General features: G+C 30.9%; 1 protein-coding gene, 2 long non-coding RNA genes and 1 pseudogene across 7 annotated transcripts; 1 reads left to right on the forward strand and 3 right to left on the reverse strand.

Moving 5' to 3' along the window:
• Positions 1–28,510: 28,510 nt before the first annotated feature.
• Positions 28,511–64,063, reverse strand: LOC129288087 (uncharacterized). Its single transcript, XR_008587922.1, has 3 exons — positions 63,944–64,063; positions 63,694–63,767; positions 28,511–28,779 (listed from the first exon to the last, which is right to left on the reverse strand). It is a non-coding gene; the product is annotated as an uncharacterized LOC129288087 (long non-coding RNA).
• Positions 64,064–76,534: 12,471 nt separating this feature from the next.
• LOC129288699 (uncharacterized) lies at positions 76,535–94,557 on the reverse strand. 5 transcript variants are annotated; one of them, XR_008588056.1, is made up of 5 exons: positions 94,028–94,557; positions 93,098–93,166; positions 90,474–91,677; positions 90,226–90,360; positions 76,535–76,692 (listed from the first exon to the last, which is right to left on the reverse strand). It is a non-coding gene; the product is annotated as an uncharacterized LOC129288699 (long non-coding RNA). The 5 variants fall into 5 exon arrangements; XR_008588055.1 differs by having other exon boundaries at positions 76,535–76,773; XR_008588057.1 differs by lacking the exon at positions 76,535–76,692 and having other exon boundaries at positions 87,618–90,360; positions 90,474–90,611; positions 91,553–91,677.
• A 34,358-nt stretch (positions 94,558–128,915) lies between these two features.
• Positions 128,916–130,101, forward strand: LOC129289082 (uncharacterized). The gene is made up of 2 exons (XM_054925903.1): positions 128,916–129,120; positions 129,701–130,101. The coding sequence occupies exons 1-2, from the start codon at positions 128,916–128,918 to the stop codon at positions 130,099–130,101; spliced, it is 606 nt and encodes a 201-aa protein (XP_054781878.1).
• Positions 130,102–134,225: 4,124 nt separating this feature from the next.
• Positions 134,226–141,918, reverse strand: LOC129289083 (patatin-like protein 4; annotated as a pseudogene).
• Between the last annotated feature and the right edge of the window lie 2,261 nt (positions 141,919–144,179).

Below are 144,179 nucleotides of genomic sequence, written 5' to 3' on the forward strand. Positions count from 1 at the left end.
TTTATTAAATTTTATTTATTAAATATAAAACAAAAAAAATTATTTAAATGAAAGGGGTGGCATTTCCAGGTAAGAAAATGCTACCTCTCTCTCATATACATACATATATATATATATATATATATTAAATTTTCATTAATTAATATTATGTTTTAAATGTATAATTATTAAAATTTATTTATTAAATTTAAAATAATAAAAAATATTTAAATGATAGAGGTCTCTCTTATATATTGAAATATTTTTTAAATAATATTTTTTTAAAATATATAATTATTATATATTATTATTTAATTTTAAATATTAAAAAATTATCTAAATAAGAGAGATGGATGGAAACACCACCTGTCTCTTCAAAATTATTTTTGTTAATTAGTTTAATTTTTTAAAAAATAAAGAGGTGGCATTTTGCCACCGTTGTGAGTTTTAATTATTTTTAAAAGTTGGGGATAGTTTTTAACTCCTGTTGAAATTTTTAAACCCTAATTTTTTTCATCCATGTCATTCTCTTCATCCAACCGCTTAGTCTTCGCTCTTACAATCCTAAGTTATCTATTCTCTAATTGTCGAAGGTGCTCTTGTCGTCTTCTCTAGCTAAGGTTGCCTGTATGAGTATATTAATAACAGGGTCCTTTTTTCATTTTATTACCTTTTATCTACCTCTATATTCACACACACACACACACGCACACACACACACACATGGATCTTACGGTTTTGCTGTTATTTATCTTTAGTTGATAATTTTTCTTTCTATTATTGAAGGGTTTATTCTTTTAATTTGCTACCAAGCATATCTGTTGATGAAATAATTATCTAGATATAAATCTTTATTCAGATTTGGGGAACATATAGTGAAATCTTAATCTTTATACTTTTAATGATAAATGGTTGGTTTTGTCAAGTTTTGAACTTTGAAGAAGGTAATGATGACAATATCTATTAATCATTAAGGAATAAATTATTAAACATTAGTCGTAATTTTTTTTGATTTTATTGTTTATTTATTTTTGTTGTAAGTATTTTTTTAAAAAATTATATTACAAAAAATTACTGATAAACCTTATTATATCTCTAAAGTAATTTTAATTTGGTTTTCTTTATCTTTGATTTTTTATGACCTTGCTAAATTTATCATAGTTTTATATAGTATAAAATTAATTATTTATTTTTGTTAATTAGATGAATAAAGTTTATTATATACATTAACTGTGTATTTACTAAGAAAATTATGTATATGAATTGATAGATATATAAACAATTATATTGATGTGTGTGTTTGTGTGTGTATTAAAAAGTGATACTTTCTATTTTTTTAAAAACAAAAATAAAAGGAGACAGGTGGCATTTCCTATAAGAGATTCCACCTCTCGTCCTTTTTATTTTTTAAAAAGTAAGTAAAGAGGTGGCGTTCCTATAAGAAATGCCACTTTTCTTCCCTTTTATTTTCTAAAAATAAGTAAAAGGTGACGTTTTTCTTTTTGAGAATGCCACCATTGTGGTGTTTCATTAATTAATGAAACGCCACCTAAGATATAAGATAGCATTGAATTTTATAGCATTTTATAAACGTTATAAAATTAAAATTTTAAATGCCACTAATGTCCATTTTTGTAGTAATGTGCCATAATGTATCACAGTTTCAATCATGCACTATAATGCAATTCCATACATCTCAAGAAATCACAATTTCTACTCAACATGCTCAATTTCATTCACATATGGATACTTCAAATTTATATCCAAAGAGTTCTCACCCATTCTCATAATTTACAAGCATGTCTTGTTTCACTCACATTGTTCAACAAATTAACTTATGCCCACTTTATACATTTTCTAAAATCATCAAAATTGCATCTACATATATAACATACATTTCATAAATTTTATAATATAAAAAAAACTTAAAACATGCACATGAGGAAATTTAGGTTCTTGGTTACCTCTACCCCTTCAGTCACTCAAAAGGAAACCTATGGATTCAATTCAATCTAAAGCTCCCAAATGCTTCAAGAGTGCAAAAGAGTTTAGTTTACAATCAGGCAACTCAAAAACATCAAATCATAGCAAAAATCACCATTTTCCTAACTATCAATTTTTACTCAAAAATCCCAAAATTCATATTATTAGATAACCTTAGCTTGTTATCTAATAGTTCTATTGGCTTTATTAAACCCTAATGAGTCTAACTAAACCCATTAATCATTAACACAATCCTCACATTGCCCATTTCCAACCTAGGGTTTGATCAAATAAACAAAAAAATTGGATATAAATACCCAAATCAATCATACCCACTATTCTAACAACAATAAGATACTCCTAACAACTCCATTTCATCTATTTATATCAACCAAGACTTTCCACATAGTCAAAAATACCAGAAATTTAAAATTATAGGAAATTTCAAATTTTCCACTGTCAAAATTTTGAAAATAATGTATAGAAATATACTCAGAAAAATATTTGAGAAATTTATCTAGTCTTAAAAAAATTCAAATGTCACTAAAAGTAGTTTATAATATAATCTAACCTTTGACATTGCCCACACCTCTAGTCGATGCTTCTTGAGCGCTGTTTTTTCCTTCTCTATCCAGGACGCCAAAATGAATGTTTTGGGAGGAGGAGAAGATGGCACCTAATAATATAGTCATGTGACCCCCCTCCTTTAAAAAAATCTGACCCCTCTTTTCTTTTATATATACATATATAATTAAAAACCATTTCTTAATCAAAAAAATAATTAAAATTCATTTGTTATTCTCTTTTTCTTTCTTTTAAATTCTATTCAATATGTGTATATATATACATATTCCTAGACCTTTCAAAAAATTAAAAGAATTGAGCTAATTTATATATTTTGTTCAAATAAAATTTTCAAAACATTAAAATATTTATATTAAGTTCAGTGGGAACAATATCTTAAATAGTTTAATTTAATTGTACTTGACCATAATTATTTTCTTCCTTTCTAAAAAAAAAATATGACTTAGAATAAAGTTATCAAAATTTAATCCCACAATAATCCCAATTAATTCCTCGTTTATTTTAATATCTTAGTTTGAGTTTTTTTTGGGATGTTACACATTGTGGGCTTACTTTGATGCTGATTGGGGTGGTCATCGTGATGATCAAAGGTCTATGACTAGTTTCTATATCTTCCTCAGCCACTCCCATATCTCTTGGAGAAATAAGAAGCAAATGTTAACCTCTCACTCTAGTGCTGAATTAGAATATCATGCACTAGAAGAAACAACAACTAAGGTACTATGGCTCCATTGGTTACTTGATGAGTTAAGATCATCTCAAAGCTCCTCCACAAACATCTTTTGTGATAGTGAAGCTACAATCAAGATTGCTCACAATGATGTGTTTCATGAATGGACCAAATATATTGAGATTAATTGTCATTTACTCAATAGCATGTGCTAGAGTTTTTGTGTTTGTGTGCCAAAAAAAAAATCTTACATTGCTCAAACTTGAGAAAGCCTTAGTATATATACTAAGATGAAAATTTGAGCAAGTAGATGGCAAGAAGAGAAGTGGACTTGTGCATATAATACTAGGCCAATATAGTTGAGATCCAGTTTTTTCTCCTGTGCATGAGTTAGATGCAGTGTCTAGCAATTTATTCGCCATTAATTACCTTTAATATTAAAATTTAGAAATGGTTTCAAAAAATTGTCATTGAGTAGTATTTAATCTTTTAATGGTCATTAAGTTGTCTTTATTTGCCTTTATGCCACCCATGTTTTTAAGCCTATATAAGCATGTGCCCAAGGTTGTATGAATACACATTGCTTAAGAGTCTTTGAGCTCTTCTCTTCTTCATCTTGAGTTCTTCCTATCCTAAATTATTTCTACTATTCTATCACCTTGTTCATTTTATAGAAGGGTTTTGCTCTCCAAAAATCGTGCCGGAATTTCTCTTAAGACAATATTCTTAGGCACAACTTGAAATAGATTTTCTATAGGATATGCCAATAGCATGTTGTTTAGATTCGAACCAAGCATCAATTGGTTGACTTGTTTATGAAGTTCTTTCATTCAGGTCACTTCATTTCTTAGTAAACAAACTCAAGTTGCTCTTGATTAAGCTATCTTAAGTTTGAGGGGGATGTTATCTAGAATATTTTTCAAATATAGTCTATTATTATTGTGTATATACATCAGTCATTAGTAGGAGATATTATTTGATATTCTTAAGAAATTATTAGTCATTTTTGTATTGTCTATTTCTTGGTGTATATAATGTACTATTCATATCAATAATAAACACAATATTTTTCAATCCTTACTTGGTTTATCTCTCTCATCTATGATAGCTTTCAAAAACAAAAGGAATTACTATTAAAATGAGATTATCGATTGAAGAAGAAAGGAAAATAATTAAAAAGGAGAAAGTTTAAATAGAACACTAGAAGTTTTGACGGAAAATATCATAATATATATTACATACCATGTACTATATATGTGATTTATATCATGGCCATAATTCATGATGGATCCTAATTTTGTTGCATCTTATATATATGAAGAATGCAGGTTAAGCCTCTATATGTTAATCGATCAATGTTATTTATCATGCAAAAATGGAAGCAACCTAAATTATACAAGTGGCATCAATATAATAAAACTTTTAATCCTTTAAGTTTGTCTCAGTTATCTATTTGGTATCTCAAGTTTAATTTTTTATTAATTTGGTCCCTCATGCATGCTTTCTTGAATTATGACATGAGTATTTTAAGTTTTAAAACACAAATTGACTTATTAAATAATCTAACATTTAAAATATATTGATGACTTAGCATGTCTATATAGTTAAATGAGAACAAATTAACCCTCAAATCAGTTTAATTTTTGTCAATATAATCTCTTACATTGTGTTTTGTTATCTTCCTTTTTAAAATTTCAGTCTGTTTTTCTTTTCTATCTACATAATTATACTGTTTTTTTTTTTAATCTATAGCTGCCATAAATATCATGTTATCCAAGTTAGAAAATTTCAATGTTATATCATTTTTAAACAATAAAAACCAAATCAACAATTAGAGTAAGGGATTAAATTGATAAAAATTAAATTTGACAGGCCAAATCAATAACTGAGACAAATTTGAGAGAGTAAAAGTTACATGATCCTGAAATACTAACAACTTAAGTTATTATATAGAAAAAAATGAAATTTTAACGTAAATATATATGAAAAAAGAAAGAAATAAACAAAGAGAAAGAATACACTGCATAAATGAATATGAAATATTATATCGTGGGGCGCTAATATGCTGACTACGATTTGAATTTTATTTAGTCATACATTTAGGTTACAACCCAAATGGATGAAGAAGAGTCTCAAGACATGGACTGACACAATACATAAGACACATAAATTAATAGTTTAACACAACATCAAACATACATAGACCCACAGTAACCCACTTGGTTTATTCTCGTTGCCTCGTTAGAACAAAGGCAAACATGGAAGTAATAAGAAAATAGTGCAAATGATATTTGCTTAGACGCTGCCATCTCCTTTCAGACGATGCTGTTTTTTTTTGAGAAGAAACTTTGCCAATCTTCACAGATCAAGAAAATATTAAACACACATAAGCTTTGGTTCATCATGAAAAGTTAAACTATATAGGCTTTGATAGATTTTTGTTATCGAAAGTGGATGCATGTATGTATGAATAACCATCATGGATCGGGCCATATAATTTGATAACAATTTTGCCAAACAGATATTAGTTAGATATTTAAATATAACGCATTACTCGTAAGCATACTTATATATATATATATATATATATATAAAATTTACAGTTTAAGGAGTCATAAGTAATTTTATTTCTCAATCCCTTTAATTATTTGAATCAAGGTTATGATTGATGACAGGTAACTATTGTAAGGTGTACTAACTCATTTTTTTTTAATTTTTCTAAGGAAAGAAAATAGCCATTGAAATAAATTGAACTATCTATATCTATTACAAATAATTATTTATTTTTAATGAAAAAATTTTACAGAGTTGATTTAATGTATATGAAATGAATTATTCCTTTTGAATCACAATATAAGTTATTGTTAACTAATCTATATTTTTAAAAAAATTAGTTAAAATTTTGATTTTTTAAAATTTTTCACATCTATCCAATCTTACCATTGGGTGTAATAAATATAACATTAGACTTATTCAAAAGGCTCACATTAATTACTCAATAAAGTAAGGTGGAATTGAAAAAAAAAATAATATTTACCTAATGCTCTATGTTTTGGACATAATAAAACTTCTAGAAAATACTTATATTGTGATCTGGAAGGAGTATATATTCTCATTTTTTTTAAAAAAAACAGAGAATCGTGGTTTCTTGTACCTTCTTAGAGCATCAGCATTTGTACCCCTTTCGGGAACCTCCTCGAATTCAAAAGTGTTAGTGTTCATCCTTTTAACTGGCTTGTTTAAGAGCTCCTTAGCATAATTTTCAAGATTGTCCAAATTTTCCTCTGACGAGTTATCCATTTTGGCCATGTCCTCTGTTAATCCATCATCCTGCATCATAAAGCAGATTGGCATAAATATTCATTTGCAGACACGAGCTTGTAAAATTAGTAGAGCGAGTGTGACTCAAGAGCTGTCTAGATGAGTTTATTCAACAATTTGTAATTGTCTATTGGCATAAAAATATCATTAAATATAATGAATTTTTTTAATAAACAAAATATAATGAATTCTAACCTAATCTTATTAATCCCCCTCGATTCCTCTCTCCACCATAGTTATTCAACAATATATATTATCCATACCAAAGGCACTATTAAAAAAATCAATTACTTTCATATTCATATATATATATATATATATATTATAAAATAACTTATAAATAGAAATATGGAAAACTTTTAGAGAGCGCGATCCTAGCTATAAATAGAAACGGATGGAGTACTTCAAACTCTAAGTTACTTGTACAAAAAGAAAAAAAAAGTATATGTTTTGGGGGAATTGCAACTGACATACATATTATCTTTATTGTTGATGAAGGATGCATAAGTGTCACACACACATATATATATATATATATATATACTTTTTTAAGTTCTTAATATAATACAATTTTTGATAGTTTTAGTATTCTTAATATAAGGAAATATTAAATAAATTAATTTTCCCTCAATTTGTCCCCCTTCTATATTGTTATTATTTGAATTCTAGACAGCAATTGATTATGGCAATTAATTGTAAAGAAGGGCAAAATTGAAAAGTGACATATTTTTTAAACAATGTGCAAGATATACGTAGCTACTGCTATGCATATATATATTTTTTTTCATAAGCACAAATTTGATTAATTTTGTCTTAATTTTATGATGGTTCCCAATATATAAGTTTTAAAGGAGATCAGTTTCCGTTCTAACATAATTTTACCGAATGAAAGACACACAATTTATTAAGGATAACATAAAATACGAGAATGTAGTTATGTTGGGTAAGTTGTGATATATAAACACGTACCGACGTAACATTCGTACCTGAATTCGAAGGTAATGGTCGTGATCCTGGCCAGCAGCACGAAAGAGAGAAGCAAGGTGATAGTCAGTCATGTCTTCACTTCATCCTGCATAAATTCAATTAGGGCAGGACCAATTATCCAACCTACAATGCCCCGCCAATATGTCTTTCGAGCATCGTATGTTTTTTTCTTTAGTGGAGTTCCACAACCCAATGATATCATCACGAATTTCTTATACTCATTTGGACACTCCATCATCGGCAACATATCACGGTTTTCCTCCTTCTGCAGAGTCACCTCAGTAATGGCTGCCAAACCCTAAAATAGGCACACAAAAAAAAAAAAAAAAAAGAAATCTATAGATAAAGTGGAGGATCATGAAATATATTTCCTCTAGTCCTCCTTATAGGGCACCTTCCAATTTGACGGGGGGTTTTTATTACTATTTTTCAATTTTACTCCTATTGTAAATTTAATTCTATGGCTTATCGTACAATATATATCTCTCTCTTCCTATTTTTAATAGGGGTAGAGTTGGAAAGCTTTTTTGACATGTATAATGAGTTAATTGTCATTTCTTGGTTCCAGTAATGTACACTTGACATGTCCTGACAATCTAGGCTTTTGATTTATACAAAATAAAAAAAGGAATTAAGGAAAACTCAAAGAGTTTATTACCGGATTAAGAGCATTCACACCTCCATCAATCAAATGGAACTCCTTACTTTCATTATCAAAATAATGGGGTGGAAAAAAAGTGGGTGCAGCTGAAGTCCCTAAGCATATGTCTGACAACTTTGCATCCAATTCAGGCACATCTTTTATCTGTATCAAACAAAAGAGAATTGCAATTAGCAAAATGTGAACCCCATTCACAGACATACTCTTGCATATGTTACTCTCTAATTCCAAATGCGTAACTGTATATCGCAAGACTTAAACCTTGAGACTTAAAAATAAGTTGATTTGACTCCTTCCATCAGTTGAACCAAGCATCCCTTGGCTAATAGCTTAATTATTACTAGCCATAGGTGTCCCATTTTTCAGACTTCCTTTTGTTTTTCTATTGAAGTCCACATTTTAAATTTTGACCAAACTACGTACTCCTCGTTCCTATTTAAAGACTTACTAACAATTTTACTTACACGGATTTAGGAATTTAGTTAAATATTTTAAAATTTGAAAATAATCCTCATTGAAGTTCATGAATTAGAGAAGATTGGTTACTTGGTTAAAGAATAAGGAAAATGACAAATAAATCCGCTCAAAATTGGCAAATGATAAAATAGTACCACCAAATGAGGGTAAATTCCTCTAAAGTCCTTCGGAATGTAATTTTGTAAGAAAAAAATGTATGTCAGGTAAGTTCTTAGGACTTCAAAGTAAGTATCGTGTTTTCTGGAACTTATTTGTCATTTACCTATTTTGATGGGATTCATTTGTCATTATCCCACAAAATTAAAGCTTCAGACGAAGTCTTATGCTAACGACATGAAGAAGAGTCTTATAATAAAGACCAGAAAGAGTAAGATCGCAGAACAGACATACCTTATAAGTTGAAAAGATAGTAGGAGCAATTCGTTTCAGGTCATAAGTTGGGATAACAACGTTAGTTAAAGTGTCACGAAGTCGTGTTCCTTCTAATTCTTTTTCCAAAATTTCCCGCAATGAAGTTGCAGTATAACTTGGGAACACAAAATCCTCAAGCCTAATAGATCTTTGAATCTCAGGTTCAGCCGTTAGTTCTGCCGGAGCTTCAGTTTTGGATAGGATTCGAGCTTGACCATTAAATTTTCTTTCAAATCATTCTCTGAAAACCTGAAACTTACTTGCCCTGTAGCAAAAAAAATCTCACTTGTTCTTCATAAATAACAAATTTGAGTCATGAAAAGAATAAAGAAAATCATAAATATTAATTAGAATAATGGTTTGTTGAGTTGAATTCTCTCGGTTTCATTTTTGAAATTCTCCACGTTAACTTTAATTTAGACAGAAATATATACAGAACTATTAGAGATAAAGAAGTAAAAAAAGTCATATATCTAGAAATTATAAGATAGATTTGGAATATACAAATTTAATGAGTTTTGAATAACACAGGGCAACAAAAAAATATAATATTAGATTTTTGGACCCTATAATATTGAAAAAAAGGAAGGAAAAAAGTCTAATAAAAAACATGTTGATTATATACATATTTTAATTATTTAAATCACTTTTTTTCTTTTAGATTATGAGTACAGAGAATCTCTCAAGCAGTAAGCCTGAGAAGTATTCACTCTTTTTGACTTTCTCAGGGTTTTTTATCCTTGAGAAATTTGGTGATAATTTCACGTCAAAATGCGCTAGACTTTTCGCAGAGTTTTTCATTACATTCTTTTGAATTTTTCTTGCAAATTATTTCCATGAGAAAATATACAAAATTTTCTCTTTCGCGAGAAAATATGTGAGAAACTCTCGTATATATTGGTCGTGAGAATTGTCTTGTGAAAAACAATGATTTCTTACGGTGAAAAATGACTAATATTCTAAGGTACTAAAAGCAGGGGATAGATTCTGTCTAACTAGATTGAGTCGTCTAATTCATGGCTTAAAAATTAATTTATCAAAAGTTCATTTCTGAAAATAAAAGTTTACTTTCAGTCAAGTTCTTGCCTTCTTATCCTTAAATTCCAAGAGTTCGAGAGATCGAGCTTCCATTTATTTGTAGGACTTGACCCACATCAAGTCTGAATTAAAGATTAATTGTTATTGAAAAGGAAAGGAAAAAAGGAAAAAAAAAAAAAAAGAAATACCAATGTCCCAATCCTTGGGGAAAAATCTTGGCTGATTTATTTTTGTAAAATGCAACGATGTCAGAAGCAGTGAACTTAGGACGTGATTTGTTGTTTGAGTCTGGAGCTGTTAGCATCGCAGTGATGAGTCCTCCAGCGCTTGTTCCTGCAATCACATCAAAATAGTCTGCGATCCTTGCATTTGGTTCACCTTTCTGAAAATCACCACATTGACTTTGAGGTTAGACATATAGGGGAAAAAAAGATTATTAAAAAAATAAAAAAAATGTAATGGATCTTAGTTAAAAAAAAGCTACAATAACAACTAATTAAGCGAACAATGATGCAAGACACACACTTTAGAGTTGATTCGATTGGCTTCTAGAAACGACGAAACAGGCCATGAAAAAGAAAGCAAAAGAACATACAATATGATGATTCAAATCAGTTTGTACGATAAAATTAACAAATTAAAACCCAAAATGGAACTAGTCCTGAATGTAGCAGGGACTTGCATATATGTGCCACACCATTTGAAGCCCATAAAATAGGGTTGATTATAGGAACAGGGACTTTGGTATTTAGGACATCTTGTATTGATACACCAGTAAAATAATTCAAGTTTGTTTGTTTTTTAATAAAAAGAAAAACCTGAAGTTCGGCCTCTAGAAACTGAAGGAAAACGGCAGGGATGAGGCCCCGAACGCCGCCACTATCAATACTCAGAACAGTCACACAATTTCCAGAGAAGTGGGATGAGGCGTTAAGGGAAACTGAGGCCATTAGAGTGAGGTATCAAAGACAGAGATAAGCTCAGAACAACTGAAGAAGGAAAGAAAGCTTGAGTAACCTCTCAAGGATTTCAAAGCTATTTATAGAATTATAGGGACCCACCATTTGAAAGAAAAGGTAATTATGAGAATATGAGGTGTGTATACAATGTTGCATTTTTGTAAGACAACATGTTTTTGTTATGGGAAAATTACAAATAGGGACCATTCCATTTAATATTCATGGCCGCCGAACATAAATCATGTTCATATTCCATTCGAATTTATTACCATACCAAATACTCTCTCCAGTTTTTAATACAACATAAAGTTTAAATTTTTTCCTTAATATAAAGCAAAGTTAGACTAACTAATTTTATCTTTTAATTTTTCTTTTGTTTATTTATTATGGTTTGAATTATTAGACAAAAATTTATTATTGTTATTAAGTAAAAAATGAAAAAAAATCAGAAAGTTACTTTTTTTTTCAACAATTTTAAGGATATATTAAGGGTCATAATACTTGATACGCAAGGAGTTGGTTAACTTGTCTTGTATTAAAGATGAAAAGAATATATTTTGAAAGCTTCCTTCGTTCCTATTCAATTTCTTGTTCTCATTCTATTAGGTATTAATGTTCATTTTACCCTTCAAATTTTTTTCATGGAGCGCTAATTACCCTGTCTTGATAAGCAAAGCAATTTTTCCTCTAGACCATTTTTTTGAGGAGTTAAAAAACTCCTTTCTTTAATTACCTATTAACTTTGCTATATTTTGCCAATGTGACATGTGTGTGGCCCACACGTAGTGATATATAGGACTCTGATCATGTATATCCTTTGATACTAATTTATTTCTTAGAAAAATGGTTCAAGGACAAAAGTGCCTTATTTATTAGTATAGGTATCCAGTGTTTTCAAAAAAATGTTTAGGAATAAAAAACAAAACATTAATCCTTCTATTAAAATCCTTTCGACAAATCAAATCGCATCATCAATCATCTGAATTTGGCTTATTACATCGATCGATCACCATGACATACTAATTATTGATTCAATTTAAGAATGGGGGGAAGGGGAAGGGAAATGGCTAAATGACCAATGAGTGATAGGCAAAATGGCATCCATCATTAACATCCCATAAGAATTTCACTATCCAACTAGTGCTACAAATTGCTCGTAATAAAAATAAGTCCTCCATTATTCTTTCTTTGTTTTTTTTTTTTTTAAAAAAACACACATTCCTCCTTGTTGATACCCGACCACTTGTGCTAAGTAGGGCTGTGGAAACCATAAGGCAAGTGAGGCAATTGCCTTAGGCCTCAAAAAAAAAAAATTCTTAATACCACTATTATATATATGTGTAATTGATATTTGTATTATTATATATTTAATTTATTGTAGAAGAAAGAGAATAAAAAATATTGATTGTTCTTCATGTTGAAAAGTTTCCAATCATTTCCAGTATAATATTAATTATTGAGTTGAGCTCATTATCTACATAAAAAAGAATAACAAGATTCATAATACACTATTTTTACTACATTAACTTGCTTTAAATCCATCTTATGGTCTCATTTTTTGTTTTCTCATTTTCTTATTCTAAAACATAAAACAGTAACAAATATTAGTAATATAACTTTGTATAGTTTTAGACCATCAACGCGATACCTTTAAGCCTTTTAAAATCTTGTTTATAATTTATATAATTATTATTGATTTTTCACATTAATTATTGATATTAGTAGTCTTAATTATATCTTTTTTTGTTAAACATGTACTACCATCCCATATCAATGTTAATGTTCACATTCCATCCCAATGTATAAAATAGAGTAGGAGTACTTTATCAACACTAATTTTCATCTAACTATTGAGTTAATTTAGTATTTTATTATAATCACTATATTAGAAAATTTTAATATATAATTTTGTAAAAAATGATGAGTGGATTTGTTTTTATGAAAGGGCAATAACACATGTTAGGTTTGACTAATAATTTTACCTTAAGCTTCAAAACTTCTTCAAACGGCTAGCCCTGGCTACACATTGATTGTAAGATAAATAATTTTCTCTGATAATCAACTATTCAAAACTCATACTTCCGTCACTGTCTGTGCACGAAGTAATCATATCCAGAACCAACATTGACTCTTCAATTCGACTCTCTTTTTCTTTATTTTAAATTGTCTCATTAATATCAATACTCACTGACACTTTTTTTTAAATACGTATCTATAAAGTATTAAAATATTAATTTTTAATTTTAAAAAATTTGGTTTTCAATTTGTATTTGGTATTTCTAAATTATGAGTCAAAACATCAAAACAGATACTTCAAGGAAATTTTTGAGAAATTAAATTTTACTAAAGATTGTGATATTAAACTTTTTATTACTAATATCTTTTCTATTTGCTTTTAAAGTCAAATGTTGGATTTTCCTTAGAAATATAAGTTTCAAATGTAATGAAAGGATAAAAATTAGATTTTTCTTAATTAAAAAAATTTGGAAATGTAATCTTATGATATATAAAGTTACAAACTCTAAGCAAGTTGCAATTACAACCAGATATAAAGCTATCCTTTTTTCATATGATTTTTGAGAAGCAGAAGATATTAATACTATACCTATTAGTAAGACTAGGCAATAGGTAATCAGGTATAAATAAAATAAAAGTATAATTAATGATTATATTTTTCTTAGTATTCCTTTGAAGAAATATATACACATGATAGTTTGGATATTTTTTAATTGTAGTTATATTTTTAATGTTTTCTTAGAATATATATATATGTATGTATGTATGTATCAAAAATGCATCATAAAAGTAACAACATATCGTATTCAATACACACACTTGTGCATCATAGCTCTTTTTAAGTTGTATTTTTCTCATGAGGCCAACTATATATATAATACTGGATTTAAATTTATAGTTTAACGTTCATCCAGGTTGGATGTTACATGCTCAATAAAACATTGTAGGACATTGAAATCGTGTTTCTTATCACCATATGTTGGTTATGTTTATAAAATATATTGAGAGATTATTCTTTTAGGTTAAAGTACACATTTAATCATTTAACTTTACATAATGTGTCATTAAGATCCCTTATTTTATAGTGTCTTTTCAATTTGACAAATAATAATTTTATATATTTTTATCCTTTTAGTTTAGACTTTTAAATATTTATTTGAAGCTAATTGAGTTTAATTAATATTATTTAATTTTATTAGCTAATCTTTTACTTTTGAATTTTAACTAACTAAATCTTGAGCTTTAAAGTATAAATGATATATTTAATATTTTGTATAGTTGTTATTTAATTTTATAAATTATAAAATTGTCTCACGTGTCTGTATTGGTATTAATACTCATTGATACTTTATAGTTTTTTACTTTTTTACTTTTTAAAAGTCAGATGTTGTTTAGTTTCCAATCTTTTTTAAAAAGTCCATTTAAAAAGTCCTTTTAGAATGTTGTTGAATGTGCTTTTGGCCAACCTAAAATAATAGAGCTTTTGAAAAGTGAATTTAAAAAGTAAGATATTATTTGACCATACTACTCCAAACTTAATCTCATTCTTTTATTTAAAAATAGTTAATTTATTAAAAATAGAATTATCATTTCAACAATAATAATAATTAGGTATCAATTTTTAACACTATAAATTAAATAATTAATCATGTTAATTTTTAGAATTAATGCATAATACAAATTACAAATCTTTATCATATTTTTTTAAAATTACAAATTTAAAAAGTATAAATGACTAGAGATCAAGTTTTTAGTATTATAGATAAAATATTATGTTATTTAAATCTTTATCATAGTTTTTAAATATTTTAAATATATTACATTTGTATAATAAAAATTACAAATTATCATAAATTAATGTCTTTTTTGATAATTGTACATTCAAAAGTATATTTTATTATCACAATTCAAACAATTTTCAATGTACAAAACTTACTTTTGAAAAAATATATTCAAATATAAATTTCATTATAACAATTAACTTTTATTAAACTAAATGAATTTTTGACAAACTGAAAACCAAATATACACTAAATCAAGAATCAAATTTTAAAAATTTTGTTTATATTTATTTTGAGCTTTTAGTGTAGTTTTCATTTAGGATTATTTAGGATAATTTTGTCTTTTTATTAAATTAGGGTTTTAGTTTAGTGTTGGACGCACATGGCCGCAAAAAGTCACGCTCTGAATTGCATGAAGAGGGATCGCCGCATAAGATAAGGAACACTCTGAATTAAAAGTAAAAAAAGGAACAGAGTGGATGTGTACGGCTCTGATTTTATTTTTAGTAGTTGTGATTTGTGAGTAGAACTAAATTTCTTAGTATCATCAATTATAAATTATAATTTTAAATTTTAATCAGAGTTTTTAATATTTTAAAAAATTTATCTTAATTCTAAGTTGCTCTTCTTCTCTTTACTTTTAAATTTTATGTATTAATTACTATTATTAATTAGAATAGCTTTATTATATGATTTTTGCGTTATAAATTTTTATCTAAGATTTTGCTTAATATAATCAATTGATATAGCATCATAAAAATAATTTGGCTTAGCTTGAGTGATTACTCATGCTTTGTTTTTGGTATGACTAACTTAGAATAATTGTTAGGTTGTGGGTTGAATGAAATTTTAATTAATCTATAATTTAATTTCTTATTTAATTCTCAAATGATAATTTGAGAAATATATAATAAAATGAGAATAATAAAGTTAATTAAAATTAATTTATTTTATGGACGAGGAAGATTAAGTTTAGGTGGTTAGGTTGTGATTGATTGCGTTACTTGTTCTTGAAAATTTTTTAAGTTGAAGTTCTTTTATTTATTTAATTTTAGTTTAGTTTTTTTAAAAATTAATTTTTTCATAAAAATTTCTCCCACTATTTAGCTTTTTATAACTCTGATCCAAGTAGTTAATTCATTGACTCTTAAAGAGACAACCTATATTGTGCTTTACTGCAAAATCTAATTTTTATTAATTTTGATGCTATTCGACTATAGTGTAATAATTCTTTAATCTTAACACCTTTAGTTTCTTCAACAAAATAAATCATACATTAAACTTTAAAATATTGACAAAATATTCTCAAATGTTGACATATTAAATTTAATTTTTTTTAAAAATAATGATTGACACAAATAGTTATTTGAAACTAACATAGTTAGAGTTAAAGAATTAAAAAATATGCTTTATAAAATTAAAGGACCAAAAAATATCATATAAAATTAGAGGACTAAATGTACACTTTAATCATTTTTTTATTAATCTGGTGCATCAATATATAACATAAAATTTTATAAAAGTCACGCACAAATAAACTAGCTGAAACAAGTTTCAAACTATCAATACATGCACAATATAAAATTTATAGCATCGAAATTTTCTATGCTATAAAATTTCACCTTTAATAATCAGAATAGTCACATAATTTTTTTCGGTAATTAAGTACAAGGAATAGGCTCTAGTGATAGCAGAAAATATTTTGGAAAAATAGCAGTCAAGGACTTTTATATAAAATTTATATTAGTCAAGGATAAGTTATTGTCAAAACTAGAATGGAAAACAAGTTCGAATAAACTGCTGTTAATTTAAAATTAGTTGTTGTTAAAACCTGATTGAATATTTGTTAATAAAAAACTAACCTGAATCAACAAATATCTATTTAGATTTTGACAACAACTGATCTTTGACTAATATAAATTTCATACAGAGATTCTTGATTGTTATTTCCCAAATACCTCTTCTAAAGTATTGAGAATAGTGGGTAGATCTCTTTCAACTAAAATGCTACATACATAATGGCTGGAGTTGAAACTCCCAATTGCTTGTTTAAGCAATGAGAACATCTATTACTCATGTGAGCTTTAGTTGGCTATTAGTCAAATAATTTTTAGATGAATGAGATGGGGGCGTCAGCGGAAAATGAGGCCATTAAAGTGAAGCATCAGAGACCACTCAGAACAAATGGGAAAGGGAAGAAAATTTGAGCAACCTGTCAAGGATTTCAAAGCTATTTATAGGGACCATTCTAGTGGAAAGATAATAAAGGGAATCCATGAATATGAGGGGTGTTCACGATGTTGAACTTCTGTTTAACACAGAAGTTTAGGTGCCTGAAGTCTATCAGGGTCAAAGTATGCTTCCAAACTTAAAGAGCGGTTGCAAAAATATTTATAAATTGCCCACCAATAAAATTCTCATATTAATAGTGGGATTTGATTATATAATTTTGTGGGTAATGACCCAAATTCTTACCGCATGGGCTAACCTTTACTGGTCAAAATGTTGAATTTTACGACAGCTGTTTTTCTATTATAGGAAAATTACAAAAAGGGACCATTTTAATATATTCATGCACGCCAAACTTAAATCATATCCGGACTCCATTCAAATTTTCTATATCATACTAGACATACTTTCAAAGCTCCGTTCCCATTTACCTTTTTCGTTATCATTCTATCAAAATCCTTCCTACAAATCAAATGGGGCTTTAAATTAATAATAAAAGACAATATTTTTATATTTATATTATTATTCAATATTTATTTTTTATTTGTTTTTATATAATGACACAAAGAATTCCAATATTTAATTTATAATTTATTTTTTTAAGTGTTAAATACATGATTAATTCCGTTTTTTCTTTTTTTCCTTCTTTTCTCTCTCTTTTTTCCTTTTTTAAGTGACTACAAAAATGGTAAATTAGTGGTTTGATTACATTCTAACTATCCATAAAATGTTGCCATCCGATTATTTTTCTTATTGCGATCTTGTAGAACTAGAAAATGCCACGTACATTTTGATAGGATATGAAGTAACTACCATGCATAAATAAATGGCATGACTTTAGGGTCAAAAATTAAAATACAAAAAACCAAAAAATCAGGTCGGCATTCTAATCTTTTTGGCTTGTTTTAGGTTGGGGTACCCAAAGTAATAAAAGCATTGCTCCCCACTCATGCCATATCTATCGGTCCAGATTAGTTGAAACCAAAACTCGATCAACAATTTTCAGCCTTTTTGAAATACCCCAAAGTCCCATAAATTGAAATGCAATCGAATGCAAGGTACACTCGTTCTAGTTTTTTTTTTTAAATTTTTTTAATTTATATATAAATATTGATAGCAGTTGAAGTATGTTAAGATGTAATTATGAAAATATATATTGAAGGGGATAGTGAAGTTATGTTTATCTCAGGATTTAATATTTTATGAAAATATATATCATTTAGTTGTTGCAATGTAAAAATAAATAAATAAAATCATGGGCTAAGGGTCATTTTTGCCATCAAATTTTTCATGCCTGGGTTTGTGAGTGTCTTGAACTTGATTTTGGATCATTTTTCTCTCTAAATATTTAAAAACCCATTCGTTTATTCCATGCAAGCAGCCATTTATCAATTATTATTTTTAAAACGTACATGAGACACTCCACATGATATCTAAGTGAATACCCAGTCAAAATTTGATAAGGTCACTTTTGCCCTTGAAGTAGAACACTTGGTGTTTTGAACTAGGTCATTTCCCCTTTAAATGTTAAAAAACTTAACCATATGTGTCTTGTCGTTCACACATCATCGATGAGTTTTAATTTAAATTAGTGAGTCCCACATGTGTGTACACATAGCATCTAATAGGATGACTAGTCAGAACCCACTAATATCATAATTAAAATTTAAATTAAAAGTTCCTCAATGGTACACTTAATAGCCATATTAATTTTTTTTAAAAAAGAGAGAGAATCACATCTAGGGATCACCCAAGAAACTTATTTGCAAACAAAGACTAATATGAAATGAATTGTTGTTAATAGGAATATGAACTTATTCTTTTTCTAGAATGGAACTTGTTATTGATCCTTATTTGTGAATAAGTTTCTTTAATCCTTAGATGTGATTCTCTGAGGAAAAAAATACTCTCCCTTTCTCAATCCTGACATCTTGCATGCCTCCTTTGCATTGCATCAATCCCAAAACTTAACTCAAATGTAGACAAGAACTTGCCCTCTCTTGCAACAACTTGTAAGCCTCAATTGTTAGGATTGAGGGCAAGCGCTTATCAAGTGTAGACATCAAAATTTTTCCAAACCAAAAAAAAAAAAAAAAAAAGCTGAGTCAGGTTGCCAAGTATACACATGGAGAAATTTTTTCAAAAAATTTTAGTCTATACGTAGAGAGGAATTTTTATTATTTAATTTTTGATTGTGATATGAGAGAGGAATTATTTTAATTTATGACTAGGCATCTACTTGGATGCCTTGTGTACACATACGTGAGACTTACTGACTTAAATTAACATTCGTTTGTGGTGTGTTAACCACAAGAAATGCATGGTTATGTTTTTTAATGCTTAGGGGAGGAAATGACCTAAAATCAAGTTTAGGACACCTGGTGTCACTAAGCGAATACTTTAAGGGTAAAAGTGTTCTTTAACTAAATAAATTCTTTCTTCTTTTCTTTCCTTTTCTTCCTTCTTATACTCTTTTCTCTTTTTTTCTCGTTTTATTTTTTGAGATTATCTGTCCGTAGGTAACGATTAAAAGGTTTTGATAATTATACGCTTGAGGCAATATTACCGGAAAAAAATTAAAATATAATCTATTGCAAACTAAACAGTGGGCATCTTTAATTTAAAAGTATAAAGAGAGGAAAAAGTTAGAATCGCATATGTGGTTTTGCATGAAGTGATGATGATATAAGCCCGTCTGGTTCATTTCCTTCGATTTTCACTTATGTAGTCTTGATTGCATTCTAACAACCCAAATTTTTTGCTACACTACGATTTTTCTTATTGCAGCCTCATATCATGAAGAAATTGACACGTAGTTTTGAAATGATGTGAAGTAACTGTTGGATATTTTACGTATTTTAATGGTATTCCAAAAGAAATTTTTATTTTGATTAATAATATTAATTATCATTTAAATCTATTTATTTTGTAACTTATAATTTAAGCACCTTTATTCTTTGAAACTATTTTTTTAATTACATTAAGGTGTCATTAATCATTGTTATAATTGCCCCACGTTCACGAGCTTTTGCCAATAAAAGGCAGTGTAGATCACATTGCAAGTGGTTCTCGCCCTGAGCTTACAGCCACTCTCCCGTCCTCATGCTTCTCCTAGGCTATTTCATATTTATTTTGCTCTATCACCCTATTCAATTTATGGGAGAATTTTGCTTAATCTTGAGGAGCTCTAATAATTATGCCAAAATTGCTCTTAAAGATAGTGTTTTTGAGCACGACTCGAAACAAATTTTTTACAGGATTTTCCAACAATCTTAAGAGCAATTACTTGTAGATAAAATTTTATCTTTATACAAGTACTTGAATGGGTTAATCATGGAGTAGTTGAGATAACTTCATATATTTAATCTAGCATTTTTTTTTTTGAGTTTGGTTGATCAGATTATAATAATGTCTGAATAATGAGAAGTTGCAGGGGAATGTTTTGATTTTGATACCTATCGTCCAAGTGTTTCTCTTGAACTGGAAATTAGGTTCTTCATATTTCACAAACTCCACGAGAAGCATACGATCCTGTCTATTTGTTACATTGTACATCATAATTTACGTCACAAGCTCTCATTTGTTTGTAACAGTAAAATGCCATTTGTGGGAAAATTTTGGTGAATGACTTAACGTTGTGAAAAAGAAAATAGACACGATTGACTTACTTTCTACAGCGTAAACATTCGGAGACTTAATTCTGAAAATTCAGGTGCTATATATTTACCAGTAACCCAATTCCAAAAACTAAAAGGCCATCTTGCATTTTTCCTTACAATTTTGAATTTGGACATGGAATTATTGACAATATATGTCCCTGAGTTCTAATGCTCCTTGAAATGAAAGCATGAGTCACAAAAAATGAAAGCAGGAGCATCGTTTTCCATTCATACCTTCATTAAGCCAAAAAAAATCTAGCATTTATGTTTGTAACTTCCTCTTTGCTCGTCCATTTCATTTAAAGTCCTAGCAATATAAATAGAACCATTAGTTGTGTTGTATGATCATTCAATCTTAAAATAAAATCATAATCTCTTTTTGTTTGGTTTTTGTGTCATCTTGGTATCAGAGCTGGTCTAGAGAGCGAGAGACTGAGGTACAGTTGAGGGATTACATTGGAGAAGAGAGAGATTTAGATGAGACCCTAACATCTTTGCGTTTTGCAATCCAGGCATTTTTTCCAGAAACTGACATCCGTGCTCGAAAGGTTTGAAAATGTGGAACAGTAGGTTCCCTATCACCGTACAATGCTACACACCCCCTCACGTACCCTAGCCAAAGACACACTCATTGCATGTGCTTGTTGGAGGTTGAAGATGATGGCGTCATTTGCCACATCACCCTTCTGACCAGTCAATGATAGGTCAATCGAATCAGGATCTGCCACGTGTCACCACAGACAGGTCATCCTCCCCAGTCAATCCTATTTTCCAAAATTGTAATTTGATCCTAAACCTTTCGATATTTGCATTTTGACCCCTAAATTTTTTGAAAGTCCATTTTGACCTTAAATCTTTACAAATGTTACACTTTAACCCCTTAACTTTACATAAATTTCATTTTGACCCCTATGTTTTATGAACTCCCCATTTTGCTCCTAAATTTTCCAAAATTCTCATCCTACCCTTATATCATTTCAAGATTTCCATTTTACTCTTATATCTTTCCAACATTTTCTATTTGCCCTCAAATTCACCAAAATTCCCATTTACCTTGATTTTCCCTAGAAGTTCCTTATCCTAGCCCTAACACCTAGCAAAATGCCTCCAAGACATAAGAATGTGTATGACGTTGAGATGGAAGAAATGAGACATAGGATACAAGAGTTAGAAGCTAATGTAGAAATGGAGCGAACTCTGTTAGACAATAACAAAGAAAATCTAAAAGAAGACTTGGGAAGTAGCAGTTTGTCATCCATTGACAACCGTTGCTATCCACGACAATAATAATTTTGTCCTAATGATATCAAGGTAGACATTCCTGAATTTGAGGGAAGACTCTAGCCAGATGAATTTGTAGACTAGCTTTAAACTGGTGAACATGTATTTGAATATAAGGAGGTTCTAGATGCACAGAAAGTCAAGATTATTGCCCTCAAACTTAAGAAACATTCCTCCATTAGTAGGAAAACCTCAAATTGAAGCGAGAACATAAGGGGAAGCATAAGATAGAGACCTAAGAAAAAATGAGATGCTAGCTTACTAGGAAATTTGTACTAAATCATTACCACCAGGATAACTTTCTCCAGTTGTAAAATCTTTGACAGAGGTCTTTGTTTGTAGAAGAGTATAGTAGAGAATTTAAAAAACTCATGATGAAGTGTGACATTCATTAGAGGGAGGAGTAAACTATAGCCTAATACCTTCCAGGCTTAAACATTGACATCAACAGTCCAGTCCAGTCCAGCTTTAGTAGTATTGAACCTTAGATGATGTAATCTGTCTAGCTATGTGTGTTGAGAAGTAAATGCCTAAGAGATCATCTTTCTAACCCACTTCCTCTAGGGGTTACTCAGATGCCCATAAGGTAAAGATTCAGCAAACTAACCCTTCAAGCAAGCCATAAACTAGCGCTATATGCAAGCCACTAGCAAATGCCGCTAAGGAATCTAGATCTAAAGCAATCAAATGCTTTAAATGCTAAGGATTTAGCCACATTGCTATGAATTGTCCTACCTGGAGGGTTGTCACCATTAGGAAAGGGCACATGCATGAAGCACTTGAAGAATATGAGGAGGAGATTGAGTCTTATGGAACTGATCTAGTATATGATGAGGAGGTCATGCCTACAGATTAGTGTGAAGCATTAGTGTTTAGATAAAGTTTGCATACAACTATAATTAAGGAAGAATCTTGGCTACGATGTAACATTTTTTACACTCTCACTCTCTGGACTAACTTTGATACTAAAATGTTCGGCTAATCTATTGTCATGTGCTTCCTAAATTATGGCCTCTTTCAAGAGATCCTGTGGAATGCATAGGGTTTTGCCTCAAAATAGAAACCCATCATGTCTATAAAACTAGTGGAAAGATTGATTTATAGTTGCTTCCCATACTTCTTATAAATTAAGATCATCCTGCACAGCTCTTTGACAAGTTCAAACCCAACAACTTTGGCCTGCAATGTTGTAAGCAACACATATTAACCATTGAGAGGATTAGTTATGGAGTTCAAAGTTTCAGCCTTATACTAATAAGGAATGGATAAGATTGCAAGATTTTACTCCAACATGCATGCTTGTGGCTGATCTTCTATTGAGAATTTAAATACTTAAGGGCCTCATGATCAGAAAAAAATATGAACTCTTTGTTCAGGTGATAGTAACTCTAATGTTAGAGAGTTTGAATAACGACATAGAATTTTTTATCATAAGTAGAATATCTAAGTTTAGCATCATTGAGCTTCTCACTAAAAAAGGTGATGGGACGGCCCTCTTTGCTTAAGATAGCACCCATGTCGATGTTAAAAGCATCACAACTAACTTCAAACACTTGGTTAAAATTGGGAAGAGCTATGCCTGGAGCTTCAATCAACTTCTTCTTAAGCTCCTCAAAGCTTTTCTAAGCTTACTTTGTTTACTAAAATTTTTCTCCTTTGGTGTAATCTATAAGTGGTGCAATAATAGAGCTAAAATTATGGATGAACCTTCTGTAGAAAGAGGCTAATTTATGGAAGTTTCAAACCTTCTAGATAGATTTTAGAATTGGCCAGCTGTCAATGGCTACAACTTTGCTTGGATCAACTCGAACATCCTCTGCGATAATGATGTAACCCAAGAATACAACTTTATCAGTAAGGAAGGTACATTTCTTAAGGTTGGCATAAAGCTTTTGATCTCACAAGGCTTGCAAAACTTGCTGTAAATGATCTAAGTGTTCTTCTTGACTCTTACTATAAACAAGAATATCGTCGAAATAAATAAAAAAAAATTTTCTAGTGAAAGGTCTCAATACCTAATTCATCAAGCAGCTAAATGTGCTAAGGGTATTTGTCAACCTAAAAGGCATCATATTCCTCTCATACAAGCCATCTCTAGCCCTGAAAGCGGTCTTCTACTCATCTCCTGGTTAAATTTTGATTTCGTGGTATCTATTATGAAGGTTAATTTTGGAAAAGCTAATGGCACCATGCAACTAGTTTAGCATATCATTGAGCCAAGATATCAAAAACTGATACTTAATAGTGATCTTATTGATAGCTCGGTAGTCAATGCATATTCTCTAACTCCCATCCTTCTTAGTTACTAGAAGAACATGTACAGCATAAGGGCTAATACTTTTTTGAACTAACCCTTTTTGCAATAACTCTTCAACTCGCCATTGGACTTTGGCTTGTTCTTAAGGACTCATCTTGTAGGTAGGCTTGTTAGGAATGACTACTCCTGGAATGAAGTTAATGGCATACTGTATGTCTCGCATGGGTGGCAACCCAGGTGGTATCTCATTAGATATTATATCTGAAAATTTAGACAATAAAGGAATGACTCTAGGTGGATTGACATACTCTTTGTTCACCTTAAGCATCAGAATGTAGTTCATCATTTGGGCTTCAAACTTTATCACCTTGAATTCCTCCTTAGTCATCAAAGAAACAAATGGCTTAAATTCCCTTAAAGATTGGCTAATCTCATTGGATGGTAAAGGCACTAATGTGAACTTGACACCATCCTTTATGAAAGAATAGGTGTTTGTATGCGCGTTATGCATAGTATGTTGGTCATATAGCCATGGTCTTCCCAAAAGAAGGTAGCATGCATCCATGGGAATAACATCACATAAAATTTAGTCACAATATTTATTCCCAATAGAAAAGGTCACAAGGCGTTGTTTAGAAACTTTACCTTATTTCCCTTATTGAGTTGGTGAAGCTTGTAAGGATGCAGATGATCTTATGTTGGCAACTTCAATTTCTCCACCATGTAGTTAGACACAACATTTTTATAGCTTCCACTGTCAATAATGACATCACAAACTTTTTCTTAGGTCGTGCAATGAGTTTGAAAAATTAAGGAAGCAAAACCTTATGCATTTCATGAGGTTTCTTGAGATAGGTTATAATTTAGGAAGCATATGACAGTGGGTTAGCTAGACATTTTAGACAAGATAAAATAGTTGACCTAGTGAGGAGAAATTTTACTACCCTCGACTTGAATGAGATGTAAATAGGCATATACAGAGATATAAAATTTTTCACTTGGCCAAGTCCAAGGGGCCGAATATTGGGTTATACATGCCTTTGCTAATTCCGAAAGCACCTTGGGAAGATGTGAGCATGAATTTTGTTCTAAGTTTACTATAGACTCAAAGGCAAAAAGATTCTATCATGGTAGTTGTGGATCATTTCTCAAAAATAGCCCATTTCATTCCATGCCAGAAGACTAATGATATTATTCAAGTAGCAGATTTGTATTTTAAAGAGATTGTTTGTCTTCATGACATTCCTAATAATATTACTTTTGATTGTGATGTGAAGTTTTTTAGCCACTTTTAGCGAACACTATAGAAGAAGATAGGAACTAAGCTCTAATTTAACAGTGCTAGTCATCCCCAGATAGATGTTCAAACTGAAGCTATAAACAGGGTTCTTGGCAACCTTCTTTGCAATTTCTTAGGGAAGAATTTGAAGTAGTGGGACCTTATCTTTACTCAAGTTGAATTTGTCTATAATAACTCTATTAGCCAAGCAACTGGAAAGTTTTCGTTTGAAGTTGTTTATGGCACTTGTCCCCTTAGTCCACTTGACTTGACCCTTCACTTGATAAGCAGCAATATACTTCTGATGCAGACTAAAGGGCAAAGGAAATTAAGAAGCTACATGAACAAGTTTGTGAACGAATACAGAAGTAGAACTTGATATACAAAACTCAATGTGACAAGCATAGAAAATATCAAACTTCTAATATGGGAGACTTGCTTTAGATACATTTGAGAAAGGAACATTTTCCTAAAAAACTACACACTAAGCTGTCCCCATGAGCTAATGGTCCATTCAAAATTGTGCAAAAGATCAACAACAATGCTTATAAGGTGGAATTTCCTAGTTCTTATAGAGTGTCTGCCACCTTTAATGTTGTTGATCTATCTCCTTACATTGATTATGATGTTGAATTTGACTTGAGAACCCAGGGAGAATGAAACGGGAGCATGAGTTACAGAAATGAAAGTAGAAGTGTCATTTTTCGTTCATACCTTCATTAAGCTAAAAAACGTCTAGCATTTACATTTGTAACTTCCTCTTTGCTCATCTATTTTCTTCAAAGTCCTAGCATTATAAATAGGACCATTAGTTTGTTGTATGATCATGTAGTGTTGAAATAAAATTCAAATTTCTCTTTTTGTTTGGTTTCTGTACCACTCCTTCTCTTGATCATAGCTTCTTAGATCATCTTCCTTAGCCATTCTACTTGTAAGCGAGTAATTTGAGCTGAATAAGAAGGCAAGGAGAGAATGATGATGATAATGGTGATGAACCTAAGTATGAAGGGAATATTAGATTTGGCAGTTGCTGTGATTTCCTTTGTTAATTTTTTTTTGGCAATTTTCATTATCATTGTTTCCATTCTATGATAGGACACAAGGTTGAAATAGGATAAGCTTACGATGATAAAATGGCGAAAGTACCCATGAGTTGTGTTCAAATCTGATAGAGTAAATAATATAAAAGAGCCTCATTTGGACATGGTGGGGCATGTGATGAGGTTGTGGGTTTTAGTGATATTTATGAATAAAACTAAGTGTTAGGATGTATATGAGTAAGCATACATTGAGACGGATAATGGTGAATATGAACATTGATAGTGCCAAATTTGCCTTGCAATTTGAACTCATTTGAGACCTTAATAGCGGTCCATTTGATTGGTACACTCAAGCACTAATAGCACGTGCTAATTTGTTAGTTATTTAAGCAAACTGAATTGCTATAGTGCAAAGTGATCGGCATCAGCATTCTATTTATGGACTGTTGAAGTCTTCAAAATCTCTTGGTGATGTGGTAAGCGATCTTCAATTCAAGATTTAGAAACATTATGTTTCATGTTCTTGATTGTGTTTATCTCATTCTTTAAAGTGTCAAGAAGAATATCTTTAGATAGCCGGCCCATCGCATGTTTTCGCTAATTTATTATGGTGCATTTAAAAGAAATATGGCAATGATGCAAGTTTTTTTAGTGGGTTGAATATTGGAGAAAGTATATAAATGTTGGAATATTATTGATTATATTTTCGCAGATGTTAGGTTGTCTAAGTGTAGATTACATAGTAGGTAGTCACTGCCTCGAGCTTTCAGGAGCACTCCTCTCCTTTCTTCCTCATGGTTCTTCTAGGGTATTCTATATTTCTACTATTTTGTCATCCTATTCATTTTATAAGAGGGTTCTGCTTAATCCTAGGGAGCTCTGACAATTGTTTTGCAATTGCTTTTAAGAACAGTTTTCTTGGGGCTCGACTCAAAACAAATTTTCTATAAGATTTTTCAACAGTAACTACCATCTATAATTATATGAAATGAATTCATCATCAAGAATTAAAAAAAAAATCTAAACAATAGGGTTAGAGCCATTCTATTCCTTTTGATTTGTTTTGGGGTGGGAGACCTAAAATAATAAAAGCATCGCTTATATAATTTGATCTAACTATAGGTGAAACCAAAACTAAAACCATTTTATGGTTTTTGGAACATCCCAAAGTCCTAATTCATATGCAATTTACAAGCTAAGGCACACTCATTCTATTATTTTTCTTTCATTTTGGTATCCCAAATGTTTAATTCAGACTAATCCAGTTGGCAACTTTCAGGTACCTTCTTGAGGACATACTTGCTATTGAGAATTTAATCATTGCTACTTTTCCTAGGCTCAAACTTGAGACCTTTGGTTAATTGGATCAACCGCGTAGCAAGTTGACCTAAGACTCGTTCTTTTTTTTCTTTATATAGAATATTAATAAAGAGTAGTTTGTGTATGTCAAGATATAATCTTTCAAATATATTTTGATTCTTTTACAAAATTTGAAGATCTTCTTTTCTATTGACTCAGACCTAAAATGTTATCATTTTATGTAATGTTATCATTTTATATAATTTTTATAATTTTTGTTGATGATAATATATTATTAGTTATATGATTTCACTTTGTATATATTTTAAATTTTTTAAATATTATCTCTATTATCTAATTTTTGTGATCAAAATTATCTAATAAATTTTTTTAAAAAACGCATTCTCAAAGCTTCTCTCTGTTATGGTGGAAATATTACATTCAATTTGATTCACAAAAGCCAAGAGTCTAAGAGTCTAATAAAAAACTCATTCTCATTTCTTTTTTATCTCCATTTTATACCAAACGGAGACTCTAAGAGTACGTCTCACACCTAAAAAAACGCGACATTCAGAGTAGGATATTTTTTGGGAGAAGGAAGGATACAACTTTCTTCGATGAAGGAACGTCTCAAGTTATGTATTGACTCAACATAATCTTAATTTAAAAGAACAAAGAAATACAACTTGAAACATAGAAACTTATTATACGCAACCATATTGAAGTGTATATATAGCATATATGCATATATGTACGTGTGCATATATAGACACACACATATATAAGAAGGTGTGAGTGAAAAGTACTTAGATGCTGTTGTTTCCTTTCAAACGGCCCTGTTTCTCTTCGTACAGAAACTTTGCCATCCTGTACAGAATGAAGCAATAAACATATTTGCTGTAATTGTTTTCCCATGAAAATTAAATTCAAGTGATGAATGTTATATATGATTTGATTTAGGGTATATTTTATAAGATTTGATTTAGGATTTAGGGTTTAATTGATTCCTTTAATTCATTTTTTATATGTTATTTTATATTTAGCATTTTTCACATTCAATGGTAGATTAGGAGCTATGCGCTAAGTTTTTTAATATATATATATATATATATATAAACATTGTTTAATTTTGAAATTATATGGGTCATGATTGTTATACCCAAGTGTCCTTAAAAAATAAGGATAGTTGATGAATCCTGTAGGAATTGATCACTTGCTTATCTATATTAATTATGTTGCTTTTGTGTTCTAATGACCTTAAATCTTAAATTAAATAATTTTTTCTCCTAATGGATAGTTTATTTAAATTAGTTTTACAGCTAATGAAAAGTGATAGTTTATTAGAACTTATGCTAATAAATTTTTTGAAGGTCTATGTTAAAGTAATACTGAAGCCCAAACCAGCAAATTAAAGCCCAAACTAAAGGAAATTAAACAAAGCTGAGCTTATTTACTTTATCTGTACATTTTGTATATTATCATTCTTTATTCTTTATAGCTTGTATACATGGCTTCTGCTAGTGCATTAGGGTTGTATAATTGTTAACCTCTAGAATTTCATGTTATTTCATCACATTTCCCTTAGATTCTAATATATTTTGGTTCAATTGTATATGTTTTTATTGTCCAAATTAAAAAAATGTGCATTTTTATTTTAGGTTTGTATTCTTGGCTTTGATTTGATACTTTTTGACTAATTTCATGTTATTTTGGTTGAAGTTTTGATTAGAAGAATTTCTGGAGCTTTGTGGATGTTTTTGAAAGGCTTTTGGATGAAGAAATCAAGCACAAAATGAATAATTTTTGTTAACTATAAAAATAGTGCAAAACTGCCAAAGTCATCCCAAAGTCATGACTTTTGTTCGTGACTTTTGCCGTTGTCAAAAAAACATTGCGTTTCATTTATCAGAAATTGGTTGGCTAGGATATATATACATATATGCTGAGAGCTTAACTAAAAATGCATTCTTGAGACCTTTAGATACATTTGGAGCTTGGGTATGCTAGGGTTTAGGTATTGGAAGTGCTTAAAGCAAGGAATAGAGTTTTGAAGACATTTAGAGCTCCTTTTCTTTGGTTTTTTATTCCTCTACCCTTTCCTTCTTGTAATCTTGTAATGGCTATGAATATCTTATGTATTTGTAGCTTTTTGATATTTATGAGTAGCTAAACTCTTGCTCTAAGAATATTTTGAACCCTTGTATGGATTAACACTATGTTCCTTCTCTCTTTTTGTAATTAATGATATATATGTGTTTATTTTACTCTTTCCTTAATGCTTCTAAGTGATTGGCCACCATTTAGATGTTGAGTTTACTTAATTGATGCTTGAGAGGGCTAATTTGAGTGTAGAACTTAGGCAAAATTTTGCAAGAACTTGATATTTGCATGTTCAACTGATGGTTTTGCTAGTAAGATAGAGATATACTTGCTAGCCTTGCATAGTCACATTAGGGTTGGTGTTTAAAATTGAGTTTTATTAATTGTAACAAGAGATTGGGCAATTAATTTAACTTAACACTTGTTCATGACTTGAGAGAGAGCTTTTCCAAGTATTTTTAGAATCCTAGATTAACACTTATTTTCATTAAAAGCATTTATGAGAGGAGGTGATTTTGGTGTTATAAAATGTAAGGGAGATAAATAATCTTAAGTCTCAATTTGTATTTAAGGTTTGGGAATCAATTACTTTTCTTTATTTTCTAGTGTTATTTTCATTTGCAAAATCATTTTCACCTAACTATGTGTGGCTTAACTTGATTGAAACTATTTAGTTTTTTATTTGATCATTGTTTTTGAACAAATTCTCGAGGAAACGATACTTTATTTTCATTATATTACTTACTATGACCCGTGCACTTGTAATAAGCAATAATAATTTCTTTATATAAGGAATACAAGACCTAGAACACTGTGCGCCTTTATTCACAATTTCCTTTTTCCATATAAAAGTTTATCTTGGTATCAGAGCTATTAGCTAGCTACAATGGCAAAAGAATCCTCCAAGTCACTATATACCCCACACTCCATTAATCACACTAACAGCTCATTTATTTCTACCTCACTTCTTGCTAAGAATCCTACAGCACCTACCCTTACCCAGAATATTTCTGTCAAGCTAGACAAGAATAATTACCTTTTATGATAGATTCATGTCTTGCCCATTCTTAAAGGTTACAAACTCAAAGGTTTCATTAATGACACTAAGGCTTACCCTTCTCAATTTATTGTTGACAAAAATGAATCCAAAATCAACCTTGAGTTTAAAGACTGGTTCTCAGCAAACTAGTTAGTGTTTGGCTAGTTGCTCAATATGATTTCTCTTGAAGTTTTTGCATAAATGACTCTAGTATCATCTGCTGCCAGTCTCTGAAATGCTACACGAGAGGTAGCAGGAGCTCAAAACAAACTCGTATCCTTATACTGTAAATAGATTTGCAACGTACCAGGAAGGGTACTATACAGATGGATGAATATCTAACTGAGATGAAAAATATCTTTGAAAGTCTTGCATTAACAAGAATTCATATTCCTTAGGCAGATTTCTTTCTTTAAGTGCTTGCGGGACTTGATGGTGAATATAATCCTATAGTGGTTTAGCTATCATGTACTACGAAAGAGATTAGCTAGATTGAATTTCAAACTATTCTGCTCACATTTGAGTCTCATCTAGAATAGCTTAATCAAGTTACTCAACTCAACATCTCTACTCAGTTTGCTCACATTGCTTCTTCTCAACCTTCATGAGGTGGTTGGAGAGGTTTTCGTGGAGTTAGAGGGTCACGTGGTGGCCGAGGTACATTAGGTCATAGTGGTAAACCACCTTGTTAGCTTTATGATAAACTTGGTTACATGGTAAAAGATGGTTTTCATTGCTTTGACAAAAACTTCAACCCACCTAGTGGTTCTTGTCATAATTTTGAGGTTAGTTCTAGCTTATCTAATTTCAATGAGGTTTTCCTTGCTACTCCTGAGATCGTGAATGATGAGTCATGGTACTTGGACAGTGATGCCACTACTCACATTACTAATAATGTTGCTCGGCTTGACCATGCAGTAAACAATGATGGTAAGGTTCACTTATTAGTAGCTAATGGCCAGAGTTTAAATCTTGAACAAATATGTTCATCTACTCAACAAAATATTTCTAACACTTCTGTAAAACTTAACAATATTCTTTATGCTCTTAAGGCAAAGAAGAATTTAATTAGCATTCCTAAATTGTCAGATGATAATGATGCATTAATTCTAATGAACTCATGTGCTACAATTGTTAAGAATCAAGGAACTAGACAAGTGCTACTGTAAGGGGTGAGAAATAATTTAGGTATCTACAAAGTTGATGTAAAGAAGGTGAAGGAAGATGCTGGTTTTTTCCATACTAGTTCTTGTGACAGAGGGCATGCAAAGTCAAAGATGATTTTTTATGCTGAAGGAGAAGAAGTCTTAGTTGACAAAAATAATACTTGTGACTTTAGGAAGCTTTGGCTTTATAGACTAAGGCATCTTAAATGAAAGGTAAATCAAAAATTTGAGAATTAAATATGATAAGAGATGTAATCTATCTAATATGGAGGCCAAAGAGTCATGGAAAATTATAAATAAACCTTCATGAAACCTTTCAAAACATCTGATCATCTATTCTTAGAGAAAAGAGGCATCAAGGAGGTTGGAGAATGTTGCATATGATTTGGGAGTTGAATTTTCTCCTCTGATTCCTTCCATCTGTTCAGTATTTTATGGAATGATGTTTGAACATGTCTATTTCTTTTTAAATCCCTAGTTAGAGTTACACTAGTACAGAATTACGCATATTTGATGCATATATATTTGACGGTTATTGAAAAATCCATTGAATGAGGAAAGGCGGCAACTGGGAAAAATAATATTTGACGGTTTCAACAAAAATCGTCAAATATATGAATCAATATATTTGATGGTTATATATAAAATCGTTAAACTTAAAATATAATATTTAAATTAGGGAATTTTTTGAAATTTTTTATATAAGTTTGACGGTTATATAGTTAACCGTCAAATATAGTGAGACAATATTTAACAGTTAAACCTGATAACCCGTCAAACTTATGCCATTTAAAATTGCGTCCGCCTTCCTCATATCGCGCGTTGCTCTGCAGAGACCAGACATGCCTGGAAATGTTGAATCTCTTTGAAATTTCTGCTTCACCTAAATGTCTTTGCTACTTTGACTCGTCTGGAAGCATTGATTTGTGAAGATCCCATTGTTCATCGTCGTGCCCTAGTTTCTCTGAGCACAGAATCGCATCCATAATTAGAGCTTGGTGAAGAATCAGAGCCTTCACAAGCGATCGGGCTGTTGCTTTGAAGAATCAGAGCATTCTTACGCTCTTGCTCTATCAACTTGGTGGAATCCATTGAAGCTATTTTGTTTTGCAATTTCATTCTGCATTGACTGAAGAAATTCCTAGGTATGTTTAAGCTATTCATTCTCTTTTTTAGTTCAAATGTTGTAGGTTCGAATTGGTGACTGTGATAGCTGTGGTCTATGATTGATACTTGCATTGGATTGCTTGCTTTACATTAATCATTTTCTACTGTTGCTGGGTGCTCAATGAAAGTGCATTGATGTTGTTTGCTTTTCTTTCCATGGATGCATGCAAGGTGCTCAACAGAAATGCCTCTAAGAAATTGAAAATCACCCAAGCACTTTTAGCCAAAAAACTTAGATTGGAATATTAATTATTATACCTAATTAAAGCAACCCTTTTTACAAATTAATAATATAAAAATATGCTGAATGAAGATTTTCAAGTGTTATTGCCTCAATTTCTCAGTCACACGTACATATAACAGACAATTAATCACCAAAAATAGTCAACAAGAAAGAAAAGTGCCTGAACAGCATAGTAAAAAAGAAGAATATTGCTCAGGGAGGACGAAGGAGGAAATACAAGAGGAAAGGGACTATAAAATTCTTCTCTGCCTTCCACCATTGCTTTACTCCTTCATATACCCAATTCCTTTCCATTAAGCCCATTTCTTATGAGCCTAAATGTAGCCATTGGCCCATTAGTTGACAACTCATAATCCAACCCAAGTACTTAGGCTAATCCATTACAATTTATAATTTATAGTTGGCATAAATGAGGAAGAGAGCCGGAAATATATAATATCTAATTATCTATATATATAGTATTAAGAGAAAGGTTTAGAACTTGGGGGACTTCTAAATAATGGTCAATCATAGGCAAAATGATTTATGATTATCTCGGCATCTGAGGGCATAAAGTATATGTAAACAAAATAATTATGTTCAGGAAATTTCACACAAAATATGGCCTATATATCTATGAATCTAGCCTATATATATATATATATATCAAAATTAATGTTTATTTAGAGCATCTCTTTCAAGGCATATCTATGAGTGTAGCTTATATATCTACTATTATTAGAATCTAATGATGAGATATCATTATTTGGTAGTTCTTTGATTCCTATGTCAAGATAAAAATCAAGATTCGTTGAAAAGAAGAAAATAAAATAGAGAGGATACTATTCTTGAAGTATTCTAGTGGGCGTAGATATATTTTGATTTACTGCTATTAGAATCCAAAAATATAGTAGAAAAATACATGCTTGTGCACATGACACTAGCTAGATGTTTGGCATTTTTTTGGCTTAACCATCGACTAAGAGAATAAAAATATTTAACATTTATTTTTTAGTTAACATTACAAAAATTGACTTGTTGCTGTTAAATTAAGTTTGATTAAACTATACAAGGATTGAATTTAATTTGAAGAGAGGGTAAAATGCTTGAGAAACTTCTAATTATAAGTCGTTATGCTGCCAAAATTTTGTTAAATAGAAACAAAATTTGTGGCTTTATTAAGTTTCAAATCTTTGAAATTATGTTTTTGTGAATTTAGTTGTTATCCTAACTAAGTAGGAGTGAATTAGATTATAAGCTATGAAGTTTTATTACTTATTAATAGATAGTGAAATTTTTACTAAAACTAAGTTCTTCAAATTAGTTTTAGTACTTATAGTCAATAAAGTTTATTGAGGAATTATGTGTGAAAGCATATGACTCATGATTCATTATTTGATTGATAAAGACCTAATATCAATGAGTCACTAATCACACTTTTCCTCAAAATGATTCTTTCTAGATCTGGAAGATGGACAAGGAATGGATGTCTTCCAATCAATTAACAAAGGAATACTTGAATGAGGTGAAAGAGTTTATTAAGTTTACACTTGAGCACATAAACGATCATACTAGTATTGTGTGGCCTTGTGTAAAATGTTGTCTAATGAAGCGGGTTTATGCGTCTGAATTAGAAGATCATTTAGTATGTTATGGAATTGATCAGAGTTATAAGTGTTGGCACAAACATGGAGAGACAAGAGATACGAGCCGGGGTTATAGTAAGAGCTACTTGTCACATGATTTTGATACAAGTACATATGAGGTTGATAAGGAAGACCATCTTGAAGAGATGGCCAGGGTAATTGAAGAGGAATTGAAGGATTGTCCTAAAAATCCTTTGTATAGTGGTTGTACTGAGTTCACATTATTGTCAGGGGTGTTAAGTTTGTACAACTTGAAAGCGAATAGTGGTTGGAGTGATAAGAGCTTTAGTGAATTGCTTGCACTTCTTAAAGTGATGCTACCTAAAGTGAACGAGCTTCCTATTAACACGTATCAAGCAAAACAAATGTTACGTGCTATTGGCATGAGCTATGAGAAAATTCATGCTTGCTCAAATGATTGCATATTGTTTAGAAATGAATATGAATCATTAACTAAGTGTTCAAAATGTAAAGCATCACGCTTCAAAGATAATGGGAGAAGTTCAGAGAAGGCATTATGGTATTTTCCTATTGTGCCTAGATTTAGACGATTGTATAGTAGCAAAGAAGATGCAAAAAATTTAATGTGACATGCGGATGAGAGGATTAAAGATGGGAAATTACAGTATCCTGCTGACTCTCCCCAATGGGGAAAGATTGATCATGAGTACCCTGAATTTGGACAAGAATCAAGGAACTTACGCCTTGCATTATGTACAGATGGAATCAATCCGCATGGGCTCCAAAGTAGTACCCATAGCACTTGGCCAGTGATTTTGATAATTTATAATTTGCCTTCATGGTTATGCATGAAATGTAAATACATGATGTTATCCATGCTAATTTCAGGGCCAAAACAACTTGGAAATGACATAGATGTGTATTTAGCTCCTCTAATTGAAGACTTTAAGTTATTGTGGGAGATAGGGGTTGAGGTGTATGATGGGTATAGGGAAGAAAAATTTAATTTGAGAGCCTTGTTATTTGGCACCATAAATGACTTTCCAGCGTACAGTAATTTATCGGGGTACAGTATAAAAGGAAAACTTGGATGCCTTATTTGTGAAGAAAACACAGATTCAATTAGGTTGGAGCATGGTATGAAGAATGCTTATATAGGGTATCGTAGGTGGTTGCATCCAAGTCATAATTATCGAAAATTGAAGAAATGTTTTAATAGGAATTCAGAAGAATGTGGCCTGCCTTTAATGCTGACCGATGACCAATTGTTTGAAAAGGTTAAGGATTTGTATATTGAATTTAGGAAACCTTTTTCAAAGCACCTTAGGACAAGTGGGTGGAAGAAAAAATCTATTTTTCTCAAGTTATCGTATTGGAAAGTCTTATATATTAGGCATTTTCTTGATGTGAAGCACATTGAAAAAAATGTTTGTGATAGTGTTGTTAGTACATTACTCCATATTCCTAGAAAGACCAAAGATAGCATCAATGCAAGGTTAGACATGCTTTCTATGGGAATAAGGGAAGACTTAGCACCAAAGGAGAAGGGGAGTTGCACCTTTCTTCATCTAGCAGCTCACACATTGTCTAGAAAAGAAAAAAATTTCTTTTTGTGACTTGTGTCAATGAAAAACCTAAAGTTTGAGAGGGTTACTTATCAAACATTAAAAACCTTGTATCAATGAAAGACCTAAAGTTGAAGGGTTTAAAATCTCATGACTGTCATGTTTTGATGAAAATTTTATTCGGTGGCAATACGTTCTATTCTACCTAATAAGGTATGAGACACAATCAAAAAATTATGTTTCTTCTTCAAATCCATTTGCAATAAAGTTATTGATCCCAATAAATTGCAGAAGTTAGAAAGCTGAATTGTAAAAGTATTGTGTGAACTGGAGATGTATTTCCCACCTGCTTTCTTTGACATAATGGTTCACTTAACCATTCACTTAGTGAAAGAGGTACAAATGTGTGGCTCATCTTATTTAAGATGGATGTATCCTGTGGAGTGTTATATGAATATATTAAAAGGATATGTCAAAAATCATAGTCGACCTGAAGGTTGCATTGTTGAACGGTATATCAGTGAAGAAGCGGTTGAATTTTGTACTGAGTATTTAAAAAATGTGAATTATGTTCGGCTACCAGTGTCTCAGCATATGGGAAGGGAAGGTGGAGAAGGGATAATAGGAAAGAATATAGTTACTGTCTCAAATTTACAGTGGGATCAAGCACATCTTTATGTGTTGCACAACTCAGAAGAGGTTCAAGAATTTGCAGACAAGCACTTGGCTGAGCTAAAGAAGGATAATCCCAATAGAGGTGAAACTTGGTATGTAAAAGAACATAATAAGCAATTTGCACATTGGCTGAAAGAGTATATTTGTGATATGTTCAACATGAATCCTGATTCTGTTTCTGAAAAAGTGAGATGGTTGGCTAGAGGTTCGAGCATGCGAGTAGCTTCTTATGCTAGCTATGTTATCAATGGATACAACTTCTATATTAAAGAGCAAGATAGTTGAAGCACAATGCAAAATAGTGGTGTCACTCTTATTGCTCATGCGATGCATGTAATTAGCTCTAAAGACAACAACCCAATATATGCAAATATGTCATATTTTAGGATAATTGAGCACATTTGGGAGTTAGATTATGTAAAGTTTCAGATTCTGGTCTTCGGTTGCAAGTGGGTTGACCATAAAAATGGCTTTTTAATTGATGATAACTAAAGGTTGATACAAATGAATCTGAACAAAGAAGGGTATATGAGCCTTTCATTCTTTGCAGGCTCAACAAGTTTTCTATGTTTGTGATCTTGCTAAAACTAATTAGTCCATTATTTTATTGATAAACAAATTCATTGAAGACATGGATGATACTGTTGTTGAGGATGATCCATTTTTAGGAACGTCGCTTGAAAGTAATTTCACTGAAGGTGATGCGTTCTATATGAGAAATGATCATATTGAAGGTATTTAGATATCAAATAGAGGAAAAAGAATTCAAGACCAGAGTAAGCAAGGAAAAGATCAAAAGAAGACAAGAAAAAGGAAAAGACCAACTTAAACATGTGTGTTTTTATTTTACAAATAATTATTACTTGTGTTTATTATCACATATGGTTTTCTATTTTCTAAATAACTGTTACATGTATGTTTGGTTAATTTTGTAAATAATTATTTCATGTGTCCATTAATTTTCTACTTATGTGTGTTCTTGCATTTTATAGGTAAATGGCTGCAAAGGTTGTAATGACCTTGATGTTCTTAGGGGTGGCCCCAGCATTGACCCCAACAGTAGTCCCAGCATTGACCCCAATGGTGGCCCCAGTATCGACCCCAGTAATGGCCCTGATGTTGTAGCTAGTGGTGATGCTCCTAGTGTTGCTCCTAGTCTGACAATGAATGATGATCAGCTTTAGGAGGAGGCAACTGAGATTAGAAAGGGCTTAGTATTGATGACAGAAGTGAATAGACGGAGGATAGCTGGCCAAAAATATCCCTTCCAATGGAATGCTAAAGGGCAACCAATTAAGGACAATAAAGATAAATTCATCAGCTGTATTGGAGCTGTCGCAAGAGCAAATGTGCCTATCACACTCAGAAATTGGAAGAAGGCAGATCAATCTATGAGGCAGTATATTTGGGAAGTAGAGGTATATTAATTTGTTAATTTACCATTATTTGACTGTTGTGCCTATAATAGTTTATCAATTTATTAATAACATGCTAATATTTTGCAATCAGCATTTATAATTGATGCTAGTCGAAGGAAGTATGTCCTCCAAATAGCTGGGAGAGCAATGCTTTTTTTTTAATATTTTGTGGGATCAAAATATATTAAAAGAGCGAGTGGAAACATTAGTTCTGAGGTCCCCGCTTTAATTAGACATTTGGTAACCCAACAACAATGGGATGAATTTGTTGCATCTCATTTTCAAATGAAATTTCAGGTGATTTTAATTTACCAATTGATTTTAATTTTCTAATAATATTATGCTATATTGTAAGTTTAATTGATTTTAATTTTTTTCACAGCAATTGAGCCAACAAAATCAAGAGTTGGTTAAGAAAAATCCTTATCCTTTTAAGGAAGGGCGTGTGGGGTATTTAGGTATAGAGGAAAACATGGTATTTATTAATTACTAATTTACTAATTTTAAAATTACTCCACATTTATTTATTATATTTGCTAATTGCTAATTCTTTTGCTATTGACATGCATAGATTGAGCGAGAAGGCACAGGAGTTAGTAGCATATCCCGCCATGTTCTTTTCATAGAAGGCTAAACCAACAAAGAGGGTAACATTACAGATGAGCATGTTCAGGAGATAGTTAATAAACGTGTAAGTGTCAATATTATTAACTTGACATAGTAAATTCAATTTTTTCATTCAAACAAATAATTTAAGTTTTTCAATTTCTATCACATAGGCTGCTATCTCATATGAAGTCTCAAAGGGTGAGCATCTGGAGGATGAAGATATCTTGGGTTAGGCATTGGGTAATCTTGACCACCCCGGATGCGTTAGGGCTGTTGGTTTTGGCATCACTAAGAAGCAAGTATTTGGGACTATAAAGCTATCAAAAGGTGCAACACCTTCTTTAACTGAGTTTAATGTACTAAAAGATGAGGTTGATAGGCTGCATCGGTTGGTTGATATGTTGCTCACATCCCAAGGAAAGACATCCACTCCTGTGGACATTAGTCCCAATAGTAAGAGAGACAGTTACGCCGTAGCTCAGCCTTCTCATCCGAACCTTCCTGAGGTAATATTAATATTTTTTAGTTATATTCATTTTTGTATTAATAACTTATAAATGTTACCATTGCTTTAATGTGAAGCCGAATGTAAGTTTTTGGCAAACAATCCAAATCGCTGTGTGGTTGCAATTGGTATAATGTATAATGTCCTTGGGGGCACTATACATAATGTGCCAATTCCTTTAGGCCACGTATGAGTTTGCTAAAAGTTTCTTTAAATGACAACTATCAACTACCCATTCTCATGGAGGATGTGATGACTGTAGGAGATGCATTGGACACCTTTATTGCATGGCCCACTGCCCTTATAAGGCCAATATCTAGCAAAGATAAGGTACATATATATATATAATTTATAAAGCTGATCTCAAACAAAGATAAGGTATCTATATAATAACTTTTGATCTCTAACTATCTTTGGTATATAATCCAAGGAAAAAGACTTCCCTAGTAAATAATCAACTGGCCATGAGTCAGATTATTGCACCTCCCCTGCTTCAAAAGATGGAGCCTTAATTGTCACATAAATTCCTAACTTTACTAAGGGCATATGCTGACATGCAAAGTAGTATTCATGATTTTATTACTGTAGACGTCCCATTCGAGCATGGTATGTATGACATAGATCATACCAATCACATAACACTCGAAGTCATAGATGAAGTACTCCACCATGGCATGATTAGCATGACCGTCATGGATTTTTATTTGAGGTACTTCTTTTGCACAAGAGTGGTCATTATTTTTATAAATATATACTAATCTGTTTGATTTATTAATTTTAGGTTTCTTTATCATACACTTGTCGTGCCCCCAACCTTACTAGGATATTTGCCTTCATTTGTCCTTATGACATTGCTACTTTCCGTGACATTTGGGACTCTGATCGTGAAGATCAAGCAAAGCGGCTGTGTAATTCATTTAAAGCTAGGACTACTAAAAAAGGGGGATGTTATTCTTTATACCTTATGTGCAAGGATTAGTTATTTGTTATATTTAATGTGCTTTCTCAATTTTATTAACTATTTCAATTTTTTATATATTCTTTACAATTGTTAATTATTTTAGGGATCATTGGATGCTAATTGCCTTTTATCTGGCTGAAGAAAGATATGAGAAATTGGCCATCTATTACTTGTGTTCTGCTGGCGGACAACCAGATAATCGCAAAGATATGATGGAATTAATCAACAAGTAAGTGCATTAATTAAGTTCATACTTGTGTTTTTTGATATTTCAAACTTACCAACTTTTGTGTTTTTAGGGCTGTGTTTTTATACTGCATGGATGAATCTTTAACTGTCCCTAAGGTCAAACCATTTAACCAATTATTCACATGGACAGTAATAAGGGTACATGTTTAAACATTAATTGTTCAAGTATTTATTAATGATTATTAAATAATTTAATATATTTTGTTTGTTTTGTTTTTAAAGTGCCCACGTCAAAGACCAGATTTAGTGGACTGTGGATATTGCGTGATGAGATTCATTAGGGACATTATCACTCATGCCAATACTTCAATCCCTACCAAGGTTCATATTTAATTTAAATATATATTTTATATATGGCAAAATTTCATTAGTTAGCTAATTAACTTTGATATGGTTATAATTTAAATTGCAGTATTATGATGATGCTTATTGTGAAGAATTTGGGGATGTTCACATTAATGAAGTCATGGAAGAGTGGTGCTAACATATATTTCAACTTTAAATCATGCAAAATTCACACATTTAGCGAGTGCACATTTGGTCTGGCTTGAAGGTAAAAAGAATGTGGCTTAGGATAGAATTATTGTTTCATTTTTTAGGATAGAATTGTGATTTAAGATTAAGATTTGCAACTTTTTTATTTATAATTAATGTGACTGTGTATATATGCGTATATATATGTACATGTTCTTTTAATTCTGAAAGAATGTTGCTGATGATAATATATATTTGCTAGATTATCTAGATTATGAAATAATGTCAATTCTGTTGTAGGGGGCTAATTAAACGCAACTGCCATATAAAAAAAATTCTACAACATATTTGATGGTTATTTTGATAACTGTCAAATATGTTCATATATTTGATGGTTATTTAGTATAACCGTCAAATATATACAATAAATATTTAACGGTTCTCATGTCTAACCATCAAATATGACCTTGTTTTTTTAGTCAAAGCAAGTTCTTGTACCTTATACTTGACAGTTATTTAGAACCGTCAAGTATAATATCAGATATTTGACAGTTAAAATAGCCTTCAAGTATATGGAGCTGCATAAATAACGGTGTCTTATTTGACAATTTTTAACTGTCAAATATAAAGGAAAATAACTGTTAAATATGCATAATTCTATAATAGTATTAGGAGTAGCCTGATTGGGATGGAATTTCATTTATGTTGAATTATATTCCTATTGAACATATGCTTTTATTAATTATCATTCATTTGTTCCTTTTATATCTATCTATTTTGCTTTAATTCTTATCCTATCATTAGCCATTGTAGATTATTTTTGTGGTACTATTTTAAGAATTGAGAAGTGGAGAATTAGTCTAGACCTAGGGAGATAGACTTGAATAATTGAATTAGAGATAATTTAGGAATTCAAGGCATTTATAATCATAGTCTCATGGTATATTTAGGATTTAAATAGGATTAGTGAGAGCTAATTCAACCTTAAATTGATACAACCTAATATATTGAGAGGTAATTAGGGTACCTTTGTAGCAATTGTGCTATAAATGATTATGAATAATTAAATAAATAAGAATGAACATCCAAGTAGGTGAATCTTGACCCCTATATTTGTTGCTTGGATTATTATCTATCATTTCTGTAAGATTTAGAGGAAGAAAACATATTTGTTATGTTGCCAAATGATATACCAAATACAGGAACAAAGTTAGAGGACCAAAATTGATTTTTGATTCATAACAAGTACACAGACGAAAGAGAGAAGCTTTCAAGTGAGAGAGAATATGAGAGAGTATTTCTTCTTTGTATGTGTACTATATAAAAAGCTAAAACCAATACTCTATTGTATCAGCTTCAACTAACCTCCACACTTCTTGTTATGCTTGGACGTGGGAGGTTACAAAAACAAAACCATTCCCTCCAACTAATCAAATTAAATAATAGGGATATTTACGTGTAAAGGCCTGGAGCATATTATACTTAAGGAGCCAGACTCTTTCATATTTGTGGTAAAGCCCCATGGGCTTATATATTGGGCCAATCCACCAAGGGTGGATGACCCAACATCTCCCACTCACACTTGGTAGATAAGGTATCATAGGTCTTTCTCTTTGTTCTTTCATACGAGGTACTTTTTTGTGACCATATAGGCTTGACATCTTCATTTCGGGTGTTCGTACTAGGAATCCTATTAAGGACCAATACAAAGAACCTTATAGTTGAATTTATTCTTTATTGAATTTGTGCCTTAATGTCCTAGAGTTACCAATATAGACTTTTCTCATTATGACTAATCTAATCCCTCTTGAGTCAGTCTAAGACTCAAATAATCTCTCTTATAGGCATAGTATCCACACTTATGAATCAACAAATTGTTTCATAAGAGACATGTCTTAAATACGAGCATAGACATGTATATTTAAGATAATCTTCCATTGACCCATATACCATTTTGATAGGAGACAATTGCTTTCCTAACATGATACCTTTAGATTGCATCAATCATGATCATAGGATGTATTTTAAAGTAGCAGACACTATAATATATCTCCATGATAATGTCAACACTAATATAAAATATATTTTTAGGAGCAGTGCTTCTTTAAAAAGCGCTCTAAAATGTGAAAGGCAAATTTACTAGAGTGTTTTTTAAATAAGCGCTCTTGTATGTTAGACCTTCGAGAGTGCTTAATAAGATAGCGCTAATATTAATAAAAGATTTTAAAAAAATTTAAAAGGCCTTTGGGAGTGCTCATGTAAGAGCACTCTGGAAGACATGCTCTTCAGGAGCACTCATCAATTAAGTGCTTTGAAAGACTCGATCTTTCGGAGTACTTTGGAAGACATGCTCTTCAGGAGTGCTCATCAATTAAGTGCTCTGAAAGACTTGATCTTTCAGAGTACTTTGGAAGACATGCTATTCAAGAGTGCTTATCAATTAAGTGCTCTGAAAGACTCAATCTTTCGGAGCGCTCTAGAAAGAGAAGCTCTTCTGGAACGCTTTACTATGAGTACTACTGAAGAGCGCTATTCACGAGCACTTAAAAATGAGCAATTTGGAAGATCGTGTCTTTTAGAGTGCTCATATTTGAGTGCTTTGAAAGATAGCTCTTCTGGAGCGCTCAAGAGCGCTCCAGAAGATGTTCTTCCTATCAGTTTTCTTTTTCTCTTCATTCATTTTCTTTCATTCCTCTCCCTCATTTTCTACAGTCGTGCATTCCCAATGATTTTTCTACCAAGTTTGTCATCTATAGTAATATGTCTATCACTGTATTGAGTCTATCATCTATCATTTTATTGTCTACCACTGTTCATCTTTCATTTCTGCATCACACTGTCTCTATTTTTGTGTCATGCCATTTGTTTCTACATCACACCTTCTCTATTTTTGCATCGCCGTCACTACCGCCTCTATTTTATCACTGTCTCTGCATTTTGCATCGCATCACAAAGTCTCCTGCGTCGCTATTCCAAATCTGCATCTCTGTTCTAGATCTGCATCATTGCTGTACACAGGAGGAAGCGATGCTATGAAGACCTCTATTACCATCGTGCGTTGCTATTGTACATTAGAGGAAGTGACACCATAAAGACCTCTATTGCTACCACGAAGACCGTCATTTTTCACCTTAAAGACTGCATTGTGAAGGTATTTTTTTAACAATTAATTTATAGTGGAATATATTGATATATTTATATATATATATTTGAGAATAAATTTCAAATATGTTTTTTTAATAATCAATAGTACAGATAATCTATGAATTGAAGTTATTTATATTAGAATTATGAAGTATTTGTAGTTAATAATTCAGATTAAAGTTGAGGAAACTATTTGAAAATTTTTATTTTATTTGTGAAATATTCTTTTAAGGGATATTATTGTTGTTAATTAAATTACAATTGATTGGTAGAATTTAGGTGCATTATGCTGCTAAATTTTTATTTGCATGAATTGATTTTTTTTAGTTTAAATATATTGTGTTGTGAAATTTGATTGTTTGATCATTTAGGAGGCTCTTTTAAGGAAGATTCTTTATCACAATGTTTGATCATTGTGGAATGTTTTTTATAGAAATCTAAGTATTTTGTTTCTTAAACTTTGATAATCATATTAGTGATATAGATCATAAGTGGATGTCAGCTAATCGACTATTTAGAGAATATTAGGATGGTGTGGATGAATTTATTAAATTTGCATTTTGTCGTGATCAAGACCCCCATAGAGTCATATGTCATTATTTGAAATGTTGCTATGGAAAAAGAGTAAGGCTAATAGAATTGAAAGATCATTTAATTTGTAATGGGATTGATCTAACTTATACTTGTTAGACCATATATGGGGAGACAAGGAATAATGCAAATGATTGGAGGGTTAGTGCAAGCTACTCAGCATTTGATCATGATAGTAGGACATATGATGTTGACCATCTTGATGAAATGATTTATATGATTGAAGTGGATCTTAGGGATTGTCCTGAGATATTTGAGAGGTTAAAAAGTGATGCTGATAAGCCATTGTACCTCAATTGTAAAAAAATCACAAAACTATCAGTTATTTTGAAATTATACAACCTAAAAGTAGTGAATGGATGGAGTGATAAGAGTTTCATGGATTTGCTTGAACTCTTATATAAGATATTACTTGAGTACAATGAGCTTCCACCTAATACTTATAAGGCTAAAAAAGTGCTCTATTTTATTAGAATGAGCTATGAGAAGATACATGCATGTCCAAATGATTGTCTCCTCTTTTAGAAAGTGTATTCAACTTAGATAAATGTCTAAAATGTGATGCATCATGGTACAAGAGAAATAGATGTAGCCCGGCGAAGGCACTGTGGTATTTTCTAATCATGCCAAGATTTAGATGCCCATACAGCATTGCAGAAAATGCTAAAAACTTAACATGGCATGTTGATAAGAAAATTAAAGATGGCAAGCTAAGGCATCTTGCAGATTCTCCTCGATGGAAAAAGTTTGATCTTATGTACCCTGAGTTCAGGGTTGAAGATAGAAACCTACGCCTTGTACTAGCCACTGACGGAATGAACTCACATGACATGCAAAGTAGTACTTATAGTACATGGCTAATTATTTTCATGACTTATAACCTCGCTCCAGCATTGTACACGAAGCACAAGTTTATGATGTTGTCATTGTTGATTTTTGGGCTATATAGATGTGTACTTAGCTCCTTTGATTAAAGATCTGAAGATTTTGTGGGAGATAGGAGTGGAAGTTTATGATGGATTAGAGAAGAACATTTCATCTTGTCAGCAATGTTGTTTGGCATCATAAATGACTTTCTTGTCTATGGCAATTTATTAGGATATAGTATTAAAAGATGAGATGCATGTCCAGTTTGTGAGGAGCATATTATTCAGTGTGATTGGAACATTATAGGAAGAATGTCTTCATTAGTTAATAGCAATTTTTGCCACAAACACATCATTACCGATGGTTGAAAAAGGCCTTCAATAGCCGCGTAGAGAAGGTTAAAGTTCCCATGCTATTAACTGGTGAGCAACTCTTTAAAAAGGTCAAAGATTTAAATATTGATTTTAGAAAACCATTTGCAAATAAGATTGTTAAGAATGGTTGGAAAAAGAAGTCCATATTCTTTGAGCTACCATACTGGAAGACCCTAGATATTAGGCATTTCCTGGATACAATGCACATCGAAAAGAATGTTTGCGACAGTCTTATTGGTACGTTACTCCACATTACAGGAAAGAGTAAAGATGTTAATACAAGGATGGATTTGATTAGCATGGGGTTAAGAGAAGACTTGGCACTAGAAAGGAAGGAAAAACACACTTTTTTAACTCCAGCAGCTCACACCTTATCTAGAAAGGAAAAATTAGCTTTCTGTGAATTCTTGAATGTAGTTAAAGTACCAGAAGGATATTCTTCAAATGTAAGTAGCCTTATATCCATGAAAGACCTTAAACAAGTAGGTCTCAAGAATTATGATTGTCATATCATTATGGAAAATTTGTTGCCAGTAGGTATACAATCTATTTTGCTGAAGAAGGTATGACCCATGATTACTAGATTTTGTTTCTTCTTTAAGGAAATTTATAGCAAGGTGATTAACTCGAAGAAATTTCTAGAACATGAAATAGCTAAGATTTTAAGCAAGCTCGGAATGTATTTTCCACATTCGTTCTTTGACATCATGGTTCATTTATCATTTCACTTAGTTAGAGAGATAAAGTTGTATGGCCCTACTTATTTGAGATAGATGTACTCAGTAGAGTGTTACTTGAAAGTATTAAAAGGATATGTAAAAAATCAAAGTTGGCCCAAGTGGTGTATTGTTGAGAGGTACATCGTAGAAGTAGTTAAATTATGCACTGGATGTCTTTCTAATGTGGATGCCATTGGGTTGTCAAAGAACACAAAGGACACCATAGGTGAACGGGGTCGAATCATTGAGAAGAAACTCATTAGCATAGACAAGATACAAAAGGAGCAAGTTCACTTGTATTTTTTACACAACATTGAAGAAGTTCAACTATATGTCAACGAACACAAGGAAATAGTTAAGAGTCATAATAAGGGTAAGAATGAAACTTGACTAGCAATATATCACAACTGGCATTTTATATATTGGTTTAGAGCTCGCATCTTTAAGGAGTCCCACCCATCAAAAAGGTTGAGGTTTTTGGCTAGGGGTCATAAATTTGATGTATTTTCTTATATAGGTTATGTAATTGATGAATTTACATTTTATATGAAAAGCCAAGATGCTTGGAGCACTATACAAAATAGTAGTGTAATGCTTGTAGCTCAATCAATGCTTGTCTCTAGTTTTAATGACAAGAACCCAATCTATGTGATGATGTCATATTTTAGGATTATAGAGCACATTTAGGAATTAGATTATATCAAGTTTTATGAACCTATCTTTTGCTGCACGTGGGTTGACAATAAAAATGGCTTTCGAATTGATAAGTTAGGTTTTATTCAAGTAAGTCTTAATAAGGTGGCTCATAAAGATGAACCATTGATTTTGGCATCACAAGCTCGATAAGTGTTTTATGTGTTAGATCTAGCACATAAAAATTGGTTGATTGTTCTTTTAATAAATAAAATAGTAGGTAATGAAGATGATGAAGATTTCAATGTTGAGAATGACCCTTTCATGAGAACATCATAGACATTTGATATTTCAACTGGGGATAATGCCTTCTATATTAAAGGAGATCATGCAGAAGGAATTTGGATTTATGAAGGATATGTAGAACACATAAAAGAAAAAAACAGAAAAAATAAATCTTAACACTTGTAAGATCTTTATTTAAATTTCCTTTTAGTTGTTGAAAATTTACTTTTAGTTGCTAAAAATTTACTTTTTTTTCTTTTAGGTAAATGACTACCCTATTTGAGAAGAGTGGTGATGCTCCACCCACTGAAAAGAAGCATTCAAGGAGGTTAAGCGGGGTAAAATTGTTATGAAAGCAGTGATACAAGCTCAAGTAGTTGGTTGTAAATTGCTGGTAAATTAGAATGATAGGGGCCAACTAGTTAAGTTTCCTCAGTTGGTTAGTTATACAGGGGTCTTATCTAGTCATTATATGCCCTATTGTATTGCAGACTGGAGAAAGAAAAATGACCTCCAACTTAAAGAAGCAAAAAATAATATATGGGAAGATTTGTGTATATCTTTTGACCAGGATGAGAGTCATAGGAATTACATCATAAGAAAAATAACATATGCTCATAGAAAGTTTTGAGCTACTCTCACAACATATCATCTAAAAGATGAAAATGAAGAATTCAATCCTCATCTTCCTGAAATGTATCTAGAGATTCAGCAAGAGCATTAGGATGAATTTATTAAAATGCACTAGCAGCTTGAATTTTAATAGATTAGCTAGGTGAATTGCTCTAGAGCCACAAGTACTCCTTTTCAATATAGAGCAGGAAGAAAGAGCTATCCAAATATTGAGTATGGTTTGGTAAGTTTCAATTAATATCACCTATTGATATGACTTATATATATATATAAGGAAATATTTTTTAATCATTCTAATATCTTCTTTAAATAGAGGGAAGAGTTTGGACTTAATGCTCTAATTTCTCGAGCTCTTGTTTAAAAGATTGCTTGAGAAGATAAAGAAGAAAAATTACTTGATGAACACACTCGAAAAGTCTGGGAGGATTGTGTGAGTATTGATATTTTGGTATATTACTTTAGTTATATTATTTACTTAATAATCAGTTTACAATTTGTTCAACAAGAAGCATTATCACAATCAATATTACAAGATGATGTGGGTGAACATGTAGATGTCCTTGGTAGGGCATTGAGAGCTCCAAAGGTCTTTGATCATGTTAGAGGAGTTGAATTTAGCATTTCTTAGGGCACCTACTTTGGACATCAGTCTAAAATTTTTACTGAAAATGATTTTAATGCAAGGATGGCAGAAATGGAGGCAAGAATGGAAAAAAATTTTGACCTCAAATGAAAAAGAGATTTGAGCAAATGATTGGAGTCATAAATGTGCCACAAAGTAGCCCCAGTGATAAGACAATAGTGTTACTATACACTTCAGACCACTGCCTGCTAATCACTTAAAGGTGACTATAACTATTTCAATAGAAAATGATACTGATTTGCCAGTGCAAATAGAAGACGAGGATATATTCACAATTTTTGATGCCATTGGAACTTATGTGGCTTGGCCTATAAAGCTCATTATATGATAATTGATGGTTCTTTAAAATCATTCATGTTTTCTTACGGCCTTACCACTCCATTTTACATCTTATAGTCCTTAAAATCTAAAGAAGTTATAAAGAACCCAATCAAAGCAAAGGAAAGTTGTCAAAAGGATCTACCTCTATGACTAAGGCAGGGAAGACTGGCACATAATTTACTTAGTTGAAATATACTCATCAAAACGCACTTGAAGTGATTATGTAGATAACATTTAAAAACAAGATCCATGAAGTAGAAGTTGAAAAGGAGATTTATGGTGAAATGATTAGCGAAAAATTAGTGGTTGAAAATATAAACAAGATTCTGATTAAGGATTGGTTATAAATCACAGAAATTAGTTTATACATCAGGTACTTTTTAAATTTTATTGTTTACTGTGGTATTTATTTAATTTTAGTTGTGAATGATTCTATTTGTTTTCATTTTAGGTATTTATATCCTACTTTTGTGGTGTTGGGCTCATTGATAATAAAATTTTCATTTATTAGCCCTCACCATACTAGTACTTACAGTGTTAGTATCATTTTTAAAAGATTACTAATGCATTCAAAGCCAAAGGAAAAAGAAACATGCTATTTTTAGCTCTTCACAATCTAGGGTAAATTGTTTGTAATAACTGAAAAAAATTAGTGTAAAATAAATTTATATTATTGTGATTGTATTTTATTAATCTTGGTACAAATATCATGAGAAAAAGAGAAAACGATGCTCTAGTGATGTGTGCGGCTACAAGTTACTGTCATATCTTCAGTTTGAATAGTCTTGGTCCAAATAAAGAGATTTTTATTTGGCTTCAGCTTTAGTTAAAATTACTATAATGCCCTTTAAAAAATTTTAATTAATAAATAAATTAATAAATATAACAATAGGATTTTTTGTCTGCTCCTCATCTCCATTTTCTCCACTACTCCAGAATAGGGAAGGAGAGAAATTTTCTCTTTGTTCTTTGTTCATCCTCCACCTTCCTTTCCATTCTATTGCCAGTGACTGTGAGTGTTAAAATCATCCTCTTCAACCTCCTTTGTGACTAATGCTGGCGACCTCCTTCCTTTCTCGAGCTAGCTTATGTCTGAACTGGGGGAGAGTAAGAAAATTTGTCACCCTCTTCCTCCTCTTTGTAGCTCGCCACTACTATAGGCAAATATGGGAGCTCCATCTATCACTCAAATTGTGAGTTCTTCTTGCCTTTATGCTGTTGATTTCCTCTTTTCTTTCCTTAGCTCACTGTTCTTCTTCCTCCTCTGTTTCTAGCATGCTCTGGGTTCTTTAATGTTTTACTATAGAAGTTAGTTCATTATTGTAAGAGATTCAGATTGAGGCTGTCTCTCTTCCTCTACACCACCGCTGTTCTTCTTTTGCCTTTGCCATTGGGTCTCTCATTCCTCATCTTGACTTGCATCAAGTGCATTTGACCCTCTGCCTTTTTCCTTGTATGTTCTGTTTGTGTGTGCATTTAATGTTGGAGATTGTGGTTTTTTTCCTAGCCTTGCTATTCTATATGTTCGAATAGGGAGAGAGAAGTTTAAGTAAGTTGACATATTATTCTTTTGAGTAAGATGAAGAAGCATAGCTTGAATTTTATTTGAGTTTAATTTGAATTTATATATAAATGAAATTGGGGAAAACTAGACTAATTCAAATATGGATATTGGAGAATTTTGAGAACAATTGTTAGGATGAATTGAAGAATTAAAGCTTACTATTAGTTAAGACTGGATGTTTGTGAGATATTCAATGAAATAGCTGTTGGGAGGAGTTGGCCTATGATGATTAAATATGTGTAATAATTAATTGTTGTTGTTTAGAAAATTTTTTGGAAGGAACTTTTCTTCGATAGAAGTTAGAAGCTTGGTCATTTCAAATATTGATTTAGGACAACTTTTAGTAAAGGAATTGAAAAGAAAAAAAATAAACACTTGGTCTTATGGTCTAACTATTGTTTAAAATAAAAGGTATTTGCTAAAATGTTTGAAAAGAGGAATTTTGTATTTAAAGTGGCAAAATATATGTGATAATTATATTATTATTGATTAAATAATCTTGAAATACATTTGTTCTTTGTAATGAAAGTTAAGGTGGAATTTAAAGGTTTTCGAGAGAGATAATTGAATTGATAATTCAAGGACCAAATTTCTATTTGGACATTCATTTGGGATATTTTAGGATGTCTGATGCCATATTAAGAAAGATAAAAGTAAAGGTTTCTTTTCTTTTATTTATATAAGTTGTTTTGGATTAAAGAGTTTGGACAGTAAGGCATGTTTAAGGAAGTGATAATGGCATTACTTGAATAATAGAAATTTAAGGACAAAGCATTGTTCCTAGTAAATTTGTTTGGAAGTAAGTTATACACTTGGGAGCTCTACAAGTAAATGGATAACGTCCCAATTAATTTATATATTTGCAAATTTTCTCTTATTAAATATTATTTTCAACAATTTATAATTATTTATATATTTCTCTAGCACTAATTATTATTGTTAATTAAATTTTTTAGCACTTGAAATTGTCACATATATACTTAAAAGATTGACAAAAATGCTTTTATAAATTTTAGTATTCTTTTATTCAATAAAGACAATCTTGGAAATTGGTGAAAAAGTTTATGAAATATTAGTTGTGAATTTTTATATTTAAAAGAATTGATGTTTTAAACAGTCCATGCGAGTTTGATATTGAGAAGAGAAAATTTTACTTTGAAAGTGATAATTTTCTCGCATATTTGAAAATGAATTTCAAGGAAACTTTATACAGAACACTGGTTGCTAATAGTAGTTTCGTTAGCCCTTGGCGTGCCTTAGTCAATAACTAGCTAGTTTAATGTTTTCGAGCTCTGTTTCACGTTTGTTGTTCGTGGGTCTAATACTCACATTTTATGGCTTCAAGCCACGTTTGGTTACTTACCCTCGTAGACTGTGTGTCCATGCTTGTTTTGTGGCTTCAACTGCATTCCATTGCTTATCCTCATGGACTGTGTGTCTACATTTGTCTTCGTGGCATAAGTCATGTTTAGTTATTTAACCTCATAGACTGTGTGTCCACATTTGTTAACTGTTCTGATAAGTCCCTATAATTATGAATCTGATTATTTAGTGATTTTGTATCCTATTGATTTTTATTTAGTAATTTATTTACAAGTATTTATTTCAATTATGTGATTTCTTGAAATCAAGTGATATTAACATTTGCTATGATAGTTCAATGGTTTAAGATTTTATTTAAAAATTTTATAGTGACATTTTATTTTAAAATTTATTAAATTTTTTATAAAAATTGTTGTCACTTTAACATACATAATTTTTTTAAATTTTCTTATTATTCATGTCCAATTATTTATTGTTGAAACGTTATTTACTGAAAAAATATTTTTGATCTTAGATAATGTGAATTTCTTTAGACTTCCAGTTGATCATTGAGGGCCATCTTTTGACTTCAAGTGAAGAAGTTAATGATCACCCTCCTTTCGGTGTAAAAATTTAAATATGAATTTTTGTTTAGTAAATCTTATTCTAGGAGCTCCACGTAACTATAGTTAAATTCTTTATATGCGTATTATGCTTGATTTGTTTGCTAGAAGGAGCAGAGCTCCTTGTTGAATGCTATTTGTTACTAAAAGAAAATACTGTTGTAGAAATCATGAAATCTTATTTTAAGAAAGGTCATGTTGAAATTTAAAAATAAAATAAAATCTTTTGTTTTTATTATTCATATTGAAAATAGTTCCATTTGTTGTTAGATATATTTATGGTTTAGAACTTAGGATTTTTTAACTTAAGGCTTTTGGAATATGAGTTTTGCTCCCATATTTCGTGGTCATGCCTTATTTTTAGGGTGTGACATTATTATTGTTGTATATTTTTAATTTTAGTTGATATTTCAGTTAATGAAATATTTTTATTTTTTCAGGTAACATTGGGTGCTTGTTTGTATCAATCCATTTGTCCCTGTGATTTATTATATGGACTCATTAAGAGATAGTGACTTTAAAAACTACAAATCTATGAAGATATTATTTAATCAGTAAGTTTTTAGTTCTATATTCTTTATATATGTTTATTATTACAATTAGTTTTTACTTGATATGCTTAATCATTATATAATAGGGCTATAGCACGTTAGCAAGGTGGTGAAGGTCTCCCTCCAAACACTAAAAGACCTGATCCTGTTGAGTTTTATTCATGGAAAAGAATAAAAATTTGTATTATTTTCTTAATAAAACAAGTTGTTATGTATCTAAATGACTGTTTGATTGATATTTTGTGTTTATTATTCTGAATAAGTTATTCTAGATCGATGTAGAATTTTTAAAAAATTTTGGAACTTTCAAGTTATAGGGAAAACTTTGTTAGATTTTCAATAGCAAATACTTATATCATATATATAATTTCATCCCTGAAGTATTTTAAATTAAGTTAAAATTTGTTTCTACCATATTTTGATAATGACATCTTTTATTGTTTTATAGGTACCTATATAATTATAAGGTTGGGAGTATGGATACTATGTTATAAAGTTTATGAGACAAGTAATCACACAACAAGAGTTGATCATTCTTGAAAATGTAAGTTAAAAGCTTTAAAATTAAGTTAATATAATGTTAATTACCTATATATTGCTTTCATATCTTGTGTAGTATTTTATTGGAGCAAGATCTTCGTATTTTACTATGAAGTAAATAAAAGATTTAGTTGAAGAGTGGTCAGAATATATGATTGGCTGTTTGTGATAGAAAGTTAGATTTCAATGTTAGAAAAATAATAATAGTTTCATTTGCTAGGCTTGTTAGAAATTAAACTAGTTAGTTAGGAAATTGAAATTGCTATATCAATTTCAAGTTCTTTCCTTGTACATAAATTTTTATGTTGATATTATTTCTGAATTAGTTTTTGATATTGTGATTAGTCATTGTTAAAGAGACGTAGAAGGAGAAATTTTAAAAAATTTATTTAAAAAAATAAAAGTAATCTACAAGAGAGCTTAACATAGGGGAGCACTCTTAAACTGAGTGCTCCCACATGTCACTCTATAAGAGCACTCTTCAGATGAGCGCTCCTGTATGTCAGCATACAAGAACGCTCTTCTAGCAAGTGCTCTCAGATGTGCCTCTTTTAATCATTTTTGGCCCTTATATATGGGAGCGCTTTTCAAAAAGCACTCTTGTATAGCATACATACAGGAGCACTTTTTTAAGGACTCCTGTACATTCCGAAGCACTTGATATGGGAGCACTTTTGAAGTCCTCCCTAAGGCTAAAAAACACACTCCTATAAGCTTATTTTGTAGTAGTGTAAAGTCAAAGGACATTATTGAAAGGATTTTTTTTCTTTTTAAGACTCACACAACAATGAAGCAGGGATTTGTTCACTTGCTTCCCATTGTGATTTTTAAGCACATGTGGTATGAAACACATGTTATGGTGTTACTCTTGCTTGTAAGAGCATACATCATTTTCATTTATTATTAACACCATACAAACTTAAGTTTAGATACTCACTGTACCTAAATCCAATTTCTTCTTTTCTATTGATCTCACATGATATCAATTTAGAAGAATTTATTGTTTGGCTATAGGTATTATGGATATAGGGATCTATGACTCAATCCAAGTATACTTATGGATCTCATCTTGACTTGCTCTTTGATTAAGGCGATATATGATTTGTGTTTCTTCTTTACCATATCAACATTTTTGTTGTCTTGCTGGTGAACACAAATGTCTCATCTTTGATTTGAATGTCAAATGCTTAAGTGAGAGAGTTAACCTTATCAACCTATACGACATACTAGACATTGTATATTCTCAAGCGTACATATATGGAAGTAATGAAAATTCTCATTATTATAACTAAAATATTACATCAGGTCTATCTTGTCACAATCTAGCCACACCAAGAGCCCTTACATGCTTCTCAAATATCTCCTTGGCTATAGGTTTTGTTAGGGAATCTACTCTCATATGCTTCGTGGAAATGTATGGAATAGTAATAACCTTTTGCACTATATAATCCCTTATAAAATTGTACTTGATACCTATTGTGCTATGTGTTTGGTTTTATTGTGGTACTTAGGATCTTTAAAGTAGGCTATGGCTGTAGTGTTGTTACAATAAATTAACACTGGATTTGTACTTTCACTTCTAAACCTTAGATGTTCTAAAATTCTCTTCAGCCATATAGCCTCTTGCACTATTGCAGTATATGCTACAAACCATCTTCCATAGAGTGTAAGGCAATGCATGTCTGCTTCTTACTGCTCCAATAAATGGCCCTATTGTTTAGCAATAAAGTTTAGCCTAAAGTCAATCTTTGTTCATCTTCATCTCTGCCTAAATCCGTATCAAAATATCCGATCAAGCATAGATCACTCCCTTAGTAACACAGTGCATAGTCAATAATAACCTTTAAGTATTTTAAGATCCTCTTTACAGCCTTCCAATGTCCATCACTGAGGTTAGATTATGGAAGTGACTCATAAGTCTTATGGTATAGCAGCTGTCTAGTCTTGTACACACTATTGCGTATATCAAACTTCTAAATGCACTAGTATATGAAACTCCTTCCATTTTCTTTTTTTGGCTCTCTTAATTTTAAGGCCCATATCAAGACTAAGCTTCACACTAAAGCTACTGGGTATCCATGGGGTTATTGTCATTTATATTAAAGCGCTCAAGAATTTTTCTTATATAATTCTCTTGTGAAAGAGAAAGGAGCTCCTTAGAGCGATTTCTTTAGATTTTAACTCCAAGAATGTATTCTGTTTCACCCATGTCCTTCATTTTGAAATTCAATGAAAGTCATTCTTTAGTAGTGATTATCGAATCCAAATTATTTCTGGCTAGTAGAATATCATCCATATAAAAAGATAATATTATGAGGTTCTTGTTAAACCTCTTGATATAAACACAATGGTCTTCCTTAATCATTTGGAAGTCACATAAGGTTATTGCCTTATGAAATCTCAAATACCATTGTCTGGATGATTGTTTTAGTTCATAAATTGATCTATTTTATTTAATTTATATGCTTTATCTTCTTTTTCTTTTTCAATGAAATCTAATGGTTGTTGCATATAGATTTCTTCATCTAGATCACCATTTAGAAGAGTGATTTTTACATCCATCTGGTGAAACTCTAAGTCCAAACTTTCTATTATTGCCAGAATTAGTCTAATAGAATTGAAGCATACAACATGAGAAAACTTATAATCTATTTCCCCTTGTTATGTATATCCTTTCACTACTAAGTGAGCCTTGTATTTATCAATTGATCCATCTACTTTTCTTTTAATTTTGAGAACCCACTTGTTCCCAATAGCCTTTTGGCCACGTGGTAAATCAAATAATTTCTATACTTGGTTGGTCCTCATGGAATCCATTTCTTCATCCATTTCTTCATTCCATTTATCCTTAGCAAGTCCTTATACAGCTTCATTTATAGAACATGCTCATCATCATCTTAAGAGTTACCATTAATGCTTCACCCTCAAATTGGATGTGTTTTTTTGGAACACTCTCTCTATTACTTTTCTAAAGTGTGATCTCTTGTGAATTTTGATTCTTTTTATGTCTTCTAGCAGACCTTTTAGAGCTCCCAATTAGATCAGTATTTTGTGATGATTTAGGCCTATCTATTTGTTCTATATTATATTGCTCTTGTGTCTCATAAAGAGATACAGTTCGATCAACTCCTCCCCTACTAGAAAACTCATTTTCTAAAAATGTAATATTCCTAGATTCAATTTCAGTAGTTCCATCATCATTTTCATTAATGAAAACATAACCCTTTGATTGCTTAGAATATCTTATAAAGATATATTTCTTCCCTCTCGAACTTAATTTCCCATATTTATAGGAATCATCATGGACATATGCAACTAACCCCCATGGTCTTAGGATATTTAAATCTGGTTTACATTTTGTCCATAACTCATAGGGTATAGAAGTAACTAATTTTGAGGGCACATAATTAAGTATGAATGCTACAGTTAGCAAAGCATCCCCCCAATGTGAGATTAGAAGATTTGCTTGTACCATCATTGACCTAACCATGTCTAGAAGAGTTCTATTTCTTCTTTTAGCAACTCTATTTTGTTGTGGAGTGCTAGGAATAGTTTGTTGTCTAATTATTTCTTTTCCATCATAGAGTTTTTTAAATTGATCAAACAAGTATTCACATCCTCGATCAGTTCATAATGCTTTAATTTTATTGTCCATTTGATTTTCAACCTCATTAATGTATCATCTAAAGCACTCAAGAGCTTCATATTTTTGTGATATCAAATAGATATGACCAAAATGCAAAAAATTATCAATAAAAGTAATAAAATACTATGTTTCATGTTTTGCCCTTATACTCATAGGACCACATATATCAGAATGGATTAATTGCAACAGATTTTTAGCCTTAACACCTTCATCAAAAGGTTTTCTCATTGCTTTACCAGCTAGATAATTTTCACATAAGGATATTTCCATATTTGTAATTGGGCCTAGCATTCCTTCTTTAGCTAGTTTGATCATTCTTTTTTGATTAATATGCCTTAGTCTAGCATGCCAGATATTCATATCAACATTATTGGAAGAAGTGGTAAAGCAATCATGAAAATAAACCTTGTTAACAATATCCATGATAAAGAACCTTTTTCAAAGAAAAGCACAACCATAAAAGGTTGAATTGTAATAACGTCAGCAACCTTGTCATGAAAATTAATTACAAACCTAAATTCTAAAAGGCAAGCAATTGAAATTAAGTTCCATTAGATATTTGAAGTGTGAAACACATCATGGATAATTAAGGTTTTAACATCTCGCAAGATCAACTTGCAAGTTCCTATAGCTTTTACCTTAATCCTCATGTTATTGCCAACATAAAGCCACTTACTATGATTTGGCAATTGATGGTATTCTACAAAAGATCCACAATCATTGCTTTTATGGTCTGTGGAGCCTGAGTCTACAATCCAAGAAGAGGAAATAGTTTCCGCAAGAAAAGTATTATTAGAAACATAAGAAATATGTGAATTCAAATAATCCACAAGTACCTGATCCCGTCCACTTTGCTCAGGACAATCCTTTACAAAATGGCCCATCTTTTTAAGAGGCAAAACATTTAACCTTTTTAAGGTTAATTCTCTTTTTGTTGCTCCTCTTTCCCTTCTTCTTGAAAGGTTGTTTGTCTTTATTTACCTTAAGGCCACTCTTGTTACCCTTTTTTTGTTGCTTCTTGCCCCTCTTGGGCTTAGCATTTGAAGGATAACTTTTCTCAACAAGGTAAGCCTGTCTAGATGACTTGTAAGACTCCAAATGTTTACCCTCTAGCTCAAGGTGCTTAGTCATATCGTTAAAGTTAATGATGTTTTCATTGTGGGTTAAGTTAACCTTTATATTCTCCCAACTGGTTGGGAGTGATCTGATTTTAGCTTGTACTTGCTATTTATCAAACAGATTGTGCCTAGCTTCTTTAAGTCCACAAATCATATTAGCCATCTCCGTTAGGTGCTACTGCATAAGAGTATTTGGCTTTATCTTATAAGTGTCAAATTTAATTGTACGCCTTTTGAGTTTGGTAGTTAAGGTACCACCAAACTTCACTTTTAAGGTAGCCTGCATGGCCTAGGCAGTAGAGTGCTTCTCAAATTTGCATATTAAATCATCTATCATAACACTTAGAAGTGTTATTCGTGCAATGCTATTTTTTTATTTTCATGCCATAAATGCCTCTTGGTCTCTCTTATACTGAGCTAAGTTTTATACCTTAGGCTCAGCCATGACCGAAATCAGTGGCTCGACATCACCTTTTTTTTCAAAATACATGACACCTTATAGTGCCATGTATCCTAGTTATCCCTGTTTAACTTGTCATCCTTATTTAATTTAGCAATAATGTTTTTTTTTTGCAATTATTAATTTTGAGACGAAACTATTCTACATTAATAGTTTTCTATATTAAACCAAGAATAAAATACTTATGAGGCATACAATATCTTATATTTGTATTATTCTTTATTAGAGTGATAACACCATTATTAGGTCAATGATCAGGAGGCTACGTTTGCATCTCCCATCACATTGATTCTAACAAAATCACTATCATCTATAAAGAATTTTACAAATATTTCTATAATCATTATATATATATATATAGCTCTTAAATATCACTTTAGAGCTCCCATTCAAACAAAGTATATATAAAGAAATAAAAAATATCAAAAAATTATAACATACTTCATATATATATATATATATATCATAAACCACGAAGGTCTTGAAACAATACAACATAACTCAACAAAAAACAAATTTTGAAAAATAGAAAAATACTTAAGGTACAGACCTAAAAAGACAACTCTTAATTATGTCTTTATATTTTTCTTGTATTTTCATCCCCTTGATGGCTCTATTTCATAGAGAATTTCTCAGTATGACTTGTTTCACTTGTTATGTTGCACAAGTGTTTTCCTGGATTGTTTGAAAATTTCTCCTGCAACTAGGGCTCGTTCTTCTTTTGTTATGAAGCTTGAATATGCTCTTACTATCGAAGAAATTTGATCTAGCTTTTTAATTCTTTTAGCTTCTCTTTTTGCTATATTTATGATCACTGAGGGTGTGAAAGGTTGTTCTACATCTTCATCTTTATCTTGAAGATTCTCATCACCCTCTGATTCATATTTTGGTCCCAGTAGCATGCGCACCTCTTTAGGTCCTTTTAGTACATCTTTAAGATCAACATTGGGATCCTCTTTAGGATCAAAATCCTCACTTTGAGGTTCATACTTCTCCTCTTCCTCTTTGAAGGGTTTCAGGTCAGAGTCCTCACTAAGAGCCTCATAATCTGGCTCATTCAGATACTCAATGCTAACAAAATAATGTTGTAAGTTATCAGCGCTGTCAAAAGCCTATTGCTTCATATTTTCCTAACAAAATAAAAAAAATATTTTTTAGGAATTTTTTAAATGATTAAACTTCTAAAATGCACTGAATAATTCAAAAATAAATTCCTATTTTGTCTCAAATAGGCAAATAGCATATCTAAATGAAGATCTTAAATTTAAAAATATTTTAAGGCAAACTATGTCCCAATTTGGTCCCACACGTGCCTCGAGAACATTTTTGGATTGAGAAATTCTAAAAAAAATTAAAAAAAATGAATATTTCACTCTCAGGGGAGGTGCATGCACTAGACATGCTGCCTTCTCTTGCTCTTGTAATGACACGTGCTAGTCCATTATACTCCATGCATCGACAGCTTGCAGGTGCAACCAATCACATGCTGATGGAATGTGCCACATGTCAAATATATATATATATATATTTCAAATTTGAATTATATATATATTATTATTTTATTTATTTAAAAAAATTTATTAGATTTGGGTTGGGTTTTCTGTACCTAACCTATGGACCAATAATCAAAAACTAAAATAAATTTTTTAGGTTGGGCTTTTGAGCCTAAATTTATTTTTGTTTTTTTATAGGTCTCAAGGCTTCTGGGCTCGTTAGCCCAGAAGCAATTTTTTTTAACTAAATGATGACAGAAATGATGCATCATTTTTGTCGTTGTCTACCTCCAACTGGGTCAACTTAACCTAGTTCCTTTAGCGCGTCAGGTCTGTCAGACCTAAAACTTCTAGAGGTCATATCTCCAGAAAGAATACCTGTTATGTTGTCAAATGATATGCCAAATGTAGGAATAAGTTACAGTGTCACACCTCAATACTTAAGGGTATGATCGGCATGGAATATGAGGTGAACCCACATTCCATAACCCTTGATTAACAAGGATTTAGCTAAAATTTTAGTATATGTAAGTTATATATGTTAATAATAAAGTTAGCATAGTCTAAATGTTTTGTGAAAATTTTTGCAAAGTCTCCTCTATAATTTGAACCTCCTAAAATTTTCACAACAACAATAAAACCTGTTAGCTTAGCTAGCAAGAAAAGTAGCTCCATTTTAGCAATTTACATAATGACAAAAGAGATTGATGCCAAACCATAGTGTACGTAGAGTACTAACTTATAATTTACAAAATGCAGAATGAAATTTCGGTAAAAAGAATAAACACCATATGCTTCCTTTTTCCCCAAAAAGCAAGAATGAACTTTAATGGTCAGCTAGAGGCACAGTGTTAGCTACACTATCTGAGACCAAAAATTTATCGATGAGTAGCGTTCTGATCAAAATTATAATAAAAAAATATAAGGATCATAAATAATAAATTTAACTTCAAATGATTTAATGAAATAATGAATTATCCTTAACTAGAGATAGATGACAATTTTTTTTTGATAGGATGATTGTGAAATTAGACAATGATGGTGAAGTCATGTATATATGTCTAAAAAAAATTTCCACTACTCATAAAATATAAAAATATTTAATAATAGTGCAATTTGATAAAATGCTTTCAAAAAATAAATAAAAAATGATAAATGTCAACCACAATTTAGGAGAGCTTTATCAGAATAAATAATAACCGTGACATTTAGGCCACAAGGGTAAATAACTAATCAAGCATGGACACACAATCTACAAGGATAAGTAACCAATCAAGCGTAGTTGAAAGCCATGTAACAAGCGTAGTAGGAGCCATGAATCAAGCGCAGTCATAAAGCCCACGAAAACAAGCGTGAGTACAATACTCGGAAATAACCGTCCCTCCGATCTATATGCATTGGCCTTTGCATGGGGCTAACATCTCCTATAGACACCATGCTAGTTAGGTGAATCATGATGCGCTAGTATTTAGCATCTAGCGTTCTAAACTTAATTTCCCTCAGTAAAATTAAGCATGTATGAAGCAAGAGAAAATTTTAAAATTTTCTTTTTCTACTTTCAAATATTGTTCAATTATTACTTTTCATCAATACTTGTCAACTATATAAACTATCAATAAAATCAACACATTCTCATTAATAAAACAATTATTAGGAAAATAGGATAAATGAGAATATTTGTACAATTTATAAAAGATTAATGGTAAAATTCTAAATAGGGAGATTTTATAAACACTTTACTAAAAATTTATTTAGAACGCTACCCACTTACTTAAGAGTTTTTCAAATTTTAAAGCTCGTTCACTTCAACTTCTCACGTTAATTTTAATCATGCCATCAATTTCCTAGCAAGTAAATCAAAAATCCCAAAATCAATTATTTATTATTTCCTTATGAAATTGGTAACTTAACCTTAATCCAACAAAGATAAGAGAAACCTTCCCATTCACTTATGCCTTAGTAAGGTTAATGAAGTACCATAACCTAATATTAAATTTAATATCCACCACTTTATAAATCTACTAGCCAAAATCAAAACATATAAACAATTTTAATATGCTTCCTAAACACATTTCTTCATCAAAATAGATTAGAATTCTTAAAAACAATTCCTAAATCCATATTATTAGTTTGCAGACATTGAATATACTTAATTACTCCACCTGACTCTTTTACTTGTTTTCTCAACACCATATGGCATTAACATTCAAACCACATCATCCATTATTTATATATGACTCAAGAATAACAAAAGAAAACCCAAAAATCCTCGTTTTATTCAATCGTGTAGCAGTAATAGTGTAGAGAAATTCCAATTCACTGCATCCAAGATATAGAAGGTAGAAAAATTTAATCCTAGGGCCAAACTTCCAACCCAAGTGCAACATTTCAGTCCTAACCATAATTAGTATATCAAGAATAAAGAACAGGGACCACGTCAATCAGTTGGAAAAAGAAGGAAATGATTCAGCAATGCAGTATAGCCTAAAGAGGAAGGAAAGAAAACAATATCTCACCTCAACAAAGCTCAATGGCAGCAAGTATAAATCAGCCACTAAACAGCATCAAAGAATAAGATAAGGGTTCAAATCTGTCAACACACAAAAAGGAAGAAACTATGATTTCAGCCAACAATAAAAGAAGGAGCTACCACCTATACACACACTGAACTTTGATGACAGGGAAGGAAAAAAAGAGAAAAAGACTGACCACCTGTACACACAAAAGCTCACCACAAAATAGAGCAAGAAAATGAGGAAGATATACCTCTCCACTCTGACTAATGAACGAAGATCGAGGATAAGAGGAAGGTGGCAGTAAAGATACCAAACTAATGATAGCCTCTCATGGACACATAAAAGCACAATATAATGGGAGAGAATCAGCAACTTGATTGTATAGTGGTTGGCAGATGAGGATGAGAAGATGAGGTGATATGAAGCAACGACAGCCACAAAAATGGTCAGTCAATAGTGAGCTAAATGTGTTGGTAAGGGTTGGAGAAATGGACCGACTTTATGGATTTAGAGAAGTAGAGGAAGGCAGTGAGAAAAATGAATCAAAGATGCTCTATTTTTCTTCACATAAAAGAAACAAAATTAGAACATAAGGAGCATGGGAAAATTACAAAAAAGAGCACGGGACAATTACAATGAAAGGGACAAGAAAATTACAAGAAAGGACATGAAATTTTTTTATAATTTAAAAGCAAGCTTTTACTTATAAAAATTTAGATTTAAATCCTTGCAAAAATTTCAAGCATAATTTCCTATAACTGCCCCCTTTCTAATTTCTATGAAACTGATTTAAATAAAAATATTCATTAGGGAAAATTTTTGTTCAACTTAAAATTTAGGGTCATTACATATAGAATAGAACTCAATTCTTGATTCACTGCAAGTACACAGATGAAACAGCAAAGCTTTCAAGCAAGAGAGAATATGAGAGAGTGTTATATTTGATTGTTTTATCCATCGCTTTGGCTTCCTCGAACCATGCATGCGTCATTCTCACAGTTTCACTTTGATTATTGCTGCAAAAAAAAAATCAAGGTACTGGATTAGGTCCTAGCGCTAAAAAAGCAGGCTTAGCAATAAATGCTTCTCGAAAAATCCCATATTACGTGTTTTTGCTATCCAAAACTTTTTCTTTCTCTAATGCGATCTTGGTCATTTTATCACTCACCCATAAGTTCCCTTTCAAGTTTGAGATCCGTGCTGCTACTCTCTCCATGGCTGTCACTTATGGTTCAGCCATTTTTGCTATGTCTCCAGGTGGAATTGTCAAATTTCGCTTTGTCCTGCTCGCTGTTCTCTTGCCTTTTGCATTTCAATTTCTCATTTCTATTCACTTCTTCTGGTGCAGGAAGTATAATAAATCCGAATCTGATACAGTATCACACATGTCAGATTCTGTTCAAGTCAAGATACCTCCTAGATTAGCATCTATTGCCAGACCATCGCCTACTATCACACCCCAAAATAGAGGTTGACCGGCACAGGTGTGAGCCACTTTCACATTCTCGTACGCCTTCAAGTGAATATTTATTTCATTTTTTAAGAAAGGCAAAATTCAATCAAATCATGTGAGAATTTAAATAACTTCTTTAAATTCATTATCATAAGAAAGTGTTAACGTTTTTGTAGAAATTTCGGCTGAATCTTCCCTGTAACTAGGATCTCCGAAAAATTCTACAACAAAAATTTTTACAAATAACAGTATAATTTAGGAGCATAGCTCCTTCCAACCAGCTATCAATATACAAACCAAAAAATAAAGTTTATCAACAACCTATGTGGAGCATTTACTCTTTCTTTCAAATCAAAAAGACATACATATTATATATTTATATTAAAGCAACAATACCAATCAAAAGGTCCACCTACTATGGCTAGTTGCCCTTTAGAGGTCGATCATAGGATCAACGTCAACTAACAAATCTGAGGTCAAAATTATTTTTCAGTGAATAGCATTCCCAAAATAGAATTTAAAAGAATTCATGTAGTAAACTCAAATAATTATGTAAAATAATTGAAAAGAGGATAATTCAACATAATAACTTTAAAAATCTATAAATCATATTCATACCCATGAAATGAGAGTGGATTTGGAAGCACTTTATTCTATCATACTTAAAGAAATTAAATTACTCACACATAAATCAAACTAGTACACTTGATAATTGAAACCATTGAAATTTCAAATGAATGAATTGATCAAAATTTAAAAATTTTTAAGGACTTAACAGAACAAGTAACAAACGTGGACACTTAGTCCATAAGGGTAAATAACCAAACGCGACTTATGCCACGAAAACAAATGTGGACACACCAGTCCACGAGGGTAAATAACCAAATATAGCCGTAGTTACGAAACAAACATAAATACACAATCCATGAGGGTAAGTAACCAAACACGGCTCAGGCCATGGAACCAAACGTGGGTACAAAACCCACGAATACCAAACGTGAGGATAAAACTCACGAAACAAACTAGCTAGTATTTAACCACAGCGCGCTACAGGCTAACGGAACTGCCGTTGGCAGCAGTGTTCTATTTTGAGTCCTCTTAAAAATCACGTTTCAAACATGCGAGAAGAATAAGTACTGCTGTAATAAAATTACCATTCTCAATACCAAACTCGCATGAAGTGTTTCAATTCTCAAAATTTGCAAAAAATCATATTTTTATGGCTAATATACCAAACTTGCAATAATTAAATAGCCAATACATTTCAAAGCTTAACAACCATACAAAAATACTTTCATCAATCTTGAAAATATAATTTTGAAAATAATAAATGCACGTATCATAACTCGTTTGTCCTTCATTGATGTTTCATAATTTTCAAAGTTAATATAATTCATAAGAATAAAATATTTCAAGAAAAAGACTATTAAAAATAAAAATAAAAATAAAAATAAAATTAAATTAAATGGAATGCTATTCACTTACTCATTAGAACTTCAAATTCTTAAGGATATACTTTCTTTTAATTCTGATCAGGGTCTCGTTCTTCCTCACCCCCTATCAAGATAAAAATTATTTCATAGATTCCCAATCTTTAGAAACAATTCCAAATTAACCATTTTCATCTAAAATTTAAAGCTAAATTTATGATTTGAAATCGATCCAAGTATTATCACTAATTCAATCACTTTCCTTGGATATACAACTACAATATTCTTTCCCTTACAATATTAATAATTCACTTATCTCCAAATAAAACTCTAGGCTATAACATCATCTACTTCCTTCTATACTTGTAATTTCTATTTAAATTAAAATTCTATTTCCTCTTCACGCACGCATAACCACAGTAACAGGGGAGCCAAATTTTTTTTTCCAACTTCAATGATCAAATCATACGTATATTCATCAAGAGAAAGCAAATCCTGAAGCTTCCTTACTTCCAGCAACTAGCAACGTACATATAAGGAAGAGAAAAGTAAAACTTACACTTAATAGGGGAGATACAAACTGATCACTAGCACTACACCACACGATGGAGGAAGTCTGGTTTAGTTGCACCACACAAGCTTATAGTAATAGCCTTCCAGCACTCGACACTTTAAGATCTCTCAGCACAGAACAGCCTGGACAGACAGCAAGCAAAGAGGATGCAGAAACAGGGAGCACAGACCGGTAAAACAGAACAAAACGCTCACGGTTGAGTTGGGAAGGAAAAGATCGTGAGTCCAGCTCCAACGATTTAGTCTTACGCCAGTAGCAAACCAAACAGGTGACAGAAACTAAGCAGCGACCGAATCCAACGAAGACAGCCAGAAACAGGACAGAGAACAATGATGAAAACAGAGAATATAAGGAAAACAAACTAAAAAAACTTATAGCATCAACTGCACCAGCCACCGCCACGAGCAACAAGGGGGATGAGTCGTGATCACTGAAACAAGGAAAGGTTAGAGGTATAGGAAGTCAGTCATATTCTCAAACTCTCGTTCTCTCTCTGTTTTTTGGAATGGCCGAGGAAGAGAAGGAAGCTTTTATCATATTTAGAAAAGGGTAATTTTGTAATTTTGGAGAGGCTGAAAAAAATAAAATTCTCTTTTGTTGCATCAAGGATTCGAACCGAAAACCTTAGGTTGTTTGGCATACATATTTCCATTCTATCAATACTCCTTATTGTTATAATTATCCCAAACATAACTAAAATATATTCATATAGTTAATTCAATAAGTATATATATATATATATATATATTTAAGGCTATTACACCTACCAACTGTCGTTCCCTTAATACTGAAATAGTATAAGATGCTTTACTTCTTTGAGTGTTCATGTACATGCTTTATTTCCTTGTGAACGAATACAGCTTTTGTTATTTGGATTGCAACCTGCGGGTGCACCGATGGTATTGGAAATAAATGAATTTGTATATGGGCAAAAGCACCGCAGCTCGTATCTTCTTAATTTATATAAAGTATCTTCTAATCCTCTTATACTAATACCGTTTTGTCTCAAATGATGATTTTTTGTATCAATTATTATTATTATTTTAAAAAATTAAACCTAATATATTAATATTTGACAATGGTTTGTCGACATCTAGTAAAGTTTAATGTCAGTATTTTTAATTAAGAGTTAAAGTGGCAAAATAGCCTCCAAATTATAAGTTTGAATTTGTTTGTGGTGCAATAATGTTCTCCGACATTTAGAAACGGTACAATATTGCCTTAATTGTTAATAAATGTTAACTTTGACTATTTAGGTAACCATAAATGAATAGCAATATCATAATCGATACAGAACCTCTAATAAATATCAAGGCTAGTCACCTCAGACTGGTAAGAATGGGGTGAGCGTGGATAGAGACTAAGGATTTCTAATCCTTCCAATATATTAAAAAGAAAGAAGTGGAGGGAACAGACTTTCTGTCCCTCTATATACCCTTATATTGAGAGAGAGACTCGATGGTAAAGTAAGTTAATTAATTATGACTTATATGTGAGTTAATTAATTATGACTTGTATTTACTTTTTGTAAATGTCTAGCCACTAAAATAACCTGCCTCAAATAGAATAAGCCCATATTAAGATTCAGGCCATCCATCACACCTTGATTATTGGGCGAGAAGATGAGCCATTGTGGCAACAATGGTGGTTGTAATGGAGTATATAGATGCCAGCAGTCATGCATGTAGTCTCTTTCAATCAATTGCTGAGCTTGCTTATCTAATCAATATGTGATGTCAAGACTATTAAGAAGCACAAGAAGATTGGGCCTAGGGTTGCCAAATGCAGCCCACACTAGTTGGCGAATTATGTCTCTATTCATTCATTATTTCCTCTGTACAGCTGGCTGACTAGGGTTTGTAATTGCTTCCTATAAGGAATGAATAATCCCAGGCTTAGCACGCTTCCTTTCATTTCATCATCTTTCCATTTCCATATAATATTGTCTTGTGACAATATAGACTTAACGCAGCTCAGAATTGATCTAAAATCTGGAGCTTTGATCATAGCATTATGGAAAAGAGGGGCAGTTAAGGTTGGAAAAACAAAGATGGAAGTCCCACTGACCACATCACTTGCGCTAGAGGCACGTCAAAGAAGACTGTATAAAGAGGTGGTTGATTCTTTATTTGATTTAGGGGTTAATAGTCAACCGTGGCCAAATTAAGATCGAACTGTTTATAAGGTTAAGCTAAATTAAAAAGTTGAAACTTTTTTTTTTAAATACAATATATAATATGAAGTACAAAGATAAAAAAATATATGTTTGCATTTAAAATAGCTTTTCTAGACATAAGTTAAAAAGAAAAAATCAACAAACATCATTAAAAAATAGTAAAAATGAGAGGAAGGCAGCTACTAGCTGCAAACTGAATTTCATGCATGGACGATGTTCTCGTTTGGTTCTTTTGTTGAAATGATACCTTTGATTGGATTCAATGGGTGAGATCAGAGATGAATTTAAAAAAAAATCACCAAAAAAAAAAAATTGCCCACAGTGACTGATGATCTTGTTTTAGATAATGATGTTTGCCTCCGATAGCATGAGACCCTCTTGAGATGTTTTGGTCTATTTTAAAAAAATAGATTCGCAAAGACGAAGGTTTGGAAGCAAAAACGAAAATGGCAGATGAAGAATAATTAAAAACCAGGGTTATCAAAACCAAAACGGACCAGCCAATTTGATTGGTCCGATCAAGAACTCACCTACGATGGAGTCCGGTCAACCTTTACAACTTGACTGGTTCCCCCCCCCTTCCTTGTTTGCTTTTGTTTTGTCTTTTTAATACAGAAGCAAGTGTTACGAGTTTGGAGATAAGTGAAATTGGGAATATCCAACTATCACTATCAAAGAAAAGTCTCCTACCTTACCTAAATTAAAAAGAAAAAAAGAAAAGGAAACACCATTTTGCACACAAAGTCTTGTGTTGTGCCTTCACTCTTCACCATACACATGCAATCAATGAAGAGAATTTAAATGTAGAGTCACGTCCGCTCTCTTTCTCTACGATTTGAGTTTTAACCTGCCTCCCCACTAGGTTTTCTAATACGCAAGGAAACGAAGAAATGGAAATAAACCATGTAGACTTGAAGGAGAATTTTAGGGATGGTGGCTTAATTATTAATGAATCTCAAAATTATGAAACTTTAGTTCAATCCAAAAGGATAAAAGTAAAAATAATTTCAATTGTGAAAAATTAAAGTATCCTTTACTTGTTATGCAAGATCACTATTATTAATTTTCTTATTTCATTTGTTAATTTACTAATATGAGTTGTAAATTACATTAATAACATGTCAATAATTATATAGGACTTAACATCAATTATTCAATCATAAGCAGCAACATCAGTTGTTAAATTGCTAACTTTATTTATTAATTTACTAACATTAATATAAATTACTACTGGCAGGTCTTATAATTTATGAATATCAATTGTAAATTACTAATAGGTCTTGTAATTTACAACTAATTTAATAAATTAACAGTTAAAGTTAGCAAACTGACAATTAATGTTACTAATTATCTGACAAATAGATGTTGTTGTGCTTTGCAAGTGCACAAGTTGTGACAGGTAAAATAAAATGAGTAGAGTATCATCCCCATGGAGATTTTATTAAAAATATGGTCAAACAAAATACATTTGGAAATCAATTAGGTTGAGCTAATCCAAAACATGATTGGTGTTTAAAATATAAATTAAATGTGTGAAAAAATATGAAAACATGGAAAAGAAATTGATTCAAGACTTTTGAAAATAACTAGGCCTTGGATTATTATCCATCTTTGTACTTAAAGAATACTCAATCAACCCCCCATATATTTCACTCTTAATAAAGAATTATGCTAGTCAAGGATATTAAATTACTCACAAGTACTCTCATGTTTTCAAGTAGGTGTTTAGTTTAATTAATTCCTAATCTCTTAAATAACTAATTAAACTCCAATTTTTATGTAAATTCTATGTGACTATGTGAGGTTAATGAGTGTATCTCCACCTCATAACAAAACTATCCATTGCAATTTGCAAACTTCAAGTTCTCACAAAATTTAGCTAGCTCAAATTTTACATCAACCTACTTCTTTAAAACATCAATCAAGTGAACCTAACAATCTAATTGATGGCTAATCAACTAGAATCATTAAGTATAGAGTAAAATTAGCACAATCACATCACTAATCACAAATCCATGGGGAAATGAGTATTTAATCCATACAAAAGGTTCAAAATAATCTAAATCAAAGGTTTAGCTACAAATATTCATAAAACCCATGAGAAAAATACAAGTATAGCAGCACAAACAGTAAACAAAGGAAAGAAAGGAGAATGAAAAGAGAACTAAGATATGAAGCTAAAATATCTTTCAATCTTTAAAAAGCTCAATCTCCACTATGAAGCCAAAATATCTTTCAATCTTCAAATTCAAGCTCAATTTCCACTAAAATCCATGTCATAGCACACTCAAAGCTTTCAAATATTCCCAAGAAGTTAGCAATGTTGGCCAAAGTTGAGAATAGGTCAATATACTCCAAAACCCTAACTATATTAGCTAAATAAAATGCTTCATTTTGTAATCATGTAAAAAGTCATGGACAAAGTCGCGACTTAGTTATGACTTTAGCATTTTTGCACTATTATCTCAATTAACAAAATTTATCTTTTTTGCACTTAATTTCTTCCTCCAAAACTATCACCAAGGATCTAGAAATGTTTCCATCTTAACCTTGAACCAAATAACATAAATTAAGCCCAAAAATATCAAATTAAAGCCAAGTGTGTAAACCCAAAGCAAGATGTACATTTTCTTAATTGGGTAATTAAAATGTATACAATTGAGCCAAAAATATTGGAATCCAAGGAAAATGTGTTCAAATGACAAGAAATTTTGGAGCTTAACAGATGTAATTTGCAAATAATATTGGTAAATTAACAAGAGAAGTAAAAAAATTAATAACTGGTAATTCTGTGTAACAAGTGTAGGGTACTTGGTCTTTTTACAATTGAAATTGTTCTCACTTTTATTCTCCTTAACCTGAACTAAAATTTTAAATTTTTTTGGGCACTCACTAGTAATTAAGTCCACATTCTTGATTCTTTTTGTTTGAAATTCTCCCTATAATTTATGTATGAAAGTTGTCTTTTAAATCATCAATAAAAAAAATTAAATAAGAAATGGAAATTATTATCGTTTAATAATGACTAAATCTTCAGAAAAATTGGAGGAAAGGACCTATTAAAGAATAATCCGAGAAGAGCACCTAACTTGCAAATATGGAAGGAAAAGTGAGAATATGCGAGTAAAAAAAAAGAAAAAAGAAAGAAAATGCAGATTTTGAATCTGGAGGACCTATTAAAGAAATAATCCGAGAAGAGCACCTAACTTGCAGAATATGGAAGGAAAAGTGCAGAATAATGCGAGTAAAAAAAAAAAAAAAAAAAGAAAAATGCAGATTTTGAATCTGGCCCTTTGCCCTATTAATTTGCTTTTTCGGTCCCTTTTTACATTTTTCCCAATCTCACTCTTAAGATATCAATTTATTTGTTCCTTCAAACTCCATAATGATCTCACCTTTAGTTTTTTTTTTCTTTTCATTAACAAAATGAATGTAATGATAATTACAATCCTTGAATTTTTGAAACCCCAATAAGAGACCATGTTCTTTACTTACAATAAATTATCTTTTGTTAATTAGCTTGAGATTTATAACGGACTTTTGTAAATTTCCAACTAACACCAACTAACACTGCAAAGATCCCCAATTAACTTTTGCTGATTTTCCAAGTGATAGCAAAAATATGACAAGTGATTAGCTTGTGATTCACAATTAATTTTTGTAGATTCCCAATTGACATTACAAATAATTGCAAGTATATCTTGTAGATTTTTCAAGCAATTTATTTATATATTGATAGCAAAAGAATTACAGTGATTATCTTGCTATTCACAACTAACTCTTGTAAATTTCCACCAACTTTATGAATAATTTCAAGTAGTATATTTTTTTTTATTTTTCAAGTAGTTTATCTATATATTGGCAGCAAGAAAATGAGATTTACAACTAACTCTCATAAATTCCTAGCTGATATTACAAATAATTTCAAGTGTATGTTGTTAATTTTCCAACTAACTAGTCACATTTTTTAATTACAAGCAAAGACCATAGTTTCTTATTGAAATTTAAATAATTTAATATCTATATTAGTATTAATATTCTTAAATAATCGTTGACTTAGCCTCTACCCACACCCCAACCCCTTCCACTTGAGCTAGCCTGAAATAATTATTTAAACTTTAAATAAATTAAAAATACAAAACAAGAGAGGCGGCGTTTCCAATATTTGGAAATGCTACCTCTCTCCATTTATTTATTATTAAATATTATTAAGTATTAATTATAAATTAAATTATAAATTATAATTAAATAAGTAATAAAATAATAATTTAATATGATAAAATAAAATATTAAATTAATAACAAAGTATAAAGATGATGTTTTTAAGCTCAGTAAACACTACTTCCTGGCCTTATTTTTAAAATAATATGATATACTAATTAAAATTATTAATTAAAAAAATTATAGTAAAATAATTATTTAATATGATAAAACAAAATAATAAATCAATAACAGAGTAGAGAGGTGGCATTTTCAAGCTTAAAACACCACCTCTTTGCTTTTTAATTATTAAACAATAATATATGTTTTTAATAAGTACTAATTAAATAAACTACTTATTTTAACTTTAAAAAAATTAAATAACATAAAACAAGAGAGGTGGCATTTCCCAACTTTGGAAACGCCACCTCTCTCTATTTATTAGTTTATTAAATATTAATATATAATAATTATAATTCTAATTAAATGCATAATAATAAAATATTATTTAATTTGATAAAATAAAGTACTAAATTAATAATAGAGTATACAACAACAAGAAGCCTTTGTCCCATTAGGTGGAGTCGGCTACATGAATTACAAGATGCCAATATGCTCTATCATTTATTAAGCTTTTAGAAATATTATTAATTAAGAGATCGTGTTCAACAACTTCTAAGACTGTTCTCTTAGGCCTTCTTCTACCCTTGTTAATAGGGTTCAAAGTTATATGTTTCACTCTTCTCACTAATGCCTCCCACTGTCTTCTTTGTACATGCCCAAATCATTTTTAAATGATTTTCTACTATTTTTTCCTCAATAGGTACTACTCTTACTTTTTCGCGTATGTGCTCATTTCGAATTTTATCTTTACATGTATGTTCGTACATCCATCGTAACATTATCATCTCTACTACTCCAACTTTATGCTTTTGCTATTCTGTTAAAGCCCATCATTCACTAGTATATAACATAGCCAGTCTGATAGCAATACGATAAAAATTTTCCTTTAAGTTTATTAAGCACCTTACAGTCGCAAATAACTCCCTTTAGCTTTTCTCCAATTAAACCACCCAGCTTGATCCTATGTGAAATATCCCCATGGATTGAATCACTCATTTTGAATAATGGCTCCCAAATATCTAAACTTTTTCACTTGAGGTATAATTTGATTTTTCACTTTTGCTTCCAAATTACTGTCGACTAGTCTCTTACCAAATTTACAATATAAATATTTTGTCTTATTCCTACTCAAATAAAAATCTTCCGACTCTAATGTCCTCATCCATAACTTAAGTTTACAATTAACCTCTTCTCTTGTCTTTGCTATAAGAACTATATCATCTACAAAGAGCATACAATTGGGAATTTCCCCTTAAATATGTTCTGTCAAAATATTTAGGATCAAGTTAAATAGATAAGGACTCAAAGATGATCCCTGATGTAATCTAATTTTTATAAGAAAGTTCTTTATTTGACCACTAGACGTTTTTGTACTAGTTTTTACCCCCTCATACATATCTTGTATGACTTTAATATAAGTGATCCGTACTCCCTTCTTTTCTAAGGCTTTTCAAAGCACTTCTCTTGGTATACAGTCATAAGCTTTTTCCAAATTAATAAAAACCATGTGTAAATCTTTATCTTTACGATGATACTTTTTCATTAATCCTCTTAATAGATAAATCACCTCTATAGTCGATCTATTTGGCATAAAACCAAACTGATTCTCAAAAATACTTGTCTCCAACCCCAACTTGTACTCAATTACTTTCTCCCACAATTTCATTGTGCGGCTCATGAATTTAATTCCTCTATAATTAGTATAATTCTGAATATTCTCTTTATTTTTATAAATAGGAATTAATGTACTTCTGCTCCACTCATCAAGCATTTTCTTATACCAGTTAATAAATAGGAATTATTTTTATAAATAGGAATTAATAACAAAGTATAAAGGTAACATTTTTTAAGCTCAGCAAATGCCACTTCTTTGACCTTATTTGTTAAATAATATGATATACTAATTAAAATTATTAATTAAATACATTATAATAAAATAATAATTTAATTTAATAAAATAAAATAATAAATTAATAATAGAGTGGAAAGGTGGAATTTCCATGCTTAGAAAACACGACCTCTTTGCTTTTAATTATTAAATAATAACATATGTTTTTAATAAGTACTGAATAAATAAACTAATTATTTTAACTTCAAAAAAATTAAATAATACAAAATAAGAGAGGTGGTGTTTCTAAGTTTTAGAAACGCCACCTCTCTCTATTTATTAATTTATTAAATATTATTATATAATAATTATAAATTCTAATTAAATACATAATAATAAAATATTATTTAATATGATAAAATAAAAAATTAAATTAATAGCAATGTATAAAGATCACGTTTTTAAACTCAACAAAATGCCACAATTCCCTAGCCTTATTTGTTAAATAATATGATATATTTATTAAAATTATTAATTAAATAAATTATAATAAAATAATTATTTAATTAGATAAAAAAATAATAAATCAATAATAGAATAGAGAGGTGGCATTTCTAAATTTAGAAAACGTCACTTCTTTGTCTTTTAATTATTAAATAATATATATATATTAATAATTTATATCAATTAAATAATCTATAATTAAATAATTATTTAATGGAGTAGAGAGGTTGAAAATGCCACATCTCTACTTTCGGTTATTAACAATATATTTATTTAGTACAAAAGTAGAGAGGTGGCATTTCGCCACACTTGAAACGCCACCTCTTGTTATTTAGTAAAAATGTAAATAAAAAAGTAATTTATGAGCGGTAGCATTTGATATAAGAAATGTCACCTCTTTACTTTACTTTTAATATTAGTTATGTTTCATTTTTTATTGCTACAAAATGCATGTTATTAAATATCATTTTTGTAGTAGTGTCTATGTATTTGGTTTTGCTGTGGTACTTAGGATCTTTAGAGTAAGCTATTGCTATAGTGTTGTCACAATGAATTAATACTGAATTTGTACTTTTATTTCCAAATCCAAGATGTTCTAAAATTTTTTTCAACCATATAGCCTCTTACACTGCTGCAGTACATGCTACAAACTCAGCTTCTATAGAGTGTAAGGCAATGTATGTCTGCTTCTTGCTGCTCCAATAAATGGCCCTATTGTTTAACAAGAAAGTGTAGCCTGAAGTTAATCTTCATTCATCTTCATCTCCGCCTAAATCCACGTCAAAGTATCCACTAGTGCAAAAAGCATTTTTCGCCATAGTTAAAATGAAATTTTAACGACAGAAGACACTGTGTAGTAGAAGATTATGTGATAGTAAATAAATATTTTTCACCACAGGTCAAACGAAATTGTGGTGAAAGACAGTATTTTTCATCATAGGCCCTAGCTCACCTATGGCAAAAGCAAAGTGGTGAAAAATATGATATTTTACCATAGGTCCAAACACACTTGTGGTGAAAGATTGTATCTTTTGCCACAAGTTTGAGCTCACTTGTGGTAAAAAATAAGAGAAAAATATAATATTTTGCCACAGGTAAGCTCAAACCTATGGCAAAAGATGGTATTTTTTGCCACAAGTTTCAGCTCACCTATGGTGAAAAATACCATCTTTCGCCACAGGTTTGGCAAAAAATTAGTTTATTTTATTTATGGCCATAGTTTTAGCAATAACTGTCGCCATAGATGATTCTTTTAGCACAATTATTACACTAATTGTGGCTGCAAATGCTATATTTTTTTTACTTGTATCCCTTATATCTATATACAACCCTTACTTACAAAACCTACATTAATATAAAAACAGCAGCTCCAGAGATCAATACAAATATATCTAGTGCAAATATATGAACTAAAAATTTACATTTCCAATAAAAAATATCTAGAAAGTTTCTACTCTAATCCTATTAATTCTAAGAAAAAAAATAGACGACAAATTGCATATGTGTCTCAGTTCTTGCTTAGAATATTGCTATAAACTTTGGAAATGCTACAAATTCAATAACAATATATGAATGAATAATAACTCAAGTATATGGCAAACTTCATAATTATAAATCATTATTAATAAATTATTATCTGATCAAATAAATGAATAATACCTTGAGTGATAATTTCATATATGAAAATCATCACATAATAACTGTACTCTATACTTTCTGGTTGTTGAAGACACTATAAAGAAAATAAAAAAATTAAATTCATTAAACTAATATTATAATCTTTATTCTAATTAAGAAATAAATTTGAAATATTTATTTGCATTGGTACCCACTTGATTTCATTTTTTTTCTTATCAACATTCCTGTTGATTTCCAACATGTAACTAAAGATCTATTTACCAAATATACACACTTAAAAAATATTAAATATATATTATTAATAACACAAAATAGAATTATTTAAAAACTTACAATTCAATCAAAGACTTCATGTCATCACTTACTTTCCTTTTTAGTGAACAAAACCAGTATATAGTATTTTTATATGAGCAAATGATAGGAAGCATCTAATGATGACTATAGTATATTAATTTATATTAATATCACATCATTAAGAAATTTTTTTTATAAATTGAGCGATGAATTTAAAATTTAATACCTCTCAATAATTGGTAAAAACCAGCATCTCTTCTTTTGCTCACACATCATTTTTTTTAATATAAGAAGCTCTTTGATTCACTTTGCTAATGGAGGTTAAAAGTGAAAACAAGAACCTATAATTATTATCAACATTGAGTTCGGTGCATATCTTGTAGAGGTACTTTTGATAATTAGACATATATTAGCAATAAAATAACAATATCAAATATTAATTTAGAAATAAAAATGAATGCTTACATGATAAAAACTTAAATTATTGACAACTCCAACCACTCAAAAATAGTGAGGTCACTAATATCTTTTCTAACAACTTTAAAAGTAATAGGCTTCCCAACAATCTTTTTGATTATGTTTATTTCATCAGAAAATTCATTCATGTCAGCCATAATTGAAGCTAACTGTTTCAAATTATCTTGCATTGGTTGGGGATTGGAACCCATAGATTTTTCTGATTGTAGGAGTTTCTATAATTAATATATAATGAAAATTATAAATACCTATGTTACTAATTGAAAAAATAAAAAATTGTAGCATTTTCATACCTCTTTAGTAACTTGTCAAACTAGCTTTTTTAACCAAATAATGAAATTATGTTAAGCTTGTTCTATTGTTTTCACCTCCTCAATAAGAAATAGTACAGGAGCATTAGCATCCACAACCTCTTCAACCATCACCTTTACTTGGTTATGTTGTATCTGTTGATGGTGACTATCGTTGCACGGTTATACACCTTTTCATATGCAACTACTCATCTGCCATGATACTTCACATAAACTATGCATGGCATTCTTTCATCTGATAGGCTAAGATCGCATATTGGATTTGTAACACCACCATAATTTGGTGTTTGTTGTAGTTGCATTTGTAGATTACTAATCATTGATTGCATTTCCATTATCATGCTTAACTTGCATTCCGCTATCATCATTTGCACTTGATGAATTGGTACGAGATTAGAAGGTGGAGGTCCAACGTATTGTCTTATACCCATACCTTTTGGAACCCCCCTAACACAGCCGAGGTGCTTTTCACTACCTAAGGCTGTAGTCAATATATCCTTTCTACCAGTAGACACAAGGTCCCCTCAGAGGATGCTTCTGTAAGTGCATATTGGAACATGCAAGCATGTAGAAATCAATGTAATTAATAAATTTCAATCATATGATTAAGATATTGACTATAAAAATACTTATAATTTTCTCAGCTACTTCTCTAGCCTTTGGGAAATAAACTCTCCCTTTTTATTCATCCGTCCTTTCTTCCATGCTTGAGCACTATTAACAGGAGATGGAGGAGAAACGTCTTCAATATTATCAACCCCCGCTGCTTGTCTTTTAGCTTCCCACTTCTCTTGATTCATTATATCATAAATATATGCATACCCTCCTCGAGACATAGTATTGTTGTATAGATTTTTCTTTCAACGCTCTTGACCTTTTTGACTTTTTTCCCATTAACAAATAATGAAAAGCATTTGTTAAAAATGAATCTTTACTAATACTAAATAAATTATCATATTCTTCTTTCACTTACCAAAAATTTGGGATCATGTCTACTGTGAACAAATTTCATCCACGTGTCATAATTAATGAACAAATATTTCTCCTAAGGTTTTTCCATGCTGGCATCATTGTCACTATCATTATTTTTATTGCCATTTTTAGGAAAGACATTTTCTAGTAAGTTTGGACTTAAAGTTCCTCCATCAGTCCCTAAAATACTTTAGTCACTTGTCCTTTAAAAATAGAGTTTTCTTGATGTCATAAGTAATCTATAAATAATACATGCCAACAGTGAATTTCGTAACAACATATATTTCAAAAAAAAAAATAGATGTAATGTGTAGCAATAAGAAATACCAATATAGTTTTTCAAATATCATTTCTGTTACTTTCATTTACATCATCCCACTCTTCCTCTAAGATGTTGATTTTTTGACATGCCACTAAACCCACAAAGCTCTTAAAAATGTTTCCTTTCTTCTTATCAATTGGTTGGCAATCATCATCAAAATCAATTTGAATTCTTCCATAAATTTAAGCCAACTTGGTAAGTCATGTGGCCCTTCTTTTACCTCTTTTAGAATTTGTTTTGTTAGTGATGGGATTCTCTATATTTTTCCTAAAAACAAATACGATAAATAAGGTTAATGGCAAAAAAATATAAAAATTTAAATTAATGTAAAAATGAAAGTATATGAAACAAAATCAAATGAATCAAAAAGATCCTATTACATTCTATTACCATTATAAAAATATTTTAGTTCTCCCATAAACCTTTATCATGATCAGTTCTAATGTCATATACATTGTGTTCATCTTCCACATCCAATAAGGGTGGGGTTGGTACAAAAGAAGGAATCTCTTCAATATCAAAACTTGTTTCATTATTCTTACTATAAGTAAGGAGACCTTTTCCTAATAGAACCATGGACAACCTCTTATCAGTTGGATCGGTGATTTTTCATAAGTTGCCATTATAAAAGGCTCATCCTTATGTTTTGCCTTATCAAGGTCCACTAAAGTAAAATCCAACTTGTCTCCTCAAACACCATTCTTAATATTGACCCACCTATACTTGAAAATAGGCACCTTAAATTTAAAGTAGTCAACTTTCCATATCTCTTTAATGACCCTAAAATATGACGAGGATGCCAATGTTGGATTTTTATCTTTTATACTAGAAAAATGAGTTGCTTCAGCTACTATCATTACTTTACTATTTTGCATAGTGCTATTGTCATCCTGTATTTTTGTATAGAATGAATATCCATTAATATCATATGCACTCTAAGTTGTAACATCAAAGTTAAGCCCACTAGCTAACCATCTTATTGCTTTTAAAACATTAAACTTCTCATGATCCTCCTTTACCCTTGCCTTAAGCTAAAGTGAAAAATGACTATTATGCTTACCTAGTAGCCATTTATTAGCCTTTTTAGGATACTGATCTTGTAATTCCTTTTTGTATGCATCCAAATAATCTTGAACATCATTGGTATTATTCAAGATATATAGATGTATTTGTAGCATTTCTTCATGAGTCATGCACTTTACTTTCATGCCTTGTGTCCCTTACTCTTCAACTCTCATTCCCTTTGGCAAGATTTGAGAACACCAATAGATTTCACATCAGATAGATATTTAGTACAAAACTCGACAACCTCCTTAGCAATATATCTTTCAACAATAAAGGCTTCCTCATGATGGGGATTCTTCACATAGCCTTTAAGAATTTTCATGTGTCGCTCAAATGGATACATCCAATGTAGATAGACAGGGCCACACAACTTTATCTCTCTTACCAAATGTACAATTAAATGTACCATAATGTCAAAAAATGAGGAAACAAAATACATTTCTAGCTGACACAAGGTAATGACAAATATCATTTTGCAACTCCTCTAATTTCTCAAGATCAATGACTTTGCTGCAAATTGCATTAAAGAAGACACATAGTTTAAGAATTGATTTTCTCACCTTTTCCTCTAATATGTCTCGAATGGCTACTAGTAACATTTGTTACATCAGTGCATGGCAATTGTGAGACTTCAAACCAACTAATTTTAAATCTTTTATTGATACAAGGTTCTTGACATTTGAAGAATATTCTTGTTGTACTTTAATACCACGTAGACACTTACAAAAACTTCTTTTCTCCCTTTTAGACAAAGTATGAGGAGCTAGGCTCATGTAAGTCCTCTTTCCTTTTGCTCTTTGAGCCAAGTTTATTTGTATTCCCATGTTAAGTAAGTCTAATCTTGCTTTGACTCCATCCTTGGTCTCCCCCTTTATATCTAATAGTGTTCCAATAAGATTGTCACACACATTTTTTTCACATGCATCACACCAATATTGTGTCTTACCTTAAGGATGCTCCAACAGGGGAGACTAAAGGAAATTGACCTCTTCTTCCACTAATTCTTTTGAGCTTTCTTTTTTTAGCTCTTACCAAATACCACATTAATGTCTTTCACCCGTTCATATACCAAGCTTGTAGTTAATGGCTTTGGAGCTTCATCATACCCTTGATAGCCATTGAATGACTTCGTTTGCTTACGATAAGAGTGGTCTCATCTCAGGAATCTTCGGCGACTAAGATAGACTATCTTCTTCCCATGTTTTAGTTATTGATGGGATGTGTTTTCTTTATATATAAGGCATGCTTTATGCCTCTTCACACTATATCCAGATAGGCTTTCATATGCAGAAAAATCATTTATTGTGTAAAAAATTATAGCTCATAACTTGAAAGACTCGTTTCAATATGAATCAAACACATTTACACTTACCTCCCACATCTTCTTCAAATCTTTAATCAATGTTACCAAGTAAATATATATGTCATTTCCTAGTTATTTAGGGCTTGAAATCATCAAAGATAACATGATATATTTACATTTCATGCATAACCATGGAGGAAGATTATAAATCACTAATAGAACAGGCCATGAGGTATGTTGATTGCTAAAATTGCCATAAGGATTCATTCCATCTGTACATAGTCCAAGCCTAAGATTTCTAGGCTTTTTGCCAAATTCAAAAATGATTGATCAATTCCTTTTTATTGTGGAGAATTGACTAGATGTCGAAGTATGCCATCAATTTTTCTCTTATCAGCATGCCATCTCAAGTTCTTGGCCTCATTTGGATTAGCAAACAAACGCTTAAACCTTGATATTATAGAAGATACCACAACACCCTCACCAAAGGCCTCTTAGTGATAGAGTCATTACTACTGTTGTCTCTTTTTGTTTATAACATGATGCCTTACAGATTAGATAAGAATCCAACACTTCATAATCATTTCTATACAATATACAGTCATTAGGGCAAGCATGTATCTTTTGGTACCCTAAACCCATTGGACATAATATTTTTTTCCTAATAGTAACTACTTGAAAGTGTATTACCCTATGGAAGCATCTCTTTCAATAATTTAAGCAACTCTGTGAAACTTTTATTGCTCTACCCATATCTCGCTTTCAAGTTAATAACTTCAACATTACTGTTACTCATGTATATTTTGTACACCCTATATATAAAGGTGTTTCTGAATCATTCCACAAGCTATCATATTTGTGCACCTTCTCAACAGCTTCAATGCCAATATCACATAACATATCCTCTCTTTGATCACCAAAATCCATATCATCATTTTCAACTTGTGGTATACTATGTTTTCTAGATTCACTATGTAATATCCACTGTCTGTACACTTTATAGAATTCGAAACAAATTAGGTGATCCTTAATCTCTATAGAACGTCATCGCAACCCATTCAAGCACTTAACACAATGACAATAGAATAATCCTTTATTATTAGGAACATTATTCTTTGTAAATTTCAAAAATTGATCTACCCCCCTCTTATATTCATCACTTATTCGTAAAGCATCTATCCAACTACGGTTTATCATTACCTATTTCAAATAACAATTAAAAATTTGGCATCACAACAATTTAGAAAGCAAGATTTCTGAGGCACTAAATCCCTCAATTCAATCAATTTAAGCACATTTCAATTGAATTGTTAATAATTAGGATATATTGTTTTGTTTTAACCTTACTAAGACATCAATTTCAACACATTTTAACAAATCTTAATTATTCAACTTCAACAAATAAATTATAATAAACTTAAAGAAATCAATATCATGGAAATTAAAAAAAAATAGCAACATAACAACTTATAAATTGAGATTCCCTGAGCATTAAACACTCAATTTCATCAATTCAAGCAAATCTCAATTGACATTTTAACAATTATGAACTCTAATCAATAATCAATAATATAATTTATGATAATGGGGTTCAAAATTTATCCCAACAAAAAATTTAAAATGGAAAAAATAGTAAAAAAAGGACATAACAAAATAGCAAAAAAAAAATCTGAAGCTAAAAAATAATTAAATAAAAAAACTAAAAAATTGCCAAAAACATTGGACATAAAAAATAGCAAAAAAAAATTCTGAAGCTGAAAAATAATTAAATAAAAAAATCTAAAAATTGCAAAAAAAAAAAGAATATAAAAAAATAGCCAAAAAAATTTTGGAGCTAAAAAATAATTAAATAAAAAAGCCCAAAACTGCAAAAAAAAAAAAACCTATAGTAGGGCTGAGACGAGCTACGGGCAACACTAGCTGGAGGCAACGACAGTTAGGCACTCAGGTGGGGAGATAGTAATTGTGGTCTTGAAGTTGGGGGCAATGGTAGCTCAGAGCTAGGGGTGAGGAGGTGGTAGCTAGGGGAGAAGGAAGCTAGGGGAGATGAACCCAAACTATGGGAAGGAAGAAGAAATGCGAGCTAAGGGAGCAATGGTGCTAAGGGAAAATAACTATGGAAAGAGTTGAGGGAGCAATGGAGTTGAGGAAAAATATTTATGGGAAGAGCTGAGGGCAAGAAAGCTACATGCAAGTTGAGAGATTTTGAAAAGTTGAGGGGGAAAGGAGAAATAATACTATCTTTGGCAACAGTGCCCTCAAGCTTATTGCCAAAGACAGGATCTTTGGGCACCCGTCACCAAATGTTGTTTGAATTCAAACATTTTGAAATTTAAAATTCAAAATGTATGAATTTAGACATAAATAAAAAATAAAATTTATAAAATTATTTTTTAATTAAAATCTGTTTAAAATTTATTTATTTTTTAATCTTTAATTATTTTTCTAAATTTAAAAATAATAAATATGTCTTATTTTAGGCACAATTAAATTTTAATTATAGAAAATATATTAATTATCCAATATTATTAAATAAAATTATTTTATTCAATATATTAATTCGTAGATATTACATTATTAATTATGAATATAATAAATAATTTTTGTTATTTATAATTATCTTTTAAATAAAATTCATTTAATATTTGATAATTTAGACACAATTATTTTTCCTTAAATATTAGTTTATGAAAAAATATAATAAATAATTTATTTTAATTATAATTATTTTTTAAATGAATTACATTTATGTAATAAAAATTTAAGTAATAATTTATTTTAATGATTTAATTAAATTATTTGATTTAAATCATTATTTTTCATAAGCATTTATGCTGACAGTTTATAATAGACCTATCGCTATAAATGATCTACTTTTCAACTTAATTACAAATAAGCCACTAACTCAAATATTACCATATTTTTTTATGAACTGTGGTAGAAAATATATCGTTAAAATTCTATTTTGCACTAGTGATCCTATCAGCATAGATCACTCCCTTAGTAACATAGTACATAGTTAATAGTAACCTTTAAGTATCTTAAGATCCTCTTTACAACCTTTCAATGTCCTTCACCGGGGTTAGATTATGGTAGCTGTTCACAAGTCCTATGGCATAGCAGATGTTTGGTCTTGTACATATCATTACGTACATCAAACTCCTGACTACACTAATATATGGAACTATTTCCATTTTCTTTTTTGGCTCTCCTAATTTTAGGACTCATATCAAGACTAAACTTCACACCTAAAGATACTAGGTATCCATGGAGTTATAGTCTTTTAATATTAAAACACTTAAGAATTTTCCATATATAATTCTCTTGTGAAAGAGAAAGGAGCTTCTTAAAGTGATTTCTTTGGATTTTAACTCCAACAATGTATTTTGCTTCACTCATGTCCTTCATTTCAAAATTTAATAAAAGTCATTCTTTAGTAGTGATTATCAAATCCAGATTATTTCTGGCTAGTAGAATATAATCCACATAAAAAGATAATATTATGAAGTTCTTGTTAAACCTCTTGATGTAAACACAGTGGTCTTCCTCAATCATTTAAAAGTCAAATGAGGTTATTGCTTTGTGAAACCTTAAATACCACTGTCTGGATGATTGTTTTAGTCCATAAATTGTTCTATTTAATTTACATACTTTATCTTATTTTCCTTTTTCAATGAAACCTAATGGTTGTTGCATATAGATTTCTTCATCTAGGTCACCATTTAGAAAAGTGATTTTTACATCCATTTGGTACAACTTTAGGTCCAAACTATTTACTATTACTAGAATTAGTCTGATAGAATTGAAGCATACAACATGAGAAAACATATCCTCATAATCTATTCCCTCTTATTGTGTATACCCTTTCACCACTAAGTGAGCCTTATATTTATCAATTGACCCATCTACTTTTATTTTGATTTTGGGAACCTACTTGTTCCTAATAGCCTTTTGGCCATGAGGTAAATTAACTAATTTTCATATTTGGTTGGTCCTTATAAAATCCATTTCTTCATCCATTGCTTTATTCCATTTATCCTTAGCAGGTCCTTATAAAGCTTCATTTACAGAATGTGCTCATCATCATCTTGAAGAGTTACTATCAATGCTTCACCCTCAATTTGGAAGTGTTTTTTTGGCACACTCTTTATTACTTTTTTAAAGTAGGATCCCTTGTGGATTTTGATTCTTTTTGGGTCATTTAAAGACTTTTTAGAGCTCCTACTTATATCAACATTTTGTGATGATTCAGGCCTATCTATTTGTTTATATTATGTTGTTCTTGTGTCTTGTAAAGAGATACAGTTTGATCAACTTCTCCCTTGCTAGGAAGCTCATTTTCTAAAAATTTAATATTCCTAGATTCAATTTCAGTTATAGTTCCATCATTGCTTTCACTAATGAAAACCTAACCCTTTAATTGCTTAAAGTATCTTATAAAGTTATATTTCTTCCCACTTAGACTTAATTTTTCATATTTATAGGAATCATCATGGACATATGTAGTTAACCCCCATGGTCTTAGGATATTTAAATTCAATTTACATTTTGTCCATAACTCATAGGGCGTGGAAGTAACTGATTTTGAGGGCATATGATTAAGTATAAAGGCTACAATTAGCAAAGCATCCCCCCAATATGAGATTGGAAGATTTGCTTGTGCCATCATTAACCTAACCATGTCTAAAAGAGTCTTATTTCTTCTTTCAGCAACTCCATTTTGTTGTAGAGTGCTAGGAATAGTTAGTTGTCTAATTATTCCTTTTTTTTCACAGAGTTCTTTAAATTGATCAAACAAGTATTCATGTACTCAGTCAATTCACAGTGCTTTAATTTTACTGTCTATTTGATTTTTAACCTCATTAGTGTATCATCTAAAGTACTTAAGAGCTTTAGACTTTTGTGACATGAAATATACATGACCAAAATGTGAAAAATCATCGATAAAGGTAATAAAATACTAAGTTTTGTGTTTTGCCCTTATACTCATAGGACTACATATATCAAAATGGATTAATTGTAATGATTTTCAGCCTTAACACCTTTACCAAAAGGTTTTCTCATTGCTTTACCAGCTAGACAATTTTCACACAAGGACATTTTCATGTTTGTAATTGGACCTAGCATCCCTTCTTTAGCTAGTTTAATCATTCTTTTTTTATCAATATGCCCTAGTCTAGCATGCCAGATATTCATATCAATGTTATTAGAAGAGGTGGTAAAGTAATCATGAAAATAAACTTTGTCAACAATATCCATGATAAAGAACCTTTTTGAAAGAAAAGGCACAACCATAAAAGGTTGAATTGTAATAATGTCAACAACCTTGTTATGAAAATTAATTACAAACCTAAATTCTAAAAGGCAAGCAATTGAAGTTAAGTTCCGTTGGATGTTCGATGCATGTAACACATCATGGATGATTAAGGTCTTGCTACCTCGCAAGATCAACTTGCAAATTCCTATGCCTTTTACCACAATCCTCTTGTTGTTTCCAACAGAAAGCCACTTGCTATGATTCGGCAATTGACAGCACTCTACGAAAGATCCACAATCCTTGCTTATGTGGTTTGTGGAGCCTGAGTCTAGAATCCAAGAGGAGGAAATAGTTTCCGTAAGAAAAGCATTACTGGAAACATAAGAAATATGTGAATTCACTTAATTCACAAGTACCTGATCACATCTACTTTGCTTATGACAATCCTTTGCAAAATGGCCCATATTTTAAGAGGCAAAACATTTGACCTTTTTAAGGTTAATTCTCTTTTTCCTGCTCTTCTTTCTCTTCTTCTTGAAAAGTTGTTTGTCCTTCTTTACCTTAGGGCTACTCTTGTTACCCTTCTTTTCTTGCTTCTTACCCCTATTAGGCTTAGCATTTGAAGGACCACTTTACTTGACAAGGTAAGACTGTCTAGATGACTTGTAAGCCTCCAAATGTTCGGCCTCTAACTCTAGGTACTTAGCCATATCATTAAAGTTAATGATGTTTTCATTGTGGGTTAAGTTAACCTTCATATTCTCCCAGCTAGTTAGGAGCGATCTGATTACAACCTGTACTTACTATTCCTCAGATCATGCCCGGCTTCTTTAAGTTCACGAATCATATTAGCCATCTCCCTTAAGTGCTGCCGCATAAGAGTATTTGGCTTTAGCTTATAAGTGTCAAACTTAATTATAAGCCTTCTTAGTTTGGTAGTTGAGGTACTACCAATCTTTTCTTTTAAGGCAGCCCATATAGCTTAAACAGTGGAGTGCTTCTCAAATTTACACATCAGATCATTCGCCATAGCACTTATAAGTGTTATTCGTGCAATGCTATTTTTTTATTTTCATGCCGTAAATGCCTCTTAGCCTCTCCTATATTGAGTCGAGTTTCCTACCTTAGGCTCGGCCATGACCACAATCAGTGGCTCAACATCATCTTTTTCTTCCAAAATATATGCCACCTTACGGTGCCATATATCCTAGTTATCCCTGTTTAACTTGTCACCCTTATTCAATTCAGTGATAATGCTTTTTATTGCCATTCTTAATTTTGAGACGAAACTATTCTACATTAATAGTTTTCTATATTAAACCAAGAATAAAATACTTATGAGAAACATATAATGTCTTATATTTGTATTATTATTTATTAGAGTGATAGCAACATTATTAGGTCAACGATCAGGAGGCTACGTTTGTATCTCCCATCACATTGATTCTAACAAAATCACTATCATCTATAAACAATTTACAAATATTTTTATAATCATTATATATATATATAGCTCTTAAATGACTTATCACTTTAGAGCTCCTACTCAAATAAAGTATATATAAAGCAATAAAAAATATCAAAAATATATAACATGCTTCATATATATTATAAATCATCAAGGTCCTAAAATAATATAACATAACTCAACAAAAAAAAATTTAGAAAACAGAAAAATACTTAAGGTATAGACCTAAAAAGACAACTCTTCTCTTTATATTTTTCTTGTACTTTCATCCCCTTGATGGCTCTATTTCATAGCAAATTTCTCAAGTACAACTTGTTTCACTTATTATGTTGCACAAGTTCTTTCTTGAGTTATTTGAAAATTTATCCTATAATTAGGGCTCGTTCTTCTTTTGTTATAAAGCTTGAATATGCTCTTACTATCGAAGAAATTTGATTTGGCTTTTTAATTCTTGTAGCTTCTCTTTTCCCTATATTTATGATCACTAAGGGTGTGGAAGGTTGTTCTACATCTTCATCTTCATCTTGAAGATTCTCATCAGCCTCTGATTCATATTTTGGTTTCGACAGCATGTGCACCCTATAATAATATGGATTTAATATCCACTGCTTTAGGTTCTAACTACTATTTTAAATCAACTAGCCAAAATCCAAACATATAAACAATTTCAATATGCTTCCTAAACACATTTCTTTATCCAAAATATATTAGAATTCTTAAAAACGATTCCTAAATCCATATTATTAGTCTTTAGCTATTGAATATACTTAATTAATCTACTTTGACTCTTCTACTTGTCTTCTCAACACCATAAGTGCATTAACATTCAAACCGCATCATCCATTATTTATATATATTACTCAAGCCTAACAAAAGAAAACCTAAAAATCCTCTTTTTGTTCAATCATGCAGTAGCAATAATGTAGAGAAATTCCAGTTCACTGCATCCAAGATATAGAAGGCAGAAAAATTTAATCCTAAGCCGAACTTCCAACCCAAGTGCAACATTTTAGCCCCAACCACAATTAGCATATCAATAATAAAGAGCAGGGACCACATCAATCAACTGGAAAAAGAAGGGAATGATTCAGCAGTACAGTATAGCCTAAAGAGGAAGGAAAGAAAACAATATCTCACCTCAATAAAGCTTAGTGGCAGGAAGTATAAGTCAGCCATTGAACAGTATTGAAGAAGAAGAAAATAAAGGTTCAAATCTTCATTAAGAAGGAGGAAACTATGATTTCAGCTAGCAATAAAAGGAGTAGCTACCACCTGTACACACATTAAATTTCAACGATAAGGAAGGAAGAAAAGAGAAAAAGACTGACCACCCATACACACCCAAACTCGCCACAAAATAGAGCAAGAAAATAAGGAAGATATACCTCTCCACTGTGACTGATGAACAAAGATTGAGGAGAAAAGGAAGGTGGCAATGAAGATAGCAAACTAATAATAGCCTCCCGTAGACACAAAATAGCACGATATAGTGGGAGAGAATCAGCAACTCAGTTCTATAGTGGCTGGCAGATGAGGATGAAAAGATAAGGTGATATGAAGCAACGACAGCCACAAAAACGGTCTATCAATAGTGAGCTAAGTGTGTTGGTAAGGGTTAGAGAAATGCACTGACTTTAAGGATTTAGAGAAGTGTAGGAAGGCAGTGAGAAAAATGAATCAAAGATACTCTGTTTTTCTTCACATAAAAGAAACGAAATCAGAACATGAGGAGCATAGGAAAAATTATAAAAAGGAGCATGGGAAAATTACAATGAAAGGGACAAGAAAATTACAAAAAAGGATATGAAATTTTTCTATAATTTAAAAGCAAGCTTTTGCTTATAAAAATTTGGATTCTAGATCCTTGCAAAAATTTCTAGCGTAATTTCCTATAATTGCCCCCTTTCTAATTTCTATGAAACTTATTTAAATAAAAATACTCATTAGGGAAAAAAAATTTTGAACTTAAAATTTAGAGTCATTACATATAGGACCAAACTCAGTTCTTAATTCACTGCAAGTGCATAGATGAAAGAGTGAAGCTTTCAAGCAAGAGAGAATATAAGAATGTTTCTTCTTTATATGGGTACTGAACCGAAAGCCAAAACCAATACTATGTTATATCGGCTTCAACTGACCTTCACACTTCTTGTTACACTTGAACGTGGGAGGTTACAAAAACAAAACTGTTCCCTCCAATTAATCAAATTGAATAATAGGAGTATTTGCGTATAAAGGCCTGGAGCATATTATACTTGAGGACCCAGACTCTTTCATATTTACAGTAAAGCCCCATGGGCTTATATATTGGACCAATCCACCTTTTGGTGGATAACCTAACAATTTCATTGCTTTGTTTTAGTTAATTGTTTTCTTTAAATAACAGTTAATTTTTGGAAAAAAATAGCACGATTAATTCTATTCTTCTTTGGTCATGGCTCAAACATTTTAGAATTTTAATTACCTCAAACCTGTGCAATTGCGGGGCTGATCATCAGTCAAACTTCATTTCTATCCAACATCGGGCAAAGCTATCTAGCCTTGAACAACTTCAAATGATGTTGTCACGCCTTGAAAATTTAAATGTGACTAGCATGGGATATAGAAAAAAACATCCATCTCTTAAGACTTGATCAAGAAAACTCTAATATGATATTTTAATGTATTTGAAATAGGATTAGAATTCATTGCAACATTTTTATATAAATAAAAGATTTCCATGCCTTTTTGTAAATTTTTTTGCAAAAACTCCCCCTCTCATAAAGCCTCCCAAAAACAAATCTATAACCATTTTACAAAACAGCAGCAGTAGGTAGGAACTCTATTCCCATCAATAGATAACAAAAATATAAATAATAGAAATGAGGACCCTAACTATAGCTTATGTGAAGCACCTGATATAGGAATTTATTAAAATATAATACATGGATTTAAGTTTATATTAAAAGAAGCTTGATCTACAATCCTTCATCTCAACTGAATATTACAGCTCCTCAATGGTCAATGAAAGGTATGACATCACCTAATGTATCTGAGACCAAAATAATAATTTTCAGTGAATAATGTCTCAACATTAAAATTTGAAGTAATAAGAATGAATAGATTTAAGTAATTGTAAATAATTTTAAGAGAAAAGCTCTTGATATAATGTAATCATCAAACTTGGGGTTCTAAATATTTTAGAAAACCTCAAAAATACTAAACCATTAATTTCATAATAACAAAGTAACTTTATCATTTGATCTTGAGCAATCAATAGATCAAATAAACAAAATATATAAAAAGAGAGACATTTATCAAGTAAAATCAATGAAGTATAAATTTAACAAATAAAATAAAAACTAGTATTCTAAGGACTTTATAGAACAGATAACAAACGTAAACACACAGTTCACGAGGATAAATAATCAAATGCGGCTTATGCTACAAAAACAAACATGGACACATAATCCACAAGGGTAAATAATTAAATGTAGCTTCAGCCATAAAACAAATGTAAACACACATTCCACGGGAGTAAGTAACCAAACATGGCCCGAAGCCATGAAAACAAATGCATGTGTTAGACTTATGAATAACAAATGTAAGAACAGTAGAGCTTAAAAAAATCAAACTAGTTAGTCATTGATTGTGGCACGCCAAAGGCTAACGGAATTGTCGTTAGCAATCAGTGTTTTGTATAAAATCCCCTTTAAATTCATTTTCAAACATGCAAAAAAATCATCACTATTCAAATATAGTTTTTACTCTTAAATCAAACTCGCATGAATAGTTCTTAAGCATCAAAACTTGCAAGAATAAAATTTTATAACTAATTTTCATGCTTGCATTTATTGAATAACCAGAATTACCAAAGTTGATAAAAATGATTCACAAGATAAAGAAAATTCAAATTACAGAGTATCTCATCCTTAACAAAGTTGTTATAAAAATAATCTACATAAAAATGCAATATTTTAGGAAAAAAAATAACTTTATCAGTAAATGAGTTGGGACGTTATCCACTTACCTAACATGTTTTCAAGGTTCAAAATTCACTTCTCACCACTTCAACCAAGGTTTCCTTCCTCTAAACACCCTATTCAATATAAAAGAAGATTTAATGGCCTTTACTTAAGTTAAATAAACTATCTTCCAACATTGACAAGCACAATAGTTAACCAAGTTCCAAATCATTATATAATTTAAGTCTCCATCTGTCCAATTCCTTTAACATTATTTCTCATTATATTTTTCCTTGTCTTTCCAACACCTCTCTAATACATAACTAAACTCTAATCAAGAGTGTATGAGTTTGTTTATATACACACATATACTGAACTTAATTACTCTATCAATTCATAATTTTTCTATCATCCATTTTATCGAACATCTTGGTTACATCCCGAAACCAAGTCACAAAACAATACCTTGGTTTATAAATTATCAACCATAAAGTTCTCAAAATTCAATTGGTTTCACTTAACTTCATAAACATCAATTTCTTTGCAATACTCAAGTTAAATTCACAAATAAATAGTATTCAAGTCACACATGCCTCTTAGAAGAATTAATGAAATTTTAGCCAATACATAATCAAGCAAAAATCCTACTAGAAGACATTTTATCAAACACCTTGTAGGCACCAATCTTTCAATTTTAATTCTAAGCTCTCATCTTCAAATCTCATCCCAAAAATTTAAAAAAAAAATTCACTATCGATATTTGAATTAATCCAACTTCCCAACTTCATTCCCTAACCAATTTTTTTTATTTGTTTTTCCTTTTTTAAACTCAAAGAGAACTAAATCCATCCATCTTTATCAGGCTAAAATCGAACAGCTATCACAAGAATATAAAAATATGTTCTACTATATTTCAATCCTAGGTTTACTTAAGTTCCACCCAACACAAACAGATAAAAGGCACAAGAAGAAAAGAGAAATTTAAAGTGCATCACCTCTAGAAATGAACAGCCGAGCAAGACCAAGAAGTTGACTGACCAAAAATGAAAAAAAAAAAAAAAAAAAATTCAATGTACCCACACCCACTCGCACAAACTCGACGGCAATACTGAACCTGGAAGAAGAGGCCATCGAACGAGCAGAAGTTGACCAGGGGAGGGAGAACAAACAGCTATCGAAGTACCCTTAGCTGCCGACTGCGATGCGTCGGAGGTATGAGGCTGAGGACTGTGACCACAAGATAGAGAAGGATGAAGAGAATCGAAACTCAGAGCCCACACACATACTCAGGACGACATCCCAACCAGGGGAGAGGAGAAAGATGAGCAACGGCGCACAAGGAAGAAGAACTCGCAATAGAATTTTAAGGCGGTGGCGGACGAAGCTGACGCACCTCCCACGGCGAGATGACTAGCGGAGGAGGAAAGGATCGAGAACGAAGGGCATGAATGAATTCCCTCTCTCTCTCTACCCCCAAGTCTAGAGAAATCGAAAGGAAAGGGAAAAATCCGAGCAGAGGAGTAACGTGCTTCCTGTTTCTAATTTCCCTCTTATTGCATTTAATAAGTTTTTCTTTTTAAAATACCGGGAGGGCATTATAGTAATTTCAGCAAAACTAAGGTAAAATAAAATAAAACAAAATAAAATAAATCCCTATCTCACACCACTATGAGAATTCAAACTCGAACTTAAACATCCAATGGTAAATACTACTAAGACACTATTCTTTCTTATTAAACCTACTCCAGAATTTAATAAAAATGCAATCAAAATACTTAATTATAAATTTTAATTTTATTTAAATTTCCGGGTTATTACAAATGCACCCCAGCCGATCTGGCTTGAAATGATCCTGTTTGAGGCTTCCCCAAGTTTCATTCACGATTGGATATCCTTTACCTCTCAGACCTTTATTATTCACCTATTTTATGCAGTCTCCCACCTAATTATACTATATAATTAACCTCAATGTAATCCTGGTGATTTCCTAGTAAATTCCAAGTCCTTGAAATAGAAATCAGGATGCTACGGGATACCTATATATCCAAACATCTATATTACATGTCAAAATGAATTTTTTTGCGGCCAAACATGTCAAAATAAATTATGTATTCAAAACTAAGATTTTCTTTTTAAATCCAAACACCCCTGGATATTTTTCAAGAAAACCATGATTTTGAATTTGTAATTAATTTTAGCATGTAATAGGGGTGTTTTGATATATTTTGACAAAATTATTGTTTTACTTGATTTTCAATTATACTTTGCAAGTATACTCAAAATCAATTTTATAAATTAATTTTACAAATCAATTAATAACCACATAACTCAGTTTTTCAACTCAAATTCTTACACACTCGTTTTGTCATTTTCCACAGGAGGCAAGTGTTGAGTTTTTTTTTTTTTGCCCAAAAAAAAACAGGGTCATTTTATTAATCACGAAGAAAAAAACATGGCCAATAGGTGAATCCGACAAGAAAAACGACACAAAGCAAAAGTAAAAATAAATAAATAAATAACAGCCCCCAATACAACTTACTAAAGAAGTAAACAAAACAACAAAACAACAAAACAGCCAAAACACAGTGAATACAACAAAGCTTTACCTAATACCTCTATTATCAAACTTCGTGGCAGCTTCTCCATGTACTTGCGCTTCGTCCATCCTCAAAATCAAAGCAAGAGGGGTTGTATTACGAGTTGGAGATAAGACAAATTGGGAAATATTCTACTATCATTATCAAAAGAAAAGTCTCTTGCCTTCGCCTTAATTTATTAAAAAAAAACAAGAAAAACAAAAACCATTTGCACACAAAGCATTGGTGTTCTTGTATCTTCGCTTCATCATTCTCTTACAATCAAAAGAGCATTTAAATGTAGAGTCACGTCCATTTGCGCAATAACAACGAAGGAAAAAAAAATAGTACTTTTATGTATAAAAGATGTCCGTCAAATCATCAATAAAAGTATTCATTTATCATTTTCATATTTTGGCAGTATTTTCCAGTCGTTCTCCGAAAAATAAAATAGGAAATGATAAATATCACTCTTAACACTTTAATTTACATTTCTTTTTTAAATAGACAATTTCTTTTCTTGGGCATGAGACAATCTTGGAAAAATCATATGAATATACTACAATTTTTCTATAAAAAAAATTAACAAAAAAAAATGGAGTCGTCCTGCCGTCAACGGTGATCAAAGTATAATTATTTAATTATTATTTCTATAGAAAGCATATTTCTTTAGGACTTGTATTGAAGTTTTTGTCTACCTTAGCATCCACAAACGGACAACCAGGTTGACGTCCTCGTCGAGGCTTGGCCCATAGAGGAAGGAAATAAACAAAACTGGAGCAAGTAGCCTGAGGTGGTTAGCCGTTGCTTACCAGTTGAGCAAGTTTGAGGTGGTTAGCCGTTTATCTTTATTATCGAGGTTGTACATCAATCACTATATTGAAACTAATGACACTCCCAAGCTTTAGTGCAAGCCTGAAAAATTCTTACATGAGCTAGAAGTATCACCACTACAATATTCTGTCCAATAAAATTGCATTTGTTCAATCAATAAATAAAATCTTATCTGTTATTATGTATAGTAATTTTACGTTTGAAATAGAGTGCTTATTTGATTTCTTGTCTTTTCTCTTTCTACCATTATTAATGACATAATCAATTTATATTCACAACCATATAACATGACATGTTTTTATTAGATAGTATACAATGATGCGGTATACTAAGACCACGAAAGAATTTCTTGACAAGCCCTTTCTTCACGAAGTCAGATCTATCTCCTATGGGCAAGTTGCTCCACTTGCTCCAGTTTTGTTTGTTTGTTTTTGTTTTTGTTTTTTTCCTTGCCTTCCTCTACATATGGGCAAGTTGCGTATTCAAATTTCCGAATGTGTGTGTGTGTGTGTGTACAGGGCTAGCAATAGGTTCAATTTTGCTGTGCAAAATGGCTTCTACTCCAGTAGGAAAAGGGATGAACTTGTTCAAATATTTTAGGTTTAACAAAGACACAGACACAACCCAAGATACTCGAACCATCCTTCTCACCATTTTCGCTTTCATTGCTGCAGCAACATTTACAGCTGGAGTGAATCCTCCTTGCGGTGTTTGGCAAGAAGATCATGGACCCAGTGACCATGATCGACACAAATTTGGTGGTTCGGAAAATATTTAGTCTTCTGAGAATACCCTTTATTATATTTGATTGTTTTATCCATCGCTTTGGCTTCCTCGAACCATGCATGCGTCATTCTCACAGTTTCATTTTGATTATTGCTGCAGAAAAAAAAAAATCAAGGTACCGGATTAGGTCCCAGCGGTAGAAAAGCAGGCTTAGCAATAATGTTTGAATTTGTTTGTGGTGCAATAATGTTCTCCGACATTTAGAAACGGTACAATATTGCCTTAATTGTTAATAAATGTTAACTTTGACTATTTATTAGGTAACCATAAATGAATAGCAATATCATAATCGATACAGAACCTCAATAATAAATATCAAGGCTAGTCACCTCAGACTGGTAAGAACGGGGTGAGCGTGGATAGAGATTAAGGATTTCTAATCCTTCCAATATATTAAAAAAGAAAGAGGGGGGGGGGGAACAGACTTTCTGTCCCTCTATATACCCTTATATTGAGAGAGAGACTCGATGGTAAAGTAAGTTAATTAATTATGACTTATATGTGAGTTAATTAATTATGACTTGTATTTACTTTTTGTAAATGTCTAGCCACTAAAATAACCTGCCTCAAATAGAATAAGCCCATATTAAGATTCAGGCCATCCATCACACCTTGATTATTGGGCGAGAAGATGAGCCATTGTGGCAACAATGGTGGTTGTAATGGAGTATATAGATGCCAGCAGTCAGCATGTAGTCTCTTTCAATCAATTGCTGAGCTTGCTTATCTAATCAATATGTGATGTCAAGACTATTAAGAAGCACAAGAAGATTGGGCCTAGGGTTGCCAAATGCAGCCCACACTAGTTGGCGAATTATGTCTCTATTCATTCATTATTTCCTCTGTACAGCTGGCTGACTAGGGTTTGTAATTGCTTCCTATAAGGAATGAATAATCCCAGGCTTAGCACGCCTCCTTTCATTTCATCATCTTTCCATTTCCATATAATCTTGTCTTGTGACAATATAGCCTTAACGCAGCTCAGAATTGATCTAAAATCTGGAGCTTTGATCATAGGATTATGGAAAAGAGAGGGCAGTGAAGGGAGAGTTGAAGGTTGTAAAAATAAAGATGGAAGTCCCACTGGCCACATCATCTTGGGGAAGAAGACTGTATAAAGGAGGTGGTTGATTCTTTATTTGATTTAGGGGTTAATAGTCAGACCGTGGCCAAATTAAGATCGAACTAGTTATAATAGTTAAGCTAAATTAAAAAGTTCAAGCTTTAAAAAAAAACAAATAAATAATATGAAGTACAAAGATAAAAAAAATATGTTTGCATTTAAAAAATAGCTTTTCCAGACATAAGTTAAAAAGAAAAAATCAACAAACATCATTGAAAAATAGTAAAAATGAGAGGAAGGCATGTACTAGGTGCAAACTGAATTTCATGCATGGACGATGTTCTGCGTATGGTTCTTTTGTTGAAATGGTACCTTTGATTGGATTCAATGGGTGAGATCAGTGATGAATTTAAAAAAAAATTCACCCAAAAAAAAATGCCCACAGTTATTGATGATCTTGTTTTACATAATGATGTTTGCCTCCGATAGTATGAGACCTCTTGAGATGTTTTGTTCTAATTTAAAAAAATAGATTCGCAAAGACGAAGGTTTGGAAGCAAAATGTAAAATGGCAGATGAAGAATAATTAAAAAAACCAGGGTTATCAAAACCAAAACGGACCAGCCAATTTGATTGGTCCGATCAAGAACTCACCTACGATGGAGTCCGGTCAACCTTTATAACTTGACTGGTTCCCCCCCCCCCTTTCCTTGTTTGCTTTTGTTTTGTCTTTTTAATACAGAAGCAAGTGTTACGAGTTTGGAGATAAGTGAAATTGGGAAATATCCAACTATCACTATCAAAAGAAAAGTCTCCTACCTTACCTAAATTAAAAAAAAGAAGAAGAAGAAGAAGAAAGGGAACACCATTTGCACACAAAGTCTTGGTGTTGTGCCTTCACTCTTCACCATACACGTGCAATCAATGAAGATAATTTAAATGTAGAGTCACGTCCGTTCTCTTCTCTACGATTTGAGTTTTAACCTGCCTCCCCAGTAGGTTTTCTAATACGCAATGAAAACGAAGGAAATGAAATAAACCATGTATACTTTAAGGAGAATTTTAGGGATGTGGCTTAATTATTAATGAATCTCAAAATTATAAAACTTTAGTTCAATCCAAAAGGATAAAAGTAAAAATAATTTCAATTGTGAAAAATTAAAGTGCAAAATCACTAATTATTAATTTTCTTACTTCATTTGTTAGTTTACAAATATGAGTTGCGAATTATATTAATTAACATGTTAATAATTATATAGGACTTAACATCAATTGTTCAATCATAAGCAGCAACATCAGTTGTTAAATTGCTAACTTTATTTATTAATTTACTAACATGAATTATAAATTACTGGCGGGTCTTATAATTTACGAACATCAATTGTAAATTAGGTCTTGTAATTTAGAACTGATGTTAGTAAATTAACAAGTAAAGTTAGCAAACTGACAATTAATGTTACTAATTATCTGACAAACAAATGTTGTTGTGCTCTGCAAGTGTACAAGTTGTGATAGGTAAAATAAAATGAGTGGAGTATCATCCCCATGGAGATTTATATTAAAAATATAGTCAAACAAAAAACACTTGAAAATCAATTAGGTTGAGCTAATCCAAAACATGATTGGTGTTTAAAATATAAATTAAATGTGTGAAAAAATATGAAAACATAGAAAAGAAATTGATTCAAGACTTTTTGAAAGTAATTAGGCCTAGGATTATTTATCCATCTTTATACTTCAAGAATACTCAATCAACCCCCAATATATTTCACTCTTAATAAAGAATTATGCTAGTCAAGGATATTAAATTACTCACAAGTACTCTCATGTTTTCAAGTAGGTGTCTAGTTTAATTAATTCCTTAACCTCTTAAATAACTAATTAAACTCCAATTTTTATTGTAAATTCTATGTGACTATGTGAGGTTAATGAGTGTATCTCCACCTCATTAACAAAACCATCTATTGCAACTTGCGAACTTCAAGTTCTCACAAAATTTAGCTCAAATTTTACACTCAACCTACTTCTTTAAAGTGTCAATCAAGTGAACCTAACAATCTAATTGATGGACAATCAACTAGAAGCATTAAATATAGAGTAAATTAGCACAATCACATCACTAACCACAAATCCAAAGGGGAAATGAGTATTTAATGCATACAAAAGGTTCAAAATAATCTTAAAATCAAAGGTTTAGCTACAAATATTCATAAAACCCATGAGAAAATACAAGTATATCAGCACAAACATTAAATAAAAGGAAAGAAAGGAGAATGGAAAAGAAGAACTAAGATATGAAGGAAAAATATCTTTCAATCTTCAAATCCAAACTCAATCTCCACTATGAAGCCAAAATATCTTTCAATCTTCAAATTCAAGCTCAATCTCCACTAAAATCGTCCCATAGCACACCTAAAGCTTTCAAATATTCCCAAGAAGTCAGCAACATTGGCCAAAGTTGAGAATGTGTCATATATACTCCAAAACCCTAACTATATTAGCTAAATAAAATACTTCATTTTGTTATTGTGTCAAAAGTCATGGACAAAGTCGCGACTTTAGCTATGACTTTGGCAGTTTTGCACTATTATCTCAATTAACAAAGTTTATCTTTTTTGCACTTGATTTCTTCCTCCAAAACTATCACCAAGGATCTAGAAATGTTTCCATCTTAACCTTGAACCAAAATAACATAAATTAAGCCTAAAAATATCAAATTAAAGCCAAGTGTGTAAACCCAAAGCAAGATGCACATTTTCTTAATTTAGGTAATTAAAATATATACAATTGAGCCAAAATATATTGGAATCCAAGGAAAATGTGTTCAAATGACATGAAATTATAAAGATTAACAGATGTAACTTGCAAATAATATTGGTAAATTAACAAGTGAAGTAAAAAAATTAACAATTGGTAATTCTGTGTAACAAGTGTAGGATACTTTGGTTTTTTACAATTGAAATTATTCTCACTTTTATTCCCCTTAACTGAACTAAAATTTTAAATTTTTTTGGGACTCACTAGTAATTAAGTCACATTCTTGATTCTTTTTGTTTGAAATTCTCCCTATAATTTATGTATGAAAGGTGTCTTTTAAATCATCAATAAAAATAAAATAAGAAATGGCAATTATTATCGTTTAATAATGACTAAATCTTCAGAAAAATTGGAGGAAAGGACCTATTAAAGAAATAATCCGAGAAGAGCACCTAACTTGCAGAATATGGAAGGAAAAGTGCAGAATAATGCAAGTTAAAAAAAAAAAAAGAAAATGCAGATTTTGAATCTGACCCTTTGCCCAATTAATTTGCTTATTCGGTCCCTTTTCACATTTTTCCCACTCTCACTCTTAAGACATTAATTTATTTGTTCCTTCAAACTCCATAATGATCTCACCTTTAGTTTTTTTTTTCTTTTCATTAACAAAATGATATATTTTTATCAATGATTTAAGAATTTCATGAAAATGACTATTGGAGATCTCATAAGAATGTTAATGATAATTACAATCCTTGAATTTTTGAAACCCCAATAAGAGACCATGCTCTTTACTTATAATAAATTATCTTTTGTTGATTAGCTTGAGATTCATAACGGACTTTTGTAAATCTCCAACTAACACTACAAAGATCCCCAATTAACTTTTGTTGATTTTCCAGGTGATAGCAAAAAAAATCACAAGTGATTAGCTTGTGATTCACAATTACTTTTTGTAGATTCCCAATTGACATTACAAATAATTGCAAGTATATTTTGTAGATTTTTTAAGCAATTTATTTATATATTGATAGCAAAAGAATTACAAGTGATTATCTTACTATTCACAACTAACTCTCATAAATTCCCACCAACTTTATGAATAATTTCAAGTATATTTTTTTTTATTTTTCAAGTAGTTTATCTATATATTGGCAGCAAGAAAATGAGATTTACAACTAATTCTCATAAATTCCTAGCTAATATTACAAATAATCTCAAGTGTATGCTATTAATTTTCCAACTAACTATTCACATTTTTTAATTGCAAGCAAAGACCATAGTTTGTTATTGCAATTTAAATAATTTAAGATCTATAATTATCATTAATATTCTTAAATAATCGTTGACTTAGCCTCTACCCACACCCCCACCCCTTCCACTTGAGCTAGCTTGAGGTGGCTAGCCTTTTCATCTTTATCAAAGTTCTCTATCAATGGCTGATATCTTCAAAACTCCGCTTGACTCTAGTTACATCACCAAAAGATTTCTTTACTGTAATATAATAAAGCATTTATGTTTGTATATGTATATATATATATATCTCTCTCTCTATTATAGTAATATATTATTTAAAATGTATTAAATTAATTATAGCCAGTTTAGATATGGGTTGGACCATGATCTAATCATTCATTTACTATTAAATCAATTTCTTACCTAGGTTCAATCAAGCATCTAGTTTTATTCAAGTGTGAGTGGACATAAGACATCCCACATCGGACAAAGTTGGGTTTAATAACTAATATATAATAAAGATGAAGGATGTCACATCTTCACTAAAAACTTCAAAGTTTAAGTTTATGAGTTCTTCCTTTTTATTATATATTAGTTATTAAACTCAAATTTAATTGATGTGGGACATCTTGTGTCCACTCACACTTGAAAAACCTAACAATCTTCCTCTCAAGTGTGAGTCCACATGCTCCCCATATTGAAGACACTCTAAACACCAAGTCCCTTTTTTTAGGGCCAGCCCAATTTTCAGGCTTCAAACGGTGTCGCGCATAAGTCCTTATTGCAATTAGGGCTAGTCCCATTTTGGGCTTTAAATGTGTGTACAATAATGGGTTTGCAAATCCTAGGTGAGAACTAGCTTTGATACCACTTGTTAGAAATAGAAAGCGATTGTCAAGAAATGGGGGGAGAGGAGAGACGGGAAAGTGTACTAGAAGGATGTCACATCTTAACTCAACCTCAAAGTTCAAATTTACGAGTCCTTCCTCTTTAGTATGTACTCTCTCTAATTCTATTTATAAGTCATTCTACTCTTATCAATACCATCAAAAGTTGGAAGCTTACGCACGTGAGACGGGTGGTAGGCGATGGTCGGGCAACAGATGCTAATCTTGGTGGTATCTTGATTTGAACAGAGTCTGGCATGTGTGATAATTTATCAGATTCTGATTTATTATTCTTCCTGTGCCAGAAGTTGTGAATTGAAATGAAAAGTCGAATTAGAAAAGGAAAGAAACCAACGAGCAGGACCAAGCTGTAATAACCCAGGAATTTTAGTAAGAATTAAAATTCATGTAAAGGTATTTTAAAGTATTTTTTAAAAAAAAAATTAGGATAAATTTATCAAGTTGCATTTTTGCCTTAGTGGAAAACCAGCCTGCTAAATATACTTAATTTTTGGGTTCAAAACCTCTCTTTGCCTTAGTATAATATTTTATTTCTCCTAGTCACCAAATTACTGAAATGTTTTTTAAATAATAATAATAATAATAATAAAGCAAATGGGAATCAGTCTGTCAGATGCTTGCATAACATAAGCCATTCCTATTTCTTTAACTTCCATTCTCGAAGGCTCCAGAAAACACAAAAAGAGAGAGAGATCTCTATCTCTCCTTCACTTCCATCAGCCGCAGTGGAGAGAGGGAGAGAGAGAAATCTTCAGTCGCCCTCTTTATCTTCTGTTTTCCTCCGTTTGCCGGCGATTGGGTACGTGTAGATTGTCATTTGATTTTGAGTTCTTCTCCCTTGTTTTGCATCGGCAAAGCAATCTTTTTAGATGCATACTAAATCTTAGCACAAAACCAAGCCAAGTATTAATGACACATTCATTTCAACTTCAAACAAAATGTCAAGTTCTATCCTATATGCACATCAATTTGAAAATTTTTAAGAACAATATCTCCTTGTTTTAGAATGATAAAATACAGTTATAGTCATCCATTAAAGAATTTATCAACAATAAGTCCAACATAATATTCTTATTCAAGGATCATAGCTAACAAAAATTAAAACCCATTGTTATAACAACTATCTCAAAAATTTTATTGCAAACACATGGCTAATGGTTACCTTACAAGCATAAAACTAAAATGATTGTGTGAAATAACAAAAGCCAAATTATTTCCCAAGGAAAATCATGATCATAAGGCAGCTTTTGAGTTCAAAATTTTCAAGTCCAGTCCAAAGATTGCACACACCATTACAATTACCAGCTCTTAATCTTTGGGTTAGAATATCATAGTTCTAGAATTCATTTAGAAACATGAAACCTAATCCTTGAAGCTATGATAGCAAGATACTATTTTAATTTAACTTCAAAATCAAACTTGAAAAAATCATTTTTCCTCCCATGAAGAAACCAAGTGATCACCGTAGTCAAAGTTTACAACCACTAGCTATGACAGATGTATGGCCCTCCAAGATTTTTTTAACAAAATCTCCCTTCAAGTAATCTAATCCCGTTCTCATTATTTGCAGTAGAAATGCAAGAGCGATCCAAGAAAAATCCCCTTGAGAGACAAGATTGAAACAATTTGTTAACTACATCACAAGAAGCATGTTTATTGTAATTCTATAAAAGACACTTTCAAAAGGCTCAATATTTATTTTGATTTTTAAAGATACGCCAACCAATACTGATCATACTTTTCAGTCAAATGCTCCTCTAACAAGCTATGATCCGCTGAAAGGATGAAGATAAGGGAAACATGAGAAATGTCTCAAGCATGTCTAGAAAATGTAATGACAATTAGAAAAATCTTTAGATAGACATTAATTAAGATTTGAAACGTTCAAATGACCCTTCTCCATATTCGACAAAGACATAAAACAGAACCAGGTGATCTCAAAAGAAACTTTTGTCTACCTATAGGCGCCCTATCACATAACCATCCATCCACCAATAAGAAAAACAAATCCAGCCGTATATATAAACTCATGCTTGCGTGCATTTCAGAAGCAACGCAAATCTACAATATCCTCAAGCATCTAAATTTCCACACTTTCTTCTTATTCTCTCAAACAGCTAACTGCTACTACCATTACAAAGCGAAGCAAAAAAAGCAAACTAAGGATTTGGCTCAATGGGTATAGAAATCAAAAACACCATTATTGTTTCTTCTTTTACATTTTTTTTAAGAAGACATATTAAGACTTTCTGAAACAAAGGCCACCCTCCAAATTCATATTAATGCCACCATATGAGGTAAAATATTCAATTACTATAACAGACATCCTCTAGATGTTAGAAAGTTGTTACAATTAATTTTTTTTTTCCATTAACAATTGGTTATTGTCATTAACTAATAATGTTCACTCAAAAGAACATCTCATTCACAAGTTAAGCAGTAGCTAAGCCAAAGACTTTTTTAATGAAATCCATTGACTTCTACTTAATGTATCAAAACATTATATAAGTTTCCAACACGAGAAGACCATATATGAGTAAAAATGCAAAGTCGCTTCCAAGCTAATACTAAAATAAAGTCATCAAGCAAAATAATTCATCAAATAATGATTTTAAACTTGTTTTAATCAACTTTCAAAAACACTTAAATAATAACAAAATCCTAGACCAATCAACATCATAGAGTAAAAGGAATGGACATTGAAAAAGTTTTTTTTTCCTTTTAATGTTGCATCAAAACTATATATTAAGAGAAGTGACAAGGAAGGGAACAGCATTCAAACACTCTCTATAAGGCCTTTAATGATGCCTCAATTATGATTATGCCCGAGTTCATAACAATAATTGAGACCCCACCGAAAAATCCTTACTGCACGTACTATAGGGACCTAGATCTAATACCAATTGTCACACCTCAAACTTTAAACGTGAGTGGCATAAGATATATGCACAAATATACATCCTTTAAGCTTTAATCAAGGAAATTTTAGTATAAATTTTAATTCATGTGAAGTAGGATAGGAAGTTATTGTAACATTTTCATATAATCAAAGGATTCTTAAATCCTTTTGTAAAAATTTTGACATAACCTCTCCTGCAAATAAGACCTTCTGAAATTTTTACAATAACAATAAACAGTCCAAATCAAGAATGCAGAGCTCTGCTCCTCCACGATAGATGGACAAATAGATCACAAATTGGAATCCTATCTATAGTTAACATGGAGTACTTGTAATAGCATTGAATATATATATATATATATATAATTATATTAACATTAATAATAACATTTTTATGTATTTATTTAAAAAATTTGGAATAGATATAACAAGGTAAAATTGTAGCCTGTGATATATGTGGTAGTAAATCATTTATTAAATCCAAGTTGGAATCCTATTGATGCAAGGAGAGGGATTTTATTTTACTTTTAGTCTTGATAAAAGTGTAAAGACCATAAACTTTGATTTAAATAAATTTCTCTTTCATTTTATATTTTTTTTGTTCTACAAAAAAAATGGAGAGTAATGGTCTAGTAAAACTCATAACACTAGCCTACCTAAAGGTCTAGGGCTCAAATTTTTCTGAGCAATAGATTAATTTCATGTTGTTTTTATTTTGAAAAAATTTACTAAAAATGGCCCCATGTCTTTTTGGTTGACAAAAAAAGTTTAGGGTCCTTTCCGGTATTTTTCCCGGTTATTCTTATACAAGCTTTTTATTCTTCTGCTCGTGCGAAAAAACATAGCATCGCTGGAAAGTTCATTCTTCCTCCTCTTCACCGACATAGAATCTCTCATCCTTCAGTGTTGAACCATCTCTCTCTAGTCCAGTTGTTGTTTTCCTGGTTGCTGTCGACTTGAACTATTTTCGCCGTTGTGAGTGGCCGCTGGAAGTGGTGAAGGTGTTGCGTGTTCAGCCTTTCAACTTTCTTCCCTTCAACAGCAGCGTCCGTGTGTGTATGCACTGGAGACTTCATCTTCCTCCTCCGTTCAAGCAGCTGCGAGTCGTCACCCTTCCTCCATCGTTCAGTCAGCGGCCACCGCTGACAGTGCGTGCCCATCGTTGATGTCGGAGTACGGGTTCTTGCAGACTTCTTCTCTTCCTCTGTTTTGCCATCGGTCTTCTCTTCTCTCTTCGATGCTCACTGTTCAGGTTCCTCCTTGTTCTGCGTTGTTGCTGTTCTGGCATAGCTGTAAGAGTTTTCAATTTTCTGTCTCTGGTTGGTAACATAAGGTATAGAAGTTTAAGTTCTCTTCCCTTTTGCTGTTCCGTGCGTGTGTTATTGGATAAGTTGTGGAATTTTTTTTTTTTTTCCTTTAACCGTAATTGGGATTTCTTTGTGTTTGAGATTAATTTTCTATTAAGGCATATATAGTTTTTGGAGTTTGATGGATTTAAATACATTTATTATAAAATTTTGGGAGTTCGAATTGATGGGGGAGAAGTCGGTACTAGTTGATAACTTGATGCTTACAAAGTATTTGATAAAATTCTTGGCAGAAGAAATTTTGTTTAAATATGTATATTGGGATTTAACTAACTCACTTATAAGAAATATATCTAATTTGAGTGTTAATGATTCTTGAACCTGACTTGAATATTGCAAAGGAATTTAACAATGAAGCGATGGTGGATATATGTGTGTAGTTAATTGAATGTTAAATGGCTTAAAGGATATCAGTCACCCCTAAGTATTGGGACGTGACAGTACTTAAATATAATTTCAAAATATAATACATAATTAAACATTTATACTAAAAGGAAGGTGTTCTCGAACGATCTTTTAATCAAACCTGTTAGAGGCCAGTAGAAGGTATATCATCAACTATACTAAATGAGATAAAAAAATATTTTCAGTGAATAATGTCTCAATTTAAAATTAAAGGAAATAATGGTAAGTAAATCAATGAATCAATTATAAATTTAATAAAATAATCTATTGAAAATAATACAAATGCATGACTCATAATTAACAACATTCAATGACTAAGTAAACGTATAAACCATAAGTATATGAATTCAAATAAAAATTATTAAAAGTTTAAGTTTCACTTTTAACTTCTATACATGCTTAAATACCTTGGAATAAATGTCGCTCAATATAAATCTGTATATCGTAAAAATAACAATTTACTTTTCAAGGTCAAACTTAAAAAATAAGCTTAAAAATTCTTTCTTTTACAGAATTTAATCAGAATGATTAACAATGTGGACACAGAGTCTATAAGAGTAAATCACTAATAAGCATGGACATACAGTCCATGAGGTTAAATAACCGATAAGTGCAACTCAAAGCCATGAAAACAAGCGTGAATACTATACTGATGAATAACCATCCTTCCATTTCATATGCATTGGCTATTGCACGAGGCAAGTACCTCCTAAACACCTTATTAGCAAGATGTACTATAGATGCCAAGGGCTAACAGAACTACTGTTAACAATCAATATTCTAATTTAATTCCACAATTCAAACCAAGAATAGCACACCAAGGGTTAACGGACGCTTTGACTTGGAAAATTGAGTTTTGTGATAATTGATTTGTAAAATTAATTTATAAAATTTATTTTGAGTATAATAATTGCAAAGCATATTTGAAAATGAGGTAAAACAATGATTCTGTAAAAATATATCAAAACATCCCTATTGTATGTTAAATTAATTATAAAGATAAAGTATAGATATTGGATTATATGCGATTAAATTTATTAATATTTGATACCTATTTATCATTATTGCTAAGCCTGATTTTTGCCGTTGGGATCTAATCCAGCTTGAATTTTTTTTTTCCTGCAGCAATAATCAAAGTGAAACTGTGAGAATGACGCATGCATGGTTCGAGGAAGCAATTAAAAGTGTTTGATAAAAAAAAAACAAATATAATAAAGAGTATTCTGAGAAGATTCCGAACCACCACATTTGTGTCGATCACGGTCACTGTCCATCTTCTTGCCAAACACCACCAGGAGGATTCACTCCAGCTGTGAATGTTGCTGCAGCAATCAAAGTGAAAATGGCGAGAAGGATTGTTAAAGTATCTTGGGTTGTGCCTGTCTCTCTGTTAAACCTAAAATATTTGAACAAGTTCATCCCTTTTCCCACTGGAGAAACGATTTTGCACAGCAAAACTGAACCTATTGCTGGCCTTGTATACACACACAGCGCCGAAATTTGAATACGCGCAACTTATGAGATGGGCCAAGCCTCCTCAAGGACATCAACATGGTTGTCAGTTGGTTGATGGTAAGGTAGAGGAAAACTTCAATGCGAGTCCTAGAGAAATATGCTTTCCATGAAAATACTAATTAAATAATTATACTTTGATGATTGTTGACGGCAGGATGACTCCATTTTTTTTTTTTTGCTTTTTTTAATTTTTAGTCTATACATATGATTTTTCCAAGATTGTCTCATGCCCTCGAAAAGAAAATTTATATCTAAAAAAGAAAAGAAAATTAAAGTGTTAAAAGTGAAATGATTCGATCATTATTAATCGATAATAATTATCACTTCCAACTTTATTTTTTTTATTGATGATTTGACAGATTTTTTTTTAATACGTAAAAGTACCATTTATTTCATTTCCTTCGTTTTTATTGCGCATCAGAAAACCTAGCGAGGGAGGTCGAAACTCAAACCGGTGAGTATAGATCAATGGACGTGACTCTACATTTAGATGCTCTCTGATTGTAAGAGAACGATGAAGTGAAGACATAAGGAGACCAAGGCTGTGTGTGCAAATGGTATTTTCTTCTTTTAAGTTAAGGCGAACGCCAGAGACTTTAATAGTGATGGTTGAATATTTCCCAATACTGTCTTATCTCAAAACTCGCAATACAACCCCTCTTGCTTTGAAGTTTGGGGAGAAAGGTATTTGGTAATAATGCTTTGTAGTATTCACTGTGTTTTGGTTGTTTTGTCTACTTTTTTCTTTTTTTAATAGGTTGTATTGGAGGCTGTTATTTTGTTCTTTTTCTTGTCAGCTTCGACGAGTGGTCTTATGTAAAAATATTTTTGTGATTAATACAATGCCATGTTTTCTGGCCCGCCAAACAAAAAAACTTGTAACACTTGCATATGTGTGAAAAAAGGAATTGAAATCTTTTAAAATTAATATTTATAAATTTCGGTAAAATTTTTCTTTTTTAGTATTTTTATTTTATTATTTTTAAAAATCTAAAATTTTCTTTTTCTTTTTTAAAAAATAAATTTCACGGAAGCTTACAGTTGTTCACTTTCATGATTTAAATCCACAAAAAAGACGGAAAAAAGAAAAACAAAAGCAAACAAACGAACAAGACATGAGAGGAGGATCGGGATATGGCGGACAGACAACTAAGCAAAGGGTGTGCAGGTAAAGCCTGCCTTGTTGAATATAATCCTCATAAAATAAGTCAAGTTATTTTGGTGACAAATACAACAAACATAGATCAGTCAAATCACATTAAGTTTGGGCTTGTGTTCATAAGCTTGTAGTTGGGCTTGTCTATATTACCAAAACCACGTATGCTGCTTGGTTGATTATAATTGCCTCGCTTGGTTAATTTGGAGTATTTTTAGGAAAAGGAACAAAATGACATGGAAAAGGGTTTAAAACACGAATACCGGAGTTAAAGCCCAAGAATTAAGTCCCCTCCTGACCTCCATTCACAGACAACATCACTAATGGGAGTCTCCGTTCGTGGTCGTAAAGGAGACGAGAAGAATCAAGTCCTCTGTTAAACTCCTTATGGAGAACTGTTGAGCAAAACTCATCTGTGCATCGACGTAACCAAAGAGAAAAGAAGATAAGCTCTCTCTCCCATAGACCGTGTTTGGACAACTCTAAATAATTCTTCTCTTGCGTGCGGATGGCCGCCATAATCTATGCCCATGAGACTAACTCTTCAACTTTGGTAAGTTTCCGCTGGAAGACAGAGATATTTCAGCGCCTCCATAAGCCCCAACATATAATGGTGAACATTGCTCCTCAATCTCTCTTCAGTTTAGAGTCGTTACTACAAATATTCATTGAAACCCAATCCTGCAAGTTCTTACTAACAAATTGCTGCGACATAGGCAGAGGAACAAGTTTCGGGCGCATGCTCCTCGTCTGGGCACAATCTCATAGTATGTGCAAAGTGTCTTCCGTATCTATAGTGAAAAAAAAAAAATCACCTGTACATAACCTAAACCACATTTTTTTCTTAATAGATTCGTAAGCAAACTTCTCCCCCTCCCAATGAACCACCAAGCCATTGTTTATTTGTTCCAGGGACCCACTTCAAATTTTGCCCAAGAATATTTAATGCCTGCCCAAACATTGGGACCCAGTCGTTTCACATCTGTTTTAAGGATTAGATCTTCACCACAATTATATTTATCTTGTACAATCTTGACCTAAAAATTTTCCTATTGTTTACAGAGACCCCATCCTTTCATAAGAAAATACAAGTTTCGATGCTTAGCATGGCGCAGCCCAAGAGAACCTTGCCTCTTAGGTTTACACACTTCATCCCAAGTTACTAAATGGATTTTTCTTCTCTCATTAGAACTACCCCACAAAAAACTCACAATTCCACATGTCAAGCATATCACATGTATTGCTTGGAAGCAAAGAAGTTTTCATAACATGTCCTAGGATGGCTGAGGTAATTGAGGACCCCGCCCAAAGTAGTTTGTCCCACAAGAAAAGGAGAACTATGTTTCCATCTTGATAGTCTAATCTTAACTCTATCAATAGTCTCCTGAAATATCTCTTGATTAACTCTTAGGTGGGTTAGTGAGACTCCAAGATATTTCCCCAAACCCATTGTCCGAGCAAAACCCAAGCACGAACTAATCTTAGGTGGGAGATAGGTGGCCCATTTTTTTGAGTCCCATCGGCTTCCAAGCACCCAAATTTATCTATGACCAAATAATATGAGCCAACTTCTCTATAAAAATCATGAACAGATAAGGGGACATGGGATCTCCTTGTGTTACACTTGAGAAGGCCGAAAAGTGTCTACTTTTGATCCATGTTAGAGGAGTTGCATATCATGAGTAGAGATGGACAAATGGATGAACTCAACCATATTGCTAGGAAGCTTTGATTCTTGAAGGAAATTAACCACAAACCTCTAATTCACTCGATCATAGGCCTTCTTCAAGTCAATTTTAATTGCCATAAACCCTTTATTTCCCTTCATATTCCTCATAGAATGCATCATTTCTTGTGCAACAATAATATCGTCAGAGTTATGCCTCCCTGATTTTTTGCTCAATTTTTTCTAACTTGGACTTATATTTCATGAATATTTAACATCTTAGGTCGCAAACATTGTTTCTTTCTTAGTCTTGTACTCTAGTAAGTGTTGGTTGTTAAGCATACAATACACCATACAATTACTAGTGCATGATATTATATTTCATGACAGTTAAACTTGCATTTTTTTGATACTATATGATGTGTGGTAGTAATAGATAGTTTTTGCAATTGGTCAAAATAGAATTGTACCGAAAATTAGAAAATTATAGTAAGGGAATAAATGTAACATCCCAATATTTTAAGGCTTGGTAAAACCCTTGGTCAAGAATCTAAATGCCTATTCTGGTGAAATAAGGGTGTTTTGCCAAGATTTAATGCTTTTGGCTATGACTACCTACAGACAAGGTTTTAGTGGAGGTCATATGTTTGCGAACACAAGCAAAGAGGGAAGAATTGGTGTCACATGTCACATCTGGTCATGGTCATGGCACATTGCATGGTCATTCGCTCACTATTGAAAGATGAATAGGTGAGATCTCCCTTTGAGCAGACATAATTATAATGGCCACAACCGCCTGTGGACGAATACGTTGACTTGGATCATAAATAGAGTTTCAAACTTCATTTTTGGAGGGGGGGAGAGCGAGTAGCAGCAGAGAGAGAGAGCAAGGGCTTGCATATTTGAGACCTTGGAGCACGGATTTGAGCTTCCCAACTCTCTAGTAAGTAATTTCTAACTCTCATTTATCTTCCTCTTCATCTTTAATCGGTGGAAATTGGGATGTATTGGGGTTATTTTTCGTGACAACTTTGGGTCCAAATTCTTGGGCTGATTGAAGAAGTTTTCTAACCCCGAAAGGTAAGTCTAATCTTTTCCTAATCTCATTTGAGATTTTAATTAGTGGATTATGAATAGATTGGTTATTTGAAGAAAATCTAGGTTGTTATGAGATGAAATTTGAATTTCTAGGGAATTGATGATTGAAGAATGTGATTGTTGGATTAAGATAACTTAGTTATTCTTGTGGAATGTGAAATTGTAGTTGGATTGGAGGTTATGTTGACTTTTTGATTTTTTTTTTTGGTGTAGTTATTCCAAATTTCCTTGGATTTTTGGCTTTGTTAATTTGATGATGGTTTGGTCTAAGAATTTATTCAATTATAAATTTTGAATGATAAGGATGCTATGTTGAACATTTCTTTATTTTCAATTAATTTGGTTTATCGTTTGGAACTCAAGATTTATAATAAAAAGGACTTATAGGAAGTAAGTAGTGGAATTGTTTTGAAGTGGTAAAAGGGTGTGAATTGATCATCTAGCTATGATGGAATAATTTAAATATTTGTGACAATTAGAAGATTGTTAGTAGGATATTGATGTGTATATGTTGTGTTATGGTTGTTGTTTTATGCCTTGTACACATTGTTGTCGCCTTTTAAGTAGCTAGGTTTTTACTTTTGGATCATGGTGTGGAGGTTGCTTCACTGTATGAAGTAGTTTTGGCTGGTCATATCACTAGGGTTAAGGTAACTTGTCATGCTCCAAAAATTAGATGTGACTAACATGGGATATATGCACAAACATACATCCCTTAAGCCTTAATTAAAGAAACTTTACTCTAATATTTTAATGAATTTAAAATAGGATGGAAAGTCATTATAACATTTTTATATAAATAAAAAATTCTTAAACTTTTTGTAAAAATTTTGAAATAACCTCCACTATAAACAAGACTTCCCAAAGTCTTGACAACATTAATGTATAATCTAAATCAGAAATGCAAAGGTCTGCTCCTCCACAATAGACAGACAAATAGATAACATATCATAATCCTATTTGTAGTTAACATGGAGCATCTAACCATAATTGTAAAGTATAATATATAATTAAACATTTACATCAAAAGGAAGGTATCCTCAAAAGGTCATCTCATCAATTCAACAATGAGCCTCTCAAAGATTAACAAAAGGTATATCATCAACTTATACTATTTGAAACCAAAAATATTTTTCAATGAATAATGTCCCAATAAACAATTGACCATGAATAAAAGGAAATTTTAAACAATTATTAAGTTAAAGAAATAATGATTTTCATAAAAAAATTAGTAAACTTTAGAATAAAATGGCTCTATATAACTTTAAATAAAATCTTAAATAATTAGATTATCAGATCAAATATTATTATCACTTGATTTTAAGAAATCAAATAAATGAAATAAATAATTATAAATAAATTACTAATTAAAAACCAGTGAGATATAAAATAACCAAATAATCAAATTTATAATTATGATGACTTATTAGAACAATTAACAAACATGAACACACAGTCTATGAGGATAAATAATCAAACGCGGTTTATGTCATGAAAACAAACGTGGACACAAAGTCCATGAGGGTAACTAACCAGACATGGTCAAAGCCATAAAATAGATGTGGATACACAGTCTACAAGATAACTAACTAGGCTTGGTTGAAGCCACAAAATAGACATAGGTATAAGACCCATAAATAACAGATATGAGAACAGAGCTCACAAAAATTAAACTAACTAATTGTTGACCATAGAACACCAAGGGCTAACGAGACTGCCGTGAGCAACCAATGTTCTATATAAAGTCCCTTCAAAAATCAAATTTCAACATGCAAGAAAAATAATCATTATCGAATTAAAATTTTCACTTCTCCATATCAGACTTGCATGAATTATGTAAACACTAACTCTTCTCAATATAAAATCTCAAACTCTTTAACAAATTTTCATGATTGTCTCTGTCAAATAAAGGATTATCAAAACTTGTAAAAAAAAAACAATTTCATCAATGTTGTAAGCACATGACATGATTTCAAGAAATGGAGTTATTTAATTAATAAAAGCAATCAATGCTGGAGAAATATATATATATATATATATATAATTGTGAATTGTTGAAAATAATATCTTAATAAAAATAAACTTTGCTAATAAATTATTCCAAGATGTTATCCACTTGAAACTTAGGATAATAATTTGTGCCATCTAAAGTACACCTCTCTCGGTCCCCTTTTAGCTACTCTATTACCTAGACAAGATCAATAAACAACTTCTTTAACAATGACTATACTTCCTACATCTCCAACAGATATCCATTTCTCCCACAATTCTCTCTAGTGCACAAAGTTATAATATTTCACCAACACATAATTTAAATAAACAATACCTTTATTTACATATGCACTCTCTTCCCAACATCTACCTTGAAACCACAAATTTCATTTTAAATATTTAAAGTTTTGGATAAATACAATAAGCTACATTATCTTTATAATGAAATTTCTATACAAAGCCAAACTCAATTCACAGGATAATAGCATCCAAAACATTTATGCCTTCCAAAGAATTTAATGAAATTTTAGAAAATACACAATCAAGCATTTTCCTCTAGCAAACATTTTATCAAACATCTTATAAGCACCAACCTTCAAGTCCCATATCCAAGTTCTTCTATCGAAATCTCATCCTAGCTAATTCTTCAATATCAACCAATCCAATCAAAACTAATTTAGCTCAAAAATTCTGAACCGTCCTTAGCATAATTATGCTTTCAGTGCATAAATTTCAGTTTAATTTCCATATTTTTTTAAACAGCCACGGACAGTAGTAGAAATTCAAGAGAAGAATTGCAACTTCAACTCTATCGCATTTTACACTCGCACAGATTTTTTTTTTTTTCTTCAAGGGAGAAGAAGAAATTATGGTTTCTCACCTCAATGGCAACAACAGGATAGAGAAGAAATCCCACGCTAAGACACAAACAGAGAAGGGAGAAGATGCATCAGAACTCTAAAGCAGAACCAAGAAAGTATCAATAGCTAGAGAAAAAAATAAACTTGCTACTATACCTCAATATTGTCGGTTTACGGCGAGCATGGTGCAGGGATGAAAAAAATGAAGCTCGTGACTGAACAGGGGAGGGAAAGACTCACGAGCAGAATCCTGTAGCTTTGGTGACTTAGCTCACCATACAGCAACAACACAATGTACAGTGAAGACAAGACAGAGGCGAGGAGAACCACAGTAGAAAGCTGCAGCCAAACAACATTGAAGAAGCAGAAGAGAAGTAACGACAGCGAACTCACGGCAGAGTTGAGGCCCTGCTGGCGACGCTGTGATGATGGAGAACGGAGAAGGAATTGACGGAGGGTGGGAGGATGACCAGAGCTCTGTCTTTGTCGGTGGGTTCTAGCGAAATCGAAGAAGAGAATGAGGAGAAAATGACACACACTAGTTCTATTTTCTGATGCAAATAAGGGGGCAAAATGATAAATATTACCAAAATATCACACAAGTTAAAGCAAAAAATTAAATTCCTCCTTTGCTTCCAAGAGGATTCAAACGCAGCACCTGTTGAAGGAGAACCAAGAGGAATAGCACTAGAGCACAAACACACCTTGCTAATTTTTTTCCAACAACTAATAAAAATAAAATAAATTTTATCTTAATACCATTCTATGTTTATAATTATTTTCTAGGTTATTACATAACTAGAGTTTAATTATTGTTGTAACATGCACATGCAATAGTTAATTTTCACATGTGCAAGAGTTTCCAATGATATTTATTGATTATAAAAACTCTTTTCTTGTATGAAACCATTGATATTGAATTTATACGAGTTTATGATAATTGTATCAACATGAGTTTAAAGAAATGGTATATATATATGTTGACATTGAAATACTATGGATTTAGAAAATAAATTCAAAAGCTTGGAAAATGGTACTTGCAATAAATATTGTTTTGACATTATGAAAGAATCTTGGGAAGTTATAAATTAGCATCTCTCACCCCTCTATCTAACATCTTTTTATGAAAATATATATTACAATATGCTTGTTTATACTAGAATTCCTCTTTGATCATTGAGATTTTGTATCTTACCATCTTTCTAACATTTTTTCAAGTGGGTGCTATAGCTTGCGTTTTTCTCATGGAGACAAGACTGGTTTGATCAAGGTATAGGGTCATTAGATTATACTCCTATGTATATGGTTTTCTAACCAAATGTCCTTAATGTTTGCATTTATCTGGAATTGTTGTTTTTCATTCATTGCAATTAAAAGTCTCCTCCATTGTTGTAATGACCCTAAAAAAAAAAAAAAAATTTACCAAAGTACCTATGACTTTTTTGTTATTAGAGGAAAGTACTGTGCCTCTTTTGTAATTTTTGCTATTTCCTAATGATTCAAGCTCTTATTCTTCTTTCTCTCGGTCAGATCACGTGAGAAAGAAAAATTTCCCTCTGTTCTTCGAAAACTCTAGAACCAGCGAGTATGAGAGGGAGATTCAGACAGCAACTCCTTCGATCTTCCCTCTTCTTCTTCCTCCTTCATTGAGACTGAGGCCAGCGAACCTAGCCGTCGACAAGAGCAGGAGCTCTGCTCGCTGCTGCTGTAACGTCCGCTAGAAACCCCTGCGTTGAGGCGCAGATCGCTAAACCAAGGTTCTCCTGTTGAGCGTCCAAGCTCCTCCTCTTTCCCTTTTCTTCTTTTCGTCAATCATTGTGAGGCTTCCTTCTCCATCAGTCAGTTCGCCATCGATAGGTGTGTGAATTCCAGCCATCACCATCAAGTCTTCATCTTCTCTGTTCGGACGTCGGGTTCCTTTTTCCTCTTCGAGCAGCAGCAATAATCTGGTGCGTAAACTTTCTGGTGTGGATGTTGGGTACATCAGACTTTTCCCTCCCTTGTTTCAATGTAGAGTGCCTCTCTTCTCCTTCCTCATATTCACGCAGTGACACTTTCTTCTCCATATGGTTTTGAATCCATTGATCTGTGTGTACTGTTGGAGCTTTAAGCTCTACCTTTCATTTGTTTCAACTGATCAGGTGAGTAAATCTCACCTCTTGCTTCCTTGCTTGATCTGTCTATTTGTACATAGGTGGTTTATGGCTAAAGCTGTGAGTATTGCTTCCTTGTTGCTGCGTGCATACGATTTTGGGTTGAGATTGTGAATTTTTCTCCATTTTTCTGCAAACTGTGAGTAATGTGCAAGGCTGGAAATTTGATTTTTCTTGAGTATTAAAAATTTATAATTATTGAAGGATTTAAATTGGAGAACTGGATTATTTCAATTATAGATATTAGAAAATTTGGGAAATGAAATTTGAAGAAAAGGAAGTTTGGAATTTGTCAAAGGACTCATGCTTATAATGTGTTTGATAAGTTACCTTTAAGAGAGTGTTGCTCAATTTTTATGTTTCTGAAGTTTCATTAATCATTGTGAGAAGTATATTTAGTTTGGGTGCTATTAATTCATGAATTTAACTTGTAGGTTGCAAGTCAAAAGAATTGGATTACGAATTTGCATGTAACTACTTAAATTCTTGAGGATAGTATGGTAATTTATAATTACTAGATAAAAGATGGAAGGTTAGAAAATTCTATTTGTATGGCTGAACATAATGTACTTAAAGTGTTTGATGCAAAGCCTAAGAGAAAATTTTATCTTAAGTAAATAGGTTGGTATGGCTAAAGAATTATGTAAGAAATTGGTGACTTGAATGGTAATATTTGGACATTGTTATTTGTAAATCTAATTGAGTTTTGGCAAAGGAGTTTATTTAAGAAGTTGTTGAGGTCTTATTTGAGTTTTGGACTATTGAGAGTTGCAAAATTGAAAGGTTATAAAGTACATTATTATTTTAGAAGTTATACTTGGATGATTGGACATGGATAGGCAATAGAATTAAAGGTTTCATGTTTTATTGGATGGTTTAAAATGTCGCACATTAAATGTTTGGTAAAAAGCCTAAGACGAAATCTTTATAAATGAATTGTGTTCTTAGAATTTCAAAATTATTATTGTTAACTTTAGTTGAATGGGTTCTCTCGAAATGGAATCTTGTTGGTTTAAAAAAATAAATAAATAAATAAATAAAGTCCATTAAAATATTATTATTATATCTTATAGAATGTTTGGAAGAAGGGAAACTCAAATAAAGTCATAAGAAATGAGTTTGGAGCCTTGAGGATGCTACAGGTAAGTGAATAGCGTCTCAACTGATTTTTATTTTTTATTTTTATCCAAATTTCCTTTATTAAAATATTACATTTTTCTGGAAATCATTTTAAATGCATTAAGGCGATTATTGGATATTTGTTGATTAACATTTCTTTATTTTGAGATATTAGCTTTACCAAATTTGAAATGTTATTTGATCAATTAAGTCAAGTTTGAACTTTGATTATGAGATTTTTATTTTATCAAATATTGGATTGATATAGAGAATGATTCATACGAGTTCGACATTGAAACTTTTTTTTATTCAATAAATGCAAGCATGAGCATCAGATATGAAATTTGATTCTAACAAGTTTTAATGCTTAAAAGTATTCATGCGAGTTTGATTTTGAGAATGAAAACTGTATCATGAAAGTGATGATTTTCTCGCATGTTGGAAGATGATTTTAAAAAGGAATTTTATACAGAACACTGGTTGCTAACAGCAATTCCGTTAGCCCTTGGCGCGCCATGGTATACCTAGCTAGTAGGGTGTTTATAGGAGGTGCTAGCCCCGTGCAATGGCCAATGCATGTGGAATAGAGGGATGGTTATTCGTGAGCATCGTACTCATGTTTGTTTCGAGGCTTCAAGCCGCGTTTTGTTAGCATTACCTTTGTGGACTGTGTGTTCACGTTTGTTTTGTGGCTTCGGCTACGTTTAGTTACTTACCCTCGTGGATTGTGTCCACGTTTGTCTTCGTGGCAAGAGCCACGTTTGGTTATTTACCCTCGTGGACTTTGTGTCCACGTTTGTTAATTGTTCTGATAAGTCCCTGTAATATGAACTTGATTATTTGATGATTTTACATTCCATTGGTTTTTAATTAGTGAATTATTTATAATTATTTGTTTTATTTATTTATTTTCTTGCAATCAAGTGATAATAATACTTGATATGAGATTTTAATAGTTCAAGATTTTATTTAAGCTTTATAAAATTCTTTTATTTTTGATGTTTATTAGATTTTTATGAAAATCATTGCCTCTTTGAATTACATAATTTTTTCAAACTTTCCTTTCATTCATATTCAATTATTTATTGTTGGGACGTTATTCACTGGAAAAGATATTTTGTTCTCAGATTATATAGTTGAACTCATGATTCAAGATATCCACTGAGGAGTTTTGTTGCTGAGTTGAAGCAGAAGAATTATTTTAGTCAAATCCTAATTTGATGAAAAATTTAAACTTATACCTACGTTGGCATCTGGCATTGGTGCTCCACATAGACTACAAGTAGGATCCTCACATTTCTTTTAAAATTAAATATCTGATTTAGTATTGTAAAAATTTCTAATTAATCTATTAGTGTATTTGACGTATTAATTTCAGAGTTTCTCTAATCACGGCTTAAGGGATATGAGTTTTATGCCCATATCCCGTGCCGGTCATACTTGATTTTAGGGTGTGACAATTGTGATGGGCCTTTTGTCTTTAGAATGGTAAAAGATTCCTCAGGGCAAGATCTTGGTGTTGGGCTCATTGTCAGGCTTTTCTAAAGATGTGTCATTTTATGTGTTCCATTTTGATTAATCTTAATTAATTTTCATCCTAATTTTGAGGGGTGATACAATAGACACCATAATACAATGTCTATGTGTATTATGTGTCTATTTTCTGCCACACCAGAGGCCATAATTCACTTGGTGTCAAGTATGGCACTAACTGACACCATAATTGTAATTTTTTAAAAAAGTATTTACTTTTTTGTAATTCATTCCTCATCTACAACCATGCAATTATACATGAACCAGTATAGCATATCCAGAGACTAGTATATAATTTTCATTGAATATATATGATTACATGATTCACTAGTGTAGAATTTGTCTTTTACAAGGAACTTTTAATATTGGTTAAAACCCACCCGCTCACTACAAAAAAAAAAAGCTTTTGACGGTGACTTTTAGTGAGGACAAAAAAAGTTGCCACCAAAGGTCTACTTTTGGTGGTGATAATTAGAAGTCATCGCTAAAGGTAAACCTTCACTACAAATCACCACTGAAAGTTTATTTTTAGCAGTAACATTTAATTAATTGTCGCCAAAGGCCTCATTTTACTGGCAACAAACCATTGTCACCAAAAGTATATTCATAAAAAAATAATTAAAAAATGAAAAAATAATTTTTGTAATTACTTTTAGCAGTGACAAAACCGTCGCCACCAAAAGTATTTTCATAAAAATAATTAAAAATAAAAAATAATTTTTTTAATTACTTTTAACAGTGACAAATCATCACCGCCAAAAGCATTTTCATAAAAGAATAGTTAAAAAATAAAAATAATTTATATAATTACTTTTTAGTTACAACAAACTATCACTGCCAAAAGCATTTTCATAAAAAATAATTAAAAAATTAAAAATAATTTATATGATTACTTTTAGGGGCAACAAATAGTCACCGCCAAAAGTGTTTTCATAAAAAAATAATTAAAAATTTAAAATAATTTATGTAATTACTTTTCACGGCCACAATTTGTCACCGCCAAAAGTATTTTTAGAAAAAATAATTAAAAAAAACTAAAAAATATTTTATAAATACTTTTAGTTGCAAAATTTGTTGCCACTAAAGGTATTTATATATAGAATGAGAAATAAATAACATTGAAATGTTAAAGTTATACATAAACAATAGAATAATAAAGTTATATAGATGTTGTAAGATGCAAATAGCATTGCAGACTACTTGATGCATTATGCACTTGATACTTGGCTTGGGATACAAATGATGTCTACTTCATTTGCTGAGCTTTACTTTTCACCACTACAGGATTATTTAAATAAGATACTCCATATTTGATAGTTATTTAAAATAAATAACAAATAAAATAGTAGAGAATACTTGACAGTTTTTTAAATTATGGATGAAATTATGTATAAATTTAATAAAGTTTTTTTATTTTAAATTGTAAAGTGGTTAGGGAGTATTCCCTATTAAGGTTAGATTGACTTTATTAAAGAGACTTCAATAGAGGTCTAAACTAATTTAGATCGAGTCAAAATAAGATTCTTTCTGTTTTGATTATGAAATATCTACTTAGATTTTTAACTGAGTTTTTTATTTTTAGCATCTACTTTGAGTTTATCACATGTCCACCCATTTTCTATCTGAAAAATAATAAAGAATAATTGTCCGAAATGATGATTAACAAAATTTATATGATTAAAATAAATTTTTTATTAAAATATTTTTAAGATAATTGAAAAAATTGTAGATAAAATTTATTTTAAATAAAATAAGGAGAAGAATTTAACTTGGGGGAAGATAAAAGTTTAATAATTTATTTATTAATTTTTGAGAAAAATATGGAAAAAAAAAGTAAAAGATATTTAACGTAAACTAATATAATACATACTTATAAATAAATTGTATACTTAATTATTTTCATTTAAAAATAAAATAAAATTTAAAAATTGGTACAAAAGTTTATAAGAAAATTATTTCATATTTAAAATTATTTCATTTTAAGTTCATTTTCCTAACAAAATAATATTTCATTAAAAAATAAAATATATATACACTCATAGAAATTATTTTAACATATTAATAAATGAAAATAAAATAAGATATATATGTATATATTTTTAATAATATATTATTTGATATATGTATGTGTAGTTAAATAATATATATTTAATTTCACATATAATAACTGCAGGTGTATTTCAACTTAATTAACAACAAAGGAGGACTTAAGGCTTGGGAGGTGGAGGTTAAGGGTTCAAATTCTAACTTTGACATATTTCACAATTAATATGTGACGTGACACATGGTGGCGATGTGGTGCAAGTTGTTAGGTGACGTGGCATGTGCCATGGCACTAAGAGGTGTGCATGTGGCAGGTAATGTAGTATAAGGTGTTAGCTAACGTGGCACAAGGAGGCGCTACATGGCATGAGATGGCTTTTTTATTTTTTTTAAACTTAACTTTTGGCAACAGCAAAAAGTCGCCACTAAAAACTTTCGCTGCTATAAGTTGTTAGTGGCAACTTTTCGCTACTAAAAAGTCGTTACCAAAAGTGTTGTTGCTAATATTTTTTGCATCGAGTCAAAAGTATACATTTAGCGGCGGCAATTATCGCCACCAAAAGTAAACTTTTAGCTGCAAAAAACTTTTGGCAACAACAATGTTCGCCGCTAAAGGTATACTTTGGGCAGCGACTATTTGTTACCATCAAAAACTATTAGCAACAAGATTTTTGGTAGTGATCCTTTGGCAGCAAAAAGTCACCACTAAAAACCTTTAGTGGTGACTTTTGGACTTTTGGTGATGCCACTAAAAGTCTTATCGCTAATAGTTTTTTACAGTAATAAATATAGTCGGCACCAAAAGTTAACTTTTTTTTGTAGTGGCAATTAAAAGTAGAGGCGGTGGCATTTTGGCAATATTTGTTGCCAATATAGAACTTTTAACATCAGTTAAAAATTTAACTGGTATAGAAAATACTTTTAACACTGGGTCTAATTTAACTCGATGTTAAAAATTTTAAAAAATGAAAATAAAATAAAAATTTAAACTTTCAATAATGGGTGACATGACACTCACTGTTAAGAAAATATAAATTTTTTCACTTTCAATAACAAGTGCCACTCCCCCGCTATTGAAAGTGGGTATTAATTAAAAATAAATAAATCTGATCGCTTTCAATAGTAGATGCATGGCACTTGCTATTGAAAGTGGGTATTCTTTTTTTTTTTAAATCAAATTTGTTTTCACTTCCAATAGAGGGTGTTATTGTGAAAGAGGCTTCAACTTTTCTTGTGGTCCAATTTGGCATTTCTGAAAAAAAGATTTTTATTCTTTTCAAACTCCTTTTTCTTTGGCGCCAGAGACTCTAGAGGTTTCTTCTGCCTAATAATTGAATTGATTCACATAAGCCTTACAACTTTCAGATTCACAGAATTATTTCACGCTGCCACAGGATAATTAATGTTCAGCAAAAATTTCGTCTTTTAATTACAATGCATAGCTATCTGGTGATGTAGAACGTATATGGAATTCCAACTCACATAATATGGAGTATGGACCAAACCAAACCCATTATATTATTATTGTATTTATTCTTCTGAATTATCAACACACTTTATTAATATATTCAATTCTCAATATTTATTACTAATTCCCAATTGCTTATGTGTGTGTGTGTGTGTGTGTTTTTATATAGAGTCGAAGGTAATCACAGAAAAGTAGTTTGTGCGGCATGTATGTAATGAGGCATATGCTCAACATCATCACATTGGGAATGACTGAATTTACAAATGAGCTAACTATATTTTTTAAAAGTTAATTTTATTGTTACTTGAATTAGTTGGTTAATGTTTTAATTGCAATTTTATATTTTAATTTAGATGTTTGACATTGTGAATCCATTTTTTGAGGAAGAGGCTGAGAACATCCTCATATGTTGGGCACAATATTTTGTGGATTGTATGTGATGTTTAGGTAGTTTTTTAGGAAATTGTATAATAAGACAATTTGAGTTTTGTGTAATTTCCATAAAATTTTGTATTGAAATTTGGATTATTTATATGTATTGGAATTGGCTGGCAATAAATTGTATAGAACAATTTCATTTGTAGGAATTGGAGAAATAAGTAGAAACAGAATTAATTTCTTTTAAAAAAATCACTTTTAACAGCAATTCTGGATGTAACAGCGGTTATGGCTAGAACCGTTGTTAAAAGTCTCCTTTTTTTTCAAAAAAAAAAAATCCACGAGCAACTTTCAACAATGAATATAGACTCGCTATTGAAAGTTTATTTTTAACAGCACTTGGACAACCGTTATTAAAAATCACATACTTTTAACATCTCCTAAAATAACAGCTGTTGCAGAATCGCTATTAAAAATATTTTTTACTCGCTTTTAAAAGCCTAACCTATAATTGTGATTAAAACAAGGGTTAAAGGCAAAAATATCCTAAAAATTTTCTCAAAAAAGCAATTGGTATCGTTACTTGATTTGAGGATGCCCAGCGCACTTAGGTTGGGAAAATAATTTAGGTGTAAATTAACACTGACCCTATATTGTTTTATCAATATCAATTTGACACATTTTACATAAACTACACATAATTTTATGAATGATCCATGGTGTTTTTTTATTTATAAGTAGTAGGGATCATGCTATGATTTTTTTTATTATATATAGATGTTTCTCCATGTATTAGACAAATTTTCTATTATAAACTTCATTATTTATGTCTTATGAAGAGTGCAAACTATCATAAATTTTATTTCATACGCAAATTTATTAATTAAGCAACTATTCATATATTATGAAGAATTTTTGGAGAGTGAGTCATATTATATTTATAAATTATAAATAGAAACAGACCTACTAAATTTTATTTTTCACATGCATAGTGATGCTGATAGCAATCTTGAGATTCTTAATTCAAATATTTAAACCAAAAGCAACGACGACAGTTACCTAGGTCCATGCCATTACCTCCCACAAGATCATCAATAGGAAGTTTTACTGAGATTAATTAGATGCTACCAGTTCTTTCCTTTCCTTTTCTTTTGTTTTTTAAGAATTATGTTGAAGTTTAAGAAAATTAATCACTCCAAGGTTCATTAATAATTAAATTAAGGCCATGTTAAGGTCCATTAATAATTGAACTAAGGCCATTATTGTTAATGGACCTTGTAGTGATTAATTTTCTTGTATGAGACTTATATGTAATTCTTCCCTTTTTATGAAAAATTGTGTAGGTGAGTTGAGTCCCAATGCTCACCAAGACCTAGATATGTCTTTAGACTCAAAGACACTAGTACAGATAGGCAAATCTACACCAGTTAGAATAGGTTATTTACACCAATTTTACAACTAGTGTAGATAAGACTGGTGTAGATAAGGCAGATATAGTTATTGGATAATCTACACCGGTTCCAAACCCCGTGTAGATAAGGAAAATTATGTACTTAATTTTTTAAAAAAATATGATATCTGCACAAGTTGTAGCCATAACCAGTGCAGATGTCTTACACATCTACACAAGTTCTGGCTTTAACCGATGCAAATAAGAAATATCTACACTAATTTTCTTGTAGAACCAGTGTAGATAACATAATATGTAGATATATTGTTATCTACACCGGTTAAAATCAGAACTAGCGTAGTTGAGTAAGATATCTACACTAGTTATGGCCACAACTGGTGTAGATAGTTCAATTAGAAAAAAAATTACTCTCGTTTTCTTTGCCCTAGTTATAATAAGCTATAATTTAAAACCTGCACTTATCAAATCAGCCAGACAATCATATATTATTCAAAACAAATGAATTTAAAATTATGTACAATTTTAAACATATAAAACATAAATTGTCAAGTAAGTAATCCTACACACAACTATAAATGTCAATGTTTCCTACAGCTACACAACTCACTCTTCCAAAGGATTATTATTATGAAGATCTAACATGAAGAGTCCCTAATGTTGCCTAATTTGATGGATCTCTAAATCTAAAAATGGAGATGGATCATTGAACATCTAAAAAGATTAGGGATAAGGGAATTAAACTAGAAATTTGAAGAAAAAAATAAATAACACATAAAATTAGATTTACCTCCTCAATGAACTCAGTCAAGCTAGTTGTGATGATATTATATGCATGTCTCAACACATAAAACCCACACGAATTAGTAGGAGGTTGCCAACAGCTCTGTGAAATAACACAACATTGTCATAATTATGTTGAAAGAAAGCTCTATCATCATAATTATGTAGGATCCTTGATATCACTTGAGGCCTTGCCCAACCAAACTTGCTGGGCAATTCTCATAGCCCTATCATCAACATGACATAGTTAATAACTTAATCACAAAGAAAAATGTATTATAAAACTCCTTAGACACATTGCTCGCAAGATTTTTTCATTGTCAGATTGAGTTTATGATGCAAAGAGCATAAAAAGATTATAGAATTGCTTTTCATCGAAAACACTATCAATTGTTAGTGTGTACTGCAAAAAAAAAAGTTACTTAAGCAAATATTCAATATCATTACGAACAAATTCAAATATATGTACTTACAGATTGAGAAACATGAAAAAGTAGCACTCCTTTCTACCTTTACTGAGCCTCTGGTTCATATAAGCCTCATTTACTCTTTGGTGGTCTCCTTATCATTAGTGTAACGTGGGTAAAGAAATCTATATTGCTTACAAATATATTTACATATTATTCATCAACATTGTCCTCAAATTGAAGGTGAGATTTAAACCTACAATTATGTGAGTCATGATCCAAATCATTACTAACTAAATCAATCTTTGTTGGTATGGGTTGGTTCTTTCTTTGTTAGTTTTTCAAGCCACCAGAAAGCGTCAAGAGTTTTGTTTTGTTTTTTATTTGTTTTTCATTTTGGTTTTTTTAACCACAGGCAAGTTGTACACGAGTTTGGAGACAGGTCAAAACTAGGAAATTATATTCAAGTATCACTATCAAGAGAAAAGCCCTCTTGCCTTTATCCAATCCAAATAAATTAAATAAAAATACCATTTGCACACAAAATTGTTGTCTTTTTGGTTCTCAATATTGATAAATGTCGACTCACTTGTCGATTCTATAAATACTTGAATTAGAGATCAACTTACACGCTTTGAGTTTTGACCTACCTCCCTCTAGGTTTTTTTTTAAAAAATGAAAACTGGATACTGCAATATGCTAAGAAAAAGAAATACAAACAAAAAACAAGTTAAATAAATTATAAAATATTACTGGTTGGAAAAAAATCTTTTTATTAAAAAAAATCTCTTCCACACATCATCATATATGATAGAAAAATTAACGGGAGCTAAGTCTAATAGAAAGGGATAGTTTCTCATAACATGACAAAATATAGTTCAAAGCCTCACCGAGAGAAATATCTACATTTAATATCTAACCATAACTCCTATTTTAAACAAGATTGTTTCTAATTGAAAGACTCCTGTAGGCAATAAAAAGAGATACTTCCTCTATTTTCAAATAGAGGAGAAAATAATCAATTCATACGGTTTGAAAAAGTTGGTTAAATAAAATAATTATTTTTAAAATTGAAAAATTTAGATTAAATTATCCCTGCAATTGATAAAATAAATTTGTCAAGTGAAAATAAATATTGATTTTATGAGAGACAATTTCAGAAAAATGTGACAAATGTTTTTTTAAAAAATTTGTACTTTTAATTTGTAAATTAAAAAAAACAAATGGTAGTTTCTTTTATATTTGAAAATAGAGGGAGTAAGATATGAAATGATAATTATTAATTATCAAGTAACCATTAACTTATTTGTTCCTTCAAACTGATATGGTGTCCATAATGATCACAACTAGATATTTTTCTCCGCTCATTATTAAAAAAAGTGACGTAAATGATCTTCATCGAAGTCAACGTTGTAAAATTCGAATTGTGCGTGTATATATACAAGGCCAGCAATAGCGTCAGTTTTGCGCAAAATGGCTTCTACACAAGAGGGAAGAAGGACGAATTGCTTCAAATATTTTCAGTTTAACAAAGACACGGACACACCCCAAGATACTCGAACCATCCTTCTCACAATTTTCACTTTGATTGCTGCAGCGACATTTCAAGCTGGAGTCAATCCTCCTGGTGGTTTTTGGCAAGAAGATGGACCCAATAACACTGATCAACACAAAGCAGGTTCAGAAAGTATTTAGGGTTGATTGATTTTGTTCTTCTTCTTTAATCTTTAAATAATGTATTATAGTACAGTTTTTAGAATTGTTTTTGTTTTTAAAAATAAAAATAGAATAATTTTAAAAAAACTTAAAATGAAAAAACTCACATAAATGATATCTTTTAATTTTTTTTATTTGTTTTTATTATATCACTAGCTATTCTAGAAAATTTGGGGTATTACCATCTCCCGCCTAAACTAGGTCAAACCCTTACTATATGAGATCGTTATTAGGAAAAGAGGCCTCATGGATACCTTGGGACTGCTTTTGACATAATTATTTAATACGACTTATATCCTAAGACTTAAGTTTAAGATCCAAGGTAAGTTAATTCAACTCCCTCAACCACTTGAATCAAATGAAATTCAATTTTTTTTACTTTTAAAAATAAAAAACAGTTTTTGAAAACAAAAGAAAGCATTTAGTCTTCTCATAAAACCTTGACGAAGTGTGTTTCTCAAAAAGCCCTTCTCGCAGTTCTCACTTTGATTACCGGTGTAGAAAATTTCAAGCTGGAGGTCCGCCAGAGGATTACAAAGCAGGCTCAGCAATATATTCGTCACGGAACATCCCATATTACGTGTTTCTGCTGTCCAACACTTTCGCTTTCTCTAATTCAATCTTAGTCATTTTGTCACCGACCCACAAGTTTCCTTTCAAGTTTGAGATCCGTGCTGCTACTCTCTCCATGGCTGTCACTGATGGTTCCGCCATTTTTGCTACCTCGCCTCCTCATTGTGTCAAGTTTCGCTTTGTCCTGTTCGTTGCTTTCTTGCCTTCTGTAATTCGATTTCTGATCTCTTTTTACAACTTGTGGTGCTCGTTGGATAACTCGATGTCTATTAGAGTATCATCCACGTCAGATCCTGTTGAATTCAGAGCACCGCCGATTTCCAGATCATCGCCTGCCAACCGTCGTTCCCATCTTCCTGAAATACCATAGATGCATTTTTTTTTTTTTTTGTAGAGATTGTGCAAATAGAAACTCGGTTAGGGGCAGGCTGTATCCGCTTCAGATTAGTTAGAAAGCCAGCCTTTCCAACCCACACCCACCAACTTGTGGCATGGCTTGTATTCCCAACTCTAATTTACGTGCATGCTTTGTTTTTTTTTTTCTTTTTTTTTTTTTTTGGGTTTGGGTGAGTGTATGCTTTAGTTCTGGTCGATGAAAGAATATTTTGTTATTTGTGTTGCTATCTACTAGTGCACCAATTGTACTTGGAAACAAGTCCCACAAAATTTAGAAATTACAGTCAGATTCCTTGACACTTATGTATAATTTGAAAATAGAGTGCAAAAACATATATTACCTTTACTTATTAAATATGTGAAGTTATAATTAAAAAAAGTTAAAGTCATAATTTTAAGTTTATGATAATTTGCCTGTTTGGATTTCAATTGAGTATAATTAATTATGAAAAAATTGATTAATATAATTAATTTTAATTATAATTAATTATGTTATAACATAAACATACTTAGATATTGTTTTTCTAAAATTAATTTTTAGAGAATTAAAAAATTTTGGGTGATTTAGTCAAAATCTATTTTAGATGTACAAATTACTATAAAAGATATTGTCTTTTAAGATATAAATATTAACATAACTATATATTTATTAAATTTGTTAAGTTCTATTTAACAAATGAAATATGTATTATAGTGATCCAGTTAATATTTGTATAATATTTAACACATATGTGATTAATTATGAAAATTATATTTAAAATAGAAGAGTCTTTTATAAGAGAAATTTAATGCTATATTGTATTGTAATAAAGAGGCCCACGAAGAAGAAAAGTCAGAGGTGGAGGTTGTAGATCAGGGGAGATGAGGTGGCAGCAGAGATGAGACATTGATCGTGGCAATGAGCCTTCACTTTTTTGTGAAAGATAAATGGAAGTGATCAACCGAGGCAATCACATGTTGACCACGGTCTTACTTGATAGATTAAAAATTTTGACTGACAATAATTACACTTACAAATGTAATCGATTACTCAAAGCTCTTCTTTCCTGCTTAATATAAAATAATCGATTATATAAAAATAGAGCTGTTTGGTTATTTTTTACCAAAGCCATAATTTTAGTACATTTAATCGATTGTGGGAGGATATCCAAATAGGCTAGATATAATTATAAACAATTAGTATTAAACTTTTATTAGTAACATATATCTAATTATTAGATATGTAAAGTTACAATTGTAAAATATTGAAGTGATAGTTGTAAATTAATAGTGATGAGCTTAATGTTAAACTTTGTTAGTATCGTATGATTAATTTAACTATTAGACATGTAAATTTACAGTTGTAAAAAGTTAAAGTAATATTATAAATTAATATTAAACTTATAATGCATAATTAGTTTAACTATTAGAGATATATATATATATATATATATATGAAATTACAATTATAAAAAATTGAAGTAATAGTTATAAATTACTGATAATAAAATAGTTGTGAATTACTTGATTAATGTAATGTACTTTTAATAAAAATATTATTGTCTTTACACCCTACTTTTAAATTACACTCAGACATGGTTGTAGTTTTTGAATTTTATTAGAATTTATTTGCAAATAAGTCTACTCCATAAAACCTACACTTATTCATAATTTTCCCTAATAAAAAGTAATCCTAGTAAAGCTGAGTTGTTAAGGAAAGTCGCGGGGTAATTTTATGGAGCATTAATTAGTACTATTGCGTAATTTAAAAATGTAAGAATTTAAGGAGTCACGCTGCTCACAAGTTGTTAAAGTTACATATAAATAACATGCGGAAAAAAAAAAAGTGGTGAACAACACAACATTTTGATGTTTATTAAGTGATGCATTATTTTCAGCAAGGCTACAACATTATTCTGACATAAAACTCTGAAACGGAATAAGAAGACACACTGTTACCGCTAGAAAGGGACCATTAAGTGTGAAGCTATAGCGATAGACTTCACATGACTCGAACTTTTATCACCAACAGAACTACACAGAATAAGCGCAGAACAACCTCACTGGCCGTACAAATGAAGGGAATGTTGGGCCACGGGATTTATAGTTAATTGGGCCATACACTGTCGTTGGGCTCATATGATGTTTTCGGTTTAGGTTTGTTTTCTGACTTTGTTACAGGGCTATATATTGCTAATCCAATGTTATTGTACTTTAAAGTAAAGGTGAAACTTATTAAATTTTAAAATAAAATTAATAAAATTTAAATTTTTTTTTTGATTTCAATAAAACATGTTAAAAGTGATTTATAAATAGCAATAGAGGGAATAGGACAAGGTGTGATAATCCTAGAGACCAATAGCATAGATTAGGGACTATTCTTTCTGAAATACGAAAAAATAAAAGAAATTAAGAAGATAATTAAACGATGTTATTCAAGAATTAAGAATTAAAACCAAACAGTTTAATTGATTTGCCAAGGAGGCCCTGAAGGAATATGAAGTGGTAGAATTTGTAGTGAGGAAGTACGTAATTTTACGTGGAAATACTATGTCATGCGGACTTCAAAAAGAAGGAAAGAAAAAAAAAAGAGTGAAAAGTTTTTAGAAGATTTTAAAATGAAGAAATTAAGTGAAAAGATTATTAATTATGTTAATTGGGAGAAGTGTACAAAATAGAGCAAAGTTGTAACCAGAATCATGACTTTGTTTTCAACTTCTAATGTGACAGCATAATGAAGTATTTTATTTAGCTGATAAAGTTATGGTTTTTGAGTATGTATGATCCATTCTTGACTTTGGCCTACATTCTAGACTTCTTGAGAACATTTGGGAGCTTTGGGTGCACTAGGCAATGAATTTTGATAGAGATTGAGCTTGGATTTGAAAATTGAAAAGGATTTGGCTTCATATCTTGGTTCTTCTCCTCCATTCTCTGCCCTTTCCTTTTGTTCAATGTTTGTACTGATATATTTATATTTTCTCATGGGTTTTATTAACATTTGTAGCTAAACACTTAATTCCAAGATTATTTTAAACCATTTGCATGGATTTATTAAATAGCCATTCCCCTTTGTATTTGTGATTAATCATGCAATTATGTTTATTTTACTATATACTTAATGATTCTTGTCTATCAATTAAATTGTTGGCTTCACTTAATTAATACTTGAGAGAGTTAGGTGAGTGTAGAACTTGAGTAAAATTATTTGAAAATTTCAAGTTTGCAAGTTGAATGGATGTTTTGTTAATGAGGTAGAGATACATTTATTAGCCTCACAAAGTCACGTAGGATTTGTAAGGAAAATTGAAGTTTAATTAGTTAATTAAGAAATTAAGGGATTAATTAAACTAGAAACCTACTAGGAGACTTGAGAGAGTACTTGTGAGTAAAGTATCATTGACTAGCATAATTCTTCATTAAGAGCAAAATATATTGGGGGTTGATTAAATATTCTTAAAGTATAAAGGGAGATAAATAATCTTAGACCTAATTATTTTCAAAAAGTCTTGAATCAATTTTTTTTCTATCTTTTCATACTTTTTCAAACATTTAATTTATGTTTTAAATATCAATTATGTTTTAAATTTGCTCAATTTAATTGAATTCACAATATCTTTTATTTAACCATAATTTTCAATATGAATCTCCTCGAGAGTGATACTCTACTTACTTTATATTACTTATAATGTCTCATGCACTTGAAGAATACAACACTCATCCACCAAATGAGACATATTATATTATTTCTTGAGTTGATATCATTATTTTTTTGTTATTTTTTCATTTAAATATTACTTAAAAATATTTCATGCATTTATATATAACCTAAAGTTCAAGGGAATCTATTTTGTTCTTGAAAACTTGAAAGATGCATGCATATTAAGTGTTGATGAGCTAAGCCCCCAAAAAGGGAACCCGTTTATTCAACCATGTATTATTTCCAGCAAGGCTTCGCCCTTATTCTGACCAAAAAACAAAATGGATCTAACCTCACTACATTAATTACCTTTTCTAGGGCATACTATCGAAATTTGAAGGGACCAAAACTATGAAAAGTACTTAGAGAGCCTAACTGGATTCTCCAAAGGCGATTTACTTGGAGTTGGACACTGCAAATTAAACGACTGAACGAATCTTCGGCTCTGCCATTCTTTCCAATCGCCTCTTTCTCTCTTCGTACAGAATCTGTGCCACCCTATTAGTTCACATGTCATAATAAATAGCTAAGTAATTAAATAAAAAAAAGAATTAAACCAACGATTCAATTATCCAACGTTATCTTTATTGCCCGGAATTGGGGAGTGAAACTCGAGGAGCTAACAAATTATGGCACTTCTTATTGAAACTAACAAAATTTTAAAACTCATTAATATTGTCTTAAAATTTGATGACTTTCCACCCATACCCCTAATAAGGACAAACATATAAAGATGAATATGAAAAATAATAAAGTACATTATAAATAAAATTAAAATTAATTTTCTTTCTATCTTATAAATAGGATTAGGGGAGTACTTCCCTGATCCTATTTATAGAGCAAAGAGAGAATATTTGTTTTGGTCTTATTTGTAAAGCACCTCAATAATTATTATGTTTATTTTTATCATTTTGTCCCTATTAAATATAGGAAAGTTTATTCAATACCAAAGTATTTTATTTTAAAGTAGATATGTTTAATAGGTTAAAATTAAAAACTTGTTGAATTTTTAGATAGAGTTAATGAAGTTTAAGGTTTTTCTTGGTTTTGGTAAAAATGCTAGAAGTGACTAATAAATAGAACCATAGAGAGTAGGTCATAAGGAGGATATTACTGCCTTCATCTCAATTTATAAGACAAATTAGATAAAAGTATACATACCAATAAAGTTTATCAAATACACTTTACAATCCTATTTTTAAAAATAAAAATATAAAATTTTAAAAATGTCATTTATTTAATATAACATTAAATGATTAAAGAGAGACAAAATAATATTGAGGGAAGAAGAATATTATATAAGAAGATTTAATGAAATCTTATTTTTGCTAAATTGTATATTTGTTGGGACACCGAATCACTTCCAAAACCATCTTATAACTTTCAAGTTTATAAGTCATTTTACTTTGTTATATATTAGCTATTAAACTTATAACTTTATTCATTATGAGACTTCTCATATCAACTTGAGTCTATTCACACTTAAACAAATATAGTAACATTTATATGTAGTTGTAGGGATATCTACGGTGTGCGTATACCTTTTGAGATTCGCTTCATATGTAACCTTGTCCGGAACTTCCTCCAGCTTAAAAGTGTTGACGTTCCACCTCTTAGTCACATTCTTTAATATATTCTCTCCAAAGTTTTCCAGATTCTGCAAATTCTCTGCTGTAGAGTTATCCATTTGAGCCATCTCTGGCGTTAATGAATTATCCTTCACATTTATGAAATTATCACTCATCATCATCATCATCATCATCACAAACTAATTAATTAATTGGTAAGAGAGTACGTAAAGGATTTCATTTACAAATACCTGAACTCGAAGATAATTGTCCTCAGCATTAAGGCCTTGGAAAAGAGAAGCAAGGTGATACTCAGACATGTCCATATTTCCATCAAACATAAACTCAGTTATGGGACTTGAAGAAGTCTTGAAATTGATCATATATTTCAAAGCACCCCAAGAATCTGCATCCTCAGCACTGTACTCATTTCTCACAGCTGATTCTCCACAGCCCAATGAAAGCAATAAGATTTTCGTGTAATCATTTGGGTTCTTCATCATTGGGAATAGTTTTGGATTTTTCAGCTTCTGTATCGCCACCTCACTCAAAGCAACCACACCCTAAGAGCAAACAATTTTATGTTTAAATTTTGGGATTAGGCCAACAAAGGTAAGGATTATTATAGTTTTGCATTAATCACATGCTAAGACTTGTCACTTACAAGCTATTTCCCCTGTCACATTTTTTGGAAAAATATTACACAAATCAATAGATTTATTAAATACATTTTTCGATCTTTTTAAAAAAAAACACATAAATTTTTAAAAATACTCTTCATTTAATATAATCTTATCTGTGAAATATTAAATAGAGAGAGAAAATATAATGAGGAGGGAAGGGTAATGTTGGAACAAGTATATAATTAATAAAATCTTATTTTTATTAAAACGTCTTATATTTTAGAACATTAAATCACATCTAAAGTTTCTTATAAACTGGGATGGATCAGAGGGAGTAATTTGGAAAGACTTACCACATATTTATATAGTTATGATTAATTCCTTAATCATTTGATGCGAAATTATGATACATCTAATAAGGACTTGGCCAACAAAAATTAGTACTTTTGAAGCCCCTCACGAGGTAATGGATTCAAGTCAAGCTACTTAAATATTGGTTACTTTCTTAGTGATAATTTGCAAACACTTCTACAACTACGAGAATCTATCCTCATTTAATTGAGTCCTCATGATTCAAATCATTTAAACCTTTTATTTACCGAGAAGAAACAAACGGTAGGATTATTATAAACATTTATTGTTTTCACTACCGGATTAATTGCAGCTACGCCGCCGTCAATCATATTGAACTCTTTGCCGGCGTTCTCAAAGAGATACGGCGGAAGATATGTCGGTGCTGCTGAAGTCGCTATGGCTATATCGGAAAGCAAGGCATTCAATTGGGGTACTTCTTCCAGCTGCATAAATATAGTTGTGCATGATGAGCAGCTAAATAGCATATTACATTTGATAAATTATACAGTTAATCATAGTCTCAAAAGGCTAGATTAACACTTATATCCTAGAAAAATTAAGAAACTCAGAGTTTAGAAGCTGACAAAAGCTTATACAATCTTTTTTTTAACAAATAACACCAAAACTTTGATGAAATAAAAAAGACCGCACAGGAACAGCACCAAAATTGAGAATAAGGACATATTGATAATTTAACCTCTAAATTATAGGCTCAAGACATATAGAATTATAAATTTGTTTATGGTTCAGTTTTACTTCTAAACATTTAAAATCATGGCAATTTCTTTCAAGTTGATAATTTTGACTGTTAATTGATTAGAAAATTATAGAAAAGGGCTTCAAATTTTACAGAAAAGAAAAGCAAAGGAACCACAGAAAAGGAACCAAATTTTCTATGGTTCTTTTGGTCTTTTTCTATAATTTTGAGGTTATTTTTTGTAATTTTTTAATCGATTAATTGTCAAAAATAATAATGGAGAGGCCATGATTTTAAATTTTTAAGGTTGAAAATGCATGAAATAGTCCTATAATTTAAGAGCAAAAATTAATAGTGGAGGGGCCATGATTTTAAATGTTTAAGGGTGAAAAATGCACAAAATAGTCCTAAAATTGCCATTTTAGGTTTAAGAATAAATCCTTTGTACCTTGTAAGTTGAGAATAGCGCAGGCGAAAGTTGCTTCATGTCAAAAGCTGTGATAACAACATTCGTCAAAGTATCACTCAGTCTTGTTTGGTTCAAAATCTCTCGTGTAACATTACGCAAGTAAGCGTTACTGTACTTGGGCTTCAATAGATTTGTGCTACATAAATAAAATTTCAATGTTAGTCCTGTGGAATAATGAAAAATATGGATCATGATTTTGCATATACAAGTAAAGAAATAATGAGTATTGATCATCCGTACGATGTGTTTGGCGGGAAAATATTGGCTCCTTCATCTTTGTAGAACTGAACTATTTCAGGGGCACTGAACAAAGGTCTCTTGTTTGGGTCCGGAGCTGCAAGCATTTCAGCAATGAGTCCACCAGTGCTAGTTCCAGCAATCAAGTCAAAAAGTCTGCGATCCTTAATTGGTCACCATTGTCTAATTCCTGAAACTCAACATAGTACGATCAGCAACATTCTTATGTTAATTTGAGGCAGTAATGACAAGCGTGAAAACTGGCATGGTCTTCATTTGAGAATTACTTCCTCTAATCTTATTTATAAGTCACTTTCAACATATTTCATTGGAATCAAAGAAAACATTAAATATCATTAACTTTGTCTTAAAATTTAACAAGCTTTCATCTTTACTCCTAATAAATATTTTTCAATCTCATTACTAGTATTTTTCTTTAAAACATTTAATAAAGACAAAAATATAAAGAGGAATATTGAAAATTAATAAATGCTTTATAAATAGAATCAATTTTTTTTTCTATCTTTGCCTTATAAATAAGAATAGAGTAATATGCTCAAATATTACATTTTAGTGTTAGGCTTAATTAGTCTAACAGGCAAACTCTTAGGTAGGTAAAGTTGTCAATAAGAGCTACCCTAACCCTTTTAAATCTAAACTTCATGGACTTAAGCCGATAAACTCTCTTTAAAATTAATACTTTTATCATGGTTAACTTCTGTTGACAAAACTCAGCTATTGGGCTTGGGCTCAAAAGCCCATATAACTTTTTTTAAAAAAAAAAATTCAAATTTCTGATTATATCAATGCATATATAAATTACATAATACCTTAATCAAATATTTAAAACATAAATATCCTTTAGTCCTTTATATCATCTATTTTAATTCAAAAATAAAACATTAAACAATCTAGAAGGAAATCTATTTAGAGGTGGTGGTGCTATTTCAACAACCTCACTATCACTTTTTCGTTACCTAAAATAATATTAATCAACTTGTGTTATTCTTATATATTAATTCAAAATTTCAAGTAAATTATATAAATAAAACAATAAAAATTATAAGAACTTAAGGTTAGCCCAAACCTATTTTTGCAAGGCTTATAAAGCCAGGCCAAAAAAAATATTTATACCAAAATTCCTTATTTTTTTTTTAAACCAAAAAGTATAGGGCCTAAAAAGATAGCTCATGGGACCTGCCTTTGTTGATAGCTTTACTCTTAGTCCTACACATAGGTTGGCTGAAGAGCTATGTAATTTAATTTATGGGAGAATGACATTAAATGTTGTAAAAGGAAAAATATGAGAATCACATTTAGCCCTCTCTTAAAATTTTTTATCATAGATAAAGACTAACAACAAGTTACATTTAAAAAAAAAAACAAGTCATATTCCCATTTTAACAATAATCTATTTTGCATTGGTCTTTATTTGTGATTAATTATTTTGGGAAGGGGTTGGTTGTGATTTTTCGAAGGAAAATTATTACAATAAAAGCCTATTAATTTTGCATCAGATCTTGTATTATGAAAACATAGCATGTTGTTAAAAATTGAACCTTAACTTATTAAATTTTTGAGAAAACTATAGCAAAAAAAAAAGTTGATGTTCAACTTTTCACATTAACATATCCGTACTTTCACAACACAATATTTGATGCAAAATGGTTAAATAGACAGACTCTTATTGTAATAATATTTCTTTTTAATGCCATCAATGTCATTGTCTCTTTATTTATTGCCGCCGAGAGCTATGCTCGCCTGATCGTACGTGAGCAACAGATTCTAATTCAGTCTTCAACGACCACCAACTAAATTAGTGGGTTTCATACAGAATGTGACAGTTTTCATGGTTCAACGTTCCAAAATGTCAATCAAATTGACAAATTAATAATTAAATAAAAATAATATTATATATAAATAATGTGTATCAGAAATAAAGTATTGATAAATAAATTGAAAAAAGTAAACATAGTATATTGACAAAATAAATAATGCAAAAACATGTAAAAATGGGCCAAACAAATCTTTAATTTCTTCTCATCTCCATCCTAATTAATATTGTCACTGTTTTTTTGGTTTGCCACTAACTCCTCAATTTCACCCTCCACAGATTTATTTTTCAACCGCATTTCCTTGAATATCATGTAAAACAAAGAGATGAGATCTTAATTTTACCAGTGAATAAAAGTTGATAACTTCAAAAAATTTTTGATAAGTTAAAAATAAAAATACAATAAAATATTATAATAAAATATATAATGAAATAATGATCAAACATTCTTCATATAGTCCAAAATATAAATATTTTTCTTCACTAATTTTAGTTCAAAATATAAATAATCTAATATACATGAAAAAAATTTATTAACCTAAATTCTTGCGCAAAGTTATATCTCATTCATCATGAAATATATTGATAATTGAAATTAAAAATTAAAATGATAAATATTTTTTGAGAATGAGAATTTTATTAATATGTAAATTTTTTAAAAAAAGTGTTTATATTTTATACAGCAGTGAGTACAATTAAAATCACTTTGTTTCGAAGCACGGAAAGATGTGAGATGTTTTATATTAATAAAATTAATCGATAATATAAAAATAAAAATCAAATCAAAGTGAAAAGTAAAAATCTGTCAGCCTACACATATTACCAGAAGTCACGTGGATTTAAAAACTTACTTCTTCCTTTCCAATGTGAACCCATTTGTCTCTATTATGTCTTCACAACTTTTCTTTTCTTTTTTCCTCCTCAATGTCAAAATAGAGCATTAGAGCCGGTAATTTAGATTTGACCTAGCAGACTAACCGAAATAATTCCAAGAGAAGTTAAGACAAGGCTTAGCACTTTGAAAATAAAATATCAAATTCGGGCTTATTTTGGGCTATTGGATCAGTTTCCGACTTGGCTTAAATAAAAAAATTATTTTTTTAAAGAAAAGATAAAACATAATAAATATTAATTACTTATTTAATTTTTAAATTATTTTATACTAAAATACCATATATTTGAGTGCATTACTATAAAAAATTTAAAATAATTAAAAATATTTATATTGTAATATTTTTATTATTTTTAATCTATAAAATATCTCAAAGTAATATTGAAAATATATTTTAATATTGATTTTTAGATTTTAAGACCCACATATTTTTTTAAAAAAACTTGAGTCCTATACATCATTTAAGTATCCAAATAATATATTTTATATTTTCATAAAATAAACTAATTGATTTTAAAGAAAAATAAATTAAAATAATTCAAAAAATAAAACGGATATTTGTGCTGCCCGATGCTTGAAGGAATTCAAGCTAACCTTAGCCATTCAAACTTTTTAATATGTCAGGCCTAATTGAGTTTTGGCCTATTTAGGTTAGCTGAACCCACTTAAATTTCCAACTCTATTGCTATCTTTCTTTAGGTTTAACTTATTTTAATAGCTCTAGTCAATATTGATACCAATATCATTACCAGCATTAACATATAACTATAAAAAATCATTAAAGTCATGTTATTAATAAATCATGAATAATGAAATTCAGACTTCATGCAAATGCTTGGGGCCCACTTTAGTTTTTGTAAAACATTAAGCACCCGTTTAGTTATTGGAGAAGATGAGAATAAAATAGAATAAAAAAGAACAGAATAAAAATGAATTAAATCACTGTCCTACTCACAGTAAGTATGATAAAACCTAATATCACATATTCTACAAATACAAGAATTACCACACCTTTTGGTCTCCACAAACCTCATGAATTATAATTCCCAATCTTACAAAATAAATTAGACTTCTCTTCTAGGAACATGTATGGTTGACTTACCTCTTTTTCATATCTTGATTAGTTTATTTTTATCTTTATTTCTTTTAATATACATTCAAGTCAGTTTTTTTCTAGTTAAAAAACAGGTCCTAAATTCAGAACATTATGTGAAAGTAAATGTGAAAATGATTGAACCTGAAGATCTGCCTCAAGGCGTCGGAGAATGACGGCCGGGATGAGGCCTTTAAGACCACCTCCATCAATGCTGAGAATGGTGACAATATTTCCATACGAGGGAGGTGGAAGCTTAGGAATCTCACTAGCAATTGATAAGTTTAGAGGAAGACAAAAAGAGAGAGATAGAACACACAAGAACAAGGAAGATTTCATAGCCATTATCGTAATTAAAAAAGCTCGATGACTGAACTTCAAGGACACGAAGAGTATTTATAGGCCATTTCAATGGAAGGATTTGAGAAGTAAGATGCTACAATAATACCAAATTTTAAATTGCTATGAACACGTTGTGCATTGGAGAGATTAGTTTAGTTAAATAAATAATATTTGAGAAGTACGACGCCAGAATATGATATTAATTATGAGCATCAAGGAGTCCATTGCGCCTAAGATAGCGCTATGGATTCCCCATTTCTTGTTCGCTAGCGATAACTTTAACAGTTAGTGTAATGTAATCTTATTCATAATTGGATTTTAGATCTCGTTCTTCTTTTAATATTGCATTATTAGATTATCCAATCAGAGGAAAATTTTTAGCGACTTTAACCAAGGTCATAGTTCGTAATAAACAAATAAAAGAGAAAATAGTGTGTTGTTCGAAAACAGATCTCATGTTGTGAAAACTTGAACGATCGTTCCCTAATTTTTTATTCCATCTCATTCCTATATACCACAATCTTTTATACTTATTCACAAAATCACGTTAAGGGTTGGTTTTTGGATGGAGAAACAAGTGAGAAAAAATGGCAGAGGGATCTCTCCACTTCTTTTCCTTCCTTTTCCCTCCATTTCCTTTTCTCTCCATTTCTCAATCATGATGATATTAAAAGAGGGAAAAGAAGTGGACAAACCACTTTCCGCACTACAAAAAAAAAACAGCAAATTAGTGATGAAATTTAGTGATGGAATATTCCATCACTAAAATTCTATCATTATTTTGTCACTAAAATTCTGTCATTATTTCATTACTAATTTGTTAAAAATAATTTATCAATGAAAAATTGTATTGCTAATTTTTAGGATATCTTATTCCAAATTCCCTGACAAAATAAATCCATCACAAAGCTTTCTGTCATAATTTCATTGCTAATTATTTTTAATTTAAGTTTATTTTTTAATAGATATTTATATATAATTTATTTAATAATTTATTATTATGCTATAAATAAATAATTTAAAAATTGAAATTTAAAATAATTTATTATTTTAAATTATTTTTATATTATTAATAATAATTTAAATTGTATACTTAATTATTCTTACTTAAAAATAAATAAATAAATAAAAATTTAAATTATTATATATTATATAGATACAAATTATAATATAATATAATATATAATTCTAATAAAATCTTCTAAAATTTATTATCAATTTTTTTAAAAAAAATATAATAGAAATAATTATTATATATAAATTAATTTTTTCATATTAATAAATAAATGTAATGTTAAAAAAAGTAAATTTAAATACTGTATTTAATAATAATTTAAATAATATATTTATTAATATATGTATGTGTGGTTAAGTATTATATATTTAATTTATCAATTAAGACTAAATATTCCTTTCAGCTCAAATAGCAATAATGTGGATACAAAAGCACTAGAGAGTATGAGGTTGTGGGTTCAAACTTGGCCAAAACACAATTAAAGATAATAATATTTGACATGACAGTAACAAATGATATGGTGGTGACGTGGCATTGGTTCATTGGGTAATAAGGCAGTGGTGAGGTGGTATTGGTCTATCGGGTAACATGGCAATAATGTTTTGATCCATTTAAAAATTAATGATGAAATTAGCAATGGAATAAGTTGGAAAATTTGTAATGGAATACATTCCATTACAAAAGTCAAAATAACTTATCTTTATTTAATAATAAAAATTTTTATTAATATTTTAATGCTAATTAGAGATGAAATTACAAATTTCATTGCTAACTCATTTAGTGATAGAATTTTTATTAATTAGTGATAAAAATTTTTATCACTAATCAGTTAATTTTTTGTAGTTCCTAGAAAGCACAGGGAGGATAGAAAATTAGGAGAGAAATGTCAGGTAGTATTGAATTCAGAAAAGTCAGTCACATGACGTTACAAAGAGACATTCCGGAAAAAAGTAGGGTTCAGAGGGAACGGAAATCACAGAGAAGAGAGTACAATCACAAAATTCAGGATTGGGCTTTGCTCCTCTGAGGCTCTTCTTAGAAGAGGCTTCAATGCATCCCAACCAATTAAATATGAATAGTCCAAATTTTTTTTACTTTTATTAAAATAAAAAATTAACAAAAATTTTAATAAATCTTGTTACCAATTTGGATAGTTTAGATTTAATATTAATGGTTCAAATTTAATATTTAATTTTTTATAATTTTTATAAGTTGATTATTCAAATGTACAGTTTGATATAAAATATTT

The sequence above is a fragment of the Prosopis cineraria genome, unplaced genomic scaffold (assembly GCF_029017545.1).
Source record: "Prosopis cineraria cultivar Desert tree isolate PC_DT_omini unplaced genomic scaffold, ASM2901754v1 PC12, whole genome shotgun sequence".
NCBI classification, from domain to species: domain Eukaryota; kingdom Viridiplantae; phylum Streptophyta; class Magnoliopsida; order Fabales; family Fabaceae; genus Prosopis; species Prosopis cineraria.

Bases quoted from the DNA above. Each gene is read 5' to 3' on its own strand.
- LOC129289082 (XM_054925903.1), top strand. From the start codon at position 128,916: ATGGCTTCTACACAAGAGGGAAGAAGGACGAATTGCTTCAAATATTTT. The intron at 129,121-129,700 runs GTTCAGAAAGTA...ATTACAAAGCAG, and splicing joins CACTGATCAACACAAAGCAG to GCTCAGCAATATATTCGTCA.